We start from the raw sequence: 131,463 nt of genomic DNA on the forward strand, positions 1-131,463 counted from the left end.
GGGGAGAGGGTCTTACCTTCAATCTCATCTTGTCCCAGTGGTCTTTCCTGGAAGGAAACGCAGTGGAGAGGGACTTTGAAGAAAGGGTCAGGAACCCAACACCCACCTTCTCCAAACATGAATCCTTTCTTCCAAGGGTTAGAATCCCTTTGCATGCGACCAACATTCAATGGCATTCAAGATGGTCATTAATTCTCAGCTTCTGAGAATTTCTGATCACTGCTGCCCCCCATCCTTCCTAGACATGCCTGAAAGGCCGGGCTTGCATAGATGGCTTGCCAGCTGGGAAATTTTACCAACCTCTGTGCTGTTTCACCCCTTCTCCCCCAGCCATTCTTTTCTTATTATCCCCCCCCCTCACAAGCCTCCTCCTCTTTTTTTCAGTGATTTTAAAACGAATCAATCAGAAGCATGCCCATTAGAATCCAACAGACCTGACCTCACTTACTAGTTGTGTAACCTTAACTTTATGACTCACAGCCTCAGTTTCCTCACCTGTAAAATGGGAACAAAAGTATCCCTGACCTCATGAGTTGTTCTGGGGGTTAAATTACATCAGGATGGCAAAGCCCTCTGTGCAGTCTGGCTACATTGCAATGCCTTAATAATTGGCAGCTATTGTTATAAGTCAGGATGTGTGTCCATGGAAAAGAATGGTGGTCATTGGCAACAATGACATTATCCCAGCCCCCCTTTTATTTTTGTTTTTCTTCCTCTTCCTCTCCTCCTTCTGTCCCCTGACTTCTTATTTCACCCTCGCCCACATGTCCCCATCAAGCTCCCTGGGATTCTACCTGCTCAGTTAACAGTCTCTCCACCCGTTTCCTTAATTCCATTGCACCCATCACGTCTCCTTCTGCCCTTCACCTTCTTTTTCCCTTGTCTCAGCTGCCCTTCCCCCTTCCCCATTGTCCCCCCACCTCACCCGCTGTTTCTCAGCGATGCCTTTTCTCAGGAAGATGCAGGCAGGGCCCATGGGAAACTGCATGGCGGAGCTCACCAGGCACCAATCTCCAGACAGTGCCCACTCCTCTCTTCCCACTTGGTATCCCAGCCTCCTGACCTTCTCTATCACTCCTCTTGCCAGCTCTTCCTGCCTCTGTTGGCCTGGCCTCAGTCCCTGGATCTTAGAGCCGTGACAGCTGTTCGGGCTGGGGAGGGGTCAGAGCTGGTCCTGCCTCCCCATCTGGCTTGAGTGAGATGGGAGGGGAGAGCCAGTGTCAGGCTCTGACCTCTTATCACCAGTATGGATTGGAAAGATAGTCTCAAAAATTGGGACTAGAGGAGAAGCATCCTCTTGCTCGATTTTCTGACAAGCATTCTGAGTGCTCGCTCTCAGCCAGGCCCCTGCAGGGGCTTTGGACGCTTGAAGATGGAGAGGACATGGCCCCTGTCTTCCAAGAGCTTTCAGGATGAGTGAGGGGCGTGCGCAGATGAGCAGGACACAGGCACGGTGTGAACACCTGGCTTCTGGCAGCAGGCATGCGGCGGCGCTGAGCGTGGTGTTGGCTCTGCTCGCCCTTCCCCACCGTTCTTGGTCATTCAGGAGGGGCAGGGCAGGGTGGGCTTCCATGCCGATGGGGGACGAGTGGGCAGGGGCTGAGAAATCAGGGTGACCCAGAATGGGGTGACAGAGCCCCCGAGGGCGAGGACAGTCTCCTCACGGGGGCTGGAGGTCTAGTGTACGGACCCAGCGTTCAAACGGGGTCGTGGGGTGAGTGGGGAGTCCCTGCAGAGGGGCAGCATGGCCGGGAGTGTCGCAGGGGTGAGGGTGACCCCCCCCTGGAAGGGTGGCCTGGTGCGAATGTCAGAGCCTGAGCCTGAGGGTGGAGGCGTCTCGGCGTGTGGCCCAGGGTGGGGGTTGAACTCCGAGTGGGAGGAAGGCATCCGCAGTGGGGGAGTGCTGGCATGGGGTGCCAGGGCCCAAGCAGGGAGGGAAGGGTGTGCATTCGTGGAGGCAGCCTGGTGCTGGGGTGAAAAGAGCTCTCACGCCTTGGCGGGAGAGCAGCACGGAGGGAGTGTGGTTAGACACGGGGGTCACACGAAGGATGATGGGGAGCCAAGTTCTCACTGCTGGAAGGGGAGTGACTCATACAGAATGAGGCTTGTGGTGTTGAACGGAAACTGGAGGCAAGGAATGTACTCAAGGATTTCAATAGATGGTAGATAGATGACACAGATAGATATAGATAGCTGTAACTATAGCTGTAGACATAGATGAGATATAGATATAGACAGTCAATAGAGATATAGATGACATAGATCGATAAATAGGTAGATGATAGAAAGACAGACAGATATGAGAGAGGAGAGAGGAGAGATGGTAGATAAGCACTTGAATGACACAGGGATGCAGCAGATCTTAGATAAGTCTGGGGGAAGACTTTGTTTTCCAATCCCTCTTTGGAACATCCCATGCCTGACTTCCTCTTGCCCTCTGTGCTGCCTCACTTAGAAAGCTCTCTCTTCTTCCACCATAACCAAATTTCTTGGTTATTTTCTATGAATTTCATCCAGCATATCAAATCTGACTGATTGGTATTGTCCGACCGGCCCTGCACAAAAAAAGAATTCTGACGACATTACTCGACCGAAGAAGAAAGCGTGAGGTTCAAGTAGTAACACATCTTGCATGCATGAGGAGTGAGAGGTGGCGTACACACCAGGAACCCTCCATTTTTACAGTACAGTATAATGTGCTAATTACTAAAATAAAGCAAACCATTGTTGGACAAATTACTACTCCAATCGGAAAAATAGGACAAGTTCAAAATAATACGATGATCAAAATAGGGTGTTTACCGATGCAGAATTAAAGAAAGCTCAAAGAAGGGAAACATCCATAAAGAAATTATTTGAAGGGTGCAAGAATATTGAAGCTGGAGAAGAAGGGCTGTTGGAGGATTAAACAAGGACTTGAGCAAGTGCTATATGTCAAGAAATTTAAGGGGGATGGGAGGTATATGGGAACTTCTTATATTTTTTGAATGTAATTTTTTTGTGATCTATGTATCTTCAAAAAAATACAATAAAAAATTGATGGGGGTGGGGGTGGAAAGTGGGGTATATGGGAGCCTCTTATGTTTTTAAATGTGATGTTTTGCGTAATCTATTAACTTTAAAAAAAGATAATTTTTTAAAAATTAAAAAAAAAAGAGCTTTGAAAAGCGCTCACTCGTTGTGCAAATTATAAGAAATGAGGAGAACGTGCGTGTAGAGTGTCCCATAAATTAACAGTTGGGTTGGAAGCTTGTGAAGGTACTTTGGGTGACGAGACGCCATGATTCCATTTGAGGAGAGGTTTATAAAGGACGTCCTACGTGAGCAGAGCCATGGCTTCCTGCGGATGGGGTGGGGGGGACGTTGTGATGGATGTGTCTGTTATCTGTGTTGAAGGTGGTGAAATGTGTGCAGCTTCAGGGTCTCACAGGACACAGTCCACCCCCTTCAGCTTCTAAGACTCCTCCCGAATGGTGCTGTCAAAGGCACACTCCACGTGGCCTCTGGTAACTGGCCCAGTTACGGGGGCCAAGGCAAACTTGATGCTGTGGAATGCTTAGTTGAAGGGCGCAGAGACCACGAGGGCCAGGGGGACAGCCAGGCCCTGGAGACCAGCAGCCCAAGCTGCTCTGGAAGCTGGAGTTTGTCTTCCTAAAGGACTCTGTGGAGAGCACAGGTGGTGAGGTCACTTGAGCATGACCACTTAGGAAGGAAAGCAGTTAGAGGTCACCATTGCTCTTTCAGGCAATCTTGCATGTTGGACATGAGCAGAAGACTTGGAAAGCTCTATAGCTCATGCGTGACTTAAGGGGAGTCATTGATTCATTCAAAATACCTGGATTTAATCCCTGCTCCACACCTACTGTGGAGCTACTGTGGTGTACATTTACTATATAAATGCTCACTGAGCACTGTGTGTAGGAACTGGGCTAGGTGCTAAATCTTCAGCCTACATCAAATACCACCATAACTTCTCATGGCTATTTCTTCTCAGCATCTGGTCTCAGGTCAAAGGTATCATCCTCAAGCTCTCTTCCCAGACCACCACTCCCTTTCCTTTGGAGCTCTTCATTCTACTATAGCACATAAACCATGTTTTATTATCTTTATGCCATTTGTCACTCTCCCAAACTATCTCATTTACTCATTTGTTTACCTGTTTATGTCATGAGTCCACCGTGAATGTCTATGGCTGCTGTCATGCTGCAATAGCAGAAATGAGTAGAAATCGTATGGTCCACAAAGCCTAACATATATACTCCTCATCCTTTTACAGAAATAATTGGCTGCCCACATAATGCCTTCGACCATCAGATTGTGAAACATTAGGGGGGAAAGGGAGTTCCTGAGGGTCCAGTCCAGTTGTTTCATGGAGTCGCTACGTACCAGTGGGACTTTAGAGACTTCCCGGGATTGCTCAGCTTCCTCAGTTCTACTTCAGGGCTTTTTTGGGAGACAACAGAGAATGGGTGTTTAAACAGCAGGCGCTGGAGCCAGGCTGCGGGGCTGGAAGCCTCCGTCACATTTCCTCTCTGTGGGATGTGAGCGTGCTGAGCAGCCCTGTCTGTGCTTCGGCGCCTTCGCTGTGTGGTGGGGGTCATAAAAGTACCTACGACAAGAGTTCTTGAAGGTTTAAACGAGCTCCTGTATCTATACGTTTGTTTATTACCTAAGCCCCCATCTGACTGAAGCTCCACAAGAGGGGGTTTGTCTTCTTTTCCATTCTGGCCTACATAACGCAGAACTGCCAACCAATAAGTATTTGCCAAACGAAGGGAGGAAGACAGACGCACCGGCCCGTGATGGGAATCCCACCCCCGGAGGTGTGATGGACAAGTCAACAGGCTTTTAGGGTGTGGAGGGGGAAGCGCTACGATGAGGGCCGGAAGGACCACCCGGCACCTGAGGCTTGTACCTGGATGGTGGACGTGGGATGCCCAGGTGAGAGGGGTCAGCTACTCTGGCAGGTAAGAGTGTCCCCCAGAGAAAGGCAGAGACAGCCAGGCTGGGGGAGAGCACGGCACCCTCCAGAGGACAAAGGGTGGGCAGGCTGACTACCGGCCCTTGGGGAGTGGACCAAGGCCTCCCCCGGGCAGAGCTCAGCCCCCGTCCAGCCCAGCTGGTCGCTCCTCACCCTGCTCGCCCCCGGACCTACCTCTGCACATGACTGTGTTGAACGGGGCAACGCGCATACTGGCCCGATTTCCCCTTTAAAGGTGGGGCTGTCAGCAGGGGGCTCAGGACCACTCCCCCAGCTCAGCCTCTTTCACAGGTGGAGGCAGAAGCCCGTGGTAGCTCTGATGGTCTAAGGAGGAGGCAACGGGGACCTGTCTCAACGGCTGTCCAGAAGGCCCCCAGGACCTGGAGGACTGACCCAGTGTGGGTGGGGGGGCACCCACCAGAAGTTCAGCTAAGAGCCCACTGGACAGCAGGGTAGGCATGGGGCTTGGAGATGGGTGACGTCTTCTGTAGAGGAAAGAGCCCTTCCCCCATCATCTACCATCCGCTCCCCCCCCCTCCTAAAATGACACACAATGCCCAAAGAGCAGCCTTAGCACATGGGGGCTGTGGGAATCAGAGGGCCAGGAAAAGGGTGCCCAGAGGAGGGTTTGAATCCCAGCTCTGCCGCAAACAGCCGTGGGGCACCACCCCCACGCCACACCTATGAGATGAGGCTCCATAATATCGATCTCTTGGAGGCGTTTGGAGGATATATTAGATGGTCTAAACCAGTGCTTTCCAACAGAAACATAAAGTCAGCCATTTATAGACTTTAAAGTCGTTTAGGTGCTGCATTTTAAAAAGATAAAAAGAAACGGCGAAATGAATTTTTTTTTAGGAGACACCAGGGATGGAACCTGGGATCTCATACGTGAGAAGCAGGTGCTCAACCACTGAGCTACACCCGCTTCCCTGAAATAAATTTATTTATTTTTTTAAATGTTACATTAAAAAAATATGAGGTCTCCGTATAGCCCCCACCCCCCTCACCCCATTCTTCCCACATCAACAACCTCTTTCATCAATGTGGGACATTTATTGCATTTGGTGAATAAATTTTGGAGCACTACTGCACCACATGGATAGTGGTTTACATTGAAGTTTACACTCTCACCCAGTCCACCCAGTGGGTCATGGCAGGACCTACGATGTCCAGCAACTGTCTCTGCAGCACCACCCAGGCCAACTCCAAGTCCTGAAAATGCACCCACGTCCTATCTCTTCTTCCCTCTCCCTACCCTCAGCAGCTACTGTGGCCACTTTCTCCACATCAATGCTACATTTTCTTCCATTACGAATCACCATAGTTCCAGAATAGACTATCAGTAAGTCCACTCTAATCTATACTCTATTCCTCCAGCCTGTGGACCTTGGGATGGTGATGTCCACTCCACCTCTATATAGAGAGGGGGCTTAGATTCCACGTGGATGCTGGATGCAATTCTCCTGCTTGCAGTTGTAGTCACTCCTGGCTCCCTGATGTGGTGGTTGACCTTCTTCACCTCCCTGTTAGTTGGCTGGGGTAAGTCCAATAAACCAGAGGGTGGGAGTTGCAGGTCTGTTGAGGCTCAGGGCCTGGCTATCACATGGTCAGTCCAGAGATTCAGGTCCCCTGAGCATACACCAAAACCCCAGTGCCAACCACAGGTCTGGCAAAAGTGACAGAGGCTTGTGAACAAAGATCACATCTGAGTCTAACTCCATCACACTCAGGAACACAAACTCCAAAGGAGGGCCAACTGACATGACACTGAATTCCATCTGCCATGACCATAGAACCTGTGGGTGTCTGTAGCCCTCAGAAGAACCAATACCTGGGCTTGTATCTACTTTGGCTGTCTCTGGGACCATGCTGAGGTGTGCGTAAGAGCGGCCCCTCTGATGACCTCCCGACTCTTTTGGAGACTCATGGCCATATGATATGAATTTTAAAATGTATTTTATTTCACCCAATTTAGCAAAAGTGTCATTGCAACGTGCAATCAACATAGAAATGATTGCTGAGATATTGCACATCCTCTTTTCACAGGTGGTCTTTAAAATCCAGTGTGGGGAAACAGACTTGGCATAATGGATAGAGCATCCGCCTACCACATGGGAGGTCCACGGTTCAAACCCGGGCCTCCTTGACCCATGTGGTGAGCTGGCGCATGAACAGTGTTGATGTGCACAAGGAGTGCCCTGCCACGCAGGGGTGTCCATGTGTAAGGGAGCCCCACGTGCAAGGAGTGTGCCCTGTAAGGAGGGTCACCCAGCGCAAAAGAAAGTTCAGCCTGCCCAGGAGTGGTGCCGCACACACACAGAGAGCTGGCACAGCAAGATGACGCAACAAAAAGAGACACAGATTCCCAGTGCCGCTGACAAAAATAGAAGCGGACACAGAAGGACACGCAGTGAATGGACACAGAGAACAGACAACTGGGGAGGGGAGAAACAAATCTTAAAAAAAAAAATCCATTGGGTGGCTGCTCATGTGGGAAAGGGTTAGGTTTAATTTTTACAAAGGGGAAGCCAGCCAGCTCTGCCATTGAAGGAGGGAGGGAAAGGGGTTCTAATGGCTTTGGCACCAGGAGCTTGAAAAGTGGTGCCAAAACGAGGGGGGCGGGGGGCAAAGGTGAGTGCTGGGGGCGGGGCTAAAGCGAGAAGGACCAATGGTAAGAAGTGGGGGTGGGGCCAAGAGTGAAAGCGGCACTAAATTTGAAAAGTGGCTCAAGTGAAAGTGGCTGGGAGGCCGCCCAGCCCGCTGGAGTGTAGGGACGGCGAGAGTGGCAACTGAGAGCAGAACCTGGAACTTAGACATTGTGGACAGGCTGTAACCCCTGAGATACCCGATCCGTGGGGAACAGGGGAAGGACCTGCAGTGTTAGGTTTAGGTTATAAATATCATTGTTTCTTGTTGTTTGGCACCACGGCCATTTTATCCAGGTCGTGCTCCCGATCTTGCAAGATCCTTAATAAAATTCTTCTCTCCTCCACAATCGGGTGAGCTTTTGTTCCCTTACAGGTGCAGCTTTCTTTCTAACACTCATACCCACCATGCACCTGTGTTCAGACCAGCCTCGCTCAGTAGGCACATGTGGCTGTCTGAAGATTTTCCTTAACAAATGCTGTGATTTTTGTTTTCATGACTATTGTTCTTTTCTCTATCACCCACAAAAGTGTGGTCATTAATACTGAACACTAGCTAAGGACAAGGCACTGTGCAGAGTGTTCACAGGTTCCTGTAAGGCAGATGATGTTAGACCCATTTTGAGAAAGAGAAAACTGTCAGGGCTTAGGTCTCTTGCCTGGGAATGCCAGAGCCTCGGGACTCAGAAAGATAGTGGTACAAGTGGGTGCTGGCCAAGGGCAGTGGAGATGAGAGGAGATGCTTCTAATCTGTACTATGGAAATGCCCACTTGGATGTGTGTGTGAATAGATATACTTTATTACATATAAACATATTATATGTTTATTATAATAACATATATATACCATTATATATTGGTATGTGTCATGTAATAAATAATTTTATATGTGTCTGTGTATTTTTAATACTAATGAGTCCCATACTTACAAATACCATGCTAAGCTCTTTCCAAGTATTAACTTGTTTAATCTGTGCCATGACCCTAGGAGGGCATCATTACTAGCTCAGTTTTACAGGCGAGGCACTCAGAAGTTAAATCAACTGCACCATATCTGAAGCATATCTGGCTTGTGAAGCCAAGTAAATTGATTCAAAGCAACAGAGAAAAATACCTATCGTTTTCAGAGGTTACTCTGTCTAAGCATGCTAGATGTACAAGCATTACTTGCACTTTCTCTAATTCAGCAAACATTTCTCGAGGAACTCTGTGTGTCAGAACCTGGCAAGCCAAAAAGAGTAAGAAACCACCTCAAATCCTAAGACGTGCACACCTGGGGAAGGAACACACAGGTGGAGAGTTATGCTGAACTGACATGGATGGGTAGGTGGGGAGCCAGGTGGTAACAAATCCATCTGCCAGTAAGAAGGTCTGGGCTGGACATTGCCAGACATGAGGGTCTTGTGGCCAAGGGATGAGTTTATTTGGTTTCCCAGACTCCCCGGCCAGCACCTGCTGCTGCCTCCACTTTCCAGCCCTTGTCCTTGTTTCCTGCACAGGGAAAGCCAAAGGGGAAAGGCCCTTGCTGGGAACTATCAGGCATCTTGACACAGTCTCATGTCAGACACTCATGTTCGACGCTCTGACCCAAGGTAAGGTGCCTCCTGCTGTAGGAGAAGACCCAAGCTGGTCTGCCTCTGCTGGGGGTTCCCAGGGCTGGGGGGCCTCCAGGAGTCCCATGCCTGGATCCCGACCATTTTCCCAGGGAACCCCTGGTCTCTGCATGGCTGGCTCCCTCCATGAATTGAGGTCTCAGCTTGAACACATCATCCAAGTCCTGACTCCAGAACCTGGCAAGTTTGCCTTACATGGCAAAAGGGGCCTTACAGCTGGGATTAAGTGAAGGAGCGTGAGATGGGAAACTTTCCTGGATTATCAGGGTGCCCCCTGTGTAATCACAAGGGTGGCAGAGGGAGATGTGACTCCAGAAGATGCCAGAAGCAGACTGAGGGTTGAAAATGCTCTGCAAGTGGTTTCCAAGGAGGAAGGGGCTGTGAGCCAAAGTATACAGCTCCAGAAGCTGGAAAAGGCAAGGGAACGGATCCCCCCCCAGATCCTCCAGAAGGAACCAGCCCTGACAGCTCTTTGACTTTATCCCCATAAAAATGATTTTGGACTCCTGACCTACAGAATTGCAAGAGAATAAATTTGTGTTATCTTAAGCCACTAAGTTGGTGGTACTACTTACGGCATGAAGCAGAAACTAATTCACTGTGTGTTCCCCACAACGTACGTCTCATAATCTGAAATCTTTTTCATTGTCTGCTTGCATTGAGTGTCTCCCCAGGTAGCAGGTGAGCTCCATGAGGGCAGGGTCCAGGTGTGCCTCGTCCACAGTGTAGGCCCAGCACCTGGCTTGTACCTGGCACGTAGCCGACAACAATACGGATGTTTGTTATTCATTCCGAGGAGCTGGTCTTCTTGGTAGCCAAGAGTGCTCGTCCTGGAGAAAGACCACCTGGCTTCAAAGCCTGCCTCTTCTTGTTGCCTACGTGACCTCCAACAAGTTGACTTCCCCGTTCTCTTTAGCAATAAGGTGGGAAATGGATTTAGGGCCCACCCCAATCTAGAATGGCCCCGTCTTAACCTGATTACACCTGCAAAGACCCTATTTTCAAATATGGTTACATTCGCAGGCGCCAGGGCTTAGGACTTCCGCCTGTCGTTTGGGGGGAATGTTATAGAACTGAGCCAAAGATGGTTCCTGCTATTGATCCTGTGTGTTGCTCATTTCTACAAGGCGGCCTGGGAGCATTAGTCTGAAACGCTTGCCAGTGCCAAGCTCAACATTTTACATATCCCATCGCTTTTTAAAAAAATAGCCCAAATAAGCAATTTTTAGCATTTAGAGTCTGCCTGCTTTATATACCCCGACGGAATTGGTTTCAACATCTGCTAGCTTTGGAGTTGTAAGGCTCCCAAGCCACTTCTGCCCCTCGTTGCTCTCTGACCGAGAGACTCCCAACTGCGCTGCCTGAACCCCGGCACCTGGACACATAAGCCCCTCCCTTCCGGGTCCCGCAGCTCCGGAGTTTCCTTTGCCTTCTTCCCCTTCTGGTACTCTCCACCCCAATACTGTAGCCTTTGGAAGGTCTCACGGCCTGTGGGATTATAACTTGGTTGGCAGCACTGCCATCTAATCGTCATAATGTTTTCCTTGACCAGTCCCCAGATGCCCCCAATTCACTCCCGGGACACAGATCAACAGGGATGGGAGAGGGTGCCCGCTCCAGGTACTCATTCAAGGACCCAGACTCCTTCCACTGGTGTCTCTCCCACCTTGGGGCCTTGTCCCTCCCTGTGTTGTGTCTTCATGGAGTAAGAGAAAGAGCTTGGAGGTGTACAAGAGCTTTGTCAAAGGGCGGCAGTATCTAGCCAAACTTACTGGCTAGAAATCAATCATACAACCCCACACAACTGCAAGGGAGGCTGAGAAATTCCTTATATCTCCTTCCTGTCCAGGAGGAAAAGAAACTGGGAGTAGTGCACATGAAGCAGTCACTGCTGCACCCCTCTCCCCGCTATCAGGTCCAGCCTTGCCCAAGGCCCTGAGCTGAACACCCCCTTTCCACCAGCCTGCTCCTCCCAGGCCCACAGGTCTGAGCATCTCCCTGACTCCCCCCTCCTCCCGGCCTACTTGCACCTTCCTTGCTCTCCTTAGTCTCTCTAATCGTTTTCATCGAGTTCCTTTGACAACTCTACTGCCTGCTCCCCTGGGAAAGGGGAACTCATGTGTTGTTTTGGCTAGGCTATGGTGTCCAGTTGTTTGGCCAAGCAAGCACTGGCCTGATTGTGACTGTGAGGACATTTCGTTGGTTGCACCTATGGCTGATCACATCTACAGTCAACTAAGGAGAATGCCTTCAGCAATAAGAAGTCTCAGTCAGTTGAAGGCCTTAAAGGTAGGACTGATGATTTCAGCAGAAAGAGGGAAGAGTTTCCAACTCCACTTCAGCAGGCAGCTACTTCTGGGAACTCAGCGAAAAGCTTCATTAGCCTTCCCAGATTGTGGCCTGGGAATTCAGACCTGCCCATCCCCACAGTTGTGTGAGCCAATTCCTATAAGAAATCTCATAATATTTATATAACATATATAAAATCTCCTATTGGTTCTGCTTCCCTGGAGAATCTAATATAGGAACCAACGTCCTTCCCTGAGAAATAGGTAAGGAGTTTTCTCCGTCTGGGTCCCACCAGCATCTCCAAAAAGAGTTCCCAAAGAAACAGGTGGCCTAGGGGGAGGCAGGAACCTGGATAGTTAGCAAGTGTTCTCCTTTGAATGGACCATAAATAACATCCCATTTAGCATCTGAGTTTGGAGCCAATCAGGAGGACACCAGAGTTAGGCGGTTAGAGGTTAGAATATCACCTTTGTCACTGATGAAGCAAATTGGAGAACTGGCTTTTTAATTAACATGTCATTTTTTAAAGAGGAGTTTTAGGTGTACAGAAAAATTAGCAGATAGTACAGAGTTCCCATATACCCTCTCCCCATTCACTCTGTTCCATTAGTGGGTCACATTTGTTACAATTGCTGAACCAGTTTGATGTATTATTAGTAACTAAAGTTCACTGTTGACATTGGGGTTTATTTTGTGTTGTACAGTTCTATGGAGTCTGACAAATGCATATGCCACAATTAGTCATACAGAATAATTCACTGCCCTAAAAATGCCAGGCTCAGCTAATCCTCCTTGTGTGCCGTCCTCTCCCCAAGCCTGTCAACCACTTTTTCCATGTCTATCGTTTTGCATTTTCCATGTCGTATAGTTAGATTCATACGGCATGCAGCTTTCCAGATTGCTTCTTTCACTTGGCAAGATCCACTTAGGCTTCCTCCATGTCTTCTAGCTTGATAGCTCATTTCTTTTTATGGTCAGCAACAGCCCATTTTATGAATGCAGCAGTTTGCTTACCCATTCACCTATTGAAGGACATCTTGGTTGCTTCCAGTTTGGGGAAACTACGAACAAAGCTGCAATGAACATCTATGTGCAGGTTTTTGCTTGGACTTAAGTTTTCAGCTCATTTGGATAAAGACCTACGAGTGTGACTGCAGGATCATACGATAAGCCTGGGTTTAGTGTTGTAAGAAATTGCCCAAATGTCATTCAAAGTGGCTGCACTAGAGACTGGCTTTTTTTGGACTAGGGGCCGAGTGGACTTGCCGTTACTTTTTATGGCACAATCCCTGGAAACCAAAGCAGCCACAGCAGGCCACTCACCCTCCCAGGCAAGCTGGCGCCCCTCAGACAAACAGGAGAATGGTTGAGCTAGGTGTGCTCAGTTCCTTCTCTAAATCTCCGCTCAGAAAAGGCAGTCCTCCTCCCTCGGAGTTCACTCTAGCTGGAGTCCTGGCCAACCAAGGCGCAAGGCCTCTGCACAACCTCAGGCGCTGTCAACCACATTCCCAGGGGCTCCCGGACACTGTCTGCTCTTTGCAACCTCACCAACACTGAGTGTTATCAGGCTGGAAACCAAAAATGTAGTCCCCCTCTTCAAAAAGGGAAAAGATGAAACCAGGGGTGCGAGGTCTACCGTCACTGGGGAAACCAGCTTTCATGACACGGCAATGGGCATGCTAACGCAGAGGCCTTGCACTGGCAGAAATGATCCGGATTTAGAACGTGTGCAGACTTCATGCCTCAGAAACCCAGTGGCTGGTTTTGTGTGGCAGAGACCAAAAGTGGTGATCCAGGGAAGTGGATTTGGCTCAACTGCAGAGCGTCTGCCTACCACATGGGAGGCCCAAGGTTCAAACCCCAGGCCTCCTTGACCCGTGTGGAGCTGGCCCACGTGCAGTGCTGATGCGCGCAAGGAGTGCCGTGCCACGCAGGGGTGTCCCCCACATAGGGAAGCCCTATGCGCAAGGAGTGCTCCCTGTATGGAGAGCAGTCCCATGGGAGAAAAGTGCAGCCTGCCCAGGAGAGGCGCCACATACACGCACCAAGAAGATGCAACAAAGAGATACAGATTCCCAGTGCTGCTGACAAGAATGCAAGTGGACTCAGAAGAACACACAGTAAATGGACACAGAGCACAAACAACTTGGGGCGGGGGCGGTGAAGGGAGAGAAATAAATAAAAAATAAATCTTAAAAAAAAAAGTGGTGACTCAAACTGCCTTTTGCTTTATGTCCAAATAAGTCTTGTGTGTGTGTGTGTGTGTGTGTGTGCATTTTAACATCTTCTTTTCTTGACACCCAGAACCCTAGGAGACGAGGTCCTCAAATACACGAGGGGCATATCCCTAAGGTAATTCCCAGCTGATGGATGTGGTGGATACCTACCACTGCAGGTAACGGAAGACGCAAAGAGTCTCTTATTATGTGTATATATATATATTTAAAGATTTATTTATTTATTTCTCTCCCCTCCCCCCCCCCCACCCCGGTTGTCTGTTCTCTGTGTCTATTTGCTGCGTCTTCTTTGTCCACTTCTGTTGTCAGCAGCACGGGAATCTGTGTTTCTTTTTTTTTTTTTTAAGATTTATGTATTATTTATTTCTCTCCCCTTCCCCCCCACCCTGGTTGTCTGTTCTGTGTGTCTGTTTGCTGCATCTTCTTTGTCCGCTTCTGTTGTTGTCAGCGGCATGGGAATCTGTGTCTCTTTTTGTTGCGTCATCTTGTTGTGTCAGCTCTCTGTGTGTGCGGCACCATTCCTGGGCAGGCTGCGCTTTCTTTCACGCTGGGCGGCTCTCTTTACGGGGCGCACTCCTTGTGCGTGGGGCTCCCCTACGTGGGGGACACCCCTGCGTGGCAGGGCCCTCCTTGCACGCATCAGCACTGCGCATGGGCCAGCTCCACACAGGTCAAGGAGGCCCGGGGTTTGAACCGGGACCTCCCATGTGGTAGGTGGATGCCCTAACCACTGGGCCAAGTTCGCCACCAGAGCCGCTTGTTATAAAGTGTCTCGGTTTTCCATGCACCGAGAAGCATCTGACCGTACAGCAGTTTTTAAGCCTCGTTCTGCCCACACCTGCTTCTCCCCTCCTCCAACTGGCTGCCAGAGGGCTGCTGCAAACCCAGAGGGAGCACCCGAGCTGTTCTTCCTGTGACTCTCAGAAAAGGGGACGCTTTTCCAGAAGCCCCCTCCCCCTAACCCCTAGGCTTCCTGTTGCTTTCCACTGGCCAAAGTTCCATCTCGCTCCCACGTCCGAGTGGTGAGTTTTGGGGCCACCAAGACTGGCCTGGACTCTCCATAGCACACAGTAGGCAGGGGTCCCTTCCCTGAAGCACATGGGGAAGGGGAAACCAACTTTCAGGGATCACAAGAAGGAAAAGGGGTGAAGGGATGTTGCGGGTCAACCAGTGGTGGTTGCATCTTGCATGCCACCGGAGACTGACACCGAGCCACACGCCAGTGAGCACTGCTGCGGGCCAGGCACGGTTCTGGGGGGAGGCGGGCGGTGATGAGCTAAACACGGAGGGCCACTGCCTGCTGCTCTCCAGATGGTAGAGGCCTGGACAACTGTGTTGAGGCTTCTGAGGCCACGTCTGGGCTTAGCAGGAATAAGGCCGAGGCCACAAGGTCTGGGGGCGGCAGACTTGGTAATCTCCCAAGAGGACGGGGGCAGGTGCCCAGAGCCAGACTGCTGAGTCAGCACCCTGGGGCTGGCACTCCCAGCTGTGTGACCTGGAGAAGCTACTTACCTTCTCTGAGCTTCCCTGTCCTCACCTGGGAAACAGAACTCACGACTGCTGCTGGCAGGTTGAGTGAGTTACTACCCGGAGTTGAGACCAGTGCTGTCCAGTATAGCAGCCACTAGCCACCTGTGCTTATTGAAATTTAAAGGAAGTTAAGTATTCAGGTTCTCAGTTGCACTGGCCACATGTCAAGTGCTCTGTAGCCACTGTGGCTGGGAGATCTTGTATTATGATGCAGAGAATGTTTCCATCACTGCAGAAAATCCTGTTGACCAGAGTGGGTTTAGACCAGGGGTTCTAAACCGGGGTTTACGGAAAGAGTTCAGGGGTTCTGTGAGCTTGAATTGAAAAAAATCAGCTTGATTAGATGTCCAACATGATACGCATGTTGCTTGTCAAATACTACACCACAGTTTGTTTTTATTCAAGAAAGTCTGCACATTGGCATGTCCTTTAAAAAAAAATTTAACTTAAACTTTCTTGTCTTTTTGATGTATTGGATTATTTAATGTGTTAATAAAGAAGCATATAGGTATAGTATATCATGTGTTTTTTGCTTTATTAACTATTTCAATATACGTAACTGATTTCCTTCATAATTTTATTTTATCCACTTAAAAACATTCTTGTGGGGATGTGTTGGTACAGGTTTATTTATTAAATAATATATGGTATAGTATGGACTTAGTATAATTTTAATTCTGATATAGTGTGTTCTGAGTGCAGTGGGTAACTGCCTGCAAAAAGGTTGGTAAGGATGGTTTTATGATGCCACGGGAAAACTCATGTTTTCTAAATGTTTGCCAAAAATGACTGTTTGAACAGATGTTGAACCATGTTAGGTTATCAGGTATTGAAATTATGGGAAAGTTGGTAATTTTGAATAATCCTCAAAGTTAATTTAAAGACATGCTGATGTTGCGTGTCATAAAACTATTATTGGGTTCTTAATGTTGGAGTTTTTGATGCTAGAGTTTGATGCTGAAGCCTTAAGCTGGAGCCCTAGGAAGTAAGCTCACAGAGGAAAGAGAAGCCAGCCCCAGGAAGAATGAAACCTGAGCCCAGGAAAAAAGAAGCCTGAGGAAGGGAGGAACCCCGGAAGCCTGAACCCTCGCAGACGTCGGCAGCCATCTTGCTCCGACACGTGGAAATAGACTTTGACCGGCTGTGTGGTGACGAGTCCTGCCGGAGCAGGCTGTTTTGGGAACCTCCAGGGCGGGAGGTGTCTGGACATCGATCTGGAGAGACTGCAGCAGAATTGGTGTGTGCTCAAGGTAGAACTGTGGGTTTCTAACACTGAACGTGGAAACTGTGGGAAGGTAAATCCCTCCCCCCCTGGGGCTGAGAGCTGCGGTGTTCACTGAGAACCGCCGGTCGTGCGGTGGAGTTTCCAAGCTCCATGTCCCCCAAATGTGTGAACCCCAAGCCTGTGTCCCCTGAACCCTCACGGCCCATGCTAAATATCCTGAGTCCACATTCTCCAGGGCCTCTGTTTCCCAAGCCCAGCACTCCCGGAAATCCAGCATTGCCCTCCCCCTCCAGACGCGGACTAACTCCGGGAGCGGGAGAGTTTAGGTGGGAGGTGCAGAGGGGCCAAGGAGCGCAGGTTCAAACTTTTTATTGAGTTTGGAGGAGATATTAGCTGACTTGGGGAGAGCCTAGGAATAGAGAAGAGGCAAATCTGGTGAGAGAGCCCAATTTACCTAAACGCCCTGGGATAGGAAACTTGGTCTGGGAGAAGGTGGAGTCAGAAAATTAACCAGCCCCCTTGTAGCACACCTAAGGGAGAGGGACAGTAGGACGTGCTTTACAGGCTTCCAATAGCATATTTAGGGCTCCTGGCAAGGGGTGAGTGCTCTCTTAAGAAATTAAGGGTCATTATTTTCTCGTTCACCAGGGACCCATTTGAATTTCCTACAGGAGCCCTCACACAGCCTTCCTGCTGCCTTGTGAGAGAAGGAAGTGAAGAAGGGAGAAAGAGGGAAGGTCAGACTCCTAAGCAGTTTATTCGATTGCAAAGAGGATTCTTTGCCTGAGGCCTTGTCTGGTCTTTTTTGTTGGTCTGTTTTCTTGTTTTTTCTTCCTCTTTATCCCCCCTCCCCCACCCTTTTTCCCCCTTTTTTCTCCCCACTCTTTTTTTTTCTCGTGCTTCCTTTCTCCTTTTTTCCCCCTTTTTTCTTTTTCTTTATTACTGCTGCAGGCAACATTTCTTACATTCCACCTCTCTCTGTTTAGTCCCCAATATTTCTTACTTTTTATCTCTAGTATCTCTAATCTGTTTTCTATCATTTATTCACTCTTTGTTATTGTCCTTTCTTTTCTTTTTCCCTTTCTCCTGATCACACTGACCTTTTAATTCATAGTCTATTCCTCCCCACATTCAGTTTAGTATCTCATTATAAGTACTCCACTTTTTTACGGTTATAAATATACACAACTTCCATGAGTTCTGTATCCATTCTCCTAGATCTCACATGGTTCTTCTGCTAATACGCACTATCAATACTACTATTATTTTTCTTTTCTTATCCCTTTTACTTTCTCTGGACCTAGTATTTTCCTTCAAGGAAACTTAGCCAACAACAAGGAAATAGAATAAGAAGAAAAAAGTGACAAAGAGAAGACTTAACATGCACACAAAAACAACAACTACTTAATTCCCAAGGCTAGAATAAGAAGATAATCAACAGAATAAACCCAACAAGATAAAATGATGACCAGACAGCAACAAAAAACTACAAACCATACCAGTAATCAGGAAAACATGGCCCAATACAATGAACAAACTAAAAACCAGGAAGAGAAGTAGAACACCGAACAAGTAATTAAAGCTATCAAAACACGTATCATAGACCAAATCAATGAAGTGAAGGAAGAGATTAAGCATATTAAGAAAACACTTGGAGAGCATACAGAAGAAATTGTGATCATGCACGAAAAGACCACAGAGATGATGGGGATCAACAGCACAATCCAAGAAATCAAAAATACACTCTCAACAAATAGCAGCAGATTTGAAGAGGCAGAGGAAAGAATTAGTTATGTGGAAGACAGTACATCTGAAATCAAACAGATAGAATTAATTGATAAAAATGTAGAAAAAATCCAGCAGGGACTTAGGGACCTGAATGACAACACAAAATGCACAAACATACACATTGTAGGCATCTCAGAAGGAGAAGAGAAGGGAAAGGGGACAGAAGGGGTGTTGGAGGAACTAATGGCTGAAAACTTCCCAAACCTATTGAGGGAGATGGATATACATGTCCAGGAAGCACAAACGGACCCCAAACAGCATAAATCCCAACAGGCCTACCCGAAGACATATCAAAATGCCAAATTATCCAATGCACAAGACAAAGAGAAAATACTAAAAGCAGCAAGAGAAAAGAGAACCATCACATACAAGGGAGGCTCCATAAGATTAAGTGCTGATCTCTGAAACCATGGAGGCAAGAAGGCAGTGGTATGACATAGTCAAGGTACTAAAAGAATTTCCAACAAAGAATACTCTATCCAGCAAAACTAGTATTCAAAAATGATGGAGAGTTCAAAATATTCACAAATAAACAGAAACTAAGAGAGTATGCTAACAAGAAACCTGCCCTTCAAGAAATATTAAAGGGAGTTCTGCAGGAGGAAAGAAACAAACAGGAGAGACAGAGTTGGAGGAGAGTGTAAGAACTAAAACTACACAAAGAAAAAATAAATCAAACAACATAAGACAAACACAAATCCAAAGAAAATATGGCTAATATAAGTAATTCCTTGAAAGTAAAAACACTAAATGTCAATGGATTAAACTCACCTGTTAAGAGACACAGATTGAAGACTGGATAAGGAAATATGACCCATCTATATGTTGTCTACAAGAAACTCATCTTAGACCCAGGGATTCAAGGGGGTTGAAAGTGAATGGCTGGAAAACAATCTTATAAGCAAACAATAACCAAAAAAGGACAGGAGTAGCTGTATTAATATCACACAAAATAGACTTTAAATGTAAAATAACTGTGAGAGACAAAGATGGACAGTACATATTAGTGAAAGGGATAATCTTTCAAGAAAAATGAACAATAATAAAGATTTATGCTCCTAACAAGGGAGCCTCCAAATACACAAGGCAAACACTGGAAAAACTAAGTGAAAGAATAGATACCTCTACAACTATAGTGGGGGACTGTAATACACCACTATCAACTTTGGACAGAACATCTCAAAAGAGAACCAATAAAGAAACAAAGACTTTGAACAGTATATTAGAGGAGCTGGACCTAATAGACATATACAGAACATTACACCCAAAATACAGCAGGATATATGTTTTTCTCAAGTGCACATGGATCATTCACCAAGCTAGACCATATGCCAGGCCACAAAGAAAGTCTCAATGAATTCAGAAAGATCAAAATCATAAAAAATAATTTCTCTGACCACAGTGGAAGCTGGAAATCTTCAAGGGCCAGAGGCCCAGATTTGGCAACAAGATATGAAATTAAACAATACACTCTTAGAAAAACAGTGTGTCAAGGAGGAAATCTCAAAAGAAATAATAACTGCCCTGAAAATAATGAAAATGATAACAGAACATACCAAAACTTATGGGATTCAGCAAAAGCAGTAAGTACTGAGAGGGAAATTTATAGCCATAAATTCATACACCAAAAAAGAAGAGCTAAAATTGAAGAACTAACTGCAAGCTTGGAGGAATTAGTAAAAAAACAACAAAGTAACCCCAAAGAAGAAGAAAGAAAGACATAACAAAGATCAAAGCAGAACTAAATGAAATAGAAAATAAGAAAGCACTTGAAAAGATAAACAAAACCAAGAGCTGGTTCTTTGGGAAGATCAATAAAATTGACAAACCCTTAGCTAGACTAACAAAGAAAAAAAGAGAGAAGATGTAAATACACAAAATGAGAAATGAGAAAGGAGATATCACCACTGACCCCACAGAAATAAAGACTATCCTAAGAGGATACTTTGAAAAACTATATTCTAATAAGGACAATTTAGAGGAAACGGACAAATTCCTAGAAACACATAAGCAGCCTCTATTGAAGAAAGAAGAAACTGATGATCTCAACAAACCAATCACAAGTAAAGAGATAGAATCAGTCATTAAAAACCTCCCAACCAGAGGAGCTCTGGGCCAGACGGCTTCACAGGTGAATTCTACAAAACATTCTGGAAAGAACTAATGCCAATCTTGGTGAAACTCTTCCAAAAAATCGAAACAGAAGGAACATTGCCTAACTCATTCTATGATGCCAACATTACCCTAGTACCAAAGCCAAACAAAGACACCACAAGAAAGGAAAATTACAGACCAATTTCTCTAATGAACCTAGATGCAAAAATCCTCAACAAAATACTTGCTAATCGTATTCAACAACACATTAAATGAATTACACATCATGACCAAGTGGGATTTATTCTGGATATGCAAGGATGGTTCAACATAAGAAAATTGATCAATGTAATACACCATATAAACAGATTGAAGGAAAAAAAATCACATGATTTTATCTATAAATGCAGAAAAAGCATTTGACAAAATACAGCATGTTTTCTTGATTAAAAAAACTGCAAAATTTTCTGAACATGATAAAGGGTGTATATGAAAAACCCACAGTCAACATCACTTACAATGGTGAAATCCTAAAAATCTTTCCCTCTAAGATCAGGAACAAGACAAGGATGCCCACTATCACCTCTTCTATTTAACATTGTCTTAGAAGTACTTTTTGAGCACTGAGGCAAGAACCAGATATAAAAGGCATCCAAATTGGAAAGGAAGAATTCAAAATTTCATTATTTGCAGATGACATGATCCTATACATAGATAACCCTGAGAAGTCTATAAGAAAGCTTCTAGAACTCATAAGTGAGTTCAGTACAGTTGCAGTTTATAAGATCAATGTGCAAAAATCAGTAGCATTTCTGTACACCAATAATAAGCAATCTCAGGAGGAAATCAAGAAACAAATACCATTTAAAATAATAAATAGAAAAATCCAATACATGGGAATAAATATACACAGAAAACTACACAATGCTGTTCAAGGAAATCAAAGAAGACTTAAATAAATGGAAGAATATTCCCTGTTCATGGATAGGAAGACTAAATATTATTAAGATGTCTATCCTACCAAAACTGATCTACACATTCGATTCAATGCAATCCCAATAAAAATCAACACAGCATTCTTTAATGAACTAGAAAAACTAGCTATGAAATTTATTTGGAAATGAAAGAGGCCTTGAATAGCCAAAGACATATTGAAAAAGAAAAATGAAATTGGAGGAATCACACTACCTGACTTCAAAACATACTACAAAGCTACAGCAATGAAAACAGCATGGTATTGGCACAAGGATAGACACACTGACCAATGGAACTGAACTGAAAGTTCTGATATAGTTCCTCATATATATAGTCATAAAATATTCGATAAGGTCACCAAACCCTCTCAACTGGGAGAGAATGGCCTATTCAACAAATGGTGCCTGGAGAACTGGATATCCATATGTAAAAGAATGAAAGAGGATTACCAACTCACATCTTATACAAAAATCAACTCAAGATGGATCAAAGACCTAAATATAAGAGCTAAGACCATAAAGACTTTGAAAAGCAATGTTGGGAACCATCTACAGTACCCTGTAATAGGAAATGGCTTCATGTTCACACCCAAAGCAGGAGCAGCAAAAGAACAAATAGATAAATGGGACTTCCTCAAAATTAAAGCCTTCTGCACCTCAAAGGAGTTTGTCACGAAAGTGAAAAGAGAGCCTACACAATGGGAGAAAATATTTGGTAAACATATATCTGATAGGAGATTTATATCCTGCATATATAAAGAACTCCTATATCTTGAAAATAAAAAGACAAACAACCCATTTTAAAAAATGGGAAATAGATTGAAACAGACACTTCTCCAAAGAAGAAATACAAATGGCTAAAAAACATGAAAAAATGCTCCAAATTTCTAGCTATTAGGGAAATTCAAATCAAAACTACAATGAGATACCATCTTACTTCCATAAGATTGGCAGCTATGAAAAAAACAGAAGACTACAAATGCTGGAGAGGATGTGGAGGAATGGGGACACTCATCCACTGCTGGTGGGAATGCAGAAGGATCCAGCCATTCTGGAGGATGGTTTGGCGGTTTCTCCAAAAACTAGCTATAGACTTGCCACTGCTGGGTATATACCCAGTAGAACTGAAAACAAGGACACAAACCGATATATGCACACCAATGTTCATAGCAGCATTGTTCACTATCGCCAAAAGTTGGAATCAACCCAAATGCCCATCAGCAGATGAATGATAAATAAAATGTGGTAGATACATACAATGGAATACTACTCAGCTATAAGAAGGAATACAGTACAAGCACATATGATAACATGGATGAATCTTGAAAAACTTATGTTGAGTGAAGCAACCCAGGCATTAAGGACAAATACTACATGACCTCAACAATATAAAATAAGTAAACCAAGCTGCCTCAGAGAGCTAGAAACTGGATGATAGGCTTAAAGGAATTTTGGAGATAGAGGAAGGTGGTGAACTGACACCTACCGGGGTGAAATCTATGATAAGCTGGAGGTAAGTATTTGTACAGGGAAGGGATAAAATGGGAGCATAGGGATACCTTTGGGTGGGGCTTTGCTGGCTTGAGGGGGTCTAGGGATGGGAGGATGGGTAATATGGCGCAAGATATTGGGGGGTGGGTGGGGGAACATATGAACATAGGAGATTGTCAGGTATGTGGTTGAGAGTATGTTGAGAAAACTTTTTCAAAAATATAATAAGGAGGAAGCAGATTTGGCCCAGTGGATAGGGCATCTGTCCACCACATGGGAGGTCCACGGTTCAAACCCCTGACCTCCGTGACCCGTGTGGAGCTGGCCCACATGCAATGCTGATGTGCGCAAGGAGTGCCGTGCCATGCAGGGGTGTCCCCTGCATAGGGGAACCTCACGTGCAAGGAGTGTTTCCTGTAAGGGGAGCCGCCCAGCACGAAAGAAAGTCCAGCCTGCCCAGGAGTGGCTTCACACACGGAGAGCTGACACAACAAGATGACACAACAAAAAGAAATAGATTCCTGGTGTTGCTGATAAGGATAGAAGTGGTCACAGAAGAACACGCAGCAAATGGACACAGAGAGCAGACAATTGGGGGAGGGGAAGGGGAGAGAAATAAATTTTAAAAATAGTAATAATAAGGAAGGTTACCTGTTTAAGATGCTTAAAGGGGAGAACCTGACACAGGACAGGCTTCTAGGGAGTGTGTGAGTGCTCATTTTGTCATAGTGGGTTATATCATTGGATGGAGACCCATACAATGAGAGTGAAGGTACACCCACATCTTAGGGAGGACTGATGTTCTCAAATAGAGGGAATTATATCTCTCGAGAGAAATGGTGGCTCCCAGTGCATTAGGGCAGTTGAACATGTCAAGCCCTCAACACTGTTGCAAGTATCTCTGAACATGGCCCTTCAAGCAATTAAGAGTGATGGGCCCTGAGGGGAGGGGGAAAGAGGTATTGAATAGGTGGAATCAGTGTAACTGTGGGGCAATGGAAGTGTTCCACAAGATTATGCAAGGATGGTTATAGGACATGTTAAATTACACCAAAAATGTATAGGGGTCTATAGGCTAAAATGTAAATCATAATGCAAAACATAACTAAAAATTTAGAAAATTGTATAGTCTAAAATATAAGCCACAATGTAAACCCAAGTGTAACCTTGTTTGAAAACTATTGTCTCAATATCTGTACATCAGTTGCAGTAAATATAGTATGAACATGTAAAAAGATTATTGCTGGGGAAGGGACAAAGTGTCTGATGTTAAATATGTGGGAGTACTGTAATATTGTATATATGAATTACTGTGGTCTAAAACTTTTGTGAAGACAAGCTTAATAATTAGAAAAAAAATAAGAAAAAGGACATAGACACTGAGGAAGAGATGGAAGAAGTTGCCTTGCTAATGTGCATACAGGGCAATACTTACTGCAGTGATGGAAGGGAAAACATCAAAACAAGCTTTTTCATTTTTCAATTTCTGATACCCAGATTTATTTTTATTTTTTCTAAATTAGTATGTATTCTATATCTAACCTCTAAACCCATCACTATATCCCATTTTACTATTAATGGAAACTGGCAATATATGAGGCTTCATTTTTGGGGAGGCTTTGGACCACAGAGGGGTTTGGTGGTGGCGGGGGAGGAATACTGGAGTGGGACGCATGGTTGGGAGGGAGTTCTCCAGGGCACATGTGCGGGGTGCATAAAAATGTTTGGATATTTTCATAGTGGTTACAGTTGAGAACGATGGCCAGGGGAGCTCTGGCGCATTCCCTAATGGAACAGCAACAATCCCCCACGTGCAATGGCTAAGACCAATAAAGAAGGATGGTCCAACAATGAGCCCTTGATGCTAATGACTATGCTTGTGAGCCTGTGTGCCTGAAATAAGAACTAGGCCTGGAGCTGAAGGGTGCCTGAGTTATTACCTCCTGAGAGCCTCCATGTTGCTCAAATGTGTCCAGTCTTGAAGCCAAACTCAGCAAGTAAATGCATTGCCTTCCCCCCAGCGTGGGACATGACTCCCGGGGATGAGCCTCCCTGGCACCGAGGGATTACTACCAAGTACCAGCTGATGATGTGGCTGGAGAACAACCTTGAATAAGAGAGACAGATAAAGTAGATACAACCCCAGGTATTGGTTCTTTTGAGGAATAAAGAGACCCACAGGTTCTATGGTCATGGCAGATGGGGTTCACTGCCATGGCAGATGGCCCTTCTTTGGAGCTGGTGTTTCTGCGTGATGGAATTGGACTCAGAGGGGATCTCTTTTCACAAGACTTGCATGCTACTTTATTGGAATTGTAGTTGGTGCTGGGGTTTTAGATATATTTAGGGGATTTGAATCTCTGGACTGATAATATGACACCCAGGTCCAGAGCCTCAACAGACTTCAGCTCCTACACTTTGATTTATTGGACTTACCCCACTCAGCTAACATCGAGTTGAAGAAGGTCAACCACCACACCATGGAGCCTAGAGTGTCTACAACTGAAAGCAGGAGGAGTGCATCCAGTATCCATGTGGAATCTAAGCCCCCACTTGACATAGATGTGCAATGGACACAACCAATCCAATGTCCACAGAGAAAATGTGGAATGGGTGTGGGAAGGGTAGCCATGGTGGCTGCTGGGTTTGGGGAATGGAAGGAAGAGATGAGATGTGGAGGCGTTTTCGGGACGAGGAGATGTCGTGGGTGGTGCTTCACGGACAATTACGGGACATTGTAGATCCCCCCAGGGCCCACTGGATGGAACGTGGGAGAGTGTGGGCTATGATGTGGACCATTGACTATGGGGTGCAGTGATGCTCAGATATGTACTTACCAGATGCAATGGATGTGTCACGATGATGGGAGAGAGTGTTGCTGTGGGGGGAGTGGGGGGTGGGGGCAGTGGGGTTGAATGGGACCTCATATTTTTTGAATGTAATTTTTAAAAATAAATAATTAAAAAAAAAAAAAAGGGTCAACTCAGACCAGCAGAATATCTCGGCTTCCATGTAATATCAGGAGTTAAAAATGCTTTTTGACCTTAAATAAAAGGGGGAAATGGAAAGGACAAATGAGTTTATATGGCAATGAGTCTCCAAAAAAGAGCGGGGAGGTCATCAGAGGGGTCACCCTTACGCACACCTCAGCAGAGTCCCAGAGACAGCTTAAGTGGACACAACCCCAGGTGCTGGTTCTTCTGAGGGCTACAGAGACCCACAGGTACTATGGTCATGGCAGATGCAGTTCAGTGCCATGTCAGTTGGCCCTACTTTGGAGTTTGTGTTCCTGAGTGTGATGGAGTTGGACTCAGATGTGATCTTTGTTCACAAGCTTCTCCTGTCACTTTTACTGGACCTGTGGTGGCCGCTGGGGTTTAGTATTTTCTCAGGGGACCTGAACCTCTGGACTGTCCATGTGATAGCCAGGCCTTGAGCCTCAAAAGACTTGCAACTCCTACCCTCTGGTTTATTGGACTTACCCCAGCCAGCTAAGAGGGAGGTGAAGAAGGCCAACCACCACACCAGGGAGCCAAGAGTGCCTACAACTGCAAACAGGAGAATTGCATCCATCACCCAAGTGGAATCTAAGCACCCTCTCAATACAGAGGTGGAGCAGACATAACCATCCCAGGGTCCACGGAATGGAAGAATAGAGTATGGATTAGAGTGGACTTACTGATATTCTATTCTGGAACTATTGTGATTAGTAATGGAAGTAAATGTAGCATTGAGATGGAGAAAGTGGCCATGGTAGCTGCTGAGGGTGGGGAGTGGGAAGAAGAGATGTGATGTGGGGGCATTTTCAGGACTGGGAGTTGTCCTGGGTGGTACTGCAGGGACAGTTACTGGACATTGTATGTCCTCCCATGGCCCACCGGGTGGACTGGGGGAGAGTGTAAACTATAATGTGGACCACTGACCATGTGGTGCAGTAGTACTCAGAGATGTATTCACCAAGTACAATGAAAGTCCCATGATGATGGAGGAGGTTGTTGTTATGGGAGGAATGGGGGGGTGTAAATGGGAACCTCATATTTTTTGAACATTAAAAAAAAAAAAAGAAATTTAAAAAAAAACCAAAAGCGATTATTGTACTCGTGTGCACATGCACACACACACACACGCTATAGATGTGTGACCTATTACAGTCGTCTCCCCCAGGGCTCAGCAGACTGTGACACATAGAAGACGTTCAATAATTATTTATTGAAAAATACAGTCCACGAATCTCAGACACCAATTTAAACCAACCCCCACCCCACCCCCATACACACCACACATTCTGCAACACCAGATATGGTGAACGGTAGAGGCAGCGCCCTGGTCCCTGCACCCCGACCCCAGAGTCCAGATATGGTGATTGATCGAGGCAGCACCCCTGGTGCCTGCACCCCGACCCCAGGGTCCAGACATGGTGAACGATAGAGGCAGCGCCCCTGGTCCCTGCACCCCGACTCCAGGGTCCAGAAGGGTGGGGCCTTAGTAGAAGCATTCCAGGTCGGACTCGGCGTCTGAGCCCTGCTGGTTCTGGATCTGACTTTGCTGCGTGTACAGGTAAGCCACCTGAGGGGAAAGAGTGGGAGGCAGGTCAGGAGCCCCCGCCCATACCTGCCCACCTGCACAGCACTCCAGGTCAGAGCCCACCACTCTGAGCAAGGGGCGGCAACCTGCCCCCTCCCGAGGGCCTCACCTGGGCACTGGAGGTGGCCTCCTCTGGCGTCTTGTCTTCACGGACACGAACAAACCGAGGGAAGCGAAGGGAGATCCCCTTCTCACTCTCCACCTGGCGGGAGAGGGGTGACAGCCACACGCTGCAGTCCAGCCCACAGTCCACCTGCTGTAGCCATTCCCTACGCAGTCTTTGCCTCCCTCCTTCACCCCTGGCCTCAGTTTCCTCATCCATATGGCAGAGATAAACAAAGGGTTCTTTTAAGGGTTAAATAAGTTAATAAGTATAAAGTGCTTGGAGCCATGCCTGGCACAGAACAAGCACTTAAGAAATGCCTACAGGGAGTGGATGTGGCTCAAGCAGCTGGGTGCCTCCTTCCTACAGGAGAGGTCCCGGGTTTAGTCCCCGGTGTCTCTTAAAAAACAACAAGAAAACAAATGAAAATACAACTCAGAGGTCGAGCGCTGGCTTCCCATATATGAGGTCCTGGTTGAATCCCAGGTCTCTGTACCTCAAAAAAAAAAAAAAACCCAAAAGAGTGCCTAGAGCTCTAGCTGTACTTTATGCCGTTATTTTGCGACCATTTGGGCTAAGAACAGCACAGGATCACAGGCCCAAGCGGGTTAAAATCCCAGCTCCCAACCCTTCGGAGCTGGGAGTCTCCAGACCAGTTACCTAGAGCTCTCTGGGGTTCGATTCTTCAACTGTGAAATGGGAGGCTTGTGGTACCTGTCTCAGCGCTTCGTGGGGATCAAAGAACGTGCTCGACATTAGCACTCAGTGAGCGCCTGCCCCCAACGCTCCCGTGCCAGGGGACCCTGACTCTCTCACCGGGGCATGAGTGACAAAAAAGCTCCTCTTAAGACAATTAGATAAAAAATATGAGTTGCCCTTTAAAAATGCAAGTCCACTTCCAATCAGAAAAGTTCCTGCTAGCTAGATTTTGAAGAACCAGAAGAAATCTCGGACCGAGTACATTTTATTTGAGATTTACTGTTCCTCTGGCAGAGAAAGACTACAGCTTTCCTCGTGCTGGTGAGACAGGTTAGGGTCTTCCCGAGTGTAGCTACATGCTTTACTTAGAAGCAAGGGCGGGACCACTGGTGACAGAGAGGTAAGTGAAGGCATAACGAAACGGCCGGTGTGAAAACTAAGTACTGAAATCGCAGCAGTCGATGGAAATGGCTCAGCAGGAAGAGCACTACACCTGGACCTGGACGAACAGTGTTTTCAAAAGTGATTTTCGAGCTGCAGGTTATGGGAATGGGAGTATTTTCATTTGTTTACTTTCTACTTCTGGAAAATTTGTTTTTAAGGTTTTTTACTCCATTACCTGACACCCAAATAAAAGCAAAGCTCTTCAGTTTTTTCGGAATCACCAGCCAGAGCAGCCGGATGTTTTCCACCTGCCCCCCCCCCACACACACACCTCCTCCAGAGTCTCCCTGAGGCCTCCTGCTGCCGGGAACTTGCAGCTTCCCCAGTCACTCACCAGGCCCCGGGCCGCAGGGTAGATGGGGGAGAGGGAGAGATCCGCACACTTCACCTCCCACACGGTGCTGGGCTCCAGCCAGTGGTCGGGGGCCACGGCACCGTCAGCCCGCACGTAGGGGCGCGGGCTGGGCAGCACCAGGGCCTGCAGGGGGCAGTGGGAACGGGGAGAAGAGAGGGTGTCAGGTCTCAAAGTCAAGGCCAAGGGATGGGGGGTCAGGAAGTGGGCAAAGAGGGCATAAATGGGAGGGGGGCTGAAGAGACACAGACAGCCCCTGAAGTAGAAAGCTGAGGGGAAGCAGGGAGAATGGAAAAAGAGAAGAAATGGAAGACACTCAAAGACTCAGGGAGAGGGCGACAGAGACCCAGAGAAGGAAGGACAGAGATCAGAAAGGGGGGGACAGAGACTCACAGGGGAACGACAAAAATCCAAAGCAGGGGAGACGACAGAGACCCACAGAGAAGGAGACAAAGACCCAGAAAGAGGGGGACAGAGATTCAGAGACACGGATATAGAACCACAGATTGGGGCAGAGGCCCGGTGGGACCCCAAGACCCCAGCGCCCAGGGCAGACTCCCTCCAAGTCGCCTTTGGACACATTATTCAGGCTTTCCTGGCACTTCCAGGGTGGACCCAGGGAACTCACCAGCACCCAGGGCAGCTCTGACGGCCCCTGGCACAGCCAAGGCACTGGGCTCATGGAGTTCGGGCTCCTGGTCCAGCATCACTGGCTACCAGCAGAGCTCCAAAGACAGTTCTGCTGCCCAGTGGTCACCTGTGTACACCCCAGCCCACCCCAGCACCAGGAGGACAGAGACCGAGAGCCCCACTGTCAGAGATGGAGAGACGGAGAGACGGCTGCATGGCCCCGGCAGCCACCACTGCTCACCTGGAGGCTCTGGTAATGCTCCTCCAGCTCCTCGTCACTGAAGCCGGTCCCGAGCTGTGGAGAGGGCATGGTAGGTGAGGGGCACGGCCCAGGACTCCTCCCTGCTCCAGCCATCTAAGCAACAGGCATGCACCTGTGGTTCCCAACCCCCTCCCCACCCCACTCAGTCTTCCAGATCAGACTGGAAACCAGAGAGGACAGGGCCGAGCACCCAGGCCAGGCCCTGGTGGGAAGGCACAAGACCCTGGACAGTGAGACCACTCTCAGTCATCTGACAGGTGTCCCATTAACCCACGCGCCACCTTTTGTCTCCCTGGCTCAGGGAGATGCCCCCTTTGTCTCCCAACATCCCACCTGCCATCACCCATCTTAATGCTGCCAGAAGCTTCCCAGTGCCTACTGTTAAGGGGCAAATTGTGTCCCCACAAAGGGGTTGAACCATTTGGAAAGAGGCTGAGAGGTGCTTAGTTACGATGAGGCCAAGCTGCATCAGGGTGGGCCCAACCCAGCACGGTCAAAGTCCCCAGAGGGAGAGGAAATCTGGGCAGACACAGCGACGAGCGCCAGAGAGGCAGCCATGGACGGAGGCAGCGCCTGAACTGTGCTGGCCACCGCGGAGCCTACAGGCTGTGCTGCGGAAGGACGGCCCCGATTTCAGACTTCCTGTCCCTAGGACTGAGACGATCAATTCCTGCAATTGAAGTCAACTGGTCTGTGGTACTTTGCTACAGCAGCCCTGGCAAACTAAGACGCCTACAGAAACGTAAAAGCTAAAACACAGTACACTCAACACTGGAGATCAGGGAGCAAGATGGACATCTTCACACTACAGAGAGGAAACGTCAGCTCAAAAGCCCTAGTAGTCGTGAGGACCTCATTTTACCATCTTTTGTCCCAGTAACGGCTTTTAAAAAGCCTATTCCAAATAATGTAAAACTGCGATAGAATTTGCGGCCAAAAATATTTGTAAATTAAAAGATCATTTTAATCACTGGTTACCTGGGTTAATATATGTCAAGCGCTAACATTATTCATAAGAACATAAGTTGGTAACAATCTAAGCATCCAATTACAGGGAACAGCTCAGGAAATCTGGGCACATCCATTTGAAAACTCTTAATGCAGACATTAAAAGTCATGTTTATCAAAGTTCTGAATGGCATGTAAAAACACTTAATAAATATTATTACCACATTACAGTTCCTAAGTGCATATAATAGCGTTTAAAATAAAGTACTTATAAAGCAAAAAAGCCAAAAAGGAAATTACATAGAGAAGGATCAAAACTTTGTAAAAATAGAAACAAAGACATTCCCTCAAACATTATTAACAGTTGTTTCTGGGCAGTGGGATTATGGGTAATATTTTTTTCTGTTTCTGTGGCAAAACCCTCACATGTCAGATACAACTACATGCACTGCTTTAAAATTTTTTTTTAAGAAACTAAACACTATATTTCTCAGGCTTCCTTGCAGAATGGAGCAGACCATGAGGCAAAGTTCTGACCAATCTGACTTAAGCAGAAGTTTTTCCTTGGGCCTTCCTTCTGCTGCTTGCAGCACACATGGTCATGAGGGCTGGAACTCCTGCAGGCACTGTTTAACAATGAGGCCATGAACACATGGGAAAAATGACTGTGGGGAGAGCTGCATGGCCCCTTCAAACATCTCATTAGATGAAAGAAAAATCCTTCTCTTACTTAAGTCACTATCTGCAGCTGAACTCAATTCCTAACTGACATAGCTTCCTTACAAATCTTTCTATACTAACCTATTTTTCTAGATTAAGCAAGAGTTACAGAATCAGAAATATAAAAGCCAGGCAAAAAAATAATCCTGCACAGGGAGGATATGAAGGCTCTCCCCAAAGTGTCCCCAGGCGTCTCCTTCCCTCCGGCTTGGGTGGCCGCCCTGGCCCCAGTACCTTGCATATGGCCTGCAGCTCCTCGCTCTCCTCGTCGTAGGAGGCCAGGAGGAAGCCCCCGTACCGGCCGGCCCGCTTGCCCCGGCCCAGGTAGGCACCAATCACCACGAGGTCCAGGGTGTCACCCACTCCGTCGAGGTAGTCCTTCTTCAGCTGGGAGGGGAGGGAAGGCAGGAGTGAGGTGGGAGCTCACTGCTGGAGGTTAGACTATGCCAAGACGGGGCCGGGGAGTCTGGGGACTTCCAGAAGGAGCACTGAGGAGACTGGACACGGAAAGGGACTCTAGGCTTACAGACTAGCGAATGGGAAAGAGACGACAAGAGACGGGCACAGCAGGCGGGACAGGGGTCAGCCGGGGAGACCTCGGGAGTCACCCTTGGTTCCTCTTCCCTCAGTATGAGACATGTTCACCTCACTCTGTTCACTCACTCACTCCACATGAGAACACCTGTCCATCGTTCCAGAAACATTCATTAAGTGCTGACTATGTTTCAGGCAGGAGCTCAGCACTGGGGATAAAGCAGGGAATATCTCCTAAGACAAAAACATTCTTACTCTCACAACTGCTCAGTGTCTAGTTGGAGAGACAGACCACAAACCACACACAGGCAGAGCCCATGAGCAGCACCTGCCCCTCACTGCTCTTTCCACTCAAGCCATCATCATCTCTTACACGTTTGCCCAGTTTCCTCCAACCTGTCCATCAACCACACAGTGGTGAGAGAGACATTTGCAAAATGACAATCAGCCCGTGGGACTTCCCTGCTCAAAACCTCCACTGGCTTCCCCAAACCACGAGAACAAAAGCCAGTCTTACTTGATTGTGGCCCCTGCGGTGCTCCATGATCTGGTGCTCTGACCTCCCCGCGTACCTCACTCGCTTTTGCGCCCTGCTCCAAGCACCCGCTCCGTGACCACACCGAGCTTGTTCCCACCACAGGGCCTTTGCGCTTGCTGGCCCCCCGCCCCGGACTCTGACCCAGCCAAACCCTGTGGTCAGGGTCTTGACCCAAATGTTGCCTCTGGGTAGGCTTTTCTCAATCACTCAAAGGACCCCCAGTCTCTCCCTGGCCCGAGCTCCCCTGCTTTTTCATTGTGCTTACTACTGCCTGACTTTATCTCGCTCCTGGTGGGCTTTTCTGTCTGCCTCACCCACCTCGGAAATAAGCTCAGGGAGACCAGAAGTCTCACCTGGCTTTCTCACCCAGGTATCTGCAGGGTTCAGGCTGGGCCTGGCTTGTAGTGAATTCACCAGCAAGGACTGCAGAGGGGAGAAGCGCGGAGGCAGGCTGCCACGGGAGGCAGGGTAGGTCTGAACGGGTTTTTTTTTTTTTTATTGATTTTGTAATAATATTACATTAAAAATATATATGTGAGGTCCCATTCAACCCCACCCCCCCATCCCCCCTCTCCCCCCCCCCCCCCCCAGCAACACTCGGAACGGGCTCTTGAATTGAAACGGAGTGAAAGGTGGAGGCCTGAAATTGACTGCCCAGTCAGGACAGAGTTCCAGACCCAGGGCTCTAGCGGGAATCACCTTGAGCCAGTTGTGCGACCTCTTGGCGATCTCGTAGGTAGCATTGACATCCAGGGTTTTCACCATCAGCCCCTCGCAGGAGTCTGAGGAAAAACGGGAACATGCCCTCAGCAAAGTGCCAGCTCACTAGGGCGGGAGCAGGAAGGACGGCACCCAAATCGCCTGGCCGGAAGGGCAGGCTGGGGCAGCTGGGCTCTGTGCAGGCCACAGGAAGGGCACGGACCTTGGCAGGAGAGGCGCAGCACCCTCACCTTTCACCGACTGCTCCAGGAAGTCGGCGATCTGCTCCATGTCCTTGGTGTCCAGGGAGGTAGCAAAGACAAACTCGCCCTCCGTCTCCACAAAGTTCTCCCGGAGCAGCTGCCGGCGCCGGGAAAGGGGCTCCCGCACCAGGGACTAAGAGGGGGTGGGTGGGAAGAGGATGCGACATCACTGTGGAAACAAGGAGGAGCCGCACAATGGGGCCCAGGGCGGAACAGAACCGTGCAGGCCCCAGACACAAGGGGCTCCTGGAAAGCCTTGGGAGGGCAGAGCCCTGCGAGGTGTCAGCAAGAAGGGCTGGAGGACGGTCAGTCCTGGGTCCTCAGGACACAGGGCAGAGACGCGGGGCAGGGGGCTTGCTGGAGTTGAAGTTCCTACCTTTCTACTCTCCCGTAATAATGACTATTTTTTTTTTTTAACAGTGGCTGAATAAAGGTCAAAAAGCTAATGACTATGAAGTTAAGAAACAAGTTTCTTAGAGGATTTTATATGTTAATCCAGAGGTTGTCAAACTTCTTCTGAAAGGTCAGATAGGGTAAAATCAGCCAGAGACCAGAGGTCAATGCAGGAGTGTGGCTGGGTGCCAATAAAACCTCATTTCCAGTAAGAGGCAGCAGGACAGATTTGGGCCCTGCTTTCTGACCCAGGTCTTAGGACCCTACTGCTCACTTACACTGTAAAATGAACTCACGGGTCTTGCAGAAATGAACCTCCTTTCTACATTTGCCTATATACAATATAAAACCTCAATCAAGTTCTAGGGATGCAGGCTTGGCCCAGTGGTTAGGGCGTCTGTCTACCACATAGGAGGTCTGCAGTTCAAATCCCGGGCCTCCTTGACCCGTGTGGAGCTGGCCCATGCACAGTGCTGATGGGTGCAGAGTGTTGTGCCATGCAGGGGCGTCCCCTGCATAGGGGAGCCCCATGCGCAAGGAGTGCGCCCCATAAGGAGAGCCAGCGCGAAAGAAAGTACAGCCTGCCCAGGAATGGTGCCCACACATGGAGAGCTGACACAACAAGATGATGCAACAAAAAGAAATACAGATTCCTGTGCTGCTGACAACAGCAGACAAAGAAGAATATGCAACAAATAGACACAGAGAACAGACAACTGGGGTGGGGGGGGAAGGGGAGAGAAATAAAACAAAAACAAAAACAAAAACAAAAAACAAGTTCTATACAGGGGAAAAAAAAAACAAAACCCATGAACAAAGTTTAAAGGCAAACACCAAACTAGGAACTTCTAAAATGACACAGTGGCACCAGCAGAGCAGGGACCATAAAAAAACCAGAGGGGCGGGGAGAAAAGCACCAGATATTCGAAACTTAGGAAATCGTTTCATCCCTGATACCCACGCCCCACCCCACACTCCAAGTAACTATCGTGGAGAAAATACCAGAATGCTATTGGTCTTCCTACAGCTATGCGGTCAGTGGCTAGTTTTCAAGTGCAAGTTACAAGGCACCTTTTCTGGCAAAGGCTCCTCGGCCTGATGGAAAAGGGGCTCTTTCAGGGCAGCAAGACGTTAATGAGAACCCACCAGACAAGTAAGCAAAGGACCCGAAAGGGCAAGTCAGAGACCAAACGCAAAGAACAACACACCTGAAAGCGCTGTACTACATTAGGAGATGAATAAAGTACAAATAATCATGAGATCATTTCCAGGTTGTCAAGGATCACCCAGGATGAGGACGACAGTGCAGCTACTACTGAATGCCTCCCACGTGCTGGCCACTGGGCTCTGTGCTGGCCCATATCCCACTTTTGACCTCCACTGTAATAGGGCAGGCGCTATTGCTAGCTCTATGGTATGAATGAGGAAACCGAGACACAGAGATGTCGGTCATTTGTCTATGCCACACAGCCAGTAAGAAAGAGCCAGGACGGAAAAGTGGGCAGCCTGTCTCCAGATTCTTCTTTTTGGTCTCAGGAACCATTTAAAGTCTTAAAAAATTACCGAGGACTCCAAAGAGGTTGGTTTATATGGGTTACAGCTCTTGCTATTTACCATATTAGAAATTAAAACAGGAATTTTAGAAATAATCACCCATTTAAAAATAATGACATCCATTATATGTTAACCCAAATAACTTATTTTTATGAAACATTTTAAAGGTAGTGAGGACATTCTTGCACATGTGTGTCAGCTACTTCACGCCTGGCTTCACAGCACCTGACTTCTCGTCTCTGCTTCTGTATGCAGACTGCTGTGCTATGCTGCTTCAAGTGCACAAAGGAATCCTGCCTCACTCAGTACGGGGCTGGAAAAAGGAGGGCCTTGCGGATTCCCTTGAAAGGGACTCAGCGACCCTCAGGATCCTTGGAGCACACCTGGAGAACCACCACCCACGTGTGGCCTCCCAGCTCACCCTGACCAGCTGGCTCCAACACCTGCCCCCTCCAGCCCTCAGCCTCCCTGAGCACCGGCCTGGAACTCACCTCGCCGTTGAGGTAGATGAGGTCGAAGGCGTACAAACACACCTGCACTTGGATCTCTGATGCGTCCACCTCCTGAGTTGGGGCGGAATGGAAATCAGAAGTGGGGGAGGTGGGCAGGGCCCTGGTGAGGTCCCTTACTGCGCAGAGGCAGACGCTGCAGTCACCTGCAACTCACTGCTGTCCCCCCAGCTAACAACTGTGCACCTGCGAGGGCAGCCAAGCTGCTGGCCCTCGTGCTGGATGACAGCTCTTGGTGGCTAATCCTGACAACCTCACTCCCCTGTGCCAGAGATTTGTGTTCACAGCCTCCCTTGCAGCTACTGGCAGTCACTGACACATTTCTGGCCAAGGAGACATACAGGGGAAGTCTGCTGGGGTGCAGGTTGCAGACGTTCCTCTCAGTGAAAAGACAGATGCAGCTAGGAAGCCCTCCCCATTTCCCACTAGGGATGCTGAGGAGAGAAGGTGGCGCTGGGGCTGCGGCAGCAAAGGGCTGAGAGACCTGCATCCCCCTGACGCTCAGCCTGTCTGGGGGCTGGGCAGGACCCAGGCTGAGAGTGTGGGGGCACTCGGGGTACCTTGCGTTTGCGGGTGGTGAGCACTTGGAACGGCTGGATCTGCTTCTTTTCTCGGTCCCAAGCAACAGCTTCGGTGTCCAAGATGAAAGACTTGACTGACGGGAGCTTTATCTGGAAGGTGAAGGGGAGATCAGGGCTGCTGTGAGGGAGATGAGCCAGGAGACAGACCCCTGATGACCTGCCACCAACCTCAAAGGGAAGCAATGAACACAAATCCTCTTCTTGTTCCACTGAGGGGGAAAAAACTAACTTTTCTGAGGACTTAGTCCCACAAGCTGGAAACCAGATGCATCATCTTCCCCACATTCAATCTCCTAGTGAACTGGTTGATTTTACGTCCAAAATCCCTCTACGTTGCCCCCTTTTACCACCTCACTGTGCCCACCCTTGCCTGAGCCACCCTGTCCTACTGGCCTCCTACCCTGGGCAGACACCCTCAACCCGCTCTCCTCAGGCACCCAGGGGGATGTTGCCACACCCGCACCCCTGCTACCATCCATTCTGCAGCCCCCAAAGCTGTGGGGACCCTCCCTTGCCCCCCTCCCACCACCGAGCCTTTGCACACGCTGCTCCTCTGGGAAGCGCCCCTCCCTGTCCCTCTCCTTTGCTGTCCTCCGCCTGCCCTGGGAAGCCTCCCTAAAGGAGTGCCGTGATCCACTCCGGGGGCAGCAATCTTATTGTATCCTGGAGCCGAGCGCCATGACAGCCCTGCTTCCTCCCGGGCTCCAAGCCTCAGCCACGTTTTGCTTCCTCTACAGGCTCAGAGAATGTTGGTCCTCTTTTTCAGAGCCGCAACAAAATGTACACAGCTGACTGCAGGATTCCCTGCAGGATTCGTCTGCCTGCCCCCCTGGACCCTGGGCTGGGGAGAGTGGAGGCCGTGTCTGCCTGTGACATCCCACAGCCCCCAGCACAGGGGCCCAGAGCAGACACCCAGTGAATACATGCTGAATGAGTGAATGGAGGAGAGAGTGTAAGAGGCCAGATCCAGAAGACTACATACTGTATGATGCCGCCTAAATGAAGCTCTAGAACAGGCAAAACCAACCCGTGGGGACAGACAGCAGAGGAGCGGCTGCCTCGGGCAGGTGGAGGGTGGGGGCAGGGGAGAGGGCCTTGCCTGCCAAGAGGCATAAGGCAATGTTTTAGGGTGATGGAAACAAGGTAGCATTTTCTATCATTTGGGGTAATGGTTACACTGATGTACAAATTCATCAAAACTCACCAAACCATATACTGTAGGTTTAAAGTCAGAATGTTTTATTTAAGTTGCATCTTAATACTGTTGATGAGTAAAGTGGCACTTGGCTCTTACAGGAGTTCCACTGTGCTGACCTGTACTGTCAGTCTTGCCACCACGTCTCTGAGGGCAGGGCTCGGAAACCTCCACTCCTGAGGTCCCATGAATTTCCTCAGTCCTGAGAAGAACTCCTTAACTACCCAGACACCCTGCTCATGCCCCTGGGTACAGGGAAGCCCCCAGCTCCAGGGCCCATGCTGTCCCGGCTGTTACAACTTTTGGGCTCACATTTCTGAGACTTGGGGCAGATCTGCAGGCTGGCTCCCGTGACACTCAGCCCCCTGCAGAGGCTGACAACAGAGCCTGGCTTTCCCGGCCTCACCTGCTCTGGGTGACCACAGGACCCTGTGCTGGACAGTGAGCCCAAGCTGGAGTCCACGGGGGGTGGTGGGAGGGATCTGGGAAAGTACTGGCTTCCCTCATTGGGGCCCAGAAGACCAGTGCTGCACGGCTACGCCAGACTGGGGCTGTATACCTCCAGGATGCTTTGATAAACGTTAACATTTGTTGTGTGTGGTCAAATGCATTCTGATCTCTCTTCGACAAATCCCCCACTGCGTCAAGTTGGCCTGAATGGGCCTCAGTTGTTTGTAGCCATCAGACTGGCAGCAGCAGACACCCACCTTGGGGATGCGGCTGATGATGTCAGGGTACTTTCCAGTATTGTCTTCCTGATTTCTGCTGAAGATCTTCACCTCCCCACTTTCCAGAACGTGGATCTGCAGTGGTGGAGGAAGGGGAAAGGAAATCAGAGCTGAGTCCACCCCAAGGGGCCCTTCTCTTCTCCTGCCCACCCTCACTGGCAGGTTTCAAAGCTCTGGAGGACTGGTGTAGAGCCCTGAGGGAATCATCTCCTCAGCATTCCCATCGTTTGTGGAAACACCTCCAGTTCTGTCTCTGTCACCCCCAGCCCCTACTTCCCTTCCTCCTGCAAGCGTCTTGCTTTGTGCATATATTGACCTGTCAAATGTTATTATGCCATAGTAGTACTCTAGTTTTTACTGCTACTTCACTTACTTTCTTATTTTAATACTTTGGACACAATCCTTCATCAAAATGACATATATGTCATCGTATGTGTGTATTTTTATCTCAAGAAGATTTTTTTCTTTTAAAATTACAATCATTGTTTTAAATTCTTTTATTTCTCTCTCACTAAATTTTCAAGACCCTTCCCTGACAATGAGTGTCCTAGACTCTGCTGCTCCCAGCCGCAGCAAAGCCTGCACAGGTGCCTGCCCTCAGGCTCTGCTTACCCATTTCCTCGCCAACACCACCCAGACAGCCCAGCTCCCCACTGGGCCCAGAGAGCTGCGAGGAGCATCCTGCCAGGCCGGACAGAACGCCTGCAGCGCTGCGTCATGGGACACGCTTACCTAGTGGCACTAAGGGCTACCCGAGCACTTCCCTGCCCGGCCATTTCCATGAACACTCCACCAACAGTGCACAAGTGGAGCCAACGTTTCCTGAGCTCCCACCACTGTGGGTCAGGAATTTGACGACTTTTTCTTCAGACAAGCCAGTGAGGTGGCTATGATCACAGCCACGGCCTAAAGTGGAAACTCCCCCCAGGAGCGACCTGCGAGGCCGAACGGGCAGCACGTGGCAGAGTCGGCCTTGAACCTGGGTCTCAGGACCCCTGCATCTCTGGTCTTTGGCCCTTTCCTTTCTGCTGACAGGACGCGTCCTGCCCCATACCTGTGCCCTCTGCCCATCGTATTTGTACTCGCAGGTGAAAGCTGCCTCCTCAAAGCGTTTCAGGATCTCGCTGACTTCCCGGGTGGGATGGGCCAGCATTGGCTTCAGGGGTACCCCTGGGGGGGAGGAGAGAGCAAGTCAGGGCGGCAAAGGGAAGGCAGTAAGTTAGGGAGAGGGGGTATGGCCGAGACTGGGGACTGCACCCCAGGCTCACTCTTCTCTTTGTCACAAAGCGAGCGTCTGAGAAGGGACACTCGGCCACCCAGCCTGGACTCCATGCCCTGACTCCCTCAAGCGTGATCAGAGGCCCACAGAAGGGCACATGTGGCCTCTGGGTCACTTCCTTACAAGGAATCTGGTGGTCTCCCCTTTTCTCTCTCCCTCTTTCCACAACCTAGCACAGATGTGACCATACACATTGGGGTGACAACCTCAGAGATGGCAGGGACACAGAAAAAGAGACCTGGGTCCCTGGTGGCCCTCTGAGCACAGCCACTAACCTTCTCAGCCCACCTGCCTTGCTCTGGACTCTTCTGTGAGAGAAAGAAACCATACCCTGCCTGGCACCCCACCTTTGGGCTATCTTGATTTCTAGCAGCCTCACCTATCCCCTATCTAACACAAATGGAGAAACTCCAAGGAGAAGTAAAATGGGTTTTAGCACCAGGGAAGAGGATTTGCTTTTGCTGGGGAGAGAAGAGGGGGTCTAATAGCTGGTTCCCTTGCAACTGCCCTGGAGAGGAGAGGACAAGGCCGGGAGGAAGAGGTGCAGGCAAAGGGCTGGGGGGCTTGCAGGAGGAGGCAGCCCCAGCTCCCCAAGGCACAGGAGCTGGCTCTGTGGGGGGTCCGCAGAGGGCTCGTACCTGGGCTCAGTCTGCAGTGCTTCGGGAGATGTTCCAGGCCGTGCTCCAGCAACACGGGGACAATCCGGTCCAGGTCGGGCACCTCGCTGGGGCGGAGGGAGAACCAGGTGGGGTGTCTTTCCAGACCTCGGGCAGCCTGGAAACTGTTCTCTGGCTGCGAGTTCCATGTGCCCAGAAGCCTGGGTTCCCGAGGCCTCTGCCCGTCTCTGCCACCACGTTCCTGGTCTAGTTTGCTTCTGCCTGTCCCCCACTCCTCCTATCACCCTGTCTCTGACGTGGTCACTACACACCCCTCTGTTTCTAACTCTGCGCCTGTCACCATTCCTTACCTGCCACCACTAGACCACTAGTTCCACCGACATGTGACACAGCAGAATCATTTGAAAACATCTACAGAAAAATTTTTTTTCAAGGCCACACTTCCAAAGATTCTGATTTAATTGGGATGGGGCCGGGATCACTACGATTTGGATTCCAAAGCACAGGCGAGGTTGAGCCCACTCTCCTGGACAGAAGCTCTGAGCAGCTTGCTCACCGCTGTCCGCCAGCCCCCGGCGTAGCCCTGGCGGCACAGAGCGGTGCAGGGAGCACCTGTGGAGCTGCCCGTGGCCCCCTGAGGCAGTCTCCACCCCACCCTCACTGCCCTCTTCTGCCTCCAGCCGCTGTCCCTGCATGGGGCCTCCCTAAAGCCCTCGCCATCGCCTCATGGACTTCCTCTCTGTGGCTATCACGACCCCTTGCTCTGCAAGTCACCACCACCACTCCCTGGGCTGCTCACAGCCTTCCCACACACCTGGTCCCATCTGCGGCTCTGAAACCTCTTGATGCCGCTGCCCTCACCAGCTGCCAGCATCTCTTTGCTTCTCCCTGTCCCTGCGTCACTGATACTTCACCAACTGCCAATTTCCCAATCTGTCCCCAGCCTGGGGCCCACCAGCAAGCTCGCCTAGCTCCCCTCCCTTCTCCACCCCCAGCCCATCCTGCTCCTGCTCACAGCACTCCCACACCGCCCTTCACCCTCCCCTCCCCTCAGCCGTCATCAGACTCACCAGAAGGTCTGCTTCAGGATCATGCCTCGCTCCTCCAGCCACGTTTTCTTGGCCTCTGCTGTCTTGTCCTTCCCAGCATCCACCACGGCTGGGGGGATTTCTAAGAAAAGGTCCACCAGAAGGTTGAGAAGGGCCCAATCTCCCCCCTTGGCCACCCCAGGGCCCAGAGGGGATGCTCCGTTGTATGTAAAAAAAAAATAATGAGATTGTCGAGGAGGTTTACAATGAGAAGGGGGAAGACAGAGGCTTCAGAGGAGAGTAGGGCTCCAGCAAAGGAAGGAGGAATGCCTGGGGGCAGGGGGATGGATCACCTGGATGCAGGGGGGAGGACCGCCTGGGGGCAGGGGGATGGATCACCTGGAGGCAGGGGGGAGGACCGCCTGGGGGCAGGGGGATGGATCACCTGGAGGCAGGGGGGAGGACCGCCTGGGGGCAGGGGGATGGATCACCTGGGGGCAGGGGGGAGGACCGCCTGGGGGCAGGGGAGCGGGGAGGCTTCTCAAGGTGGGGCACAGAGACTGGCCAGAGGAGCTCACCTTGGCCTGGGGGCGTGAGGCTCACGGCCTGGGCGAGGGCGGCCAGGACCGACTGCTCTGCCAGCCCGAGGCGCAGCCGTCCACTCAGGGACCTGGGAAAGAGAAGGGGAAAGGGTTAGCTGGCACCTTTTGAATCCTGTTCCCTACACCCTGCTCCATCCCCCTGCAGTTTCCCGCCCCAACCATTGGCATACCCCCCTTCCCAAAAACTACAACACCTTTCAGTGTCAGAAGGAACCCAAGAGATCACACAGCCCCACTAAACAGAAGAGGAAACCGTAGCCGGCTAATAACAGATGTGATGACCTCTGGCTCTACTGGGAACAGAACTCAGGACCTGCAGGTGTTTTCCCTGCTCCTCTCAGCTGCTCTCGGCAAGGGCGATGAGGAGAGAAGGGTAACTCAAGGGTGGTGCTGGGCCTGGACCAGGAGGCCTGCCCACCCACCCAGGACGTCAACAGGGGTGGTGGTCAGGAGCCTGCCCCCAGCACTGGTCTTGGCTTGAGCCAGTGACTGCAGGGAAGTAGCTTTTTCTCTCTGCCTCCATTTCCCCTTCTATAATCTGGGGGTGAGGAGAACATGACCTGCCTCAGAGTCACTGAAAGGAACTGACGGGAAAAAGCACACGGCACAGGCGGGACACCCAGGAAATGCCCCGTGGGGGTGGGTGTGAGCTGTTAATGGCTTTGATTTCACTGCGTGGCAAACGCTTGCGTATGAGCCACACTGCCCCGGCTCCAGCCACGCAGGCCTTGCCCATCTTCAGGCCTCACCCATTGTGTTCTTTACCCGTGAGACCCAGGCCCTCTCCAGGCAGCAATGCCGAAGGAGAGAAGTTGGCCGATGAAAAGAAGCCTAGAATCCCCTCCCCACCACTGCCCCCAGGCCTGGGCCCCTTGCTTGTGTCCTCCTCACCCCAGGGCACTCGGGCACCAGCAGGTGATTCCAGCTGCCAGGCCCTCCCCACTTCCACTCTAGGACCTGCAGTCCCCCCTCCCCGACTGTACAGGCCACATGCACCTGGCGATGAATCGGGCTTCCGAGTGGCGGCAGGCGACAAAGAGGCCCTTGATGATGTCCATCTTCTTGGCTGTGGACTGCAAGAGGTGGGGAAGAGCAGTTCCTCCTGCCAGCCAGGTTGCCTGGGAGCTGCTGCCCCCTGGGGAATATCTACCTGCCTCACCCCACCCTGCCGCCCAGTTCCACAGCCCCCCGCTCTCTGCAGTCAACGGGGCTGGCTCTTCTTGCCTCCCTCCCTCCCTTTATTCAGTAAATCTGAATTGAGCCCAGTCACCCGGCAGGCAGCGGGTGAGGTGACAGAAACCTGGAGGGATTGTCCCCAGCCACGAGCAGGAAGAAGGAAACGAAGCTCTGCATTGCCAGCACAGTCTAAGCAGAAGCCTTCTTGCTGCATGTGTTGCTTCTCATCCCCAGAGAGGAAGAGCAGAGGGCCGGGGTAGAGGGGTAAGCCACCCTGCCCTACTCACAGCGTGGCCGGTGAGCCGGGCGATCTCGCGGAATTTGGCGAAGACCCCAGCAGCCGTGAGAGGGGGTGGGGGCAGCATGAGCCTCTGCGTGCTGCGGCTGTTCTCGGCCACCAGCCCCACGTCGCCCTTCTCAGCTGCCTCGGTCCGTACAGACTCCAGCTGCCGGCCTTGGGGAGAGAGAGTGCGGGTGGGGGTGGGCAGGCGAAGGGACACGCCTCCTCCGGGAGCCTGGAGGCTCCTTCCTCACGGGCTCCCAGTTCCTCAGGCTCATCCATGAGGCTGGAGCCGTCGTTCAACACCTGTCTCCTGCCAGAATGCCACAGAGAGGACAGGGGTAGCCAGACGGGCAAGTCTGGGGCAGACGCTCAGCTGGGCAGGGCATGCAGGTGGAAGGACGAAGCGGCTGAGGGGACCCTCTGCCCTGCCCCACTGGGCACTGGCATACCAGCAGTGACCAGCCAGCCTGTGCTTGCTTTTGTGACTGAATCTTCCTAAAATCATCGACTGAAACATATTGCTCATGTCTGGCCTTACTTGCGGCCTTGGATGGAACTGGTCCCAAGGCCCTGGCCAGCTGTAGGTACAGGTGGCTGGGAAGTGGTTCCAGCCTCTCAGAAACTACACACCCTTTACACAACACCCTGCGTTGCCTTACTATTCTGCAGTGAAATTCACAGATGGTGTAACTTACCAACACACATAATCTCAATATAATGCCCTAACTGCAAATAGAAAATAAACAAAAGGAAAGTACTTTGTAATAAAACAGATGCATTTCCATCCAGTGGGTCCCCTCCACGAGGGACCCTCTGCAACCCACCCCGTCACTAGTAAGATCCTCAGGGCATTAGCTCCTTCCCCTGCCCACCAGGCCCCTGCCTCTCCCTGCTCCATCCACTCTCCTCTGGTCCCTGTGGCCTGGGCCAGCTCCTCTTCCTCCTGGATCCTGGCACCGCTGCATGGCGCTGCCCCTCACCTGCCCCTCACCTGCTCACCTGTCAAGTGCTCGCAGCCTGTGGCAGCCTCTAGCCACACCTCCTGCCTCTCCCCAGGCACAGGTGCGGCAGCCACACCAGGCTGCTGGCCTCCCACACACCCGTCCTGCCCTCGTCTCCAGTGTCCTCGAGCACCCCTCCGCCCTCCAGGTTCTGCCAGCCAAAGTCCTTTAGGGCCTCTGCAACCTCCCTGAGCCCAGCCCTCAGCCCCACCTCCGTCCTGTCACTGTAGCCTGCTGATCCCTCCCCAGCCCGTTCTGTCCCCTTGGCCCCTGCCTCGACACAGGCCCCTTCTCCTCTCACCAGAACCACCGCCCACGACCCCCTCTGGAGCCTGCCCCTCCAGGCTCCCTGGCCCGATCTCCCCCGCTCTCCACCTTCAGTCTCTCCCCGCCTTCTCCCAGGGTCCCTCTACCTCTCCACTTCCCCTCAAAGTCCCACTGTGGTCCCTCTACACAGCCCCTTTCTCACCTGTGGCCTGGGCCACGGCCTTGAGAAGGACGCCATCACCAACGCCAAGCTCCAGGCCCTGCTGGGGCGGCCCGAGGCGGTTCAAGCTGAGGTAGACGATGGGCAGGAGGTCTGGAGGGGACAGGGCCACCACAGAGCGCAGCAGGTTGCTCAGCGTCTTCACCATGCGGAGCCTGGGGAGGGAACAGCGCTGGGACCCGGTTCTTCCAGGCGGGTGGGGAGGACAGAAGGAACCAGAGAGGAGAGAGGAGGAACGCAGTCTACACGCCGGGGCCGCAGGCACCACCACACGCTGCTGTGGCAGTGACTCAGTGCCAGACCCCAAGGGGGACTAGCCGGGGCGATGGTCACGAGGGCCGCCACCCTTCCCAGAGAAACAGCAGCCGGGCTGAGCACGGGAAGCGCTTCCTCTGGGTTCCCAGCACTTTGTGCTTTAGTTCCCAGAATTCTCACAGCCCCTAGGCGTACACACCAGTATCACTCCCATTGAGCAGAGGACGCACATGAGGCACAGAAAGATCGCGTCTCTTGCCAAGGACACACAGCTAGCAAGTATCAATTTGAGCCTTGAGCCAAGGCCATCGGCTCAAGGACCCGTGCTCCCAACCACTAAGCTCTGCTGCCTCTGGAAATAAAGTCATGTTTACATCACAGAAATCGTGAAAACATCTAGGCTTGCTGCTGGCAGATCTGGAGAGCCTGACTTAAAAGAGAATTCCAAGGTACCAGTGTAGGTGCACACCTGTTGATAACTGCTACAGGCAGGGCCTCCGTGGGATGCTGTACTGAGCTGACCTGTGCCCCCAGTTCAGGTCTCCCTGGAAGCTCAGCATGTGGCCTTATTTGGAAATAGGTCTTGCAGATAGATGAACTTAAGGGAAACTTGAGATGAGACCATCCTGGATCAGTGTAGGTCCTCAACCAAGGAGTGTCCCCAGAAGAGATGGAAAAGGGCACAGGGAGACATGGGGGAGAAGGCCACGAGCAGGTGGAGGCAGAGGGGGGGTGAGGCACCTGTCAGCCAAGGAGCACGCAGGAGCGCCAGCAACACCAGGAGCTGAGAGCGCCAGGAGCTGGGGCTTTCCCTAGAGCCCCTAGAAGGCACCAACCCTACCAACAGGTTAATTTCTGACTTCTGGTCTCCTGCACTGTGACAGAGAAAATTCTGTTGTTCTAAGCCACCTGGTTTGTGAACATTTATTACACCAACCCTAGGAAACTAAAGCAGATGCTAAAATTAGTGGGCAGAAAGTTTGAGGAGAAATAGGATACTTGCAAAGGGTCAAAGAAATTCCCACAAGATGCTTTCTAGTTGCAAAGAGAGCAAGAGCAATACGCCTGGGAGGCAACGCCGAAGCCGAGGAACCAGTGAGGAGACTCCGCAACACCGGATACCCTGGCAGGACGCACCAAGAAGCGTCACTTCTGGGGGCTCTTCAAAAGAATCTGATCCTGAGAACATACCAGACAAACCCAAATTGAGACAGCCTATAAAACCACTGGGCCCAGGCGGAGTGTCAAGGTGAGGCCAGAGAAAGACTGAGAAACTGTCCACGACTGACGGAGGCCAAGGAGGCAGGATGGCGAAATACAGTGGGGATCCTCTGGATGAGTCCTGGGCCAGAGCAGAGGACGAGGGGGGAGAATGGCGACATTAAAATACTGTCTGTAGGTTACTTAGCAGAATTGTACCAATTTTAATGCCTTGGAATATCACTATGTTTGACACTGTGACATAAACTAAACACAGAAGGGAATGCTCGGGTGGGAAGGACAGGGAGGAAGGAGGTGGGCCTCGACCCTGGCGAGGAATGGGGGGAGTGCTGCCCTGTGCCAGGGTTAGCACAGCACTGCTGGGCGTGCAGGGCTCTGCGGGCAACAGCTCTGCACTGGATGGGGAGTTCTCGCTATGACCAAGAACCCGATTTCCTTTCACCAACACAGAGGAAGCTCAGCAAGACTGAACTTACTTTTGATTACTTAAGGAAGGTTAAAGATGACCACACGCTGAACTGTGCAGTTCCTGCCTCAGGAGGTGGAGCCTGTTTCCCAGGGGCTCATCTGTGTGTCTTGCTTTGACTGAGACAATGAGGCAGGAATGGCACCATGGGACTGACGAGCCTGAGCCTCAAGAGGACTGTAGTTACTTTCGTCCGCTTAGAATCTACCTGTCAGGGAAGCAGCAGCCAGCGCCAACCAGCTCTCGTGAGCGAGGCCCTCCCAAACCGACGGCCCTGAGACGGCTGCAGCCGCATGAGGGACCCCAGGCCAGCCCTGCGGATGCCCAGCTGAGCCCGGCTGAGCTGCTGACTCAGAACAACTGTAATAAAAACAAACCAAGTCCACCGCAGCCCAGCCCATTTGCCTCTCATGCTCCAGCGATACTAGTGGGTCCCCATCCCCCATAAGCCCCCATCACACATGCTGGTTCTTATCCTGGACTGCTGCCCGGGCTGTGCCCTCCCCGGGGACTGCCCACCTCCCCACCTCATCACCTGCCTGTCAAGGTCACCAAGGAGCCGAGGTTGCTAACTCCAGTGGTCAGTCCTCAGTGCCTATCACTCTTAGCCTCCTAGCAGCACTTGTCTTAATTTCTAGCACCTCACACTTGCCTGGTTCCCTCCTATCTCACTTCCTGGCTCTTCTCAGTCTCCTTTCTTGGTTCCTCATCGCCTCCCAGGCTCTTAAAATGAGCACCTTGGGGCTCAGTCCTCGGGCCTCCTCTTCCCGAGCTACACTTGTTCCTTAGACCTCTCATCCAGCTCAAAGTTTGCCCATGACTGACAACTGTTGATCCCTACCTTTCGTCTTCACCCCAGGCCTCAGCTGACCAATAAAGACTCCACACAACACCTAGCAGCACAGAACACCAGCTCAACAGTCCAAAACTAAGTTCCTGACCCTCCTTCCCAACGTTGCTCCTCACACATCTGCCCCATCCCAGCAGATGGCAACTCCATCCTTCCGGTGCTCCCAAGGGCCTGTTCTCTCTCTCCCCACATTCAATGCACCAGTAATTCCTGGGAGCTCTGCCTTCAAAATAATCGTGAATCCAATCCCTTCTCTCAAAGCAAAATAAATCAGTTAAGGCATTCATAAAACATCTTCACATGAAGCATCTGTCTTTTCTGTATTTCTTGTCAACTCAGTGTCTCTGGTATCTGGTTTTCCACATAACATCAACCTCAGTGCCAAAGCATTGGTGATATAGCATGCCACAAAAGAATGTTCCAGACTTCTGGGAAGATGACATCAGAGTTGGCAGGTAAGGCTCAACTCCTTCACAAAAACAATGGAGACAAGGCAAAAAGCTGTCTGAGGAAATCTGCTTTGGGGGTCAGGAGCCCAGGACAGTGCTGCACAAACCCCAGGAGGGCGAGGGACAGACAGCTGAAGAAGCCTAAATGACAACCGTGAGTTACTAACCCAGGTGGCAGTCAGAAATAGCACCCACCCCCCTACCCCCAAGGCATAAGCATGGATAAAACCTGTGGCCACTGCAGTGGACTGAGGGGAACAGATGTCTTCCTCCCTGGGAAGAGGGCGAGTGTGGCGGAGGGTAGAGAGTGGTTTCTCTTCAGTGAATTTGGCCAGTAAAGATCAGAATCACTGGCCAGTGGAGATTAAGACACCTCCACAGAAAGAGTCACAGACAAGCACCACCTGCTGGCTGGCCAGGAAACTGCAAAGAGAAAAACCGCTGTTAGGTCTCCCATGTCCTAAACCCCAGGAAGAACGTCTGTGCCCCATGAGTCCCTGGCCAGATTGTGAAAACTTAAGCTGAGTAATTTTAAAGGCTCAGAATAAGTTGAACCAAAAATCAAACAAGAGCCGTGAAACAGGGAAGGGGACTTGGCCCAATGGATAGGGCGTCCGCCTACCACATGGGAGGTCTACGGTTCAAACCCCGGGCCTCTGACCCATGTATAGCTGGCCCATGCACAGTGCTGATGCGCGCAAGGAGTGCCGTGCCATGCAGGGGTGTCCTTCGCATAGGGGAGCCCCATGTGCAAGGAGTGCACCCCATAAAGAGAGCCGCCCAGCATGAAAGAAAGTGCAGCCGGCTCAAAAAAGGCGCTGCACACACGGAGAGCTGACACAGCAAGATGACATGACAAAAAGAAACACAGATTCCCGGTAACCACTGATAAAGATAGAAGCAGTCACAGAAGAACACACAGTGAATGGACACAGAGAGGAGACAACCGGGAGAGGGGAGAGAAATAAATAAAGAAGAAATCTTATTAAAAAAAAAAAAAAAAAAAAGAGCTATGAAACAAAACCACTAGGCAACCACAATGTAAACCCAAATGTTACCTTGTTTGAAAGCTATTGTCTCAATATCTGTACATCAGTTTCAGTAAATATAGTATGAACACGTAAAAAAAAAAAACCACTAGGCAAGAGAGAAAAACTGTCAAAATAAATTCACCAACGTATTCAGATGCCTAGACTAGACATCAGCAAAATTTACAAGCCATACTAAGAAACAAGAAGAGCTGGACCAGCCAAAGGAGCAAACCCAAAATCCTGAAAAGACACAGGATCTAGGACAATGAAAATCACAGAAATCTCCTAAATCAATTCAAGGAGTTGAAGGAAAATATGACTAAAGAGATAGAGGATATTAAGACATTGGGTGAGCATAAAGAACAATCTGAAAGCCTGTAAAGAAAAATAACAGTCCTTATGGGAATGAAAGACAATGGATGAGATTAAAAATACATTAGATGAATTGAAGATTCATCTAGATTTGAATTGATGGAAGACAGAATTAGTGATATCAGGGACGTAACATCTGAACTTGAAAAGACAGGAGAACGGAAAAAATGGAACAGGGTCTTAGGGAATTAAATAATAAAGCAAAATGCACAAACATACACATTATCAGTGTCCCAAAAGAAGAGAACAGAAAAAGGGGCAGAAAGAATATTTGAAGAAACAATGACCAAAAACTTCCCAACCCTTATGAAAGACATAACTATCAATATCCAAGAAGGATAATGCACCCCAAACAGAATAAATTCGAATAGACTTATTCCAAGACACCTACTACTCAGAGTGACAAATATCAGAGATAAACAGAGGATTCTGAAAGCAGCAAGAGAAAAGCAAAGCATCACATACAAGGGAACCTCAGTAAGATTTCAGTGCCAACCTCTCACTGGAAACCATGGAGGTGAGAAGAAAGTGGTACAAATACTTAAGTACTGAAAGAGAAAAACTGCCAGCCAAGAATGCTGAATGGGCAAAACTATCCTTCAAAAATGAGGGTAAGTTTAGTCTTCACAAACAAAAACAGAGCGTATGTTACCAAAAGACCAGGATCTACAAGAGAAACTAAAGGGCGTGCTACAACCTGAAAGGAAAAAACAAGGGCAAGAGACTAAGAGGAGAGTGTAGAAATGAAGATTATTAGGAAGGGTAAACTAAAGGGTAAAAAGATAGACAATAGTAAGATATGACATCAGAAAGTTGGGTAAAATGGACAAAGCAAGTAATGCCTTTACAGTAATAACACTGAATGTTAATGGACTGAATTCCCCAATCAAAAGACATAAACTGATAAAATGGACAAAACATATGAGCCAACTTCATGCTGTCTACAAGAGACTCACCTCAAACATAAGGACACAACTAGGTTGAAAGTGAAAGGCTGGAAAAATATTCCATGCATATAGCAACCAAAAAAGATGATCTGGAGTAGCAATACTAATATCGGACAAAATATATTTTAAATGCAAACTGTTCTAAGAAATTAAGAAGATCATTATATATTAATAAAAGGGGCAATATTTACACATTCATCCTGGGTGCCCCAAGATACATGAGGCACACATTGGCAAAACTGAAGGGAGAAATAGATGCCTCTACAATATTTGGGGACATCAATGCACTGCTCTCAGGATGGGACCGAACATCTAGACAAAGGATAAATAAGGAAAGCCTAAATAATAGGATAGATGAACTAGACCTAACAGACATTTAAGAGCATTACACTCCAAAACAGAAGGATATACATTCTTTTCCAAGTGCACATGGATCGTTTTCCAGGAGAGACCATATGTTGGATCACAAGACTGGTTTCAATAAATTTAAAAAGATTATAATTATACAAAACTCTTTCTCTGATCATAATGGAATGAAGCTGGAAATCAGTAACAGGTGGAAAAATGGAAAATTCACAAGTATATGGAGATTAAACAGCATACTTTTAAAAAGAATGTTCCACAAGGGTCTTTAACAGGCAGACTCTAGAGTGGCCCCAGGGTCCCCGCCTCCTGGTGGTCCTGCTCTTGTGTAATCACCATCCCTTCAATATGGACAGTATTTATGACTTTGCTTCTAAGCAAATAAGTACAGCAAAGGTGATGGATGCCACGTCCATCATTACGTTACACTACACAGGACTCCATCTTGGTTCTGGTATCGCCCTCCCCATTGATGGTTTTCAAGAAGTGTTGTGAATCCTGCAGCCGCAGGGAATGAATTCTGCCAACAACCTGAGGGAGCCAGAGCCTCTGCTGAGAACCCAGGCCTGGCCAGGGCCTTGACTGCAGCCATGTGAGGCCCTGAGCAAAGGACCCAGTCACACTGTGCTGACTCATTACTTACAGAAACTGAGACAATAAACAGGTGCTGTTCTAAGCTGCTTAGTCTGCAAAATTTGTTACACAGCATTAGAAAACCTAATAGACTGGCTTCTGTTCAAAATTAGTGAGCAGTTTCTGACAAATGAACATGCGCTGCCATACCGATGGTCCTGTGCCATGCATCAGTCAGGAGCTGCTCAGCACCTGGACAGGCCTTTCATCTATTCCAAAGGCCCTGGCACTGCTTCCTCCTTTAGTAGCACTGTTTGGCACAAGACAGGCAGTCTTGGTACACATTATCTCAGTAACTAAAGGTACCTCATCTTCATCAACTTATGACAATCACGCTTTCTTAGGTACCATGTGGAAACAGCTGTTCCTTGGCAAGACCATATGGATTTGATTTCTTTCCTTTAAGAACGTTGACTTCATTATTACCAAACTCATGCCCACCCTTCCCTTTTTCCAGACTCTCCTGCATAGCCAGCGTTTTTTTCAATGCCAATTCATGGAGCAATTTTTGGAAGGACTGTAAAACTTGAATGGCAATTAAACTGAATACATGGAATACTAAAGAGGCACATGAATCCACTGAAGGGATGGTGCTGTTAACAGCTATTAACATGTTCGTGCACGCACAGGTGTGACTGTGAAGTCCTGGCCACCAACTGTCCCGGATGCACCTGGATTTCAGTTTTTCACTGAAAACTGCACATTTTATAATCAACGAAGATGGACTTTTGTTTTTTATTATCAGGGAGGCACTACTATGCTGAGGTTAAGATTTAAATCCCAACACTAACACTGGCCAGCTGTGTGACCCTGGACAGGGGACTTTTCCTCTCTGAGCCTCATATGAACAACAGGAGGGGAGGCTAAGATCCCACATCCTCACAGGGCCATTGTGAGGATGAAATATTTAGTACAGTGCCCAATAAAAAGTGCTCAATAAAAGTTAGCTCCTGCTGCTTGTGACATTAACAGCGATATGCCTCCCAATATCCATTCTCCCCTCCTACAGGAAAAGAGCTGGGTGCAAGCTCATCACACGAATGCCTGCACTTCCTAGCCTCCTTGCAGGAAGAGTGGCCTGTGACTAAGTCCTGGCCAACAGATGAGGATGACGTGCACAGCGTCCAGGTCCTGTAAAGGGAGCCACAAGCTCTCCCCGTTGCCGTGTCTCCTTCCTACAGACACGTGGGATGTGGCCAGGCAAGAGCCATCGTGAACCAAGTTCTTACTGCCAACATCCTGCCCACAACAAAGCAGTAAGATTGAGGGAACATAGGTTTCTTGTACCACAAAGCCACCCTACCAGACCTAGACTGCTTATGCCGACTGTTAAAAAGCAAGATAGACATTTCTATCTCATTTCAGCCACTGTTGTTTTGGGTCTCCAGGCTAGCAACCAAACCTACAACACTTCTTGTGCTTACTATGCTAATTGTTGTTATCGTTAGTAGTCACTCAGTCCCCAAGGTCGGAGATGCAATAGACAATCAGCATTTGCTGAATGAAACCCAATTATAGGGCCCGCAATCATGTTCTGCGTGAGGGTGGGGAGAGCAGGGAGAGCAGAGGCTGAAAGGACAAGGCGGTGTGGTCAGCAGCCACGGCCCCATACCACCCCACCCCGCCCAGGCGGGCCTGCTTAGTTACCGAGCAGAAACCTCCTCGATCTTCTCAAATGTGCGAGCCACGGCCAAATATGGGACTCTGCAGAAAGAAGAGACACAAGAGGACTTTGTGTAGCCGATGCTTCTGTCCACCTACTCTTCCTCCCAGACCTCCCTGGGGACAGCCTTGCTAATACCCAAATGCCCACAAACAATCCCACTGCCCAGGGCTTTTCTGTCTCCTTCCAAGCTGCGGACTGTATCCCCAGAACAGGAGAGGGGGGTCTGACAATTTCCTCCATTTGAGGCCTCCAGTTAGAGCCTCCCACAGCGCAGGGACTCAAGTAAGACCGTCTGGAGGGGAGAAGCCTCACTTCTCGCCTGGTTTCCAGCAGGCATCTTCGATGGGATGGTAGTTTTTCTTGGCAGGATTGTAGCTGGTGGGGTCCTGGGATCTGTGGAGGCAAAAAGGACAATAAACTGGCTAACTGCCTGGGCCAAAGAGAAGTCCTTCCTCCAACTAATGCTGATGGGGCCCTGATTATGTGCCAGGCCTGGTTCTAGGCTCAAGGGCACAGGTGTGAATGAAAATAAAGTTCACTAACCTGGAGCTCACATTCTAGTGGGAGGATCAGGGAAAATAAATATATAAACAAACAGCTTTATTCATTAAAAATTTTTTAAAAAATTGTTTTAGTTGTGCTTATAGGTTAACGGTATATTTATGATCATTACTGCAGTCAAGGGCATGTTTTATTATTTTTTTAAAGTTTTGTTAAACAGGATAAAGCTAAGCACGGGGACATGGGGAGAGAGCACTTGGCGAAGTACTATTTCAGAAGCCTGATGGGACAGTAGGGCAGAGGGATACGAGAGGTGAGCAGAGTGGACAGCACAGGAAAGAGCATTCCCAGGAGAGGGAACAGCAAGTGCAAAGGCCCTGCGGCGGAGACACACTTGACATGTTCAAGAACAGAACAAGGGTCAGCAAGGCTGGAGCAGAGTGACATGATCTGAATATTGTTTAGGGTCCACTCAGCCAGCTGCACCTTCACCCACCCTGGAACAGAGGGAGGAGGGCGCAGTTACTGCCACAAGTGTTAACAATCAGCCCTACAAAGGCCCTACAAAGGAGGGACTCTTTCTACCTCTATTTTCCAGATAAGGAAACTAAGGCACAAAGTGGTTCAGAACTCACCCACTGTCACACAGCTAGTAAGAGCTGGAGGGACAGCGTCCTAAACCTCTGCATTAGAAATGCCTCCAGTAATGCCTAACGCTGACCTAGGCAGTCGTGGCAGTCCAGACTCTGCAGTCAAGACCCATCTGGGTTCAAACCCCAGCTCTGCCACTGGCCAACTGCTTCATCCTGGGGAAGGGGCGTCTCCGCTCTGACTGCAGGGTGTCCATCTGTACAACGGAGCTACTTCAAGTCTCTACCCTGACATGTCGTCCTGAGGGTTAAATAAGAAAATATAGGGAGGGCTTCCCACTCCTGGCACTTTATGGGGAATATTTTAACAACAACATAGACCCTCTAGATATAGAGGGATCTAGACTATATGTCAAAATAGGTGGAGAGAGTTCTGGAATTTAAGCCCTGCCACCGATTCTGACGCAGAGCCAGGCTGCCGACGGCTGGGCTGCCAGAGCCTTACGAGAGCTGCACAGGGCTCATCAAGGCCCTGTGTTCAGCAGGAGCGGCCATCAGAGCCAGTCCCACCATATCCTCAAGAGGCAGCACAGGATGGTGGTTGAGGGGCCCCGGAGCCAGGGGGCCTGGTTCAAATCCCAGCTCTGCCACTCCCACTCACGTGACCTAAGCAAGGCACCAAAAAGTAACAACAGTGATAGTACACCCCGCTGAGCATGGCCATGGCCAGATCCTGGTCTAAATGCTTCACACCCTCAGGAGGACGCAGAGGCACAGAAAAGTTAAGCCACTTCCCAAGGCCCACAGCTAGTAAGGTGGAGCTGGTACTCCTTACCACTCTATAATTCCACCCTGCCTCACTTTTCTCATCTGTGAAATGGGCTAACAAGAGGGTTGTGCCATGAGGATTCCATGGCATGTTAGTACATACAAGGTGTGGCCTGCAGTGAAGTCGGTGAAAGCGCACACTTCTGCTATCCATACAGCCCCATTTTAAAGGCGAGGAAAGTCAAGTCCTGAAAGGTTTGCCTGTCTCCTGGAGGAGCCATAAGGTAGAGGACAAGTGGCAGGGCTAGGAATAGTGCAGGAAAAGGGGTCACAGGATCACATGAAAAGGAAAATAGGACATATAATACGCAGGACACCAATTTTGTTAGAGACATACATACGTAAATACACAAAAGCAGACAAGGACCTAGGAGGCAGGTTGGGGCCATGGTGAGGGGTCCAGGCTCAGGAACCAGGCACACACAGGTCCCAGGTCCAGCCCGACCCCTGTCTCTCTGTGGGGTGTTGGGAAGCTGACCTACCCTCTCGGCCAACTGTTTCATTGTCTGCAAATCCTAAAATATCCCCTTCCTCCACAGGATTACCGCTGAGATGAAGTAAAACAGTAAAAGGAGATTTCCAGAGGAGGTGGTGGCTATTATTATAATGCCGCCACAGATTGAAACAGTGTCATTTAATGTCACCAATAAGATCTCACTTTGAGTATGAAATTGAAGTTAAGAATCAACAAAATATTTTTATTAGAATAATTAAATTCCAATCATGGAATAGTACAGCTGACAAGAATTTCATCTGATGTTCATTTTTAGAAGCACAAAATACAATTAAAGTGATTTTGGACTTCTGCATATTATTTTTAATACAGTGGTCTTTCTGCTTAGCAGAAATTATGTCAAGCTCTACTTTTTGCCTTTTGTGTTCATTTTTCTAACTTACAGGACATGAGAAATTCAATAGGGGTTAAAGACTGAACTGATAACCATCATATTTTATTTGAAGACACAATCCATCATTAAAGAAGAAAAAACCTGCAAATGGATACTGGATTGCATGAGAAATCAACAAATATGGGGCTTTGATGAAGTACTAATGGTTCAATACAAATGGTCAAAATATGCCAGGAGATACGCTTTTTTTTTTTAAGATTTATTTTTTAATTTATTTCTCTCCCCTTCCCCATCTCCCCTGTTGTCTGCCCTTGTGTCCATTAGCTGTGTGTTCTTTTGTGTCCGCTTGCATTCTCAGCAGCACTGGGAATGTGTCTCTTCGTTGCGTCATCTTGCTGCATCAGCTCTCAGTGTGTGCAGGGCCACTTGTGGGCAGGCTGTGCTTTTCACACAGGGCGGCTCTCCTTGTGGGGCACACTCGTTGCATGTGGGGCTCCCCTATGTGGGGAACACCCCTGTGTGGCATGGCACTCCTTGCATGGGGCAGCATTGTGCATGGGCCGGCTCACCACATGGGCCAGGAGGCCCTGGCTTCAAACCCTGGACCTCCTATATGGTAGGTGGATGCTCTATCAGTTGAGTTCCATCTACTTCCCAGGAGATAAGCTTTTAATTATGAAAAACTTTCCTAAGATATTCAATGGAAAATACTTTGAAATTCATAAATATGTTTCATTTCCCTTCTGTTATTAGCTTCAATTATAAACTGGAGATTGTCACACATACTTTAAAACTTGCTGTGAGTAGAGGTAAATTTAAACATCTAACAGACTATCTGGCAAATCTATGCATTCAATAAAATGCTACTGTCACGACCTATGTCAAAAGCAATGAACTCTTCCCAGCTATTTATATGGCTTTAGGAGCCCTGTGCTTATACTTCTCATTATTTTATACCACACATTTTTTTCAGATACTCAATGAACAACTCTTTTTTAACATATTTTCAAATAATTCTAGATTCACAGTTAAACGCAAAGGAAAGCGGAGGGAGGCCTGGTGCCCTTCACCCAGCCTCCCACAAAGCGAGCATCTTGTATAATAAGTACAACAGCAAAACCGGGAACTGGCACTGGCACCTGCCACAGAGCTTATTCAGCTCCACGCATCCCCTTGCGTGTGCATGTCCGTGAGGTTTTACCACACATGCGGCTTCATCCACCAAGATACTTCACTGCACATCACCACAGGACTCCTTCGTGCCAACCCTCATCTCTAACCACTAGCAACTCCATATCTGTTCTGTCTCTACGTATTTTGTGAAATGTTATGTGACTAGAATCATACAGTAAGCATCCTTTTGTCACGAGCACCATTTCCTTGAGGTCCATCCAGGTTGTTGTACCAAGTTTGATCCTTCTTACTGCTATTTTGTATTGTAGCCATTTTGATAGGTGTGGACTGTGGAATGATATTGCAGTATGGTATTTATTTGCATTTCTCTAATGGCTAATGATGACATACACCTTCTTGTGCTTATTTCCCATCTGTGTATCGTTTTCAGGGAGATGTCTGTACATCTCTTTTGCCCGTTTCCTATCTGAGTTGTTTTTCAGGGTTATGTATTCTAGATACAAGTCCTTTGTCAGATACAATTTGCAAATATTTTCTACCAGTCTATAATTTGTATTTTCAAGCTCTTTCTTTTTTGGAGGTACTGGGGCCAGGAATTGAACCCAGGACCTCAAATCTGGGAAGCTGGCACTCAACCACTATGCCACATCAGCTCCTGGGAGTTGGTTTTTTCATTTGTTTGCTTGTTTTTGTTTTCAGAAGGCACTGGGAACTGAACCCAGGATCTCCCATGTGGGAAGCAGGTGCCCAACTGCATGAGCCACATCTGCTCCCAATTTTCAAACTCTTAACAAGGTCTTTCACAAAGTCTTTAATCTTGATGAGATCCAATTTATTAATTTTTCCTTTTACAGATCACACTTTGGATTTCAAGTCTAGGAACTCTTTACCTAGTCCTAGGTCCTGAATATTTTCATATGCTTTTTCCTAAATGCTTTAGAGTTTTACCTTTAAGTCCATGACTCATTTTGAGTTACTTTTTTATAAAGTGTGAGGTTAATTTCTTGGTCTACGGGTGTCCAATTTCTCCAGCATTATTTATTGAAAAGGTTATCCCTTCTCCACTGATCTGATTTTGTTCATTTGTCAAAAAACATAATTGGGCATATTTACACGATCTGCTTCTGGGTTCTCAATTCTGTCCCCTGATCAGGATATCTATTCTTCCAGAGTTCCGATCTCTCCTGAAAGCCTCAGACTTTACACTAGGGAGAAGGGATTCCCTCCACTTTCTTTTTTAAAAGATTTTATTTATTTCTCTCCCCTTTGCCCCCACCTTCCCCTCCACCCCAGTTGTCTGCTCTCTGTGTCTATTTGCAGCGTCGTCTTCTTTGTCCGCTTCTGTTGTCAGCGGCACGGGAACCTGTGTTTCTTTTTGTTGCGTCATCTTGTTGTGTCAGCTCTCTGCGTGGGCGGCACCATTCTTAGGCAGGCTGCACTTTCTGTCACGCTGGGCGACTCTCCTTAGGGGACGCACCCTTTGCGCGCTGGGCTCCCCTGCGTGGGGGACACCCCTGCGTGGCAGGGCACTCCTTGTGCGCATCAGCACTGTGCACGGGCCAGCTCCACACGGGTCATGGAGGCCTGGGGTTTGAACTGCGGACCTCCCATGTGGTAGGTGGATGCCCTAACCACTGGACCAAGTCCGCTTCCCACTCCACTTTCTTTTTCACAAAATTGTTTTGTCTTTCTAAGGTCTTTCCCCTTCCATATAAGTTTTATAATAAGCTGGTCTATGTCTACCAAAAACTTGATTTGAGATTTTTAAGGAATTACATATCTATAGAATTATTTAAGGAGAATTAACTGCTTTACCATATTGTCTTCCAAACCAAGAACACGATGTCTCTCCAGGCATTTGGGTATCCTTGCATTTCTTTAATCAGTATTTTGTAATTTTAATCATACAGACCCTATACATGTTTTGTTAGAGTTGTCCCTAAGTATTTTCTTCTGATTGGAGCTACTGTGAAATGGTATTGCATTTTTTCATTTGTTCTTTCTAAGTCAATAGGTAAAAATACAACTGGTTTCTGCATCTTGATCTTGTATCCTGAGAACTTACTGAATTCACTCATTTGTTTTAGGAGCTTATTTCTAGATCTCTTGAGATTTTCTACGTAGACAATCATGTCATCTACAAATAGGGAGTTTTACTTCTACCTTATCAATCTATATGTTTCGGGGATTTGTTTTGTTTTGCCTTTCTGCAGTAGCGAGGACTTCCAGTACAATCAGTACAACACTAAATGAGCTGTGAGAGTGGCCCTCCTTGCCTTGTTCCCCATCTTAGAGGGAAAGCATTCTTCTTTCACCAGTAAGTATGAGTTAAATACAGGTCTTCTGCTCTTTATATGGGTGAGGAAGTTCCCTTTATGCCTAGTGCACTGAAAGTTACCATGAATGAGTGTTGAAGGTCACTGAATGTTTCTTCTATACCAACTGATATAATCATGATTTTTCTTCTTTAGCCTGTCAATAGGATCAATTACATTAATTGATCTGATTCATCCCTGAAATAAATTCCCCTTGGTCTTGGTGTAATATTCTTTTCATATATTGTTGGGTTCTATTTGCTAAAATTTGTTAAAGTTTTTCCATCTAAGTTACTAAGAGATACCTGATTTGCAGTTTTCTTTTGTGTGTGTGTGTTTTTCTCATTTTGGAATCAAAGTAGTAGTGGTGTTATGAAATGAATTGGGAAGTTGTATTAGTCAACCAAAAGGGTGCTGATGCAAAATACCAGAAATCTGCTGGATTTTATAAAGGGTATTTATTTGGGGTAGGAGCTTACAGATACCAGGCCATAAAGCATAAGTTACTTCCTTCACCAAAGTCTATTTTCACACGTTGTAGCAAGATGGCTGCCGATGGCTGCGAGGGTTCATGGGCTCAGGTTCTCTGTTTTCTCCACAATGTCAGGCGAATGGCTCTGTCTCTCTCCCCAGGGTTTCTGCTTTGTCTAAGGAGCCATCTCTATTCCTCTGTTCCTCTCCTGGCTCAAATCCTCTCTTCCTGGGGCTTGCTTGTCTTTCCTCTGTGTACTTACTTCCCAGGGCTCCAGTTCAAGACTCCAGCATCAAACTCCAAATCAAAACTCCAACATCAAATCTCAACATGAAAAAGCTCCAACTCTGTCCTTTGCCATGCCTTTTGAGTCCCTACCCACCAACGGGTAGGGACTCCATGCCCTACTGATGTGGCCCAATCAAAGCCTTTATCATAATTTAATCATGCCCAGGTACAGGCCAGTTTACAAACATAATCCAATATCTATTTTTGGAACTCATATCTGTATCAAACTGCTACAGAAGTGTTCTCTTCTGGAAGAGACTGTAAATTTGGTGCTAATTCTTTGAATATTTGTTAAAAAGAAATCATGAGGATCTAGAGATTCCTTTGGGGGAAGCTGTTTACTTACAAATTCGATGTGATTAATAATTATAGGACTAATCAGTTCTCTATTCCATCTTGCTTGAGTTTTGGAAGTTTGTGGTTTTTAAGGAATTGACCCATTTCTCCTAAGTTGTTGACTTACAAACTAAAGTTGCTTGTAGTAGTCCCTTATTATCTTTTTAATGCTATCCTCATTTCATTTCTGATATTGGTGATTTGTGTCTTCTATCTTTTTATCTTTGCCAACTTTGTTCGGTTTATCAATTGATTTTTTAAAGAAGATTCAGATTTTTATTTCTCACTACTGCTTTCTGCTACAATCTTGCTAATTTATGTTCTTTATTATTTCCTTCTACTTGCCTTGGTTTTATTTTGCTCTTAATTTTATAGTTTAAGTAGAAACTTATTAATATAAGATCTTCCCTTTTTCTTTTTTTCAAAGATTTATTTTTATTTATTTCTCTCCCCTTCCTCCACCCCAGTTGTCTGTTCTCTGTGTCCATTTGCTGTATGTTCTTCTGTGCCCGCTTCTATTCTTGTCAGCAGCACTGGGAATCTGTGTCTCTTTTTGTTGCATCATTTTGCTGCATCAGCTCTCCGTGTGTGTGGTGCCACTCCTGGGCAGGCTGGACTTCCTTTCGCGCTGGGAGGCTCTCCTTACGGGTGCAATCCTTGTGCGTGGGGCTCCCCTACGTGGGGGACACCCCTGCGTGGCACAGCACTCCTTGCATACCATCAGCACTGAGCGTGGGCCAGCTCCGTATGGGTCAAGGAGGCCCTGGGTTTGAACCATGGACATCCCATGTGGTAGGCAGACGCTCTATCCATTGAGCCAAGTCTGCTTCCCCCTCTTTTCTAATGTAAACATTAAGTGCTATAAATTTTCCTCAGCACTGCTTTAGCTATATTCCATAAATTTTGATGTGTTGTGTTTTCATTCTCATTCAGTGTTGTTTTGTTTTCATTTCCTCTGAGGTTTCCACTTTGACTTATGGGTTATTTAGAAGAGCATTGTTTAATTTCCAAGTATTTGAAGATTTTTCTGTGCTCTGTTACTGATTTCTAGGCTGACCCATAGTAGTTAGAGAATGTAATTGCATGGTTTCAATTCTTTTAAATTTGCGAAGGTCTTGTTTCATGGTCCATCTTGGCCCATGTTCCATGTGCACTTGACAAGAATGTGCATTTTGCTGTCTGTGGGTAGAGCTTTCTATAGATGTCAACCAGATCCTACTGGTTGATGGTGTTGCTGATTTCCTCTGCATTAGCAGTTCTACCAGCTGCGGAGAGGGGAATGTTGAAGTTTCCTACTATAACTGGGGATTTGTTTACTCCTTTTCGCTCTATCAGATTTTGCTTCATGTATATGAAGCCCTGTTATTTAGTGCATAAACATCTAAGATTGCTATATATCTTTGGTGGACTGATCCTTTATGTCTATTATGTTCCTAGTAATTTTCTTTGCTGTAAAGTGTACTATATCTATTATTATAATCACTCTGCTGGCTTTTAAAAAAATTAATGTTTGACTGGTAATATTTATTTCCTACCTTTCACCATCAATCTATATTGTTGGAAGTCAGTTGTCGATAGACAGAAAATAGTTGGAACATAATTTTTTATCTACTCTGCCAATCTCTACCTTTGAAATGGTTACATTTAAAGCAATTGTGCATATGTTAGAGCAAAAGTCTGTTATTTTTTGTTTGTTCCCTCTCTTGCCTTCCTGTGATATATATGAACACTTTATAGCTCCATTTTGACTTAGGTTTTTGAGTATATCACTTAGTATATTGTTCTTAGGGACTGCTCTAGGTATTACCATATACATTCATAACTTATCATGGGCTATTAGTGTCAACGTTTTACTACTTCAAGTGTAAAGCTTTACTTTCATTTAGGTCCCTTCACCCTCTCAACTTTTAAAATAGAAGTGCCTTAAGAATTTCCTCTACATACTACATAAAGCACATCAGACGGTATTATAACTTTTGCTTCAACCACAAAATATGATTAAAGAAACTCATAAAATGAAGGACAATTAAGTTTACTTCTATTTTCACCCATTTCATTTTCTTTCCATTCTGAAGGTCCCAGTCTTCCTCCATTACCATTTCTTTAGATGGCTTCCTTTAGCCATTCTTTAAGGATAGGTCTGTTAGCAAGAAATCATCTTAGTTTTCCCTCATCTGGAAATATCTATTTCCTCTTCACTCCTGAAGGATAGTTTCTTGAATAAAGGATCCACGGTTTTCTTTTAGCACTCAAGAAATAAGGTACCATTTTCTTCTGGCCTCCATGGTTTCAAATGAGAAATCTGCTGTCATTCAAATTGGTGTTCCTTTATAGGTAATGCATCATTTCTTTCAGGCTGCTCCCAAGAGTTTTTTTGTCTTTAGTTATTAGAAGTTTAATTATGTGTCTTAGTGTGGATTTCTTTGGGTTTATCTCATTTGGGGCCCACTCAGCTTCTAGAATATGCAGGTATGTATCTTCCATCAAATTTGGGAGGTTTTCAGGCATTATTTCTTTTAATACTTCTTCAATTCCACATCTCTTCACTCTCCTTCCAGGACTCTGATAACACAAATGTTCTATCTTTTCTTATCACTCCACAGATCCCTATGGCTTTGTTCATTTGTTTTCTATTATTCAGAATGAGAAAATTCTATTGATCTGTCTTCAAGGTGATTCATTTTTTTAAAAAACTATTTATTTTTATTTATTCCCCACCCCCCAATCCCCGTGTTGTCTGCTCTCTGTGTCCATTTTGCTGTGTGTTCTTCTGTGTCTGCTTATATTCTCATTAGGTGGCTCCAGCAATTGATCCTGGGACCTTCTGGGAGAGAGGTGATTACTCTTTTGTGCCACCTCAACTCCCTGTTCTGCTACGTCTTCTTATATTCTCTCCTCTGTGTCTCGTGTTGCATCATCTTGCTGCATCAGCTCTCCGCGCTGGCGGGCACTCCTGTGTGGGGACGTTCTCCCCACTGGGCAGCATTCCTATGCAGGGTGGCACTCCTGCATTATTTTCCAAGGTATGGGCAGAGGGAACCGGAAACTGGATTTTTCTCACACCACATAAGAGCAACAGTTTAAAAAGCCACACATCCTTGGCTCTCCAAAAAAAGGTCCCAAATTAGGCAAGTTTTTAATTCCGCCAAGTCTTAAAGCTCTTAGCTCTCCACATAAATGTCTCTACTTTTATTCATTGATTCCATAATATTTCCTGAATTCCTTACCTATGCATGACTTCATGCTAGGCTTTGTTCAGGAAAAAAAAGGCTAAAGGAGATACCACTCACTTATGGTTACCTTATTTCCTTCCTTATGCTTTTCCTGCAATTTCCTATATTTTCAAAGTTGGCATGTCCCAGAGCTCACACTCCGAGCCTCTTCTTTACTTACCCTCACTCCTCTGGTCCCAACTTTAATTCCATCATATGTTGATGACTCCCAAATTTATAATTCTAGTCTCAAACACATCCAATTGCATTATTTATAGCTTCGCTTGGATGTCCATGTTTGGCTTAACAAAGCCAAAACTTTAGCTCCAAACCTGATCCTCACCCCATAGTTCCTATTTCAATCAATGACAACTCGATCCTCCTCCGAAGTGCTCAGATTTAACCCCCCAGAGGCATTTTTGGCTCCTCTACTTCTCTCGAATCCTTTGCAAATCTTGTCTGCTAAGACAGGATCACTATCCAGCTCTTCTCCCACCTCTTTCTCTTAATTAGATTACTACAATCAACTCCTCTCTGCTCCCACCCTTAATCCTCTTCACTCTATTCCCACCACTGCAGCCAGAAGGATCCTATTAAAGCTTAAGTTGGATACCACTGATGACTCAAATCCATCTCAAGTCAGATTAAAAACCAAAGTCCTAACAATGGCTCACAAGATCCTACCATAAACTGGCCCTGTCACCTCTCTGACCTCCAGCCACACAGGCTCTCAGATATGTTCCCACTCCCACCTCTGGGCCTTTGCATTTGCTAATTGCTCAGCCTGGAACTTTCTTCCCCCCATGGCTCACTTCATATCTCAAATTCCCCCTTTCCAGTGAGGACTTCCCTAACCTCCCTAACTGAAACCTGCAACCTCTCCCCCATCCCAATATTCCCAGTTCCCCTTCTCTGCTCTATTCTCTTCTGCAGCACTTATCACCATGTGACATATGACATTTTTCTTATTTACAGTGTTTATACCCTGCCTCTTCCTATTAGAATACAAGTTCCACAAAACAGGGTTTTGTCTGTTTTGTTCTCTGCTGGATCTCTAGCACCTAAAACCACTTGCCTGACAGATAATCAGTGTTCAATAAATATTTGTTGAGTGAATAAATGAATCTATGGTTGGCTAACAAGGAAAAAAAAAAATCCACAAGTATTCAATTGGGCCAGGCCCAGTGATGGAAGCCAAAGACCAAGCAAGAAGAATCAGAACCAGCCCTGACCCTGTGGGAAGGAACATGCGGTCTTATGAGGGAGACACTTGACTATGTGATAGGACATAAAAGAAAGTCTGCCTCAAGTGCTGGGGGACACATATCAGCTCTGATGGAAAAAGAGGCACCAGGCTTCCCTGAGCAGGTCACTGTGAGCAGAAGCCAGAGAGGAAATTATGTTGGGTAGACCGGGCTGGGAGAATATTCTAGGCAAGGAGCTAGTGTATGTAGAAGCAGAGAAGAAAAGGCGTGCCTAGGAAATAAGAGACTGGTGACCCAGAAGGCAGTAAAGTGGACAGAGACAGCTAATAAAGGGCCCTGAGGCACCCAGCCTTTATCCTGGGCCTGTGAGCAGGGCACAGATGAGGCCTCATCTCCTTACTTTGTAGGGTGTTTAATTCTCTTATGCATCCATCCAATCCGGTATTCAACATACCTTCAACAAAACCTCTTGTGTACATAACAGATATCAAGGAAGTAGACCCAGACATCTTCTCTCAAAAAAGTACTTAACATAATTACAATGATGAAATTAACTATTTAACTCCAGCACCTACAATCTGATTTATTGGACTTACCACACTCAGCTAAGATGGAGTTGAAGAAGGACAACCACCACACCATGGAGCCTAGAGTGATTACAACTGAAAATGGGAGGATTGCATCCAGCATCCAGGTGGAATCTGACCCTCCTCTTGACATAGAGGTGCAATGAACACAACCAATCCAATGTCCACATAGAAGAGGTGGCATGGGAATGGGAAAAGTGGACATAGTGGACGAAGGGTATGGGGAAAGGCAGGAAGAGATGAGAGGTGGAGGCGTCTTTGGGACATGGAGCGGCCCTGGATGGTACTTCAGAGGCAATCACCGGACATTGTAAATCCTCACAGGGCCCACTGGATGGAATGGAGGAGAGTATGGGCTATGATGTGAACCTATGTATATGAGGTGCAGAGGTGCCCAAAGATGTACTTACAAAATCCAATGGATGTGTCATGATGATGGGAACGAGTGTTGTTGGGGGGGGGAGAGGGGGGGTGGGGGGATGGGGTTGAATGGGACCTCACATATATATTTTTAATGTAATATTATTACAAAGTCAATAAAAAATAAAAAAATTAAAAAAAAAAAAAAAGAAATTAACTATTTAACAACCTATTCAGTAGCCCACAACCCCAATACACTGGGACCAACATGAGGGCACGGCAGGGAGGAGCAGCTCTACATGGCTCATCCCCACAAGCAGTCCTGGGCTGGCACAAAGGAGGTGCTCAGTAAATTTCAATACAGGGTAGACATGCCTGTTGACTGTCACAGCATACCCTGGATCTAGTGAATTCAGTGGGACAGGAACAGAGGAATAAGAAATGAGGCCAGAGAGGTAGGTTGGGGTCCCATTTGAAAGAGCTTAGATTCTGTCCTAAGGGTAGGGGTGAGCTATTAGATGGGCAGGGTCAACTCTGGACATGAGAAAGACCCTCCTAGGGTCCATATGGGGGTCAGCCTGAGGATTAAAGACTGGAAGCTGGGGCTAAAGAGGCTAGGGAGATGGGGCAGCACACTGCATCCCTGGATGGTTTCTATAAGGCCTGCAAGCTCATAGAGTTTATGTTTTTAAAGGATTATTTTAAAGAGATGAAGAATACAAGACAGAGCCTGCATGTGGCCCAGAGTCTAAAACATTTACTAACTCACTCTTTCCAGGCAACGTTTGCCAAGCCCTGGAAGAGGCGGCCCCCGCTGGGACTTGAGCCAGTGGAAAAAAAAGGAAAGGGAACATGCCCAGAAGACATTTTTCACACCCGGGGACTGACTCACCCCTTGGTCTCCTCCTCTCCTGGAGCACCTGATCCCTCTTCTTTCACTTCTTTTTTAGTTGCTGGCTTTCGGGGAGCTGGGAATGAAGCCAGCAAATTATGGGTCCCTCCACCTTCTGAGAGTCCCCTACCTCCCCGCATTCTCCAACCAGCACTGCCCCAAAGCTCAGATGGGATGGAGGACAAACCAGGAGGGAGGAGCCCCAGACTTGCTCGCCAGCATGAAGGTCAGAAGGGATCTGCAGCATTGTCTGGAGGAAGATCCACCGCACCTCCTCCCCACACACCCTGGGGAGATGCGGTGGGGAAGAAGAACTCACAGAAGAAACTGCTGAGTGTCTTGGAAGGTCTGGGGGAAGGCTTAGCCTGGTCTGCCTCCTGTAGTTCCTTTTTCACGGTCACCTTAGGCTCTGAAACACTTTCGGTCAGGGTCTCTGCTTCTAAAGCAAGAAAGTTCATATGGTAATGCACACCATTTCAACCCCAAAACATTTTTTTAACCCCAAGGTCATTATGACACTGTAAACCAAAAATATGACAAATTCTGCCCTTTTCTTCTCCATAGTGTAAGGTTTGAGGTTCTGAGACCTGATTTCTTTTTTTTCCTCAGGGCTAACTAATGGAATTCCAGCATTTGGCCTAAATTGAAGACTTACGAATAGTGGCAAAAAGAAATCTCAGCACAATTAAAAGAATATGTTCCCACTTCTCCTGCAGTTGCAGAAAATCAAGTATGATTTTGCATCATAAAACTGTCCTTGCAAGTGTTGTTTCTAATACAGGAATCTGGTGGGACACCTGCACTGCAGGAGTTGTTGCTAAGATCTGTGAGACTAACTTTAACCCTGAAACTTGGAACATGGCTTGGCTGCCTAACTTAGTAATTTATTGCTCAATTAGTAACATCTAATTTGTACTTCTGATTTATAAGAATTATCAATACTTTGTTGAGTCAGAAAAGGATAACTTGCTCTGTCTTCTTTTCCCACAAGCATGGAGGAAAACTAATAAAAACAATATTATTACTAAAACTTATGATTCTTTTAGATTTCACATTTGAACAAGTTTGAGAATCTGTCTTGTTTACATTAACTCCGAAGACATGTTCCCCCAAAATCAGAGAGATGGGTCTAGGGGAGGAAGAAGATCAGAAACTCACTGGAGACCTTCAAGGATTTAGGGGGTGTCATGGGCTGGTCCCCCTCTTCTGCTTCCTTCTTTATAGCCACTTCTGCTTCCTTCCTTTTTGTCATTTCAGGCTCTGTGAGGCTTTCTGTTGGGGTCTCTGCTTCTGATGACAGAAAAGCCAGACAGTGAAACAAGTAATGTGACACTCAAGGGCATTCTGACTCAGGATATTCTGCCCCCATTTGTTCCTCATTGTACTAATCAAGTAAGTCTGTAAGGAGATGGGAGGTGTAAGTGCAGCTCCTGGCCAAGCCTGAGCAAGGCAGGGGCCTCTGAGGGAAACCACCCAATGTTCACATGTGCAGCTGAGAAATAAACACAAGGAGATCTTTTCTTATAAGCTATTATTTTAGAATTATATTCACCCCAAAACAGAATTTGAAAGGTTTCAAAATGCATTTAACTTAGTAACTTAAAAACAAAAAAAAGTTACTGAAAAATCATACCTTTAGGCTAATGAACTGTAAAATCTTAGGAAAAATTTGCCACAATAGAAGCAAGCTACATAGACATCCCTAAGAAATTGAGAATGGCTAGAAATGGAGGATTAATAGTAAAATTTTGACTGAAAATTGCCAACAGGAAATAAAATCTCGACCAAATTTGAATATGCCACAGGAAACCTCGGCCTGGTAAAAATAAGAAACTTCTAATAAAACAACAAAAACTGAAATGGCAGAGGCTGTAATTGCTATAATCTCCTACAAGCCCCAAACAATCAATGGAGCAAATCTTTATGGCTACAGCACCCACGTATGTGCCATCAGATGGGAACTCACAGGGAGGAATAGTTTGTTTACATTTTCAAGGGAAACCCTGCAACAAGTGCTGGACCCTATCTGATCTACTTAGCTTGAGATATTTCATAGTTTTCAACATTAAATCACATTCCTTTCAATGACGTATTATCTTTGCACAGCTGGATTTTCATCGGCTGCTGTGGTAAAAGGCAGGTACTGCACAAAAAAAATCAAAGTCGAACAGGAAATGAGGGTGGCAGTTTTCAATCTGATTCCCAAGTTCAAGAACTTGTGTGCAGCCAACAGGCACATACATCCCATCAGTTAATAACTGTAGTTATTTAAAAATGAAATTAAAATGTTATATTTTCTTCTAATTCATGTGTATTATTTATTTAAAAAAAAATTTTTTAAGCCCCCCCTTGTGGCTTTTTGCTTGATGTCTGCTCTCTGCGTCCATTCATTATGTGTTCTTCTGTGCCTGTATTTATTTATTTATCCCCCTCCCCACCTTGAGGCTTGCTTGCTCTCGGATCTCTGTGTCCATTCACTGCACGCTCTTCTGTGTTTTTGCTTGTCTCCCGTTTTGTTGCATCACTTTGCTGAGTTGGCTCTCCATTGCACTGGCAGGCCAGGAGGCACTCTGCAGCGTGCGGGTGAGCCTGCCTTCACAAGGAGGTCCCAGGATGTGAACCCGGGGCCTCCCATATGGTAGACGAGAGCCCAACTACTTGAGCCACAGCTGCTTCCCTCATGTGTATGATCTTTTAAAATGCTTAAGTGGTCAGAACATAAACAGTTATTTGGACATTACTTAAATAGAATTCTAAGTATTGGCCTGCAGGTGCCATGAAACAATTACTAAGACACTGAGGGTGCTACAAATCTATAAAGTTTGGGAACCTCTGCTTTACAGTAAAGTTTACAAGGAAAGAGAGATCATTTAGAGGAAAACATTTTCCATAAAATGAATAAATAAGTAAAAGATAAAAGAAGATAGAAGGTAAAACCTGTGTGTGAATTAATACCAAGTTAATATGGCCAAACAAATCTATTACAAAACACTTTCATGAGAAAAACTCCGGAGCTGGCGTGGAGAACTCTGACTGACATGGTTGGAGGCATGGGCTCCAAGATCCTGGACTCAGGCCCTGCTCATCCAGGCTCCACTCCACCCCCCCACCCCCACCCCCACACAAGTCTCTCCTCCCAGCCCCTCACCTTCTTCCTCTTTCTTCCTCTTGGCTTTTCTTTTCTTGTCCTCACTCTGCTCTCCCAGGATATCTTGGATTTTCCGTTTCGGGAGCTGCTTCCGAGCTGCATAGGAAAAGACTAATGCTGGCAGCTGACCACACTGGCCGGTCTGCCCTGGCCCAGTGAGCTCAGACCCACAACAGGGCCCGAGAAGATGCTGGGCTCCTTCCCCTTCTCCACCTGTCCAGGACACTGCCCCAGCTCAGGCTGTGTCCTTCAAGCTCTGCTGCTTCCTAGCTGTGTGACCTTGAACAGATTACTTAACCTCCCTGGTGCCTCACTCTCCGTAACTGCAGAATGGAAGTAACTGCTGTAATGATGATTTCATGTGCTCACATCACATCTGACTCTAGGAAATGCTCTCAGTGACCCATCCACCCTCAGACCTTACCACCTCAGTGTGTTCAGGACAGCTTTCCCAGGAATTGACAGGCTGGGAGAAGCCCTTCACCAATGACTGATGGGAGCTGGTGTATAAACACCCCACACCCCGGGTAGATAATTCTGAGGACACGTTGTCACCATTTCCCTGAGTTTTCCTCAGAACGGGACTCTAAGCGCTCTTACATTAGCTGACTATCAACATACCCTGCCTTCCCTTCCCAGAATCACTCCCAGTGTTCCCTGAACCTCCCAGAGAAACGTGCATGGTTTACAGTCTCCTTTGAGCTGCAGCCCCTTCTACCTCCACCAGCGCACACAGTAACAATTGCAATAACCAATATTCATTGTGCCCTTACTAACGGCTGGCATGGTTCCAAGCACTTAACGTGTATTAACACTTTCAATCCCCACATCTCTTGTAGATACTAAATGATCATCATTTCTTTCTCACAGATAAAGGAACCAAAAGCTCAGAGAAGGTAAATAGTTTGCCCAAAGTCACAGCTAGTGAATGGTGGAATCGTGCTCTTAAACACAGCACTAAGATCAGAGTTGCCATAAGAAAAACCGTCTGGTGTAGAAACCAAAATGTGGAGAAAGACGGACAATTGAATGGGCAGGAGGCCACGTGGCCTTACCTGTGCGACGCTTCGGGATCCCTGACAGAGAGGGAGATGTGTCGGAGGGAGAAGGGCTGCTCTCAGGAGAGGTGACAGGACTTGGAGGTGAGGCCTGTGAAGAGGCTGCGGCAGGCTTCTGGAAGAGAACAGAGAAGTAAGCAACTTTAGAGTGAGGGGAGGAAGGCAGGACTGTGTGGCTATCTCATTTCCCCAACAGTTGAGGGTACAGGAGGACTCTAAACCTCTCTCTGCCCCTACCCTCCTCTCTGTGCCCAGCCCAGCTCAGGCATTGTCCTCTTACCTGGGCCACTACTCCACCCTAAAGCACAGTTTCATGAGCCCAGATTCTCCCCTTTATGGACCCCAATAACAATTCCCTCTTTTCCTAACGTAACAGGATCTTTGATTTTTACTGGGTATATGCTGGCCCACCTAAAGACCTCATTTCCCAGCCTCCCTTGCAGCTAGGTGTCCTTGTGCACCTAATTTCTAGCCTATGAAATATAAGGGGAAATGATGCAAACTGTCCTTGGTTCAAATAGCATCCACTTAAAGGCAAATGGTTTGCCTTTCTCTTCCTGCTAGCTGAAGATGGACACAATAGGGGATCATTTGGGACCACTCAGACAATAGTATCACTTCAGGTGGCAGAGCAGCAGCATAGAAAAGGCCTAGGTCTCGACACTGTGAGACTGCCACACTAACCCTGGACTGTTCCTGCTTATTAAAGAGAGGAATAAATTCCTTTCTTGCCTAAGCCATTGTCATGTGTCTATTTCAACTTATTCGTCAATGCTCACTGACCCCTGTGCCAATTAAGTGATTGCCTTTCAGCTCTGAGCTCACCCATCTCCACTCTCCCTTGTGATGCCGGGACTGGAACTCTGTAAACTCCTTTCCTGCTCTAGCAGCTAGGTCTGGGTCAGGCAGGGTCAAGTCGGGGTGCTAGAGGGAACTGCTCAGCTGGAGGTACAAAAGCGGTTCCTGCAGCAGCTGCTGCAGGATCTAATTTATACTTTTTCCATCACTTGCAAAGTCTGCTACCTAGTGCCCTATCAGAGACACAGCAACACCAGGACTGCTGCTCAGTGCTGCTTCCTTGAAGGTCTGAGCTCCAGGCACATGGGGCACATCCTGCAAGATCAGAGTCCCCAGGTCTGAGTTTCAGCTCCACAGGGCTGGGGCAGCAGCTGTACCCTGCAGCTGCTGTCGGCATGATGCCTCAGGGTTCCCTCTTTCCTCCTTCAGTTATCTAGTTAACAACTGTATACCTGGCTGACAATTCTTCGTATTAAACTTCTGTGCAATCGCTGTTGTAGTTTCTGTCTCCTATCTGGACCGTGATGGATACAGCCCCAGTGAGACACTTCAAACACCCAAAGCAAGCTCTGTCTCTCTCCTGCTCAAAACCTGTCCATGGCTCCCTAGCAGCCTTGGGGTAAGGTCCAAGCTCCCAAAGATGCACAGAACCTGTGAATGTGTAAGGGTGCCTGGCAAAGGGAAATTAAGGTTTCTAAACAGCTGACCTCAAGATGGGGAGACAATCCTGGATTCTCCAGGAGGACCCAATGTAATCACAAGGGTCCTTAAAAGTACAAGAGTGGAGTCAGGTGAGCTGGGACTACAGAGGAAAGGCACAGAGATATGCAACCTCCATCGAACTCTGAAGATGGCCCGTGGGTGGCCTCTAGAAGATGGAAAAAGGAAAAGGGTTCTTCCCTAGAGCCTCCAGAAAGGGACTCAGCCCTGCCAACCCCTTCGTTTTAGCCCAGTGAGACCCACTATGGATTTCTGACCTCCAAAAGAATAAAATTATAAACTTAAGTTTGCAGTAATTTGTTACTGCAGCGAGTGGGAATTAATATAGGTGGTCAGGAAGGTTTCTCTGAGATGATGATGTTTGAGCAAAACCCTGAAGAAAATGAGGGATTGAGCCAAGTATGGATCTAGAGAAAGAGTTTAGGCAGGGGAAAAAAGCACAGGGCCCAGAGTTAAAAGGCCCCTGGCGTGTATGAGAAGCTTGGGCAGAGGGAGCGGTAGGACGAGGTTGGGCAGTGGGGAGAGGTTGCATGAGCAACCTTGTAGGTTTTCAGTACGAACTGGCTTTGGCCTGAGATGGGAACACTGGAGGACGGGAGCCGGGAGTGTTACAGGGTGTCACAGGATTTCCACTGATAGTCTGAGAAGTGCACACCTAGGAGATTATCCAAGGTGACTATCCTGACTTTTAGACAGGAGGAAGAAGTTATTCAAAGTACTGAGAGAAGATGAAAATTCCTCCAACCACAGGAAAGACTGGATATATTTTTAAGCCCTTATTTTGTATCAGGCATTATTCTAAGATCTGTACGTGAACTGACTTATTTCATCTTAAAAGGAACCCTGGGTGCTCCTGTCAGCTGCATGTTACAGGTGCGGCAACCAAGGCCTAACGAGGTCCAGGCGCCTGCCCCGGACTCCAGGGCAGAGGGAGCGTTAGGACCATGCTGACCAGCCCATCTGCTCCAGGGCCCACCCTCAACTACTCAAGTCCTCTGTCTCCTGTGAAATAGTACCAGAATTTTCTTGGGCAGCTGCTGCACTCAGTTCCAAATGCTGATGGGATTCATAGTCTCGTCTACATCCTCAGTAGGAATGAGCAGGCTGACGGGGGGTGGGGACCTACCTGGCCTTTAGGGGGCGTGAGGGCTTCGTCCTCCTCCTCCCCTTCACTGCCCAGGACCCGGGCCGCCTTCCTTCCCGGCCTCTTCACTGGGGACTCGCTCTCAGGCAACACTCCATTCCGCTCCTTCAGTGCCACTCTGGAAGAGGGATTTTAGGGTATTAGAGCAGGCAGAGGAAAGGTGGGAAATGACCCAAAGGCTCCAGCTCTTTTACTACGGTTCATTCCCTTCAAGTATTCAGTAAACATTTTCTAGGGGTCTCCTTGGCATATCCTCTTGCTCAATCATCCATCTAATCATTCATTCATTCACTGATCACACATACACATTTTTCAGAAGCCTCCCGTGTGCCCGCCCTGTGACGGGCGATGCTGAGCAAACGCAGTCCCTATCTAAGGCAGAGACTGGCCAACAACATCCATGTGGACCTTCTTTCTTTGAAAGGTACATGGCCGCCCAGCTAGGGACTACACTTCCCAGACGCCCCTGCAGCTAGGCACAGCCATGTGCTGAGTCCTGGCCAAAAGGATCTAGTGATGTGAAAGACGCATGCCACTTGCCCCAGCTGCTCACCCTCCACACTGTCTCACCCCTGGAACTCAGACTTGATGACCTGCTTTGACAATGCAGATGGAGGCTGCCCCCTAGGAAATGGAGTCAGGAGAGAGGGAACCTGCATTCCAGGATAACCTAATAGTACACAGCTACTTGCCTGCCCTAAACTGCCTAAAAAGCTCAGTGTTTTGCAAGTGAGAAGAAGGCAACTTTTATCTTGACTAAGTCTCTGTGACTCTGATTACTGGTAAAGCAGCCCAATTACTCCTCTGACACTGCTTCTGAGAAGCTCCCATTCTGGTGGGGGAGACGAGCACACCATCACAATACACCGCAGGATGTGGTGAGGGAGGTCACTGAGGGGGCACAGCTGACCCCAACAGGTTTCTGCACTCACAGAGCTCACAGCCTGGACAAAGAGACCAACATGCACAGAGAAAAAGCTTCCTACTTAGGTTAACAATGGCACATTCATTTTATGAAACACTATTAAAAAAAATGAAATGTGTTTATATGAAGCATCATGGCAAAGGGTCTCAGACTTTAGTGGAAAAAAAAAATAAAAGCAGGTGGTCAACTCTATGAGAGAGTTGGACTGTCAACTTTGTTCACTGCTAACCCCACAGGGTCAAGAGCACTGCCTGGCACACAGAAGATCCTCAATAAACATCTGCTAAGTAAATGAATACGTATAGTATGATTCCATAAAGTAAAAAAATATATCAATGCTTGTTAATATATGCACAGCTTACACATATAAAAGTCCCGCTTCTGTGATTTAGTAATAAATAAATGGTGTGTAATGAGCATCTATTTTATGTCCAGCACTGTGCCAGTTGTCAGTTACATAAAAGTGACCAAAAAGAGTCCCTGCAAGCCAACATATAAGGGAAATACTTAATTCACTTAACAAATATTTACTGATCTCATACTATGTTTCTTTTTTCATTAATTTTTTTAAATAAAGATTTTTTTATTTATTTCTCTCCCTCCCCCCCCAACTGCTGTGTCCATTCACTGTGTGTTCTTCTGTGTCCACCAGCATTCTTGTCAGCAGCGCTGGGAATCTGTGTCTCTTTTTGTTGTGTCATCTTGCTGCATCAGCTCTCCGTATGTGGTGCCAATTCTGGGCAGGCTGCACTTTTTTCGTGCGGGGCGGCTCTCCTAACAGGGCGCACTTCTTGCGTGTGGGGCTCCCCTAGGCGGAGGACACCCCTGCATGGCATGGCACCCCTTGTGCGCATCAGCACTGCGCATGGGTCAGCTCACCACATGGGTCAGGAGGCCCTGGGTTTGAACCCTGGACCTCCCATGTGGTAGGTAGACACCATCAGTTGAGCCAAATCTATTTCCCACTATGTTTCAAAAACTGTGTTAGGTGCTCATATTCTTATATGCATTTTTAAAAAGGTATGGAAAGAGATACATCAAACTGGCAAAAGTAGTTAACTCTGGGAAGGGAGGACTTCATATTCTTTCCTACTTCTCTGAGATGAATTACTAAATTACCATGTATAATTCCACATACGTTATCTTTCTAGTAAAACAATGTGTGCAGGTGCTCAAGGAGACACACACATAATATTTACTGTAGAAAAGGCTGCTATAGCCACAAAATGGAAACAACTAAATATCTACCAACATAGCCATAAAATGGAATACAAAGCAGCAGGTAAAAGGAATAACGAGAACTCACACCAGAAAAACCCTATGAACGTCAGCCATGTAGGAATACCTTCAGTACATGTTCCGACCTTCAATAACATGAGAACTCATGCTGTGTAGGATCTGATTATGGAGACTTCAGCCATAGCTGTAGCCTTCAGACCCACTAGAGGACTCTCTCACAGAGACACTGTGTGTGCAGTCAAGCTGGAAGAGTCTTTAGTCATCCTGACTATTTACGTCAACTTAAGCGAATTCATAATGAAGAGAATCCATATGAATGGTGTGGACATAGGAGCCTTTAGTAGAAGGTCTGACTATATACAACATGTAAAAACTCACAACATAAGTGTAATGAAAATGGAAGCATCTTTATCCACTGCTCCAACTGATAAACAAACGAGAGAAGTCACATGTGAGAGAAATTCCATGTCAGTAGTTAATGTAGAAATGTCTTCAGTTATAATCTATCCTTTAAACAAAATGTGTGAACTCCACAGAACAGAAATCCTAGGTCTAAATCATGGTTCATTGTCAAATAGCTAAGTACCAGCACTGGTGTGCACAAGAAAACTTAGTGTAAGAACAACCGCTAAAACAAGGAAGAAGAAAAGGCTTCACTGGGAGTACAAAGCCTCTGGAAGGAGTAAGAGATAATTCATGCTGGAGAAGTTATTCAATGAAAAATCATAAGAAATCATTTATTCACACAGCAACACCTGTAGGACACGTGAGTATTCATACTGCACAAAGTATGTTCAGTGCCTTGAAAGAAGGAAATCTTCAGGAATAAGGCGTTCCTGAGTCACCATTAATATTCTTACATTGAGGAAAAAACAATCCTAAAGTCAAAGTGGAACTGGCTTATGCTGCATTTCACATCAGTAAACTCAAAAATCTTAATAAAACCCTTATAATTCTTTGCACACAATTCAGCAGAGAATTCAGAATTTTCAAAAAGGCTATTGAAAATATGTAGGATAATGATTTAGGATTGAAATTGACCAATAAGTGAAATGGAAATATTGAATGCAGGATTCTGCAAGAAGAAACAAGAAATGGGATTAAACTCAATAGATTAGTACTTGCATATATGTAAGCAGTAAAAGTTGTTACTGAAAACTCTAATATTGTATATTGGTCAAGTCCTAGTTTTTCTTTATGCCATCCTAAATGCACAGATGTGGCTCAATCAGAAAATAACTGTGTAAACTGCAAATAGTAAACTAAAGCATTTAATGACAAAATTTGTGACTTAAGCATTATCTTAGTGTTAAAATGTATATGTATATGGCAAGAATGAAAGCAAATGTGGATAAACATACTTTGTAAGCAGGGGAATAAAAAAGATAGTCCTCTGTTCATAGATTTTAAAAAGTCTCTTATGTCATATTGTTTTTCAAAAAAAAAAAGCAATTTCAGGAACAATATACACAGTACGATCTAACATAATTTTTTAAAATTACAAAGTACCACAGAAAATAAACTACGCACATAGAGAGTAATGTATATAAACAGCAAAAGAAATGCATCTGAAAATCAAACATGTTGAAAAATTACTTTGTTCTTATAACTGAGCACCTTTTATAAACCAGTCACTGTTCTGTGAGTTGTACATGTATTAACCGAATGACTCCACACAGAAGAGTCTCATGTAAGTTGTCATACCCTTTAACAGACAAGGAAACTGGAGCACAGGGAAGTGAACTTACCTGTCCAGAGTCCCACAGTAAGGCTACCAACTCTGGTTCAAGGGCGATCACATGACCCAAGCAAAGCCCAGCCGGGTCTCCCTGAGAACATGCAGCATGGACGCGAACAGAGAGAACACTGCTCCCTCTGTAATACTTACGTGGGGCAGCATGAAGATGCAGCCCAGGGACTCTCTGCCTCATGCAGCAGGCCTGCTCTAGAATGAGGTCTAGACAAGTGAAGCAGGACCCCAAAGTCAACTCTGAGGCCCTGGATCCAGTTAACTGAGCCAAAAAGTCCCCTTCAGGGCCAGAGACAGTTTGAGTTTGGTTTATAATACTCGAAGCCAAGACAGTCCCGACCAACAAAGTAATGGGATGATCTCATCCTGGTCCTGATACTTACTTTGGAGGGGGCTCTGTCTCTTTCCTACTGTTAGATGTTTCCTTCTCTGGCTTCTTGGCTTTGCCCTCTTTCATGGGCTGGAAAAATGACCTGGAGAAGCACGGGAGGGGGAAGAAACAAATGATAACTGTACCAATAATTCCTCACGTCCATGGTGCACTCTATAGTTTCTGATATCCTTTCCCATCCCAACACAAAACAGGATTTCATATAACCCTCTAACTGATAAGGAAACTGAGGCTCAGGCAGAGAAAAGGGATCACACAGTGCTGATTTTTTTCACCCCAATTCACCTGCAGGAAACACTTTAATATTCTTCAATGAATATTGATTAGGCATCCACAGTGCGCCAGGCCCTGTCCTGGGCCATAGGGAATCGGCAAACCAGACAAAAGTACCTGCCCGTGGGGAGTTGGCTTTCTAATTGAGAAGGCAAATATTAAGTGAATTGCTAAATATCAAATGCCAGGAGGTGTTAAGTGCTCAGAAAACAGTAACTAAAGTAAGGTACCCCCTTCCCCTTGAGAGTGTGCTTCTAAGGAACAAAGCCTGGAAAGGGCACAGCTGGAACTCGACCTTGGAGAAGCACTTGAGACATCATGTACCTATGACATGAGGCCATGAGAAGGACCCTTCACCTCTGGTTTTCTTTCCAAAAACCCACAACTCTAGTCTAATCATGAGAAAAGCTTCTGATAAGCAGCCTGGAGGACATTCTACAGGATCAACTCTTCAAGATTGTTGACATCATGAGAAAGAAAGGACGTCTGGGAAATTGTCACAGACCAGATAAGGCAGGCGAGATCTGACAACTAAGTGCAATGCAGAACACTGAAATGAATCCTGGATCCGAAAAGAACATGAATAGGAAAACTGGTGAAATCCAAATGAAGTGTAGAGTTTAACTAATAGCAAGGTACCAATGTTGGGTCCATAGCTGTGGCAGACGGATCACAATAATATAATCAAGATATTAATGATGGGGACACCAGGGGAAGGGTATTCAGGAAGTCTCTGTACCATCTTCACAACTTTTCCATACATCGAAAATCATATGTCCAAAAAAACACTTTATCTTTAAAAAAAAAAAAAAAAGTAAAACATAATGATAAAAGGGGACAGAAAGCAATCAAAAGAGTTATCAACTCAGGATTTCTTAAAACTTGAGAAAAGTGCACCCCTGATTTAAGGTGCTGACTGCCAGGTTACTGCTACCACAGTAAAGCACACATGCTAACTAATATTCCAGAGGGTCCCTACCCCATGATCCCAAGTCGTTTCCATCTCCCTCAGCAGACTGCCTCTGGCTGGTGGGGTGGGTCCTGGGTAGGGTCTTGCTCCATCTGATGTCCAGGTCTGAGTCTGTCTAGCATCTGCTCCCTCCTTCTGGCAGGAGCCACTCCATTTGCCCCACCCCCCACCCATATTTTCATGGTCCTTTTTTTTTTTTTTAGCTTCTTACTCTGAAATACATTCAAACTTACAGGACAGTTTACAAAAAACTAATACAAACCTCACACAGAGAACTCCAACATCTCTAAACCCCATTCCCCAGGCCCAGATCCACCAATTTTAAGTTTTTGCCACATTTGCCATATGATTTTCTTAATACTTGAGAGTATGTTTTATACATCATGTACCTTCAACACTTAACATTGCCATGTAATTTCTTCAGAACAAGGACATTCACTTATATGACCACCTTGAGTGCAGTTATCAAGTTCAAGCAATTTAACACTGATCTAAAGCATATAAGCTATATTTCAATTTTTTCATGTCCCAATAATGTCCCTTTAAGCCTTTCCCCTCCCTTGCTAGATCCCATCCAGGCCATTTATTGCATTTAATTGTCATTCTATCCTTTGTTGTTGTTTTTTTTTTTTTTGAATATATATACAATATAAACTTTCCATCTCAACCACTCCCAATCATACCATTCAATAGGATTAATCATATTCATTCTGTTGTGGTGCCCTCACCACCTTCCATTACTAAACTTTCCCATCTCCCCATACAGAAACCCTATACCCATTATGCATTAGCTCCCCATTTCCCCTGTCCTTCCATCCCTGGCAACCTGTGCTATTCTTTCTATCTCTATGAGTTTGCGTATTCTCTAATATGTTCTTTGTAGTTACCATGGGACTTGAGTAACATCCTAAATCTATAAAAATCTTGTCTGCTTTGATACCAGTTTAACTTCAATAGACACAAACTATTTTCTAGTCCCCTCCATGCCCCACCTTTATGTAGTTCTTGTCACAAATTATATGTTTATATACTATGAATCCGAAACCACTGATTTATCATTACATCTTATGCATTTGCCTTTTAAATCCTGTAGGAAGTAAAAAGCAGAGCTACAAATAAAAAAATACAGTTGTACTGGCTTTTATATTTACCCATGTCATTACCCTCACTGAAGATCTTTATTTCTTCATGTGACTTCAAACCATTGGATATTGTCTCCTTTCCTTTCAACCTACAGATTTCCCTTTAGCCCCTCTTGTAGGGCTGGTCTAGTGGTGATGAACTCCCTCGGCTTTTGTTTCTCTCTCTCATTTTTGAAAGACTTTTGCCAGATATAGAATTCTTCTGACAATTTTTTTGCTTTTAGCATTTTAAAATGTCATCCCATTGCCTTCTTGCCTCCATGGTTTCCAATGAGGAATCGACACAATCTTACTGAGGCTCCCTTGTACATAACACACTGCTTCTCTCTTGCAGCTTTTAGCATTCTCTCTTTATCACTGGTATTCAACGGTCTGATTATAATATGCTGTGATGTGGGTCCATTTGGGTTTACAGTTTGAAATTCATTAAGCATCTGGGACGTGTATATTCGTGTCTTTCATTAAATTTGAGAAGTTTTCAGCCATTATTTCCTTGAAGTATTTCTCTCTGCCCCTTTCTTTGTCTGAGACACCCCCAATACATGTAATGGTATGCTTGATGATGTGCCATAGGTTTCTGAAGCTCTGTTCACTTTTCTTCATTCTTTCTTCTTTCTGCTCCTCAAACTGAATGTTTTCAATTATCTTATCTTCAAATTCACCGATTCTTTCTTCTGCCAACTCCAATATGTTGCTGAAGTCCTCTAGGGAATTTTTCATTTCAGTTAGTATGGTTTTAGCTGATTGGTTCCTTTTCATAATTTCCACCTCTCTATTGATATTCTGTGTTTATCTTCTGTTCTCCTGAATTCCTTTACTTTTTTGTCCGTGCTTTCTTTTAACTCTTTGAGCATATTTAAGACTGTATTTTAAAAGTCTTTGTCTGGAATGTCCCATGTCTGGCCCTCCTTGTTGATGATTTCTAATACTTTAATCTCCTTTGCCTAAGACATCGCTTCCTGCTTTTTTTTGTTTTGTAACCTTTTGTTGAAAACTGTTCCTTAAGCTTGTATCAAGCTAGTATTGTGATAGAGTCTTCCATGCCTGCCACAAGCTAACAAAAAAAGGAAAAAAAAAAAAAAAAGGAGAAAACCCCTTTTCCAGTCTTTGCAGATTGAGCTTATCCATATAATGGGTTGAAGGAAAATAGCTCCTGGCTAAAGTATAGGGACCTCCCTGATCCTCTCTGCACAGGCTTCTTGTCTTGTCCTGCACGGGGCCCTAGGAATTCCCCATTCATCAATTCTGAATGCGCCCCCTCCCTTTCCTAGGAAACAGTTCCCTCACAGACCCAAGCACTGCCCTGTGTACCCTACAGCCAGCAATCCCTTAACTTCAGACAGCATTTGACTTCCCTCCCACGGTGTTCTTTAGGAGACTCCTCCAAGCCGCTCTGATACACAGCACAAGTTCTGGATGGCAAGTCTCTCAGACCACCACTAGGGAGGGTGGGCCAAACATACATGTTCTGAGTACATACATGAGGGTCACTCTATTCCCTGTGGTACCAGCACCAGCGATCTGCACTGGGAGAGCCAGCTCCATGTTAAGCCAGCGAGGGGACAGAGGAGAGGGGCCCATCAGAGAGCCAGGAGATCCTACCACTTTTACGAAGGCTTTTTCTTGACTTGGCACTCACCATTACTGCAGTCCTTTAACTATCTTCTGGAACTCTGAGAAAGATGTTTCTGCCAGTTCTTGCTGGTTGTTCAGTGTCTTACTCCACTGTTATGATCCTCAGAACATAGAATTTGTTCTGTGGTGGGCACATGACCCAGTCCTGGCCAATCAGAGCATCGCACCGCTGTGGCTACAGTGGCTGGTTCAGGGAGAAGCATTTGGCCCAAGCCTGAAACTTGATTCTAAACATTGTTGGGATATCTTAAAAATACCCCCTTTGCACTGGAATGGCTAACTCTAGGGTGCCGCAAGCCCAAGTAGGAGAACCTGCCTGAGAATGATGCCAAGCAAGCCCAAGGAGGAGAACCTGCCCGAGAATGATGGCAACAAAGAAGAAAGTAGAGCTGAACAATGGAGAGACAGATTCCCAGAGTCAGAGTTTCAGCAACTGGATCTAATCCAGTCTGAGGTTATTAACTCCATTTCACGTACTTAAGCCAAGTCATTCCCTTTATTTTGGCCCCACTAAAGCCAGGGTTAATATAGGTTTTTCAACTTTAATATCATTGACTTTCTTTTTTTTTTGAGTTTGAAAAATTTACTAGTATATTATACTAGTATATATCAGTCATTTCTCTCTCCCATCCTAACTTAGGCAAATATTTTATTTGGGTTAAGAAAAGAGTATATGAGAGAGACAGTTGTTATTTAACATAAAAATGAAATCATGTAATAACTAACAGTTCTATATACATTTCCATTGTTTTATTATTCTGAACCTTAAATGCAAGTGAACAAAGTGTTAGGAATATACAGCAGCTAGGCTGCTTCTCTGGAGTTATTAGTTACCAATTAAGAGATCAGTGAGTAGTTATCACCAATAAAATAGTCTGAAACTATCTTCAAATTTAACACTGTAAGAATTTTTAAGAAAATCATTATGCTAATGTTTTCTGTGACTTTGCTTTTAAAGATGCATTTAACTATCATTAAAAAAGTTCATATACAATACAAAAATAACAAAAACAAAACTCTGTTACACACAGAACTAACAAAGTGTATGTGGTCAGAGATTCTATGAATATGTTTGAAGATGCATTTTCTTTCCTTCTATTTCACTAAAATGTGCTTTTGAGAAGCCACTGGTCAATACATATATTCTTAGAAGAAACTATATTATTCTACTATTAAGGGAGTTCAATTCAAATTGGATTTCATAAGTTAGGAACTTAAATGCTTTGATGAAGTACAGAAAGCACATCTTCTCATTTTCCATCTTCATACAATGCTTAATTTTCAGTGTTGATGCATTAAAAAACATAAAAATAGCCAAATATTTAAATAGTATGTACATTTATATATTTTTTTGGTGGTGGTCTGTGTTTTAAAATAATAGCGTCCGTATGATAACCTCAAAATTCTGGGGAAATGCTTACAGAAACTAGCTAATAACAAAAAACAAGAGAAGCACGTTCAAATACTAATTTACTTAGGAGCAAATGGTTGTTCTTTGAAGACTAATGAAGGTAGACAACACCCATTAAGGGAAGTGGACTATTCCAAACACTTAACAGTTTACGCATATTTTTCAAATATATTTATGTTTTTAATATCTTTGTTTATTAAATTTGTTATTGTGTATACTTCAAATGTTTTTTTAAGTACCCGGACCGGAGATTGAACCTGGGACCTTGTATGTGGGAGGCTTGCACTCAACCACTCAGCCACAGTGGCCCCCATTAAATGTTTATTTTTGAAAAGCTAAGCATCTTTATCCACTGATAACGATGCAATACCTAGTTTATAATGACTTGAAACAAAACAAGAATCCATAAGGAAAAACAGCTGTATAAACTTATCTTAACCTATTTTCAGTCAATAATCCAGTAACATTCTCCTCCTAATACAATACTCCATTTCTATAAGGCAGTTCCTGGGAGCCAGGCAGTTTAGGTAATGAAGGAGTTAAGAGAGCAATTGCTTGCATTTTGATCTAGGCTAAACAGATAAATACCATTTCTGATTTATTATCTCAAACTTTTGGAAACTAGTTACATGAAACTACAAAATTAGAAAATGTCTTGAAATCTGTATATAAAACATAAATTACCTCTAATTTCAACTTTATTAGTGTACCACTCAATCTTAAAAAAAAAAAAGGTGGCTCCAAAGGTCGTCTTATACCATTCTTTAAAAAAGCAAACGGTTCCTTTTACCTTTATACCCACTCCCACAGGCCAACTCAAAACACATAATTTAATTGTTTTGGTCATGGACATTTCCAAGGCAAGATTTTATACTTCATTCCCACAGCTTCTGGTTATCAGAAAACCCACGCTTTCCTTTGTTGAAGGAGTTTGGTCCTGCTGGTGTTGGTGTATCCCTTCCAGTATTCTTCATTTTCATCTTGACTTCTGGAGGCATTTCCTCTGGCTCACTATCTTCAATTTCATTAAAAGCTACTGCTACTGAAAGGGTTTTTGAAGCAAGAGTTGGAAAAGTTTCTTTAGTTTCCTTGACCCAAGTTTGATGGATATGGCTGATGCTTTGTGTCATCTGCCTACCTATGTCAAATCTAATTTTGGAGATCTCTGTAGGCTTTGTAGGTAGGTCTCCAGCTTCTTCTTCAGCTGATGGCTTCTTGGCACTGCAGCTGGAACTTTTCCCTCCATTACTCTGATGGATCCAGCTCACCGCAGCTCTCCTCTTCGGCCTTCTGGTCTGTCATTTTTCCTGCTGCGGCCTTCCCTGCTGCCACACCAACACCACTGACAATTTAAGTGGGGTCATTCTTTGTTGTGGGGGGCTGTTCTGTGCATTGTAGGATGTTTAGCAGCATCCCTGGTTTCTACCCACTAGATGCCAATAAAACTGTGACAACCAAATGTCTCCAGACAATACCAAATGTCTTCTGGGGGGTGAGGGTGAGGGAGACAGAACCCTGGCTGTGAACCACTGGGTTAGGACCTCTGTTCTTCACAAATGAAAAACGTTTGACTAATAATCCACTACCCTTCTTCCATATCCCACTCCCCATTTTCCACACTGCCCAATGCCTGGTAAATCCAACTTAAAGTCTGACTTGAGTTTTTCTAAGGCTCAGATTTAGAGAAAGAAGCAAAAGACTTGAAGAGTATGAGCCTGAGAACATGGGTGTTGGGGAAAGCAGGTCCTTACATGATACTTCGCTGCATGATGGTGTCAGAATTCCCCTTCCTTCCTCGTTCTTTTCTTCTCCTGTCAGCTGTTCCTGAAACAGAAATCGAAGTAATTGTGGAGAGCAGTGGTTGTATGGAGAACAAAACACATAAACCCCATTCTTTCATAAAGAAAAAGCTGAAACCAAAAACATGAGTTGCTCCTTCAAGAAGAAACTCCCATTTTTATGAACCACAGTGAGATCTACTGATAAAAAATAAAAGTTCCAAATCAGAGAAAAAGATAAAAAGCCTCTGGTGATAGGTTGAATTACATATCCCAGAAAAACATGTTCTTAATCTTAATCCATTCCTGTGGGTGTGAACCCATTATAAATAGGGCCTTCTGAAGATGTTATTTTTGGCTAAGCTGTGCCCAACTGAACTGGTCTTTAATCTGGATTACTGGAGTCCCTCATAAACAGAATGAAATTCAGACATAGAGAAAGCCACAGGAAGCAGCAGAAAATCAACAGCAGTTAGAGAAGACATCACCATGTGCACTGCCATGTTGAGAGAAAAGCCAAGGACCAAGGATCGCTGGCAGCCAGCCCCAGAATGCCAAGTCTTCAGGGAGATAGGATCACTTACTGAGGTTTCAAATTTGAACTTCTTCTAGTTTGAAAACCATGTACCTCCCCCGCTCATCCTTCCTTCCTTCCTTTACTCAGCTTAATTACATTCACGGTGCATCATTATCATAGCTCTCGTGCCCTTCCCTTCCTCACTTTGCCACTCACCCAGCAATACTCCAATGTTAACTAAAATAAACCCAGCTCTCCACCTACTGCATGCCTGTAGCTGCAGAGCTGATTGTGACACATGCTGACAGTCCCAAGGGGGCCTTCTTGCTGCCACACAAACCAGTGCATTTCCCTAGTCCTTTCAACTCTCCTGCTTGCCCAGACGATATTTCAAACCTGCTTCTCAACCTCCAACCTCTTCTATCCTCACTCTCAGCTGAGAACTTAGCTTCCTATATCACTAAGAAAATGGAAGCAACTACAGAAGAAAGGTTTCAAGCTCCCGCCACATCTACCTATGTAACTGCATCTGTGTTCATGTACTCTGACTTCCCACCACCAATTACATGTGCTCCAATCTAAAGCCAATCCTCCAACAGCACACCGGATCACATGCCTTCTCATCTACTCAAAAATGATGCTCCAGCAATCCTCTCCTTTCTCTACTCCTTCACTGACCTTTCTTGCTACTTGATCATTCCCTACAGTTTACAAATTCGCCATTCCTTCTATCTTAAAACAACAAAAAAAAACATGCTCTGACAGCTACCACCCCATTGCTCTCTTCTCTTTTCAGGAAAGTCATGGAAAGAATCCTCAAAAGGCACTGTCTTCAGGTCCTCTCAAACTCTCCCCAAGCAAATTTCCTCACTGACACTGTTCACTAAGGTGATCAAGTACCTCAAAAGCATAATGGCTAAGGTACTGTGCAAGCACAGGGCTAAAAGTTCCATGAAGGGCACACCGTGCCTATTTTGTGCAGTTATATAGAATGTACTAAATGCACTGGCCAACACACATGCCTTTGATTACTAAAATCTGGGGTAACAAAAGTATCATGACTTAAGAATTCAGGGTTCATAGAATCTTTCAAAACCTGGAAGCCACGGTAACCAGGAAAGATGTAAAGGGGATTTTGGTGGGGGAATGTGGGGTGTCAGGTCAGAAGGCTCAAATCTTCTTGGATTAAAAGTCCAATTTCCTGACCTATCTGCTCCTAGACCTATGGCCCACCCCTATCAAATATTTTACACCTTTCTCCTAAATGTTACTTTCCCACAGATGGACACACCCTGAGAGGCTTAAAACAGTTCAGCATTCCTCAAAAGACAACGAGGAAGCTGATCTGGGGGAGAGAAAGTGCTTTACCCAGGACCACAAAACCAGTCAATGATGGAGGATCCCAGTTCCCAAGAACTACCTGGGATTCATGTTTAAAATATCCCCACCCCACTCTACCATTAGACCTACTACAATGCTGGGGAAAATCTGCAGCCCTAGGGAGCTCCTTGAGGATTCTAAGACAAGAAGGAATTAAGATCGTTCTTAGATTCAACTTTCCCATCTTTCCCTCATGCCCCTTAGCAGGCTGCCTAATAAGTAAACGTCAAAAAGCAAAATGGAATAAAATGGAGGTAAGCCAAAGAGTGATGTCCTAGTACCTTTTTCTACTGTCTCTCCCTAGCAATTCCCTCTGGCTTTCAGATATAGCTCCCCTCTCCAAATGTCCTTCTGTTCTGCCCACCAAGTGCCCTTCCCCTGACCCTTCAAGTTTCCCCATCTAAGGATGTCAAGAAGATGGTCAACCACCACACCAGGGAACCGAGAGTGCATACAACTGCAAGCAGGAGAACTGCATCCATTGGCCATGTGGGATCTAAGCCCCGTCGTGATTTAGAGGTGGAGTGGACATCACCATCTTAGGATCCACAGGTTGGAGGAATAAAATATGGGTTAGAGAGGACTTACTAATATTCTACTATAGAACTATTGTGACTCTAGCAATAGAAGAAATTGTATCACTGATGTGGAGACAGTGGCCATGGTAGTTGCTGAGAGCAGAGAGAGGGAAGAAGAGACGTGATGTGGGGGCATTTTTGGGACTTGGAGTTTCCTAAATGATACTGCAGGGTCAGATGCTGGACATTATATATCCCGCCATAATCAACTGAATGGACTGGGGGAGAGTGTAAACTACAATGTACACTATAACCCATGTGGTGCGGCAGTGCTCCAAAATGTATTCACCAAATGCGATGAATGTGTGACAATGACGACAGAGGTTGTTGATGTGGGAAGAGTGGGGGATGGGGTGTGGGGTATATGGGAACCTCTTATATTTTTTAACATAACATTTTTTGTGATCTATGTATCTTTTTTAAAAAAGACAATTAAGAAATTTTAAAAAAAAAGAATCCTTTCTTCTTTCCCCAAGTTCCTCTTTCCCTCCCCTGCCCACTCTAGGCACAATAAGCCGGTCCCTTCTGCTACCTTCCCCTGCCCCGCCCCCTTCCTCTACTCTCTCCTGGGCCCCACATCTGCAGTTGAGCGCCACCCCTCAAACCTCTTCTAAACCGAGGCCACTTCCTCAACCTATAGCCCCACCCTGTCCATCGGGCCCCACCTTCCCCTGACCGTGGCCCTCTTCTTGCCGACTAGACCCGCCCCTTATTTGTTCTTACCCTGACTCTGCCCCCTTAGCAGACACAAGCCCAAACCTCTCCCAATCCAGAAAGTTCCCGACCCTTCATGAGGTCTTCACCTAGACCTGAACCTTCCACTTGGCCTCTCCCCAGCCCCACCTCCGTCCAGCTGGGCCCAGTCTCTCATCGCCAGCCCTGCCTGCCTTCAGCTGCCCCCCCTTCCTGGTTCCGTCTCGCCAGGGCCTTCAGAGGTGTAGCTGGCCCCGCCCACTCACCACCTTCTCTGCCCCCGGTGGCCCCGCCCCCCCAGGTGGTCCTAGTTGTGGCTGGCTCCGCCCACTCACCGTCCTCTCCCGGATCCCATCCCCCAACTATCGCTCCGGCCCCGCCCCGCCCTAGGTGGCCCCGCCCCCAGCCTTCTCGGGTTGCCCCGCCCACTCACGGGCCTCCCCTTTCAACCACCTCTCTGGCTCCTCCTCGCCCCAGGCGGGTCCGCCCCTCCAGCCTCTCCTCACACCCTCCGGGATCCGACAGCCTCTCGCTCTCTTTTGCCCTCTACCCGTCCCCTCTCCCTCCCGCGAGCGTCTCCCTGACCCCTCTAGCGCCCCGCAGCCCCCTCCCAGCTGTCCGGGCTCACCGGTCTCCACCGCGCCCTCGGCCGCCTTGGCGCTCCGCACTCCCCACTCCTCTGCAGCCGCCCCGGTCCGGCAAAGCCTTGGGCCCCGAGCGTTCGGTGCGCGCTACCCCCAGCCCTTCGCGGGAAGCCTCACCTGCCTCGCGCCGGCCCCGCGAGCCGCCGTCCCGAGTTCCACACTCGGACCCGCTCGTTGCGCGACTGCAGCCCAAATTCGCGCCACGGAATTCGCGCGCAGAATTGGACGGCTGGGGGCGGAGCCGAGTCTAAGGGCGAGGTCCGGGCGACGATAGCACCGCCCGAAGCCGCCGTCGCCGCCCAGAGGACGCTGGGAGTTGTAGTCCCCCGACCTAGAGGCGGCCGGGAAAGAGGAGGAAGTGGGGTGAGCCGTCTCGCACAGCTCGCTGGGAAATGGCCCAAGCCTGACAGAGCAGGTGTGGCTGCGGGTCGTAGGAGTGACGGGCGGCGGGAAATGGAGATTCGGTGGAAGCCGCGGCGCGAGGCACGGCGGGAAGAGAGGCGGGAGGCCTCGCGAAGCATCCCGGGAGCGAGGGCCGGGCCGCGGCGCGTGGCATTGTGGGAGGCGGACGCCGATCGGGGCGGGTAGGTGAGTGGGGAGGGGCGGGAAGGGTACTTATCTGGGGGAGGGGAGAGGCACCGCTGGGTGGGACGGCGGGGCTGGGAGGGGCCGCGGTGGATGGGGCTGGACGGGGTTGGGGAAGCGGGAGCAAACTGGAAGGTGTACATGAGGCATGGAGGGCGACGCAGCTGGACGCGGAGAGCATCTGGGATGAAGAAGCCCATCTGAGGATGAGGGGCCATATCTAGGACAAGAACTCACATCTGGGGAGGATGGTGGCCGCAGCTGACAGAACGGGACCCAGCTGTACGCATCTGGGGAGGGCGCCTCTAGGGAAGAGTGGGGTCACAGATGAAATATTGGTGACACTTTTGAGAATTGGCCACAAGTGGATGGGGCACGCACCTGTGGGCGAAGGGGCCCTAACGATGTGGCGAGCACACCTGGAGATGGGAGTGTCTCCGGGAAGCGGGAGCAGCAGCTGGCTGGCACGTAGGGGTCATATGTGGGGGACAGGCACCAGCTGCGCTCTTGGTGGCTCGTCTGGGGAGGAAGCTACAGGTGCATGAGGAACCCAATTGGGAATAAGGGTTCCGAGGCTGGAATGGGGGGCGGGGCAGATGTATATGGATGTGGAACATCTTTAGCAGGGGACACGGCTCAATGTGGGGCACGTGGGATTACAGCCAAGTGGAGTCAGATGGGGGAACTCCAGATGAACGGGGAACACCAAGTGTAGGAAGCACATCTGCAGAGGAGGAGACCTTAGATGGTAGTTGGGAACAAACTTGAGCCATATTTTGAGAGAGGGACCCCAGCTGGATCCAGGGGTCACTTCTCGGAAGAAACTAGAGTTGGAATTTGGGTTCAGGATCACAGGCCCCAACCGTCCCAGAGTTAGCTGCCAGGGTGAGTGTAGCACAGATGGCCAAAGACAGACCATACCCGGAAAAAGATGGGCGTATCCGGCCCAGTCCCCACCGGGGAGGAGGCACCAGCACCCAGGGGCAGGGCAAGAGTGGAGGATGTAGGATACCCTGGGTGGGGACGGCTCTGATACCCAGCTGTTCCTCTCTCAGGCGCCCCAGGATGGACCGACCAGAGCCCCGGCCCGGCGCAGCGGCTGGGCAGGAGGAGCAGGAGCTGCGGGAGCGGGCCTTTTTCTCGTGGGCAGAGTTCAGTCGCTTCTTCGATGCTTGGTGCCAGCAACGGCTGGCGCTCTTCTTCGTCAAGAGCTCCATGCATCTGGCGCGCTGCCGCTGGGCCAGCGCGCCCCCGCTGTACACGCTCATCGACGTGCTCAAATACAGCTACGTACGGCTCGTGTGCAAGGACGTGCGTGCTCCCAGCCGGCCCGCCGTGGGGTGCGTGAGCTTGAGCCGCTACCCTGCTGGGAGGGAGGGGGTGTGCTGGAGGAGTGGGTGGAGAGCCCCCCCCCCCCCAGGGATGGAGGGAGAGAGGCCGATCAAAACAGATAAACCCTTCTTAGAGAGAGGTGGCCAGAGGCCAGGAGGGAAGCACATTCAGGAAGAGACAAAGTACAGCACCCAGGTAAAGACAGTGGCCCAGGCTTTGCCAGAGGGCCATAAAAAGGCAGAGGCAGAGAGAGTGAGACGGACTCACACACCCTACAGACAGACAGAACATTCCAGAGACCTGGAGACATGGAGCTAGAGCAAGCCAGAAAAAAACAGGGAGAGAGCCGGGTTTTGCACACACACAACAGAACAGAGACTTGGGGACTGAACTGCAGGGAAAGCCACGGGGGCAAAATAATGGTCCAACCATCCAGTAAATACAAGGCCAGGCACCTTGCTGGGGCCTACAACTAGGTAATGCTGCAAAGTCAAGAAGCAGGTGAGAAATCCCCAAGAGAGCCAGGGAACCCACCCAGCTGGCCAGGAATGTTTTTAATGATCCCAGTTTTAAAGTGGGAACATTCTCCATAAGGCAGTTGGGTTTCTGGTTTCCCTTGAAACGAAGAGGCTAAGTCCATATTCCTGTGCAACAGACAGCCACCCCTTGGAGAGGCCACCCCCTGGAGAGGAGCCTTGGCTCTCAGGATTGCTCCAGACTCTGCCTCTCTGCTGCCTCACACTTGGCAGTGTCACTTCCTTATTTTGCGTGCTGGGCCCCTGTAATGTATGCGTTTGAGGCCCTCGGTTGGGGAGCCCAACCATAGACAAAAAGGGAGTGCTTAAAAATACAGGCTTACCCCATCACGCTGCCTGATATGAGCCCACCCACTTCCTTTGGGCCACAGACTTCACATTTCCAAGCCTCGGTTTTTTCATCTCTGAAATAGGGCCATGGCAGTAACCTGTAGGGTTATCGTGAGATCACACCCAGAAAGGCACTTATCCGAGTTCCTGGAATGGGGCAGCTGGTAAATGATAGCTGTGAGGGAATGAAGGGATGGACTCTGGAGCCAGCAACTTTGCCTCTCTGGGCCTCAGTTTCTTCCTCTGGACAATGGGGAAGTAAATACCTAGCTCATAGGGTTTTGTGAGGATTCACTGAGTTCATACATGTAAAGTATCTTGCAGGGCATCTAGCACAGAGTGAACATTCTCTGACTGCCAGCTCCTCTCATCCATAGCTATTTAAACATTTATTGTAGGATTACTCTTCTCTTCCATTTACTCTCTGCTTAGTCTAGAAACAAAGACCCAGAGATATGAAAGCAGAACAGTGTCAAACACATATAATCACATAGAAATCCAGTGTGTTAGAGCTCGCAAGCAGCTCAGGCCCAGTCTTGGAGCTCTCTTTGTTAACAGAACCCAATTCAATATAACATATTGGGGATCACCTGTTTGTGTGCTCTTCACTGGCCACCTGGAACCCAGAGCTGATTTCTGCCCTTGAACCTCATAGAGGTGCAAAGACAAAGAAACAAAATTGCAAATCCAGCAGACCCCCCAGCAGTGAGAAGTTGAGGGAGCAGAAGGGAGGAAGTTAAAGGAGGAATGGGGACCTGGGAGCTTACCAGTTGGGAAGTAAGAAGAACATAGAAGGATCTTATTTGTTTATGTATTTAAATATGCAGTTGGCTTAGCAAACACATGGTGCCTACTGTGTGCAGTCACTGCCCCAAGCACTCTACCAAATATCAGAGGGAGTTGGGGCAGGAGGGAAGGGACTGGGGACTGGCAGGCTGTAGAGGGGACAAGGGTAGATCCCTGGACTCAGGTGTGGTGACTGGGTGGGCAGTGGGGTCACCCCTGCATGGGGGCACCCAAGCATGGGGTGATCGATGAGCCATTATGGGCCTTCTGGCCCTCATTTCCCAGCTCCCTGTCCCCATCAGCTGCTCACACAGGGCCTCTCCAGTGTTACAGCCCTTAGGCCCCTGAGCAGGGCAGAGAGACGTCAATGTGAGAAGAGGCAGGTTTTGCTGCAAGGATGTCAGGGCCCAGACTTGGCAGGCCTGAGTCCAGCCTGGGAGTTTATCCTGGGGGCACCAGGGAGCCCCAGGAGGGCTCTGAACTGAGGCAGCTCTGGGTGTAGAAAGACCCTCTTGGGCCACCTGGGGAATGGAATGGAGGAGACAGATTGGAGGCCAGGAAGGAGCTGGGCCAAGGGTCCAGTGAACACAGATAGGGGCTTTATTCCCAGCACCTCCTTCCCCTTTAAGCAGAGGTTGTGCAGTGCACCCCCTCCGAGTCCTCATCCCTGTTGTCTCTCCTCGCCCCCACTTCCCTGTGCCTCTCTCAGCTCTTCCCTGACCCAAACAGCTTTCTCATCCTTTTGCATCACATATCAACCTTTGAAAACCAAGAGATCTTGAAAACTTGAAAGATCAAGAATAAATAAATTGTGCAGTAGAATGCAAATCAAATGACCACAGTGGTATTTTTAGAAGGAAAAGAAGTGGAATATTTTCCTAATAATGGCTACCATTTATTAAGTGCCTACTAGATGCCAGCCTCCTCTCTCACCACCTTATATAATTTAATCCTCTTATTTAATCCTCTCTATAAGCCTGTGAGGTAGGTATTATTATTAGTATTATTATGAGGCACAGAGAGGTTAAAGGACTTTTCCAAGATAGCAGAGCTGTCAAGAGGGAGAACCAGGATTCAGACCCACATAGTCTGACCGCAAAGCTCTTGCTTTTAACTGCCACCCTGTCTCCTCCTTCCATCTTCCCCCACCCCGCTCCTTCCCCCATCTTTATTTAAATCATGGATTCTCAATATGAGAGTTGAATGTGCCAGCATCCTAAAGATTTTTCGGTCCTACGAGCGCAACCTGTTTGTCCATTCATCCAAGGTTTGGTTGTTTTTGTTTTTGAGCATTTATGTATGTGTGTGTGGGGGGGTTTAGATGCTGGGGTTTCAGTGGGGAACTTTCATTCTGGTGGACAAGATAGGCATCAATCAAATCATCACCCCAATGTGCAGTGGAATCTGCCCTAGCCCGGAGATGGTCAGGGAAGGCCTGCCAGAGGCCTGAAGGATGAGTAGGAGTTCATTAGGGGAAAAGAAGGGGGAAGAACATTCTGTGATGAAGAAAATAATTTATAGTAGGCTGGTAGCAGTGGAAATGGGGGGGTGAGGGGTGGTACGTGGATGGTTTTGAGTTTAGAGGTACAACGGACAGGACTTGGTAGGTGATGTTTGGGATGGGGTGGTGTAGGGTATGTATACCAGAGCATGGACAGGGTGTCTGGGTTATATAATGGGTTCACTCATTCATTCATCAGGTATTTACTGAGTACCTGTGAGGTGCCAGGGATACACCAGTGAACAAAATAGACAAAAGCCCTGCCCTTGCCAAGTTATATTTACAGGTAGGTGGCATTACTTCCCAGGGTGGTTAGAAAGAAGTTGTCGAAAGGGTGACCTGAGGTGGCAGTCGACGGTTCTGTGAGATGCTGTGAGCCCACAGAGGGGAAGGGCTATTCTCTGGCAAATGGGCAGCTTCACAGCAGAGCCAGCCTCCCTGTGAGCGGGGACCTGTTCCAGGGGCCGAAACACCCTAGGTTGAAAGAGGCCACCCAGGGAGTTTCACAAAAGCTCATGAGTTATTCTAGGAAAATATGTTGGGTAGAAGCCCATGTGCTTTGCCATGTTGGTAGGTCAGATTGCTTATTGGCACTTTCTTTTTGGTTCTACCTGGTACCACCATGGCCATGATACAATTTTTAAATAATAATTTGCACACTTATGTTTTTTCTAAATTTGTACTATTATTGTTTCTTTAAATAAGGCAAAAAGACCCAACTTCTTTATTTTAGGTAAAATACCTCATGCATTTAGCAGAAAAGGAGTGTGTCAAGGATCCCCTCCTTGTTTAACGACAAAATTCTTAAGAATTTATATCAGTTGTTCTAAGCCACTGGGCAAACTCACCCACCTTGCGGGGGGCAAGGGGAGGGAGGGGCATTTGGAAAAACTATGCAAGTATTTTTTGTTGCATGCTGGGAGCCAGGGCTTCTTAACTACATTCTGTGCCCTGAACAATCTGTGTTACAGTGGTCTGTGAACCAGGAAGGCCTCAGGCCCAATCCAACCTGCAGCTCATTTTTGCAAAGGAAGTTTTGTTGGACACAGCCACACTCATTCATTTACATATCATCAATGGCCACATTCACAATATAGTAACAGCTGGGTAGTTGCAACAGACAGTGAAATATTTACTGTCTGGCCCTTTACTGAAAAACCGCAGACCTCTGCTCTGCTGTATAAAATCTCCCACCAAAAAGTGCTGATGTCACCCCCAATAGTGAAAATAGTTAGTGCTTTAAATATGAGAGAAACGTGCTCTGATTTCTTTTTCCTATTCTATTTCATTTTTTATGATGCTGATAGTAACTCCCTAAATTGATTTCATGTAATGGCTATGTCCCGCAGTTTTAGAACCACTCTGCTAGACAGATTCTTGTATAAACGAGTGGTCACTGAAGCATGGTTTATAAGAAGGCAGAACTGGAAACAACCTAGTTGTTGGCAGAGTCATGAAGTGCAATATTATATAGCAAGTGAAAGAAATAACATAGAAAATTCTTGAAAATATGTTGTTGGGTGAAAAAGCCACAAAAGGATATGTACGTATGATGCTTGTATGCATTTCCTGTGGCTGCTGTAACAAATTATCACAAATTCAGTAGTTTATAACAACCCAAATTTATTATCTGATAGTTCTGGAGGTCAGAAGTCTGGCTTGGGTCTCATTGTTCTAAAATCAAGGTGCCGGCCGGGCTGCCTACCTCCTGGAGGCGTAAGGGGGGATTCATTTCCTTGCCGTTTCCAGCTTCAAGAGGTTCTCTGAGTTCCTTGGCACATAGTCTCTTCTAGCATCTTGAAATCTCTCTGATTCTGATCCCCCTGCCTCCCTCTTTCATTTATAAGGACTCTTATGATTACATTGTCCCTGTCCCCACCCCAGATAATCCAGAATAATCTCCCCATCTCTAGATCCTTTATTTTGTTACCTCTGCAAAGTCCACTTTGCCATGTGAAGTATCATTCTCACAGGTTCCAGTGTTTGGGATATGGACATCTTCCAGAGACCGTTATTCTGCCTCGCTCAATGCTGTACATTTAATGCAAAGTTTCTCAATGTAAACTTCTTAAAGTGTAATATATATAACAGAAAAGTACACACATCCTATGTGTGTACCTTGGTGGATTTTCACAAAATAAGATAAACAAGTAACCAGCACCCAGAACAAGAAACAGAACACCCCTAGGCCTAACAGGACCCCTTGTGCCCGTCGTAGGGTTAACTCCTCGAGGGCAGCCACTGTCCAGTGTTTTAAGAGCATCCGCGAGTTTTGCCTGGTTTTGAACTTGCATAAATGGGAATCATACCATATGTTCTTTTTTGTGTCTGGCTTTTATACAGCAGGTTTGTGAGAGTCACTCGTGGTAGGGGATAGCAATGGTTTGGTCATTTTGCTGACTGGTGTTTTATTTTAGCAACATAATCACAATTTAGTTTTCCACTCTGCCGTTGGAAATTTCGGTTGTTTCAGGTGTTCTGCTAACATGAGGAGTGCTGCTATGCACATTGTGCCGCGTGTCTTTAGGTGGCGTTAGGCACACATTTATCTTCAGCGGAATTGCCGGGTCGTAGGAGAGGCATATGGTCAGCTTGAGTAGATACCGCCCCACGGTTTTCCAAAGTGGTTGTACCATTTTACAATCCCACCAACAATGTAGCAGAATTCCAGTTGTTCCACATCCTCGCAGACACTTGATGTTATCAGTCTCTCATTTTGGCCATTATGGTGGCTTTGTGGCAGCAGTTCCTTCCTTAGAGTTTTACTTTGTATTTCCTTGATGACTAATGAGTTTGAGCTTTTTCAAATCTACTAAGTTCTTAATATTGATGCATGCCTTCCATTGTTTATGGATGCGGGAGAAAAACGTGCAGGAATGATAAACACTCAAATTTGATAGTGACTACCTTTGGGGGTGGGGGAGGTTGGGGAATTTGTTGGGAGATTGTTCACAGAGGGCCGTGATTTTTGATACTGTTTGCACAAAATCAGAAACATATAAGGGTATCTGGATTATTTTATTTCTCAAAATTGTTTGAGGCAAACATAATAAAATATTCATTCCTTTTTTATAAAGCTGGGGGTGGAGGAAACTGCTGTAGCAAACATAGTGCTTACCATACCCTGCCTTCAAGTGCTTTACTTACATCAACTGTTTTAATTCTCACAATAATCCTGTGAGATAGGTATTCTTATTTACCCCCCTTTTAACATAGGAGGACGCTGAGGTACAGAGACTTTTAAGTAACTTGCCCAAGGTCACATAGCCAGCTTACTCTTACAGCCCTCTACTCTTCTCTATATACTTGAGAAAACCTTAACTTAAAAAAAAAGGAGAGGAAAGGAAGAAGGGGGCAGCAGGGTGATGTGACTGCGGCGGTGGTCCTTCCTCCCGCAGGCCCCCCCAGCCCGGCTGCCCGGCCTTCATCATCGTCAAGCTGAGCCCGCTGCGGGACCGCCTCGTGGTGACGGAGTGCCAGCTGACCCACTCGCACCCGGCCTGCCCGCTCGAGTTCGCCTACTACTTCCGCCCGGGCCACCTGCTGGCCAACGCCTGCCTGCCCGTGCGCACCACCAACAAGATTTCCAAGCAGTTCGTGGCCCCGGCCGACGTGCGCCGCCTGCTCTCCTACTGCAAGGGCCGTGACCACGGCGTCCTCGACGCCCTGCACGTGCTGGAGGGGCTCTTCCGCACCGACCCCGAGGCCAAGGTGGGGTCTCGGGAGAGGCAGGGCAGGGGTGGGGGAGAGCCACGCCAAAGCCCCACGGGTCCCTCATTCATTCATCCATCCACCCCCTCACCCACCCCCTTCATTCAACCATTCCTTCCTTCAGTGTGCGCTTGTTGAGTGCCTCGTGGGTGCCGGGCCTTGGGGCTGCAGCCACGGACAAGACAGACGTGGGCCCTACCCCAGAGAGCCCCCTTTAGCGCAGTGCTGCCCAGTAGAACCTGCTGCCCTGCTGGAAGTGTTCCCCGGTTCTGCGCCCTCCAGCCTGGTAGCTATCAGCCACAGGTGGCTATTGAGCACTTGAAATGTGACCAGTGCACCAAGGAACTGAAATTTTTCTTTTAGTTCATTGAAATCTAAATAGCCACGTGTGGATGGTTCTGGTGGGAGAAATAGGCCCTTAGACACACCCCAGTGTAATATGATGTTAGTAGGATTGGAGCTAGGAAGAAGAGGAGCGGACGTGATGGACAGTGCACAAAGGATAAGTATAGAGTGCTGTGAGTACTCCCAAAGTGAGGACACGCCCACGCAGGCCAGGAAGTAGATGAGGGTGCTGAGTGTCGTGAAGGATAGGGTGAGGGCTCTGAGAGTGCTTTTTGTGAGTGTGCCATTTTCATTCCAGTGGTCAGGGAAGGCGGCTCGAAGGAAATGGTATTGGAGCCGAGAAGACCGGAAGGGAGGGAGGGGACACCCATTCTGTCATCTGGGGGAGGAGAGTTCCAGGCAGAGGGAGCAGTGAGTGCAAAGGCCCAGAGGCTCGAGCAAGCTTGGCGTGTTGGCAAAATAGCAAGGAGAGTGTCCGTCCATGAGGACTATGTCTGCTGCCTTGATGCAAGTTCAGGGCTAAGGTGGACATGAAGTTAAAAAAAAGGAGGGGTGGGGGAAGTGCTGGTTTCTCCATCTGGCTGTGCTTTGTCTCTCATTCTTGGAAGCAGCCCCAACTCAGGGTGCAGCCGAGATGTGAACCCACTCCCCAGATTCACGTCCCATCTCCCACCCAGGAACCATCCCTGATTCAAGCCAGGCCCCCTCTGAAAGAAGTCCCCTTTCCTGCCCTAATTTCCCTCTGTCCACATACAATATGGATAATTTTAGCGAAAATTTATCAAGCACTTACCATGTGCCAGGCACTACCCTAAGCACTTTTAATTCATTTAAATCTCGCCAGAGCACTAGGCTGAGTCTACCATTCTCATCCTGAGCTAACAATGAGGAAACTGCAGCATAGGGAGGTCAGGTAACCAGCTGGAGGTCACACAGCTCTTTGATAGCAGAGCCCGGCTGCAGACCCGCAGAGTCTGGATCCAGGGCCAGGCTCTTCACCACGCTGCCATTCCCAGCTCGGAAACGAGGCTCAGGCCTCTCCCCTGTAGTTTCAGCCTCCTGAGGGTGGAGGGCCAGCCCAAGGCAGTGTGCAACTCTGTAAAATGGTAACACATACCCACTGGGCTATTAACCACTGTCTTACGTAAGTCAGCCTCTGCTGCTCGTCCCTGGAAACACCCTACGTAGAGTGCCCCTGCGACATGCAGCTCTTTCATAAATGAAAGTCTTCCATGTGGGGGGATTGTCCTTTCAGCTGCCACTTGGGAGGCAGGCTTGGAATCTAGGTTAAACCAAGATTGGCTCCTATGTCTAGGTGTTGGCCTGCTTTAATATTTATAAAAGAAATGAGGAAGATATTCCAGAAAGTCAAGAGGCGGAGACCAGTGAAAGGGTTATTCTTTTTCTGTATGTTGAAATATTTATTTTTCAAATATATAATGCATGCACATGGTTCTAAATTCAAAAATGACAATAGGGTATCTGGTGGAAAGTCCCCGTGTACCTCCTGTCCCCCAGGGCCCCTCCTCAGAGGTAGCCAGTAATCAGTTGCTTATATTTTTTCCCCAGAGGTATTCTACAGTCCAGTGGAACTTTCTGTGATAGAAATTTTCTGTATCTGTACTGTTCAGTACAGTTGCCACAAACCTCATGTGGTTAGTGAGCACTTAAAAGTGTGGCTCGTGTGACTGAGGAGCTAATTTTTAAAATCTCATTTTAATTAACTGGAATTTAAATGGCCCCATATTGGATAGTGGAGTGCTATACTTAGGCCAACAAATTTGCATGTCTGTATTTTTAACCTAATTTTCCTTTCTCTCCACCCCTCAACACACACACCAAGGTAGCATATCATATGTGCAGTTTTGCACCTTGCTTTAGATGTTGGGGGGCTCAGATGTCAGCATATTTCAATCTTCCCTTGGGGCTAGTCAAATGCTGCTGAGAAAACTCCAGGCTCCTGGCTGGAGGGCAAAGGTGACTTGGCAGCCCCATGGGGAAAGAGGACTGGGGGGCTGGCATCCAGGCAGCAAGATGCACTGAATCCCCTCTTTGGGGTTCAGATCCCCCTGTCCTCAGATGGGCCTAGTGTCCCCAAGGCCAGCAGCCCTTTCTGTATTACCTCCTCCTTAGACTAAGTCATATGGGGATTAGGGTAGGGGAAAAGGGAAATTATGTGCTTTAAAGATCTAACAGCTTCCTAAACAGCCCTCATCGAATCCTCTTTATTTTATTTATTTATTTATTTTTAAAGATTTATTTATTTTATTTATTTCTCTCTCCTTCCCCGCCCCCGGCCCGGTTGTCTGTTCTCTGTGTCTATTTGCTGCGTGTTCTTCTTTGTTCACTTCTGTTGTGGTCAGCGGCACGGGAATCTGTGTTTCTTTTTGTTGCGTCATCTTGTTGTGTCAGCTCTCCGTGTGTGCGGCACCATTCCTGGGCAGGCTGCACTTTCTTTCACACTGGGCAGCTCTCCTTATGGGGCGCACTCCTTGCGCGTGGGGCTCCCCTACATGGGGGACACCCCTGCATGGCAGGGCACTCCTTGCGCGCATCAGCACTGCACATGGGCCAGCTCCACACGGGTCAAGGAGACCCCGGGTTTGAACTGCGGACCTCCCATGTGGTAGGCGGATGCCCTAACCACTGGGCCAAATCTGCTTCCCTAATCCTCTTTATTTTTACCTCCCCCATCCCTGCCACAGCCTGATGTTGCCTTTTTTTTTTTTAAAGGAGTTTGAGGAATTGAACCCACTCCCCATCCTTTCAAGGACTCTGCTGTTATTTCCTAGCATTCTCAATTGCTGGCTTGGGATTTAGGGTTCTGGGTTGTGTTGGTGGCAGCTGGGTAGGGTGGAGTGTGGAGGGGGGCAGATCAGTTTGTCCATCTGCTTTCTGCTTCCAAAATTTCATTCCTGTTGTCGCCTTTCCTATTACCCCTGTGGATTTATGCCTTTACAAAGGAAAGGAAAGAAACCCTTTCCTAGTACTCGAGGCTCAGGGAAGAGCGCAGTTAGAGGGGACTGTTCAACCTGTCATCTTTACCCAGAAATTCCACCTTGCTTTTCTTCATTTATAAGAGTTATTTAGTAGGTTCAATATTATCTTTCTCCCCAAGACAGGGCTAAGCAACAATTGGATATCATTCTTTCCACTTTCCATCAGTCTACCAAAGACTAGATTACTTGGCAAAGTTGAGTGCCTGAGACCCCAGAATTGGGGTTGCTCACCTGGTCTTGTTGTGGGGGGTAGAACTGGGGTTTGCCCCAAAGCCACAGCCACGGTCTGTGGGCAAGACAGGGTGACTGCTTCAACCAGGAAGGTGTTACAACTTTTTGTAGCCTGCCCAGAGGCAGTGGTGGAGTGCTGACGTGTCCTGTCCCATCGTCCCATCTCCATTACCTCATCTGTGGCAGGTTCCAGGGTAAGCAGGAAACAGGAAGCAAGCTGACTTTCTGGGCTGAGCAGGACCTTGCAGAAATTTGGTATGTTCTCGTTGCTTCCCAATGATGACATGTAGGTTTTGCTTACTGAGAAAGGGGGACATTGATCTGTGCATGATCCTTTTAGGAATGCTAGGTGATACAAGATGTTTGATGTGTATTTACTCACCAATGCAATGCTCTTTATAACTTATCATGAAATAAGTTTAAAACTAAATTACCAAGACTGACTCTAAAAATAATAGGTCAATAACAGAAGATTGTATTTGAACATATTTTAACAGAAAAAAATATTGAGGGTCTTTTCCACATTGAGGTTTTTTGTTTTTTGTTTTTTTTAATTTTTAAATTTATTTATTTTTAATATTTATTTATTATTATTTTTTAATTACATTAAAAAATATATATGAGGTCCCATTCAACCCCACCGCCCCCGCCCCCCACTCCCCCCACAGCAACACTCTCTCCCATCATCGTGATACATCCATTGCACCTGGTAAGTTCATCTCTGAGCATCACTGCACCCCATAGTCAATGGTCCACATCATAGCCCAGACTCTCTCACGTTCCATCCAGTGGGCCCTGGGGGGATCTACAGTGTCCCGTAATTGTCCGTGAAGCAGTATCCAGGACAACTCCACGTCCCGAAAACGCCTCCACATCTCATCTCTTCCTCCCGTTCCCCACACCCAGCAGCCCCCATGGCTACCGTTCCCACACCCATTTCACATTTCCTCTGTGGACATTGGATTGGTTGTGTCCATTGCACACCTATGTCAAGTGAGGGCTTAGATTCCACATGGGTACTGGATGCACTCTTCCCGCTTCTAGTTGTAGACACTCTAGGCTCCATGCTGTGGTGGTTGACCTTCTTCAACTCCATGTTAGCTGAGTGGAGTAAGTCCAATAAGTCAAAGTGTAGGAGCTGAAGTCTGTTGAGGCTCTGGGCCTGGGTGTCATATTATCAGTCCAGAGATTCAAATCCCCTACATATATCTTAAACTCAGCACCAAATACAATTCCAATAAAGTAGCATGCAAGTCTTGTGAAAAGAGATCCCCTCTGAGTCCATTTCCATCACGCAGAAACACCAGCTCCAAAGAAGGGCCATCTGTCATGGCAGTGAACCCCTTCTGCCATGACCATAGAACCCGTGGGTCTCTTTATCCCTCAAAAGAACCAATACCTGGGGTTGTATCTACCTTATCTGTCTCTTAGACTCTGTTCAGTTGTACATAGGGGTATTCCTTCTGACAACCTCCAGACTCTTTTTTAGAGACTCACAGCCTTATAATCTCATTTCTCCTCTCCATTTCCCCCTTACATTAGGTCAAACCGCTTCCCGAAGTCATGTTATTATATGTAGACAGGTATATTCTGCTGTTCCGCATTGAATCTTTAATTCAAGGTCATTTTCTAGTTGCTTCTTCAGCTGGTATGTGGTAGTGATCCCTCGGTGCCAGGGAGGCTCATCCCCGGGTGTCGTGTCCCACGCTGGGGGGAATGCATCACAGCTACACGCTGAGTTTGGCTGTGAGAGTGGCCACATTTGAGTAACATGAAGGCTGTCAGGAGGAAACCCCCAGGCACAATGCTACTCTAGGCCTTGTTCTTATTTCAGGTGCATTGGCTCAAAAGTGTAGCCATTAGTATCAAGAGCCCACTGTTGGGCCCTCCTTCCTTCCTGGTTCTTGCCGTTGCACCTGGAGGATTGCCGCTGCTCTCCCAGGGCCCACAACAGTGACCCCCCGGCCAGGAGCCCAGTACCCCCCCAGCTGTTGTTTTTAATTGTTTCCACTATGAGTATATATAGACATTACCATATACCCTGGGCATATGCCCTGTATAACTCCCTGTCAACCATATATATCCTGTCAATAACATCCCATATCAGTATTCCTCCGCTGCCATTGTTGAACCACTCTGTGATCCAAAACTTCCCGTAAAGTGAATCCCAACATAATGTCAGCTTCAGAAGAGTCTTAGATCACCAAAATTCGTATATACAATATACAGTATTTCCCCAGATCCACCATAAAACCTTTTCCCTTCCACAGCAATAATCTTTTAACTTATTCATATCATATTTCCTGAAACTGATGTACAGATTCCGAAACTATAGTTTTCAAACAAGGTAACATTTGTGCTTACTATGTGGTCCATACTTTAGGTTGTACAGTTTTCTAAATTTTTTAGTTATCCTATGTTTTGTCTTATGGTTTTCATTATTAGTCTGTCGTCCCCTATATGTTTTTGGTGTAATATTAGCTGTTTTATATTCATCCTCGTGTACTCTCACATAACTCCTCTTTTGCCCCCTTATTTACCTTTGTTCTATCCATTGCACGTCCATTTTCCCCTCCCCTTAGGGCCCACAACGCCTGCCAATCTAATGCCCTGGGAGCCGTCCTTTCTCACGAGAGATACAGTTCTCTCTATTCGACGGCATTAGTCTTCCCCAGGATATGGGTCCACCCCACCCAGTGGTAGAACGCACCTTGGCAAAATGAGCCTTCAGCTATTCCCTCCGGAGTCCGTCCTGCATCAGACCATACCCCCTGAGCGTCCTAACCAGGTGACCCTCCTACTTATACTTTGATACGTTTTACTCAACATTTAGTTCTCAACAAACTTCTGGCACTCTCCCATGTTTGTATGTTGCCCCTCCCTCCCACCTATTTCTTGGACCATATTACCCCTCTTCCCATCCCCAGCCCCCCTCAAACCCAGAAAACCCCACCCGAAGGTAACCCCTTGCCCCCATTTTGTCCCTTCTTTGTGCTCATACTTACCCCCAGCTCATCACAGATTCCACCCCTACAGACATTAACTCACATCCTTCCTCCACCCCCCGATTTCCAGTAAGCCACTTTTCCAGACTCTAGCTCTCTGAGGCAGTTAACTTATTTCATATCATTGAGGTCATATAGTATTTGTCCTTCAATGCCTGGGTTGCTTCACTTAACATAAGATTCTCAAGGTTCATCCATGTTATCATGTGCGATTGTAGTGTATTGGTTCTTACAGCTGAGTAGTATTCCATTGTGTGTATATACCACATTTTATTGATCCACTCATCTGTTGATGGACTTTTGGATTGATTCCAACTTTTGGCGATGGTGAACAATGCTGCTATGAACATTGGTGTACATATATCGGTTTGTGTCCTTGTTTTCAGATCTGATGGGTATATACCCAGCAGTGGTATTGCTGGGTCATATGGCAAATCTATGGATAATTTTTTGAGAAACTGCCAAACTGTCCTCCAGAATGGTTGGATCCTTCTGCATTCCCACCAGCAATGGATGAGTGTTCCCCTTTCTTCACATCCTCTCCAGCATTTGTATTCTACTGTTTTTTTCATGGCTGCCAATCTTATGGGAGTAAGATGGTATCTCATTGTAGTTTTGATTTGCATTTCCCTGATAGCTAGGGATTTGGAGCATTTTTTCATGTGCTTTTTAGCCATTTGTATTTCTTCTTTGGAGAAGTGTCTGTTTAAATCTTTTTCCCATTTTTTAAATGGGTTGTTTATCTTTTTGTTTTCGAGATCTATGAGTTCTTTATATATGCAAGTTATAAGTCTCTTATCAGATATATGGTTGCCAAATATTTTCTCCCATTGTGTGGGTTCCCTTTTTACTTTCTTGACAAACTCCTTTGAGGTGCAGAAGGCTTTAATTTTGAGGTAGTCCCATTTATCTATTTGTTCTTTTGCTGCTCGTGCTTTTGGTGTGATATTCATGAAGCCATTTCCTATTACAAGGTCCTGTAGATGTTTCCCTACACTGCTTTCTAAGGTCTTTATGGTTTTGGCTCTTATATTTAGGTCTTTGATCCATCTAGAGTTGATCTTTGTATAAGGTGTGAGATGGTAATCCTCTTTCATTCTTCTACATATGGCTATCCAGTTCTCCAGGCACCATTTGTTGAATAGGCCATTGTCTCCCAGTTGAGAGGGTTTGGTGGCTTTATCGAATATTATATGGCTATATACATGAGGTTCTATATCTGAACTTTCAATTCGATTCCATTGGTCTGTGTGTCTCTCCTTATGCCAGTACCATGCTGTTTTCACTACTGTAGCTTTGTAGTATGTTTTGAAGTCAGGAAGTGTGATTCCTCCTATTTCGTTTTTCTTTTTCAATATGTCTTTGGCTATTCGGGGCCTCTTTTTATTCCAAATAAATTTCATAGTTAGTTTTTCTAGTTCCTTAAAGAAGGCTGTGTTGATTTTTATTGGGATTGCATTGAATGTGTAGATCAGTTTTGGTAGGATAGACATCTTAATAATATTCAGTCTTCCTATCCATTAACAGGGAATCTTCTTCCATTTATTTAGGTCTTCTTTGATTTCCTTGAACAATCTTGTATAGTTGTCGATGTATAAGTTTTTTACCTCTTTAGTTAAGTTTATTCCTAAGTATTTGATTTTTTTATTTACTATTGTGAATGGTATTTGTTTCTTGATTTCCTCCTGATCTTGCTCATTATTGGTGTATAGAAATGCTACTGATTTTTGTACATTGATCTTATAACCTGCGACTTTGCTAAACTCATTTATGAGTTCTAGGAGCTTTGTTGAAGATCTCTCAGGATTTTCTATATATAGGATCATGTCATCTGCAAATAATGAAATTTTGACTTCTTCCCTTCCAATTTGAATGCCTTTTATATCTGGTTCTTGTCTCAGTACTCGAGCCAGTACTTCCAAGACAATGTTAAATAGGAGCGGAGACAATGGGCATCCTTGTCTTGTTCCTGATTTTAGAGGGAAGGATTTCAGGACTTCGCCATTGTAAACAATGTTGGCTTTAGGTTTTTCATATATACTCTTTATCATGTTCAAAAAGTTTCCTTGTATTCCGATCTTTTGGAGTGTTTTTATCAGGAAGGGGTGCTGTATTTTGTCAAATGCCTTTTCTGCATCTATAGATATAATCATGTGGTTTTTTTCTCTCAATCTGTTTATATGGTGTATTACATTGATTGATTTTCTTATGTTGAACCATCCTTGCATACCTGGGATAAATCCCACTTGGTCATGGTGTATAATTCGTTTAATGTGTTGTTGAATACGATTAGCAAGTATTTTGTTAAGTATTTTTGCGTCTAGGTTCATTAGAGAAATTGGTCTGTAATTTTCCTTTCTTGTGGTGTCTTTGTTTGGCTTTGGTACTAGGGTAATGTTGGCATCATAGAAGGAATTAGGCAGTGTTCCTTCTGTTTCGATTTTTTGGAATAGTTTCAACAGGATTGGTGTTAGTTCTTTCCGGAATGTTTTGTAGAATTCACCTGTGAAGCCGTCTGGCCCTGGGCTCTTCTTAGTTGGGAGATTTTTAATGACTGATTCTATCTCTTTGCTTGTGATTGGTTTGTTAAGATCATCAATTTCTTCTTTCGTCAGTATGGGCTGCTTATGTATTTCTAGGAATTTGTCCATTTCCTCTAAATTGTCATTTTTGTTGGAATATAGTTTTTCAAAGTATCCTCTTATGATAGTCTTTATTTCTGTGGGGTCAGTGGTGATATCACCTTTCTCATTTCTTATTTTGTGTATTTGCATCTTTTCTCTTTTTTTCTTTGTTAGTCTCGCTAAAGGTTTGTCAATTTTGTTGATCTTCTCGAAAAACCAGCTCTTGGTCTTGTTTATTTTTTCAAGTGCTTTCTTATTTTCTATTTCATTTAGTTCTGCTCTTATCTTTGTTATTTCCTTCCTTCTTCTTCCTGTTGGGTTACTTTGTTGTTGTTTTTCTAATTCCTTCAAATGTGCAGTTAATTCTTCAATTTCTGCTCTTTCTTCTTTTTTGATATATGAATTTATGGCTATAAATTTCCCTCTCAGTACCGCTTTTGCTGCATTCCATAAATTTTGGTATGTTGTGTTATCATTATCATTTGTTTCAAGGTAGTCATTGATTTCTTTTGAGATTTCCTCTTTGACCCACTGTTTTTCTAAGAGTGTGCTGTTTAATTTCCAAATTGTCGTGTGAAGTCTGGGTCTCTGTCCCTTGCAAATTTCCAGCTTGACTCCACTGTGGTCAGAGATATTGTTTTGTATGATTTCGATCTTTCTGAATTCATTAAGCCTTTCTTTGTGGCCTAGCATATGGTCAATCTTGGAGAATGTTCCATGTGCACTTGAGAAAAATGTATATCCTGCTGTGTTTGGGTGTAATGATCTATATATGTCTATTAGATCCAGCTCTTCTAATATACTGTTCAAATGTTTTGTTTCTTTAGTGATTCTCTTTTGAGATGTTCTGTCCAGAGTTGATAGTGGTGTATTAAAATCCCCCACTATAATTGTAGATGCATCTATTCTTTCACTTAGTTTTTCCAGCGTTTGCCTCACATATTTAGAGGCGCCCTTGTTAGGAGCATAAATATTTATGATTGTTCGATCTTCTTGACAAATTGTCCCTTTCACTAAAATATAGTATCCTTCTTTGTCTCTCACAATTGTTTCGCATTTAAAGTCTATTTTGTCTGATATTAATATAGCTACTCCTGCCTTTTTTTGGTTGTTGTTTGCTTGTATGATTGTTTTCCAGCCATTCACTTTCAACCTCCATGAGTCTCTGGGTCTAAGATGTGTCTCTTGTAGGCAGCATATAGATGGGTCGTATTTCCTTATCCAGTGTCCCAGTCTGAATCTTTTGATAGGTGAGTTTAATCCGTTGACATTCAGTGTTATTACGTTTAGAGAGTTATTTATGGTAGCCATATTTTGGTGGATTTGTGTTTGTTATATTTTGTTTGTATTATTTTATTTTCCCCTTCTATTTTTGTCTTTCTTGTTGCTTTTACACTCTCCTCCATCTCTGACTGTCCTGTTTTTTCCTTTCTTCCTGCAGAATTCCCTTAAGAATTTCTTGAAGGGGAGGTTTCTTGTTGATATACTCTTTCAGTTTCTGTTTATCTGTGAATATTTTGAACTCTCCATCATTTTTGAATGCTAGTTTAGCTGGATAGAGTATTCTTGGTTGGAGATTTTTTTCCTTTAGTACCTTGACTATATCATACCACTGCCTTCTTGCCTCCATCGTTTCAGATGAGAAATCAGCACTTAATCTTATGGAGTTTCCCTTGTATGTGATGGTTTTCTTTTCTCTTGCTGCTTTTAGAATTTTTTCTTTGTCTTGAGCATTGGATAATTTGACAAGTATATGTCTTGGGGTGGGCCTGTTGGGGTTTATGACCAGTGGAGTGCGCTGTGCTTCTTGGATATGTACATCTGTCTCTTTCAGTAGATTTGGGAAGTTTTCATTCATTATTTCCTGCAACACTCCTTCTGACCCCTTTCCCTTCTCTTCTCCTTCTGGAATGCCTATAATACGTATGTTTGAGCGTTTTGCATTATCATTCAGGTCCCTAAGTCCTATCTGGATTTTTTCTACCTTTTTATTGACCACTTCTACTATCTGTTTGATTTCCAATGCACTGTCTTCCACATCACTAATTCTCTGCTCTGCCTCTTCTAGTCTGCTGATATTTGCTGCAAGTGTATTTTTGATTTCTTGAATTGTGGTGTTCATTTCCATCATATCTGTTATTTTTTTGCGCATGTCTGCAATTTCCCCTCCAAGTGTTGTCTTCACGCTGTTAACCTCTTTCATTACTTCATCAAATTTGTCGGTGATAAATGTTCTGAGATCTTTCATTGCTTGTGCGAAGTCCTGCCCCCCTTCCTGATTTTCAGTTTGTTGATTGGATTCAGCCATGTTTTCCTGATTACTGGTTTGGTTTGTAGATTTTTGTTGCTGTCTTGTCAACATTTTTTCTTGATGGGTTTAATCAGTTCCTTAGCTTCTTTGTCTAGTCTTGGAGATTAATTAGCTGTTGTTTTTGCGTAAGTGTTATATCTTCTCTTTGTCACTTTGTTCTTCTTATTCCAATTTCTTATTGCTAGTTAAGCTCACTTTAAAGGAAAGTATTAGTGCTGGGGAAAGTCAATTGTGTAAGGAAGGAAAAAGTGTGAAGTAGTATTGGTGATATATGTTTACAAAGCAACAATATGAGTTCTGGGAGGATGGAGGTTAGATCATGTAAATTGTGTAGAGTTATAGTAGTAGGAAAGTACCTATAATGAGGTAGACGACTGAATATGGGAGGAATGTGGTACGTACTAAGAGGCTATTGTTTTCGTGAGAGAGGGAAAGAGAAAAGAAAGGTAATAGTTTCAGGGACGAATACCAGATGGAAAACTAAACAAAGGTATTAGAAATTAAGAGTTAGACACTTTGTGGATCAAAGAAAGGGAGATGGAATATAGGAGAGATAGCAGATGGTGGAGGATATCAAGTTGTAGGGGAAAGGGGATAGTGTAGATAGGCTAAATCTATTCACAGAGAAATGAGGCAGTGGAGGGTGAGGAAACCCAGCAAATGTGAGGTATTTCCTGTAGGACCTATTGTATTGTTAAGGTAAAATAGTATAAGAAGAATATTGGGGACAAGAAAGAGAGGATTGAAAAAAAAAAAAAAGAACAACAAGAACAACAAGAACAACAAAAAATAAAAAATAAAAAAAAAATAAAAAAAACAAAACAAAACAAAGAACAGAAACCCCGCCGCCAGGCTCGGCTGGGCTCAGCCGGGCTCCGGTCCCCCGCCCGCCGCCCGCCGCGGCTCGGCTGGGCTCGGCTGAGCTCGGCTCTCCCACCCGCCGCTCGCCCGGCACGGCTAGGCTCGGCTGGGCTTGTCTCCTTCGCCCGCCGCCCGCCGCGGCACAGCGGGCTGGGCTCTCCCGCCCGCCACCCGCCGCGGTGTTAGCTGCCTCGGCTCCGCCTACCCAAGGAGGGAGTCCTCCACACGTAGCTGGGATCTCCGTATATATTTCACAGATGGATCCTCTCTGTTACCTTCCCTCCAAATCGATGTCCAGACACCTCCGGACCAGGAAAAATCCCGAGACAGCCGGTCCCAAAGAGTCTCCGACGCCTCCCAGCCGATTCCCCCCAGGAGCTAGTAACCGGGAAGTTCACTCAGCCGCCATCTTGCCTCCCCCTCCTGAAAAGTCCCAAATTATATCTTATAGACCAGTCCTTTCCGTTACCTTCCCACCAAATCGATGTCCAGACACTTCCTGCCCTGAAAAAATCCTGAAAAAGCCTGGTCCCGGAGAACCTCCAGCGGTGCCCAGCTGCCTCCTCCCAGGAGAGACGGCAAGGCAAGCTCACTCAGCCACCATCCTGCCGGAAGTCCCACATTGAGGTTTGAGAAAAACTGAACATTGACATTATTCAGTGGCTTCAGTAAAAAAGGATGAATCTAATCTCTTGTGGAAAGAGGTGTTAGACATGAAGCAGTTTTCCAGCTTTCTAAGAACTATAAAAGCCATTTTAGTTGGAATGTAAAACAGATCCACCTCTTCAAATATGCAATGACCCAAATCATGCCAACACTGCTGACTTTTGGTCAGTAGTTAGGCGAGTACCATCTTTAAGTCGAATGTTTTGGCATTCTCTATCAGAATGACAGAAGCACTCACCCTTTGGCCCTCTAGCCCAATGCTGGGAATTTGTTCTGCAGATGTAGTTGGACAGGTGTAACAACTTACATACAGTGTCAGTCATTGAGGCATCATTTGTGAAAACAAAAGATTGGAAACTACCAAAACGCCAGCAAGTGGTAATGGTTACCTAAATTGTGGCTCATCCATCCAGTGGAATATTATGCAGTTACAGAAAAAGATTGAGAACAACTCTAGGAACTGTGTTGGAAAGCTCTCTAGGATATATTTTTAAAAAATCACTGTTATTCCATGCACCCACCCCCCACGGCTCCCTCGTCATTTGTTCATGGTTTGTTTGTTTTTTCTCTTGTCTGGTTTTTTTTTACTTTGGGAGTCACTGGGAACAGTACTGGGACCTCCCATGTGGGGGGCAGGTGCTTAACTGCTTGAACCACATCCATTTCCTACTCATTTTTTTTTTTTCTCATTGTCTGCTTATTGTTTGTGTTTGATGTCTGCTTGCTGTTTGTCTTCTTTAGGAGGCACTAGGAACTGAACCCAGGACCTCCCATGTGGGAGGCAAGCACTCAACTGCTTGAACCACATCACTCCCTAGGATACATTTTTAAGTTTTTAAAAAACATAAACTGCAGGATAGTATATAATATGCTATGTTTTGTATATAGTAATGGGATATTTTATATAAAAAACAAAATATTTGCTTGTATTCTTCAAGAATACCACGACATGTGAATGGGAGTAAGAATAGCAAATAGAAACAGGGTGGCTAGAAAATAGAAGTGGGAGCAAGACCTTTTACTGTAAGCTTTCTATTGTTTCACTTTTAGACCATATGAATTCATTATTTGCACATTCAAATAATTTTTAGAAAGAAGATGGAAACAGAATGTGTTACCCCCATTTATTTCACTCTAGAAAGGAAAACTGTGTCAGTTAGGAGGGCCTGGGTTTTGCCATAGTAACAAGCAGCCCCCAAATTTCAGTGGTTTAATCCGCTGAGGTTTATTTCTCACCCACACTGCATGTCCACCGTGAGTTATTGGAAATAGTGCTTGTCTGAGACACCTGGGGACTCTGAAGGATGGGGCTCCATCCCAGCATAATGGCCATATCTCTTGGGAAGGGCTACTGGGGCTTCTGCTCAGCAGCAACACACCACTTCGTGGTCATGCACACACATCATTGGTCAAAGCAAGTCACGTGACCCCGCCTCACTGCAAGGGGCAGGGAGGTGCAGCCTGACCTCGTGCTCCAGGAGAGGGAAAAAAACAGAATGACCTGATGGACAGCACTAAAGCCCACCTCAGGCTTATGGTGGTGTTTCACCAAGGCTAAGGGTCTCCTGGAGTCCTGTCTGCATATGGGGTGCATGTTTCCCACCGATCCGAATTTATGCAGGCTTCTCACAGCTCAGTTTCAGCTCTATCTCTTTGTGCCTCCTAAAAGGAATGTTCTCTATGCCCCATAACCTATGTTTTACATCAGGCCATCCATTTTGGGGGTAATACAGAAATAGCTAGAAACTTGATTGCATTTATACTAATATGTGCTAAAAGCTTTATGTACGTTCTGCTTTGCCATTTAGTGGTTATGGGACATCCAACAAGTTACAAGAAGTTATTTACTTTCCCTGAACTTTAGTTTCTTCATCCATAAACTGGGAGTAAAAATAGATATTACCTCAGAGGGTCAGGAGGGTTACTGTGTGAGGTGTGTATGTGTGTGTGTGTGAGTTAAAACCTAGAACAGGGTCTGGAAAGTAGGAAGCCCTATATTTTTTAGCTATTGAGCTACTGTTTTTATGCCCTCAATTTATTCTTCAGGATAACCTGTAGAGAATAGTATCATTCTGGTCAGGTGGGAAAGGAAGGACGTGTGTGCTCACCCATAGGAAGAGGTGTGGATGGAAATTATTAATGGCATGCTCTCTGATGTCAGCATTTGTGGAGTCCGCCATCTGTGGTAGATGCATACCAAGACCACCAAGCGTGTTGGAGGCAACACAATTTGGGCACTCCAAGCCTGCTCCTCCCCAGGCCTCTCCATCTCTGCACACACACTGCCACCCACTGTGTCGCTCAAGCCTACAAGCCAAGCCTGTTGGATCACTTTTGCAAAGGTCAAGGGGCATGGCGGTCAGGATACAGACTCTGGGTCCAGGCTGCCTGGCTTCAAATCCTAGCTCTGCCGCTTACTACCTGTGTGACCCTGGGAAAGTGCCGGAACCTCTCTGTGCCTCAGTTTCCCCATCTGGAAAATGGAGTTGATAATAATACCTGTTTTATAAGTGCAACTTTGAAAGAGTCCATGGCTAGGAACTGTGCCTGGTACAGAGTAAGTGCTTCACATGTGTTATTTTTTTCTTCAGTTCTCTGCAGCAATTTATATACCCAAAGTCATCTTTGCTCTTGTTTATTCATCTTTGGTCTGTTAGCTGTTTTTTCCTGCTCTAAGGTGTGTCTTGTTTGTCCCCATCAGTGCCTGGACTTAGCACTGGGCACGTCGTATGTGCTCAGTAAATATTTATTAAATGAATTCATTCACTTACCTGTTACCCACCTCCATCAAATGTCATCTGCACATATCTCCTTCCACCTACCATTGTGGTTGTTTTTTCCCCCAACCATTCCTAATGGCCTGGATGTGGATCCCAGCCCTGCCACTTGCGCATGTCACTCCCCCAGTATAGTCAGGGGTCCCGAAGACCACCCTCAGTTTCCACAGTTCACCAGGACTCACAGAACTCAGCAAAACTGTTAGCACTTGGTCATTGTATATTTCAGTGACAGGGCACAGATTAAAATCAGCAAAGGTCAAAGGTACATAGAGTAGGGTCCAGGAAAGTCCCGATGGGAGCTTCCAGTTGTCCTCACCCAGGAGAGGTGTGCGGATAGCATATAAGTCTCCCAGCGATGATGACGATGCAGGGAGTATTGCCAAACAAGGGAGCTCGCCCAAGCCTGAGGGTCCAGGGTTTTCTTTGGGGGTCGGGCACACAGGCAGGGCTGATGGTTCCAAATGGCTGATCTCAGTTCCTTCGTCTCCAGCCCCTCCAGAGGTTGACCGTGTGGCCTCAGGACCCACCATAAATCCCATTTGTTAGCATAGACAACCTGGAGTGACCCAAGGCTGGCCAAGGACCTAGCCTTTCTTTGGAGTGATCAGGGTTTGAACACCCCAAGCCTGCTGACTTAATCCTTTACTGCAGACTTGAATTTTTTTTTCAGACTCAGTTTCCATATCTGCAATATAAGGAAAATAATGGCCCCCTCTCAGCATGGACCCTTGTTCCGAGGGCCCCCACAGCAACCCCAGTCCATCAGCCCTTCCCTTGAGCACCCCCTCCACGCTCAGGTAATAATGATAAGAACAACAGCTGACCCTCCGAGAATGCTTACCTCAAGCCGGCCACTGTTCTGCATGCTTCACATGATTGCCCCAATCAATCCTCCTAAGAACTTTACAAGGTAGATGCAGTCGTGCTCCCTCCTGCCAAAGTGGGGCCAACTGAGGCCCAGGGAAGTGCAGCCCTTCCCTGAAGCCACACAGCTGGGGGAAGGTCTACACAGCTGGGAAGCAGAGGAACCTAGATTTGGGTCTCCATGCTCTAGCTCCCTAGTGCAGGAACTCGACACTTGGGTCGCTGTGCCTCTCAGCTGAAAGCAGCACTGGTTGTGCTACTGTCAGGGGAGGCATGGCCAGTCTTTTCCTTTTCAAGGTAGTACTCAATAATTTTCATTTAATGATGAATGGGTATGCAAGCAAAGCTTAAATGCCCCTTTTTAGAAGGAAAAACCAAGATCAGGAATGTGACTTTTCTTTCTAAGAATGGAATTCAGCTTTTAATCAGTCAAGTGCTTACTAGGTCTGGAAAACTCTCAAGGCAGATTTATTTCCTTTTTCTTATTCCTGAATCCCATGGAGGGAAAGATAAGGTTCACCTACTATGATAGAAATGTATACTTTTATTAAAAAATCCATTATACTTATTAAAACTTTTTAAGTTAGATTCTAGGCCAGTGCCTTCAAATATAATATTCCACGAAGATGGAAATATGTGCTTTCCAATGGAGTGGCCAGTCCACTGGCCTAGTGTGGCTATTGAGTGTTTGAAATATAGCTAGTGCAACTGAGGAACTGAATTTTTATATATTTTTAATTGTTAATTAAATTTATATAGTCCCATGTGACTACTGGCTCTCATATTGTGCAGAGCAGCTCTAAAGTGAAATACTTGTTGAGAGAAACTAAATCATAAAATTAGAGTGTGAAAATTAATGATAGTTAAAATTACTGCGGTGTTGTAACTAGTTCAGCAGTAAGCACACAAGACTTTTTCATAAAATTTATTGAATTGCAAGACAATGTTGAACATATGAGTTCAGGGTTAGAAAAGCAATTTCCTTGTTCTCTTTTGACTCTACTAGACTTTTTTTTTTGTGATAACATATATATAACTCAAATTTTCCTATGTAATTGTACTTTCAAGTATATAATTCAGCAGTATTAATTATATTCAAATATCATGCTAACTTCACCACCATCCATTGCCAAAACAGTTTCATCATCCCACGTAGAAACTCTCTACCCATCAAGCAACAGCTCCCCAATCCCTCCTCTCCCACCCCTTGGCCTCTGGTAGTCTCTAATCTACTTTCTGCCTCTACCTTTTTTTTTTTTTTTAAAGGTGTTTTGTTTTGTTTTGTTCTGTTTCCTTGAAAGCTGAGCACTGCAGTGCTTTTTAAGATTTGTCAGATGAGGCTGGATTATAGCAGAATGGTTGGTGGACAGATCTGCAGTTAAACTGGATTCAGATCTGTGGGTCAGCTCTTGTAGGCGCTGGCCAAGGGAGCCCCGGCTGCTGGCCCTGGAGAAGGCTCATAGCTGCTGATCCCCCTCCCTGTCAGGTGGCTTTGTTGCAATAATGAGAAGGTCAAAGTGTCTAATGGGGGTGAATAGGGGTAGAAGATGTTACAGGGGCACATTTGTGGTATGGACTTTTAGTTTCTTGAAGTGCAATGGGAAGTCCTGGGAAAGTTTTTGGAGCAAGGAAAGGGTGATCCGATTGGAGCTTTGGAAATGGCCCTGGCTGCTTGTGACAAAGCGAAGAGGGTGGAAGTAGGGAGCCCAGCAAGGAGGCAAGTGCTAGTGGTGGCTCCCATCAGGGTGGTGGCCATGGCAGCAGGGAGAAGCTGGCAGAGGCTGGACTAATTTTGAAGAACCTCCTAGGACTTGGGGACGATTGCATGTGGGGTGTAGGGAAAGCAAGAGGCCAAGAATTGGCCCTGACTGTTGGTTGGCACCCAAGCTGTCCCTGGACTCGGAGCAGGCAGGGAGAGGAAGAGCAGGTGTGGGGAGTGAGAATCAAGTGTGGCTTGGGTGGCGAGGCTTGCAGTGCATACTAGCCATGCAGGGGGCCATGTGGCTGCAGAAGCAGTTGGGGATGCAGCTCTGGAGCCTGGAGATACACAACAGGGGCGTTGTGAGCTTAGAGGTGATGATGAAAGCCATGCAAATGGATGAAATGGATGAGGGAAGAGGAGAGGGGGGTGGGATGTTGCTGTAGCACTGCAGCATTTAGACATTCAGCAGGTGAGGAGGGGCAAACAGAGGAGACTAGAAAAGGGCTGCCTGGGAGTTTGCAAGGTGGCTGAGGCCACAGAAGCCCGTGTTTGGGAAGGGGACAGGGTCACTGTACTGAATGCTGGTGGGATTTGATATTCACCAGGCATTGTCCTGAGTGCTGGGCACAAATGTCTCATTTTAGCCTCGCCACGACTCTGTAAAACATATTTATCCCCATTTTGCAGATAAGGAAAACTGAGGTCAGGCAAAACAGATCACAAAGCTAGTAAGAGTCAAAGCCAGGATTCAAACCCAGAGTCTGTTCACTCTTGTGAACCTACACATCAGAGATGTAGCCATTGGATGTAGCCAACCGCTCATTCATTCATTCATTCATTCACTCATTTAAGATGTATCAAGGCGCCACTCAAAGCATCAGGATGCAGCAGGGAAACAGAACGTGCCAGCTTACGTTTTAGGGAGGGCGACCGGGCAGTGGGCAAATCAGTGGAAAACCAAACATGCCAAAGGGTCATGAGTGCCAGGAAAAAAAGAGGCCAGAGGGAGATGAGGGTTTGCTAACATGGAATGGTCAGAGAAGACCTTTATGAGGAGGTGACCTTTGAGCAGAGATGATCATTATAGTAATAATGAACACTTTGAGGGCACTTACTATTTGTTGAGCAAGTAACAACACTAGTAGTATTCTTGCCAGGGAAGGTTTAATTCTATGCATCCTTCCAGTCACAGGGATACACTTATTATCATCGTTTTATGCAATGAGACTGAGGATAGGGAAGTTGCCAGAAGCCACACAAGCATGAAATGGGGGCTCCAGGGTCTCAGCCCAGATAGGCATGCTTGAGTCTGTCCTTTCAACAGCGGTCCTGCCTCTCAGTTCACGAAGGAACGAACAGTAATATTCAGTTCACAGAAGAAAAAAAGGAGCCCAAAGAAGTTAAGGAGGAAAATGAGGTGGAGAGGTTGTCACTTGAGTGGTGATCACACAGGAAGTGGCGCGGCCGAGATTTAATCCTACGCCAATCTGGCTCCACATCGGTACTTTTTAATTTTTATTTTATTGTTAACCACTGGGGCAGAGGGTCTCAAACTTGAGCGCCCACTGGAATCACCTGCAGGGCTTGTCAAAACCCAGATTGCCCGGAGTTTCTGACTCGGTAGGTCTGAGATGGGCCCTAGAATTTGCATTTCTGTCAAAGTCCCAGCAGGTGATGCTGAGACACCGCCTTGAGAGCCACTGCCCTGGAATGCAGATCAGTGAATAAAGGAACAATTTCCCAGTTCCCAGTAGGGGCAGCTGAGGTCAGAGAGGCCAAATCTCCAGTGCAAAAGCGACACAGCCATTAGATGATGGCGCCAGAATCCAAACTCCGGCAGCCGGCAGCCGGGCTCCAGTGAGTGTTTTAACCATTCCCCTGCACTGCCTCCTGCGGGCCAAAAGGATAAGTGCATGCACTCGGGAATGGGTGGATGCCAGTTTCCCCAGCAGGGGCGACCCCGGCCCTGCCCCCTCACTCCGCCGTCCTCCTACCCCGCAGGTGAAGCTGGTGTTCGTGGAGGACCAGGCCGTGGTGGAGACGGTGTTCTTCCTGACGTCGCGCACGAGGGCGCTGCTGCGGCGCTTCCCGCGCATGCTCCTGGTGGACCGGCTGCCGGGGCTGCAGGGCGCGCTGGACCTGCTGGCCGTGCTGTGCGTGGACGGCGCGGGCCGCGCGCGCCAGGCCGCCTGCTGCGTGGCGCGCCCGGGCACGCCGAGCCTGCTGCGCTTCGCGCTCGCCTCGCTGCTGCAGAGCGCGCCCGACGTCAAGGGCCGCGTGCGCTGCCTCACGGCCGGGCCCGAGGTGGCGGCGCAGCTGCCGGCCGTGCGCCAGCTGCTGCCGGGCGCGCGCGTGCAGATCTGCCGCGCGCAGGGCCTCGAGACACTCTTCAGCAAGGCGCAGGAGCTGGGCGGCGCGGGGCGCGAGGACCCGGGCCTGTGGCCGCGCCTCTGCCGCCTGGCCGGCGCGTCCTCGCCCGCCGCCTACGCCGAGGCGCTGGCCGAGCTGCGTGCCCACGGCCCGGCCGCCTTCGTCGACTACTTCGAGCGCAACTGGGCGCCGCGCCGTGACATGTGGGTGCGCTTCCGCGCCTTCGAGTTGGCCCGCGACCTGGACGCGTGCGCCTTGGTGCGCGGCCACCGCCGGCGCCTGCTGCGCCGCCTCAGCCCCTCGCGCAGCGTGGCGCAGTGCCTTCGCGACCTGGTGGCCATGCAGTGGGCCGACGCGGCCGGGGAGGTGGCTCCTGAGGGCCTCGACGGAGGAGGGCAGTGGCTGGAGAGCGAGTCGGGGTGGGGTTCCCGGGTGGAGAAGGAGAGGATGAAGGCCCTGGAGACGGGGGACTGGGGAGGGACTCTCAAAGAAGGAAGTGTTCTGAGGGGGGCCCAGCTGGAGAAGGAGTGGGCAAGAGGATTGGAGACCAGAGACCGGGCAGGGGCTCAGTTTCAAAGTGAGAAAGGAAGGGGATTGCAGATCAGAGCTTGGAGGGGGGTTCAGCTGGAGAACCCGAAGGTGAGGGGCCTGGAAGGGAGTGTCTTGAGGGGGGCCGAGTTGGAGAATGAGCACATGAGAGGGCCAGAGATCAGAGACTGGAGGGGGGCCCAAGGGGAGGGTGAGAAAGACTGGGGACTAGAAGGGTATGTCTGGAGGGGGGCCCAGGTGGAGGAACAAGGAGTAAGAGGACTGGAAGGGTATGCCTGGAGGGTGACTCACTTCCAGGACCGGAGGATTAGGGTGCTGGAGACCACAGACTGCAGGGGCACCCAGTTTGAGTATGAGAAGGCCAGGGGTCTAGAAGGGGGCACCCAGAGAGGCGGCCAATTGCAGGATGAAAGGGGAAGAGCGCTGAAATCCAGAGAGTGGAAGGGACCCCTGTTGGAAGGGGAGAAGGGGAGGGGCATCTGTTTAGAAAAGCCCCAGAAGGTGGTTCCTGAGAATGGAGAGCAAAGGGGGGCCCAGGGGGGAGATGAGAAGGGGAGGGGACCAGAGGTTGGAGAAGAGGGGGTCTTGAGGATGGGGGTCAAAAGAAGAAGAGGCCTAGAGGACATAGTTCTGGTCCATCTGGGGGACACGAGGGTTCCAGGTCTGGAGAATGGAGAGAAAGGGGGACTCCAGTCTGTGGGCCCCAAGAGCAGAGCAGGACACTGGGTGGAGTGGGGGGACACAGGAGGGAGGTGTCTAGGGCTGGGGAATGGAGTCCTGTGTGGCCCCATGGGGGCCCCGTTTGAGGGGGATCCAGAATGGGCAGTGACAAGGAGGGTACACCTGGCCGCAGGGGGCACCCTGCAGAAAGGAGGCGAAGGAGAAGGTCCAAGGGAACCAAAGAGGCCTTGCCGCCCCTCAGGAGATGGGGAGGTGGACTGGGAGCCCCTGGCCAAGTTCCGAGCCGCCTGCGGGCCCGAGCTGGCAGACCTGGTGGCTGAGGAGCTGACCTTCGCCAGGCAGCACGGGACCCGGGGCTTCCACTGGACTGGAGCTGGCTTTGCCCTTAAGGACGGCACCTCGGACTTCTTCCTGGATGGGGCCCTGACGCGCTGCAGCTGCTCCATCCACGCCGCCCGGCATCTGCCCTGCCGCCACCTCTTTGCAGCTCGCCTCCTCACGGGGGCAGCCTTATTCCACATGGACCTGCTCAGGGACTGCTGGGGGAGAGCCCCAGAGCCCTGACCCTTCTGGCCCCTGCCCGCCACCCTCCCCTGTGAGGGTGAGCGGGCATCCTGTGATCCCAAAGATGATAGGGCTGAGGCCCCGGGGGCTCCTCTAGGCTCTCCGGCCATCTCCTGGATCATCCAGGGACCTGTCCTGACAGTTGGCCTCTCTGAGTCAGAGGGGAAGCTGGCAATGGTCTCAGGTCCTGAAGCCACAGCTGCGGGAAGACGATGCCAGCCAGGGTGGCTCCTGAGGAAATGTGCGCTGAGAGGTGTAGACAGGGTCTGGGCAGAAGGAAGAAAGGGGACAAGGCTGGGGGGAGGGGGAGCAACATTGGAGGAGATGGGGAGAGTAGGGGTAGGAGTGGGCTGCTCAGTCTAGGGAGTGGAGGGGGCACGGGAGAAAGAGGGTAAGAAGAGATGAAGGGGAAGGAGAGAGGGGAGAAAATGGAGAAGAGCTGGGGCAGGTGGGACAGGAGAGGGGGAAAAGGAGGCCAGGATGGAGAAGAGGAAAAAGAAAAAGATAAGGCCAAGAAAGGTACGGAAGATTAGAAGAAACAAGGGAGACATGATTGGGGCATTTCTCCAAGGTCTGGAGATTTGTGCTCCTCTATGACACATTTCCCACCCCCCACCCCCCTGTTGTTGGTCATTCCCAGGCAAGACAGGGTCGAGGGGTGCCTGAGTATCTGGTGGGAGGGGCTGGAGGCTCTCCAATGGGGAAGGGGGACTGTTTGGACTGTTGTGCTTCAAGTTTGGAATAAAGCAGTATTATTTTGGTTTCTGTGCTGAGATATTGGCTTCCAGGGGGAGGGTGGAAGCCCCAAAGCTAGACAGAAATTGAGTTGGCCCAGTGTTCCTTCCTTCTTCCTATGAGCATGCCCTCCTGGGGCTAGATGGAATGGAGGAACCACAAATGAATCCATCCCCAGGGCAGCTCAGGCCTCACTCTTCCTGCCTGGAACAGGGCACTACGAAGGCAACTTCCAACATCCATGGGCTCAACCCTCAAATGATTGGTCCATGGCAGATGTGGCAAACCCAGCCCCTGTGCCCCTGATTGGTTTAAGAGTGGGCACAGGGCCCAGTCCCAGCTGATGAGCTCGCTTGGGGTAGGGGTAGGGGGCTTCTGATGAAAGCTCTCTCCTAAGAAGCCCCCGAGTGAGATGAACTAGACCTCCTTGCAACCATCTTGGTACAGTGTGAGAATGACGTCATCACTGAGGACGACAGAGCTAAGAGATGAAGAAAATCTTGATCCTTGCTTGGCTGAGTTGAGTCCCTGGAGTTTGCCATACCTTGGGATTTCAGAGGTAAGGAAGTATATTTTAATTATAGCAGGTTGAGTTGGGGTTTCTGTTATCAAAAATGTTGAGGAGGCTGGAGACTGAGTTTTGTTGTATGCAGTAAAAATCCAGGTCGAAGTAGCTCAGTCCTTTTCAAACCTTAATGTGGAACCCAAATTCTAGCACATTCTCTGATGATGGGTTTGCTGCTGGATGAGGGAGCACACTTTTAATAGCAAGGAGGAGCTTAAAGAAAAAGGCGATTCAGTGATTCAAGTCACAGTGGAAGTCAAAAGGCTTCAACTACAGTGAAACCAGTGGCTCCTTGTCAGGTTTCTCCCCTTCGTTTCTGCTCTTTGTGTGATGGTTTCCTAAAGAAGGTGCTCTCTTTTAGCTGAGAAAGATACCTATTGGAGGCCCCAGTCTCACATCTTCCCATTTTGATCCAAAAGACTTCTCTACTAGCATCTATATATCAAATCCCAAGGACAAAGTTGATTGGATTTACTGAGTGTATCAGTTATCTTATGGCTATGTTATGATGCTGCGTAACAGCCATCACACTTCATTTATAGCTTTTGTGTCTTCAGTCACCTGGGGGGGCCTGGCTAGACCCTTGCTATTCAAAGTGCAGTTGTGTTACTGTGAACCAAATATACTGTGTAACATATTGTATGATTCAAAAAAATGTTTATATGGATCCAGTAAAAAACAACAACAAAACCAAAGTGCAGTCCATGAAACAACGTCAACATTCCTTGCATCACTCTGCTAACATCCCAGTGGCCAAAGACAGGTAAGTGCCAGGGGTCCCAGCAAGTCACTGCAAAGTTATGTGACAAAGGTCTGGGATTCATGGAAGAGTGAAGCATTAAGGCCATCACTGCATTGTCTGCCATACAAGGTTACATGCTGAGACCTGAACTAATCACTGTGGCTTAAGAGCAGAGAATTCTGATCGGTTCTCAAACTTGAACATGCCCCAGGTGGATTACCTTGTTGAAATACAGATGGCTGGGCCCCATCCCCAGAGTTTCTAATCCAAGATGGGGCCTGAAAATTTGTGTGTCTAACAAATTCCCAAACAACACTGATGCTGCCAGCCCAGGGACCGCACTTGAAGAGCCACTCCTCTGATCAATCTGCCCAGACATAGGCCCATCCTTATGGCAGGCCAACATGGCAGACAGAATGGTCAGAGTCACAGAGAGTGGGGGGCACTGGTCTTTAAAGAGGGGAGGCAGGAGCAGTCCAGAGCAGCCCAATATCCAAAACATTTCTCCTTGCCTGCTTTATCATTAGGTTTTTAGAGGTGTCTGTCTGGCCCATGTGGGGAACTGAATCAACGCATGAACTAATTCAACAAATAGCGGCAGGGGGTGAGGACATGAACTTGAATTGAAAAAAAACTAACATTTTATTTTCTCTGACCTCTAACTGAAATCTGGCATTTTCTGCACTTATGAACTTAAGCAATAAATAAATTACAGTAGTCCAGTAGTCATTTCACCTGACTGGCAAAGGTGTCCATGGAACAAAAAAGGCTAAGAACCCGTGAAATAGTGTAATTCCCTAGGGTGGGAAAGAGCCCATATGATGAAGGGCCAAGTGTAGGGAGGTCTGAGTGTGAGAGATGTAGACAGTGGAGTCAGCAGGGCCGTAAAGGTGGAGGAGGAGGTGAATCTATCCTGGGGGCAACAGGAAGCCTTTGAAAGGTTTTAAGCAGGCTCATAGCTAGAATGAATTTACATTAAAAAACAAAAAAACCTTGGTGGCCTCACTGTGACAAATGGATTGGACATGGGCAGAAAGAGTAAAACAGGCTGAGGCAGAACTGGACCCTGCAGATGCATTTGCCAGGAGAAGATAATGAAATAGCACAATCTCGGCAGAAGGCACAGCTGATGTGCCAGTCATTCCAAAAGGCAAGAGAGAACCCAAAGGTCGGTAACACTTGATCCCCTACATGCCCCCACATGTCCAGCTTACAATTAACATCCCTCCCTTCGGTCTCTGCTCAAATGTGACCTCCTCCTAAATGCCATCCCTGAGCCGTCTGCAAAAGAGACATCCCATCCCCTCTGCTTTATTCTTCACAACACTTAATCATATCACAACACTGTTTACTAGTTTAACATTGTGGTTAAACTTAGAGAGTATGAAGTTCAAGGAGCTCCGTCCCTTACTTGCTGCATGGCCCTCGTTGCTTAACCTGTGTTGCTTAACCTCATCTCTCTGTTAGCGTTCTCATCTTCAATAACAGTATCTACCTCTCAGGGATAATAATAGTACCTACCTCTTAGGACTTTGTGAGGATAAATGAATTAGTGTGTGATTCCCTGTTTGCTCCTGGAAGGTAGGGACCTTGTTTATTTTGTTTCCCACTTAATCCTCGGTGCCTAGAACAGCGGCTGGTGCAACATAAGCACGCTACAAAATGAAAGAATAAAAATGGCAAACTGGCTAGAAAGGCTTTACGTGCCTTTTACGCTTCCTGTTACCTTGGTGACGAGCGAGCCAGTCCTAAAAGTCCCAGCTATAGTTACCTTGTACCTACACCATCCCACTCACCCTTGGTGAGGGTGAAGCAACCGTGTCCGGCTGTTGCAACCAGAAAACTACAACTCCCAGCAGGCCGAGCGCCTCCGGGCCTAATACCCTTTGCTAAGCGTGTGCGCCTGTGTAATAGAATGCGCTGCGCCCGGGGACTCTGAAGCTCCATCTGCGCATGTGCAGGCTGCGGGCGTTTGGGGAGCGGGGAGGAAGGGCGCGGGACAGTGGGGAGGGGCCGTGGCGCGCTGAGAATTTTGGGACTCCTTCGTCTCTTCCTGGCTTTCCTAGTCCGTGGGGTCTGGACCTCGGGGCTGCCATATCCAAGTGAGGGGGGCGAGGGGAACCCGCTCCCGTCTCCTTGGTAACGGGCCGGGCTCCGAGCGCGGGAGACGACTGTTGCGGGGAGGCGCGTGGGGAAGCCGGAGGTTGGCGTTGCCATAGTAACCCTGGAGCTGGGGCACGGGGGTGAGATGAAGGGGATTAGGGACATCGTGGGAGGAATTGGAGTAACAATTCGGGAACTGGGGTGTTAGTGGGGAAGGAGGGTGTGCTGGAGGAATTGGGTTGAAGTAGGGATTTGGGATGGTATTAGAGGAATTGAGGCGTTTGGAAGGATTAGGTCTGTTATGGTGAATTCTCATGCTATAAGGGGATTGAGGGAGGTCACTGAGAATTGGGATGTTTTGGGGGAAGTGGGAATGCCGTAGACAAAAGCGTGGCGTTAAGCTCATCGATCATTCAGAAATTATTTGTAGAACTGCGCCGTGCCAGACACTGTTAGGTCTTGGGAATACCATGGAGAGCAGGACAGACGTGACTATGGAGGGAATTAGGATATTATGAAGGAGTTGAGGTGATAGGGAAACAGGGGAGGTGGTGACCCCTACGGGAGCCTCTCGGGGGCGAATGAAAACTGGAGCTGTGGAGAGAAGCTAGAGGGTTTATAAGGGAATCAGGGTATTATATAAATTAATTCTGTTACTATTTATAGAAGGCCAACTAAATGCCAGCCTCTGGGAGTCACTAGGGATTCCTCAGTGAACAAAATTAGCATTATGAGTAGGGTTGCCAAATTCGGGGGCGGGGTGGGGTGAGACATGCAGGATGCCCAGTTAAATCTGAATTTCAGACAACACATAATAACTTTAAAATTTTCATTAGACAATGCATAATTTAAAAAAGTATTATGTATGTTATGCAGCAGCCCCAATTATGGGGAATTGGGGATGTTTGGAAAGAGTGCTTTATTTTGGGATCAAAGGGTGTTATGGAGTAATTGGGTTGTTGGAGGAGGAGCTCAAGGGAAGTAGGGGTGCTGAAGCCAGTCCTCATGCCAGCACGTCTGTGTGCGGGTGTGTGTGGGGGGAAGAGCGCTTGATTCTTTAAAGATGTGTTGTGGAAAAGTTCAGCCACACACTAGACTGGAACTGGTGATAACAGTGAAGCTCCCTGTACCCATCTCTGCTTTACTTGGGTGTCATGCTGAAACCTCACAACTCTGTGAAGAAACTGAGGCCCAGACAGGTTGAGTAACTTGATCAAAATCACATAAATTGGAAGTGGCCAAACCAGGATTTGGACCCAGGCAATCTGGCCCCCGAGTTCTAGGCTGGTCATTGCCATGTCACATTCCCTCTGGGAAGTGTAGGGTAGGGAGTAGAACATTATGGGAGCAACAGGGGCGCTGTAGGGTGTTAAAGGAAAGTTAGAGAATTGCGTTGGTTGAGCATTGTGTAGTTGTTTAGGGTTTTTATAAGGGCAGATGGAAGTTTGCAGGGAGCACTGGGAAAATTGGGGGAGAGAAGGGGAGTATAGGAAGAGTTTGCTGTTTGAGGTGTTGTGGGGAATTGTATAGCTGTGCTCTCTGATATAGCACTAGCTAGCCACGTATGAATACGCTAGTTTAAATTAATTACAGTTTTACACATTAAAAATGCAGTTCCTCAGGTGCACTAGTCACAGTTGAAGTACTCAGTAGCCCCATGTTGCTAGTAGCTACAGTATAGGATAGCACGGCTCTCGAACACTTCCATCATTACAGAAAGGTCTAGTAGCCAGTGCTCTTGCATAAGATGAATTGGGGTATTAGAACAGCCTGGAAGATTAGCTGGTTCCTGACTATCTGACTTATCTCTTGCTCTCCTTTTTCCTCTACCTCAACTACAGTGGCCTCCCCCTGTTTCCCAAAGACCCCAGGCTTGCTACATTTTCTCACCTCAGCTCTTCCTCAGTCTGAATGCCCATCCCAGCTCTTTCCACTCCTTAGGCTTAAATTTCACCTCCTCAGGATTTCCCTAATCCTAGTTAAAGTAGCCACCCCCCTTGCCACAGCCAAGGACTATCACATCCCCCCTCTATTCTTTCTTTTGGAAAACTCATCCATATCTAAAATTATTTTTTTATTATTTGCTCCTTTATTCCCTGCCTTCCCCACTGGGAGGGCTGTATCCTATATACCGAGGGACCCTCTGGCTCCCACAGCTGTTCCTGGCCCAGAGGATGCCCTCAGTGCATTCTGAGATGTGTTGTTTGGGATTCAGGAGCAGCATCGTTATGGGGGAGACTGGGTATTAGAGAAACAGAGTTGTAAGTGATTTGGGGGCACAGAGGAGAAATTTATACCAGGAATTTGGATAATGAAGGAATTGGAGCACCAGGCAGTAAGGTGTATGGTAGGAAATGAATGAGGAGGTGATGGAGGAAGACTTGGGATGCTGTACGGAATTAAGGGTCATTGTAGGATTATTTAACCTCCCAGTGGCTCGATTTCCTTATCTGTACAATGGAATGAAAAATAGTACCATTTTTGCAAACCTATTGTGCAGATTAAATCACCTCTATTGGTAATAGTACCTGGTACATTGTATTTACTGTATACAGATCAGCTGGTGCTGTTAAAATAAATGGTGATGATTATTTGTTATGTTATTATTGAACCAAGGTCATCTGAAGGAGTGGGTAGTGCCAAAAGAATAAGGGGATCGTGGTTCAGCTTAGATGAAAGAAACCATGCAACGCACCTCACCCTTAGTGGATGCTCGCTTAATTCCCCTTCTCAGTCTTTCCTTCCAGGCTTTGCTTAAAGCAGCAGCTCTTTGCAGGTTTATTTTCCTAACCCGCCCCATGCTAAGCCCAGAGCTGCCTCTAGGATTTGTTCACTAAATGTATTTGCACTTTTCACTTAGTCATCCTTTCACCAGCTACATTTATTGAGCGTGTAGGCAGCTTCAGAACAGAGTCTTTCTAGGTGTAGAAAGACCCCCGGGGAGTCGAGAATACTGAAGGCTGGGAGTCCAGGGAGGTGGCTGGGGCCCTGGCGCTGGTGCCGTGCTGGCGGGAGAGGGTGAGGCCTGAGCTGAGGCCCTGTGGATGGTGAGGAGGGGGGCGGGGAGAGATTCAGGCACCTGGTGGGAAGGGCTTGGTGAGTGGCTTCTTCACTCACTCTGGGAGCCAGGCCCTGTGACCTGCCCTGGAGGGTCTCTTAGTAGGATGGAGACCCATGCAGATATAGCATTTGGAGGGAAGGAGTAGTTATAGATGAGGAGGAGAAAGGAACTGGCTGCGAAGGCTGGGCCAAGGAGCTTTCCTAGGGGTAATGGGGAGCCATGGAGGGTGGTGAGCAAGTGGGAGGGGCAGGGCACATTTGGGGCTTCTGGGGATAGACCCATGAGGAGGCTAGTACAATAGTCCAGAGACAGAAGTTAACGACCAGGCCTAGGGCAGTGGCAGAGGGGTGGGCAGGAGAGAGGCTCCATAGCCAGCAGGGCCAGGGCTTGGTGCTCTTTGGCAGTGGGGAGCCTGCCCTGGGCTCCTGCAGCTCTGTGGGGAGGCCAGGAGGGCAGTGGGCAGCCCCTCTTCTCTTCCGCCTTTGCAGCCCGGCACAGCCATGGGGGAGCTGGGCCTGGGCCAGGAGTTCCACACGTGGCGCCAGTTCAGCGGCTTCTTCGACGACTGGTGTGAGCGGCACAAAGTCCTCTTCATCATCGCCAGCCTCAAGCCGCTGGTCTCTCTGCGCCAGGACCCGCCGTCCTACCTGCCCAACCTGACTGAGACCCTGCGCTTCCGCTTCGTCCGCCTCATCTGCAAGCACAGCGGCACCTACGTGGGCCAGAGCAAGGTGCAGCGCAACAAGCTGTGAGTCAGCGCCTGCCCGGGCCCCCTCCCCGCCCCTCTGCCCCCACTTCAGCCAGCTTATTAACTGCCTGTTGTGTATTGTTAAAACCCTGGTGCGAATCCAGGCTCTGCCACTTGATAGTGGGATAACTTTGGGTATGTTCCTGAACACTCTTCAGTGCCTCAGTTTCCTCCTCTGCAAAGTGAGGGAGAAAGACGATTACCTACCTCCTGGGGTTATTGGGAACAAGAAATAGGTTCACATTTGTAAGACACTTAGCACCATGCCTGGTCCAGAGTTTGCGCTTTGTATGTGTTTGCTATTTTTGCTATTAATGGTGTAAAGTTCAAATATTCTAAAGGGCACTTGCCTCAGTTTGCCAGGGCTGCTCTAACCAAGTACCATAGACTAGTTGGCTTGAATCATGGGAATTTATTATCTCCCGGCTTTGGAGGCTAGAAGTTTGAAATTGAGGTGTCAGCAGGGCCACGCTTTCTCTGAAGTCTGTAGCATTTGGGGTGGGGGGGCTTGCTGGTGCAGTAGGGCCTCAGCTTAACTAATCACATCTTCAAACGTGCTTTTTAAAAATGGGGTCATGATAGCTACAGGACTGGGGGTTAGGACTTGAACACATCTTTGGGGGAGACATGATTCAGTCCAGAACTTTCTTAGTTAGGCTTCAGGCTAAGGTGCTTGAACAGAGAGGTGAGAACAATACCACGGCTCAAAGTGGGCAAGCGATTCTGTTTCTCTCATGTGCCCGACCAGGCGGAGGAGGGCAGCTCCGCCCGATGAGGCCATTTGGCAGCCCAGGCTCCTTCTGTCTTGTTGCCCCTCTTCTCTCAGCACAGTGGTCCTCAGGCTTGAGAGTGCACCAGAATCTCCTGAAGGGTCCGTGGAAACTCGTTTCGCTGGGTCCTACTTGCAGTTTCTGGCTCCATAGGCCTGGGCTGGAGCCGGAGAATTTACACTTTTACAGGCTTCCTGGTGAGGCTGCTGCTGCTGACTGCCAAGAGCCGCTGGCCGTTGGAATCCCCTGGAATGTTTTTAGATAGAACTGAAGTGAAGGGCCTGTTCCTAGAGATTCCTGCTAATTTGTCAGGAGTGGGGCCAGGGCAGCGGTCATTTTATAAAGCACTTGCAGTGCGTTCGCTGTGCAGCCAGGGCTGAGGACCACTGGCCTCGGGTGTCATTCTCGTCTCCGTGGTCGAATCCGACTCACCACCACTTCACCCTGTTCCAGCCAAGGGATGGGGAGAGGAACTGGAGGGCAAGCCATTGCCTTTCCAGGAAGGCACCCAGCACTTCTGCTCGCGTGCCATGGGCCACAGCTGATCACACCTAGCTGCCACGGAGCTTGTGATTCGTGGTCTCCAGCGGAGTCTCCGTGGGCCCTGCTAACTTGGGAGGGTGTCTGTTACTGTTAATAAAAGGAAGAAGTAGTTTGGCCTTGTCTTAACGAATCACATCTTCAAAGACCCTATTTCCAAATAAGGTCACATTGGTGGGATCAGGGGTTAGGGCTTGAATTTATCTTTTTTGGTGGGCTATTTCTGAGAGCGAATCCATGCATGTGTGTTCTATTGCTCTTTAAATATTTCCTGATAAATCTTTCAAGGTTATAAAGAGCCTCCATCTCACCTCTGCCAGCTCCCCTCCCAGAGGTGGCCGAGGTCACCATTGTGCATGTGGCCCTGCAGATGCTCTGTGCGTGTTCATCTACATCTGTTAAAGTCTCTGTTTCTTTTCCTTTCCTTCACCGAGTGTTGGCACACATTTGTTTTTTTGTTTTTCATTGACTGTATCCTGGCCCGCTTTCCATGCTCATACATGTTGAACTGCCTGTTTCTTTTTTAGAACTGCAGAGAATGGTGTTGAAGGGATGCACCATGATTTAATTATAACCCGCCCCTTGTTGATGGGCATCAGGCCATTTTTGTCTTTTGCCATCATAAATAGCGCGGCGTTGACTCCTTGTTCACTCACCTGTACTTTATTGGGTGCCTGCCACATGCTGGGTACTCTTAGATGCTGGGGCCACCATGTAGAGGAGACAGAGTCCCTGCTCTCCTGGAGCTGAATTCTGGGGGGTGGGGACCAGCCTCTGTATTTGTTTCTGTGATGGCTGTAACAAATTCTCCCAAACTTGGTGACTTGAAACAACTCACGTTTATCCTCTTACACTTCTGGAGTTTTGAAGTTCAGAATAGGACTGAAGTCAGGGTGGTGGCTGGGCCAATTCCTTTCTGGAAGCTTTAGGGGAGAATCAATTTCCTTGCCTTTTCGAGCTTCTCAACCTGCATTCTTGCATTCCTGGATCCGTGATGCCTTCCTTCATCTTCCAAGCCAGCAGTGTGGCATCTTTCTCCAGTTGCTATGTGGCCTTCTTCCTCTGTCATCAAATTTCCTTTTGCCTCCCTCTTAGAAGGACCCCTGTCATTCCATGGGACCCACCCAGGTAATCAGGATAATCCCCCCCTTCCAGATCCTCAGTCACACATGCACAGTCCCCCTTACCGTGTAAGGTCACACTGATGGGCTCCAGGGACATCATTCACTGGCGAGGGAGGTTGAACATGGTTTTTCCATTGAGTCACGCACTGGTTATTGTAGTAGCCTCTTAAATGGCCCCTCTTCACCTCTCCCTCACCCCCTACAGTCCTCCTCCACAAAGAAGCTCAAGTGATTCTTTTTCTAACATCACTCAGGCCTTGTCTTGCCTTGACCCCTGCCCCGCCCCCCCCGCCACACACATACAGGCATGTTCCTGCCTCCGCACCTTTGCATGGGATGGTCTCTCTGCCTGGCACTTCCCTACTTTATTTTGCTCCTCAGCATTTACCATCTTCTCACATGCTCTGTGCTTTGCTTATTTATTTTCTTTCTTGTCTTGCATACACGCACACGTGTGATTTTGTTTGTTCACTGTCTGTCCCGTGTACCTGGTACACATTTTCCCCTCCCTTCCAGGATGCTGCCTTCTCCTGCTCCTCCTCTCACCTCATTGCTGCCCACTTGTTCTCGGCTCTTTCTGCTGCTCTGTTGTTTTTCCCTGACGGCCAGCCCCTGGCTCCCTGCCCTTCTCCGTGTGCTCTCACTCCC

General features: G+C 47.4%; 4 protein-coding genes across 13 annotated transcripts in view; 2 read left to right on the forward strand and 2 right to left on the reverse strand.

Annotated features, from left to right (window-relative positions):
• Positions 1–988, reverse strand: part of CABP5 (calcium binding protein 5) — an 8,701-nt gene extending 7,713 nt beyond the window's left edge. The window contains exons 1-2 of the mRNA XM_058279499.2: positions 926–988; positions 17–47 (exon numbers count right to left, since the gene is read on the reverse strand). Coding sequence (XP_058135482.1) covers positions 17–47; positions 926–988 — 94 coding nt within the window. The remainder of the gene's footprint in view (positions 1–16; positions 48–925) is intronic.
• A 26,072-nt stretch (positions 989–27,060) lies between these two features.
• Positions 27,061–89,338, reverse strand: LIG1 (DNA ligase 1). Of its 5 annotated transcripts, none has more exons than XM_058280505.2 (28): positions 89,212–89,338; positions 85,256–85,328; positions 78,066–78,155; positions 73,751–73,886; positions 71,104–71,221; positions 70,049–70,144; positions 68,059–68,190; positions 67,220–67,339; positions 66,901–66,976; positions 53,645–53,725; positions 53,314–53,370; positions 45,062–45,234; positions 43,596–43,762; positions 43,129–43,205; positions 42,109–42,200; positions 41,573–41,672; positions 40,524–40,609; positions 39,661–39,776; positions 38,586–38,681; positions 36,663–36,773; positions 36,085–36,156; positions 33,635–33,779; positions 33,384–33,466; positions 31,847–31,999; positions 29,924–29,977; positions 29,035–29,178; positions 27,564–27,656; positions 27,061–27,436 (listed from the first exon to the last, which is right to left on the reverse strand). In XM_058280505.2, the coding sequence occupies exons 2-28, from the start codon at positions 85,270–85,272 to the stop codon at positions 27,353–27,355; spliced, it is 2,769 nt and encodes a 922-aa protein (XP_058136488.1). In that variant the 5' UTR covers positions 85,273–85,328; positions 89,212–89,338; the 3' UTR covers positions 27,061–27,352. The 5 variants fall into 5 exon arrangements, with proteins under 5 accessions (XP_058136488.1, XP_058136490.1, XP_058136487.1 ...); XM_058280507.2 differs by lacking the exon at positions 89,212–89,338 and adding an exon at positions 89,079–89,124; XM_058280504.2 differs by lacking the exon at positions 89,212–89,338 and adding an exon at positions 88,601–88,675 and having other exon boundaries at positions 71,104–71,218.
• A 193-nt stretch (positions 89,339–89,531) lies between these two features.
• ZSWIM9 (zinc finger SWIM-type containing 9) lies at positions 89,532–120,909 on the forward strand. Of its 3 annotated transcripts, none has more exons than XM_058280500.2 (4): positions 89,532–89,678; positions 90,735–91,019; positions 97,563–97,875; positions 118,265–120,909. In XM_058280500.2, exons 1-4 carry the CDS (start codon positions 89,548–89,550, stop codon positions 120,425–120,427), a joined length of 2,892 nt encoding a protein of 963 aa, XP_058136483.1. In that variant the 5' UTR covers positions 89,532–89,547; the 3' UTR covers positions 120,428–120,909. The 3 variants fall into 3 exon arrangements, with proteins under 3 accessions (XP_058136483.1, XP_058136484.1, XP_058136485.1); XM_058280501.2 differs by having other exon boundaries at positions 89,643–89,682; XM_058280502.2 differs by lacking the exon at positions 89,532–89,678 and adding an exon at positions 89,829–89,961 and having other exon boundaries at positions 118,265–120,556.
• A 3,526-nt stretch (positions 120,910–124,435) lies between these two features.
• The window catches only part of LOC101421050 (uncharacterized protein ZSWIM9-like), a 9,151-nt gene continuing 2,123 nt past the window's right edge, over positions 124,436–131,463 (forward strand). Inside the window, exons 1-2 of one of the 4 annotated variants that reach the window (XM_004455074.2) lie at positions 124,436–124,712; positions 128,122–128,381. In XM_004455074.2, coding sequence (XP_004455131.1) covers positions 128,134–128,381 — 248 coding nt within the window. In that variant the 5' untranslated portion in view covers positions 124,436–124,712; positions 128,122–128,133. The other 3 variants (XM_004455076.2, XM_004455077.2, XM_004455073.4) reach the window with 3 other exon arrangements.

This window comes from Dasypus novemcinctus, chromosome 18, assembly GCF_030445035.2.
Source record: "Dasypus novemcinctus isolate mDasNov1 chromosome 18, mDasNov1.1.hap2, whole genome shotgun sequence".
Classification (NCBI taxonomy): Eukaryota; Metazoa; Chordata; class Mammalia; order Cingulata; family Dasypodidae; genus Dasypus; species Dasypus novemcinctus.

Bases quoted from the DNA above. Each gene is read 5' to 3' on its own strand.
- LIG1 (XM_058280503.2), bottom strand. From the start codon at position 88,628: ATGAGAGACTGGGCCCAGCTGGACGGAG. The intron at 67,340-68,058 runs GTGAGTTTCTGA...TTCTTGCTTTAG, and splicing joins TAAATCCTTGAAGGTCTCCA to AAGCAGAGACCCTGACCGAA. The intron at 33,780-36,084 runs GTGAGTTCCAGG...ACCCCCTCTTAG, and splicing joins TCATCTACCTCAACGGCGAG to TCCCTGGTGCGGGAGCCCCT.
- ZSWIM9 (XM_058280500.2), top strand. From the start codon at position 89,548: ATGGAGATTCGGTGGAAGCCGCGGCGCGAGGCACGGCGGGAAGAGAGG. The intron at 89,679-90,734 runs GTAGGTGAGTGG...TTCCTCTCTCAG, and splicing joins GCGGACGCCGATCGGGGCGG to GCGCCCCAGGATGGACCGAC. The intron at 97,876-118,264 runs GTGGGGTCTCGG...CCTACCCCGCAG, and splicing joins GCACCGACCCCGAGGCCAAG to GTGAAGCTGGTGTTCGTGGA.